Source organism: Spinacia oleracea, chromosome 4 (assembly GCF_020520425.1).
Source record: "Spinacia oleracea cultivar Varoflay chromosome 4, BTI_SOV_V1, whole genome shotgun sequence".
NCBI lineage: Eukaryota > Viridiplantae > Streptophyta > Magnoliopsida > Caryophyllales > Amaranthaceae > Spinacia > Spinacia oleracea.
The window spans coordinates 146,263,093-146,407,271 of NC_079490.1; the positions used below are offsets into that span (position 1 = coordinate 146,263,093).

General features: G+C 37.1%; 10 protein-coding genes and 2 long non-coding RNA genes across 33 annotated transcripts in view; 6 read left to right on the top strand and 6 right to left on the bottom strand.

Moving 5' to 3' along the window:
* The window catches only part of LOC110777799 (uncharacterized), an 8,940-nt gene extending 1,628 nt beyond the window's left edge, over positions 1-7,312 (bottom strand). For 2 of the 17 annotated variants that reach the window (XR_008919526.1, XR_008919525.1), the window contains exons 1-7: positions 7,015-7,310; positions 6,575-6,658; positions 6,301-6,470; positions 5,875-5,970; positions 5,330-5,378; positions 4,423-4,496; positions 1,439-1,507 (exon numbers count right to left, since the gene is read on the bottom strand). Coding sequence is in view for 5 of the 17 variants with exons in the window: in XM_056827455.1 (XP_056683433.1) it covers positions 4,378-4,496; positions 5,330-5,378; positions 5,875-5,970; positions 6,301-6,393 (357 nt within the window). In the remaining 12 variants the exon portion in view is untranslated. Of the gene's footprint in view, positions 1-420; positions 1,508-4,214; positions 4,497-5,329; positions 5,379-5,684; positions 5,772-5,874; positions 6,188-6,300; positions 6,471-6,574; positions 6,659-7,014 lie in introns of those variants that run through there. The other 15 variants (XR_008919528.1, XR_008919534.1, XR_008919527.1 and 12 more) reach the window with 15 other exon arrangements.
* A 5,459-nt stretch (positions 7,313-12,771) lies between these two features.
* On the top strand, positions 12,772-19,253 carry LOC110777797 (epimerase family protein SDR39U1 homolog, chloroplastic). The gene is made up of 13 exons (XM_021982388.2): positions 12,772-13,027; positions 13,106-13,174; positions 13,629-13,704; positions 14,311-14,370; positions 14,576-14,694; positions 15,688-15,732; positions 15,900-15,978; positions 16,079-16,140; positions 17,337-17,439; positions 17,707-17,767; positions 17,870-17,940; positions 18,683-18,822; positions 18,923-19,253. Exons 1-13 carry the CDS (start codon positions 12,941-12,943, stop codon positions 19,025-19,027), a joined length of 1,077 nt encoding a protein of 358 aa, XP_021838080.1. The 5' UTR covers positions 12,772-12,940; the 3' UTR covers positions 19,028-19,253.
* A 17,140-nt stretch (positions 19,254-36,393) lies between these two features.
* LOC130459771 (uncharacterized) lies at positions 36,394-40,310 on the top strand. The gene is made up of 2 exons (XR_008919373.1): positions 36,394-36,740; positions 36,940-40,310. It is a non-coding gene; the product is annotated as an uncharacterized lncRNA (long non-coding RNA).
* Positions 40,311-49,316: 9,006 nt separating this feature from the next.
* Positions 49,317-55,389, bottom strand: LOC130459772 (uncharacterized). Of its 6 annotated transcripts, none has more exons than XR_008919374.1 (5): positions 54,585-55,389; positions 51,966-53,037; positions 51,700-51,779; positions 51,405-51,605; positions 49,317-49,530 (listed from the first exon to the last, which is right to left on the bottom strand). XR_008919374.1 is itself a non-coding variant. In XM_056827316.1 (5 exons), the coding sequence occupies exons 1-4, from the start codon at positions 54,747-54,749 to the stop codon at positions 51,413-51,415; spliced, it is 489 nt and encodes a 162-aa protein (XP_056683294.1). In that variant the 5' UTR covers positions 54,750-55,015; the 3' UTR covers positions 49,317-49,530; positions 51,405-51,412. The 6 variants fall into 6 exon arrangements, 3 of the variants coding, with proteins under 3 accessions (XP_056683294.1, XP_056683296.1, XP_056683295.1); XR_008919375.1 differs by having other exon boundaries at positions 51,966-52,987; positions 54,585-55,386; XR_008919376.1 differs by having other exon boundaries at positions 51,966-52,727; positions 54,585-55,373.
* A 2,725-nt stretch (positions 55,390-58,114) lies between these two features.
* On the top strand, positions 58,115-58,468 carry LOC110792432 (trihydrophobin). Its single transcript, XM_021997233.2, has one exon. It carries the CDS (start codon positions 58,115-58,117, stop codon positions 58,466-58,468), a length of 354 nt encoding a protein of 117 aa, XP_021852925.2.
* A 6,207-nt stretch (positions 58,469-64,675) lies between these two features.
* On the top strand, positions 64,676-65,113 carry LOC110792430 (uncharacterized). Its single transcript, XM_021997231.2, has one exon. It carries the CDS (start codon positions 64,676-64,678, stop codon positions 65,111-65,113), a length of 438 nt encoding a protein of 145 aa, XP_021852923.2.
* Positions 65,114-76,239: 11,126 nt separating this feature from the next.
* LOC110792443 (uncharacterized) lies at positions 76,240-81,701 on the bottom strand. The gene is made up of 10 exons (XM_021997245.2): positions 81,544-81,701; positions 81,192-81,250; positions 79,881-79,958; positions 79,449-79,473; positions 79,335-79,367; positions 79,120-79,241; positions 78,839-78,969; positions 77,969-78,189; positions 76,705-76,958; positions 76,240-76,600 (listed from the first exon to the last, which is right to left on the bottom strand). The coding sequence occupies exons 2-10, from the start codon at positions 81,192-81,194 to the stop codon at positions 76,508-76,510; spliced, it is 960 nt and encodes a 319-aa protein (XP_021852937.2). The 5' UTR covers positions 81,195-81,250; positions 81,544-81,701; the 3' UTR covers positions 76,240-76,507.
* A 5,842-nt stretch (positions 81,702-87,543) lies between these two features.
* Positions 87,544-88,104, top strand: LOC130471999 (uncharacterized). Its single transcript, XM_056842401.1, has one exon. The coding sequence runs from the start codon at positions 87,544-87,546 to the stop codon at positions 88,102-88,104; it is 561 nt and encodes a 186-aa protein (XP_056698379.1).
* A 19,450-nt stretch (positions 88,105-107,554) lies between these two features.
* On the bottom strand, positions 107,555-110,843 carry LOC110792442 (arginine decarboxylase). Its single transcript, XM_021997244.2, has one exon. It carries the CDS (start codon positions 110,146-110,148, stop codon positions 107,908-107,910), a length of 2,241 nt encoding a protein of 746 aa, XP_021852936.1. The 5' UTR covers positions 110,149-110,843; the 3' UTR covers positions 107,555-107,907.
* A 16,218-nt stretch (positions 110,844-127,061) lies between these two features.
* On the top strand, positions 127,062-127,753 carry LOC130472000 (small heat shock protein, chloroplastic-like). The gene is made up of 3 exons (XM_056842402.1): positions 127,062-127,103; positions 127,215-127,355; positions 127,520-127,753. Exons 1-3 carry the CDS (start codon positions 127,062-127,064, stop codon positions 127,751-127,753), a joined length of 417 nt encoding a protein of 138 aa, XP_056698380.1.
* A 3,054-nt stretch (positions 127,754-130,807) lies between these two features.
* LOC110792439 (V-type proton ATPase 16 kDa proteolipid subunit) lies at positions 130,808-136,145 on the bottom strand. Its single transcript, XM_021997243.2, has 3 exons — positions 135,866-136,145; positions 134,190-134,475; positions 130,808-131,230 (listed from the first exon to the last, which is right to left on the bottom strand). Exons 1-3 carry the CDS (start codon positions 135,945-135,947, stop codon positions 131,098-131,100), a joined length of 501 nt encoding a protein of 166 aa, XP_021852935.1. The 5' UTR covers positions 135,948-136,145; the 3' UTR covers positions 130,808-131,097.
* A 7,339-nt stretch (positions 136,146-143,484) lies between these two features.
* LOC110794683 (uncharacterized) overlaps positions 143,485-144,179 on the bottom strand; it is a 3,489-nt gene continuing 2,794 nt past the window's right edge. The window contains exons 4-5 of the long non-coding RNA XR_008933170.1: positions 144,150-144,179; positions 143,485-144,064 (exon numbers count right to left, since the gene is read on the bottom strand). The exon at positions 144,150-144,179 is cut by the window's right edge and continues 50 nt beyond it. This is a non-coding gene — a long non-coding RNA (uncharacterized lncRNA). The remainder of the gene's footprint in view (positions 144,065-144,149) is intronic.

Below are 144,179 nucleotides of genomic sequence, written 5' to 3' on the forward strand. Positions count from 1 at the left end.
ATAATTTGATACATTTCCAGACATCTTTCCTAAAAATCATATACGATTAAAGTACGATTAATACATACGAAGTATGATATAGGTTAACTTCATTTATATGGATCTTAAACCAGACTAACTCTTCTCCAATAAATTAACTAATATGACTTACCAGGCACACCTACTTACATCCTTCAAACGCATCACAGAGGATTAATACCTAAATCAATGGAAATTCCTTCGTAGTGGACACTACAATTTCCATGATTGTTAAGTAATAAATGACCTATATTGTTTTTTAGACAAAACATCAAGTACTGTACATGGGTGACATACTGATTGCAGACGTGTACTCTGGCAACAAATTATCTTGCCTTCTACGTGCATTATACTCCAGGCTACAAATTATTATCAAAGACTTACCAGAGGATTAATACCTACTTGCATCCTTCAAACGCATCACAGAGGATTAATACCTAAATCAATGGAAATTCCTTCGTAGTGGACACTACAATTTCCATGATTGTTAAGTAATAAATGACCTATATTGTTTTTTAGACAAAACATCAAGTACTGTACATGGGTGGCATACTGATTGCAGACGTGTACTCTGGCAACAAATTATCTTGCCTTCTACGTGCATTATACTCCAGGCTACAAATTATTATCAAAGACGTTTTTTCCTGAAAACCTCAACCCCCTTTTCTAACTAATGGCTTTCTTGTCCCAATGTTCATCCTCATACACTACTACTGAACCATTGTATTTTTCTTATTATTTAAAAAATAGCCCTAGAAAAGTTCCTTTGTCTCGAGAAGTTTACCATGTAAAGGCGTAAATACAACACAATGTGGATAACTTCTTTCTTTAATTTCTAGGTAAGAAAATTTCCCTTACTACCCTCATAATGAAAAACTATATCAAATACCAGGCCATAACCCCATATCGAGATCAATTCTCATAATTACAATCCTTTCTGCACCAACACGACTGCAAATAAGTTATTGTTCCTAAAAGTCAAGAGCATGATGCAAACCTTATACTACTTTACCAGCGACAAACAAGATTCCAGATCGAACTACACACACCACCTTTTTCGTACTAATTAAGATCGTCAATTTTAGATGACTTCTATGAATATTATCATCTACATTATTCCCTTTCCCCAAATAAAAAGGAAACAAGTTAGTGGCAAGCATACTACTGTACGTTTCTACTTGCATAAGAAGTTTAGTTCTATCCCATCCCGATTTCAATCTCAACATCCATATCCGACCATGCCAAGTAACAACATACACTAACAATGAAGCCTTTAAAATCTGAATGCATATTAGGTGAGTAATAAACTGTACAGGCACAATAACACGGTTAATCCCCAAAAAAAGGTATCAATTTTTTTTTTTTACGCAATTTATACAAAGAGATTCCTAAACTGCATATTTTCAGAACTATATAATACCAGATTGTTTATACCACAACGTCAAGAAGTCCATCTCTGCGCCATAGTTAGCCCCTAAACCAAGATAACCTACAAAAAAAAAAGACAACATAGATGCATTAACAAGCAAACAATATGTATCATCTACTAATAAATATATTAAAAAAATATTGATCTAATGTTTCTTTGAGGAGTTAACTATATCAGCTAGTCATAACACTATAGTGCTTATTGATAAATGCTTTCCCCCAAAAGTTCAGTGTGACAAAATCAATTCTTTAAGAATGAAGAAGCAAAACTTAAGCACTGCCAATGTGCAACATTTCCCTATCCCATCAAAACTGAAAAACCCACTCAACATTGTGCATATTTTCAGCTTGGAGTCTAACGGTCAAAACTAATTGTTTTGCTAAGCTGTTATCTACTTCTCGTCTTCGCAGTTGGTTTGATTATTAATTTATTGATGTTCTTTCCCTTTCCAAAACATCTGATTAACATGATCGTTAGACTGATTAACATCTGATTAAAATTCACCACCCTTATCCTGTTACCATTCTCCTCGTTCTTTCACATGAAAAACCTAGGCGCGGAAAGAGGATCTTTCAGTAGAAAGGCCAAACTCCTAATATCAATATCCCAATATGTGCCTGCTTCGCAAAAAAATCCTCAATTCATGGCACACTCAATCATGACCCAACTAGAAAATCTAGATTTATATACTACTATTTCTCGGGACATCGGTCCAACCAAGGTTGTTAGGATCGGGATCCCACTTGGGATCGGTGAGGGGGGGTAGGATCGGATCGTAGGATCGTAAAATCCTACGAATTTGCTAAAAAGGGTAATAAAAATAATATAGCATGACGAAATACACTTATTTCACGAATAAAAATAATTAAATACAAAATTTTGCCATATAAAAACAATTTTACAAAGATTAGTACCCCGTATTAATTGTTCTTTCCTTCTTAAATAATATGATATGGCCCTTATTAACAATTTACCTATACATTTTGAAATTTCACGTGTTCAAAAAATATTTTTAATAATTTATTAATGGTTATGTGACATTAATTTAAAAATGTGGTTATTGTATAATAAATGCAATATAAAATAAATGTGTTTTCTTAAAATAACAAACAAATTAAAAATAAAGGTAAGATTATTTATAATAATAAAGGTAAAAAATATCTTACCTTTACTTGTTGAGAAGTGCCAAGTGTTTAGGTTTGTACAATAGATTGATAAAGATAATTACTTAGAGCATCTTCAATAGTAAGCTAATTTGACAATTAGCTTGTTATGCCACATAAGATTTCAAGCTATTTCATTGTCTAGCTAATTTGTGCTCTAATGGATAGCATAGCTTGTTAATTAAATTAGTTTCACTTGTCCCACTTGTCAATTAATTATTTGACAATTTTGGGAGCTAGTTGTCAAGCAAATTAGCTTGTTTAAGCTAATTTGCTTGGCCAAGCTAATTTAATATTTGCACTTTAATGGTCTAGCTATTAACTTGAAACTTTTATAAATTTCAAGCTAGTCCCTAGCTACAACCATTGGAGATGCTCTTAGTTGCAAAAGAATATACTCCGTATACTCATTTTAGTGTTTTCAGTACCCAAAACAAAAATAAAAACAAAGTATTACCTATTTCAAGGAAAGAAAGCATTATTACGAACTTGCTAAACCTGCTCAAACCAATTAACCAGTAATGAGAAACGAGGCAACCAAGAGAAGATCTGATGACCGGCGAGCGACACCAGAGATGATATTTCCGGAAGAAGATACCAAGCACTACTCTCTGCCTACCTCTGTTCCAGATCGTGTATATGGAAATTTTCAATTTTGTTTAACTCGAAAGTTAGGGTTTCATGCCAAATTGGGGGTTTTTGATCTGATGACCGGCGAGCGACACCAGAGATGATATTTCCGGAAGAAGATACCAAGCACTACTCTCTGCCTACCTCTGTTCCAGATCGTGTATATGGAAATTTTCAATTTTGTTTAACTCGAAAGTTAGGGTTTCATGCCAAATTGGGGGTTTTTATTTTGGGTACAAAGTGAAGAAATTTTGTACAATCAATTAAGGGTTTTAAGTCGAATTATCATTCAAAAGATGGGTAAGATGTTAATGTGAAGAATTATTGGTTTAATTTAAGTGTTTTACTCATATTTTTTTAGCGTTGAATGTTGGTTGTAGTATTGGAAGTAGGATCGTTAGAATCGGATGTAAGATCGCGATCCTACACGATCCTTCACGATCCCACAACGATCCTGACTAAAATGCGATTCTGACCATTGAAATTTTACAAAATTGGCAAACTCAGTGTAAATCAAGACACACTGCTGCTAGAAATTAAGCAAAACAGACAATTCAATTTCTTTCTAAAATTGAAATTTTAGACAAAGTTCCAGCCTATAATTAATTCGAACTACAAAGTAATCATAACCTAAATTGGATTAAACCCCTCAATCTTGTTTGGGAAGTAGCAAAAAAAACCCAACTAATCAGACCCCTAAAAACTAAATTGATCGCAATAAACTATTGAAGATTTTATTCAACAGTATGATCAAAAAATTATAAATTTCACAACAAAAAGAATAGTAACTGTACCAAGCCCGAGTAAAAAACATTGAGACATAAATTGTAATTACATAACAACAAAGAAAACTGGGAAATATATTCTGGTTCACACACAAATCACAACCACTATGCTTCACACCAAGACCTACGGAAATTCAAATTTTGATAGATACAACCAAAACCGCTTAAAAATTCGCTTTGCATGCTTGTCATATTACTGATTTTGAAAATCAGAAAGCAATTAAAATTTTCTTTATAATTGAATGATGCCTAACAGGAGTGTCAAAACAGATGAATATAGAGAAAGTCGTAGTAACCTAACATAATATGAAATGAACTAATAATAACCAGAGTAAATAAGAAATTGGTACTTTCAAATTTGACAGTTGAGAGACACATAAAAGGTCATAAGGGATACCAGTAAAGTATGCTCAAAAGTGAGCACTGCGCTTCCAATCTGCAGTAACAGCAGTCTGACCATCAGGCCACATTCTGTAATTCCATAATCATTCCATCAGTTCATACAAATTAAAGAAGATCTCCCAACATCATAATAACAAACGCAAAGGCTACACTAATGCCAAATTCTGAAGATTCTGCACCCTAATATTCTTTAGAAGCTGATGCATAAGAGTGAAAAGGAGCAACCCGTTATTATGCAGATGAGAAGTAAAAACAGCAGAATACACATTATTGATAAACTTATGAACCCAGCTTACAACAAATTTAATTAACCTGTTTAAAGTGGCCAGTAGCCCTGCAATTAATCTGGTTTTGGAGGGTAGAATCTAAACACCAAAAACCCCTAAAATTACCTAGACCTAGAAAATTCAGAAATTGAGAGATAACAGAAATCTGAAACACCTAAAACCCCTGAAAGATTAAATTTTAAATACCAAGACTTAGAAAATGCAGAAATTGGAAGAAAATAAGAAACTGAAAAACCAAAACGGCAAAACCCCTAAAAGAATAGGATTTTAAATACCTAGACCTAGAAAATTCAGAAATTGAGATCGAAAAGAAGAAAAGTGCCTTGTCCATTATCTTCGTCTACTTCCTGTTAACCTTATTTAAACTAATCAAAGAGCTCCAAAATAGCAACAACAGCTCATCTGTTGAAACAAACTGATCATTCAGTTAATATGTATATAGATTTATGAACCACAGGACCCAAGCTTTTTAAGACGTATTTTAGTTGGGATTTTCTAAGGAGGCAGTGGACTGGAGACAAATGAATCATAAAAAATAAAAATAAAAAAATCAAGTTTTAACAAAGCAGGGTCAATTACAAATTAAACTGGACACATCAGGGAGAGGGTCCTTACTTCTACAAGACATGATGAAGTACCTCTTGGGTAAAATCGAACAGCACCACTGCAAAGGAAGAATATTTTTCATCAACAACCAATTGATACTCCTATAGGATAAAATTTAGAAGTCTAGAGCACCATTAGCAGTATGCTGATGTGAATACCACAGCTTCAATGCCCATTTATTTCAAATGGAAAAAAAGGCGAAGCAAAGCAATAGTGATATTAAGTCAATTGACTATATAACTTCTGGTCCTTTAGAGCCCACAGAATTTCATGTACAACAAGATTATAATGAGGATTGCAAACATGGGCAAAAGTGTAATGAAGAATTCCAAAGAACTACACATAGACGAAGCAGTGAAAGTACAAGCTTCAGCATTGCTGCTGCATATAATTCTCACCTGATTGGAAGACCTTCTAGAGATCTCCAATGAATTTTCTGGTTTGGGATGGGCTGCAGTGACGCCAGAAATAGTACAAATTAAACCATATCCAGGAGATAACTTTCAAGTGAACAGATAATGATAAAATATAGAAAAACCAAAGAATGATGGTACCTGCAGATTTCGAGCAAGCCAAGAGAACTCAATGTCACGGCCAAATGCTATATATTTCAGCGTCCATTTTGATTGATCAGGCTTATCTTCCAAGACCTGGTATATGAAATAAAATCACATTATCAAGCAATGGGAAAGGAAACAGTGTGTTAAGGAGGAACGAAAATTGATGATCAAAGAAAAACATCCATAGAAATCTAGCAGAAGAGTTTTTTATAAGATAATAAATGTTACCACAATGTTACTATGACCATTTTGCATAATCTATAATTTCTCAAAAAGTTTTCCATCATAGAGCATCAGAGTCCCTGTCCTAGGATCAGAGTCATTTGCCATACACAGATAATTCAGTTGTTAATCAGAACTTGAAATGGCAATATCTCGTGAAAGATGATCATAAAACATAAAACAGGAGATCAGTATTACCTTCTTCTGACTAAGCGACCATACATGCTTATAGAGAGATTTATTCATCCGGAACCTGTTGATGGTATCTACACGAAAAATGGAATGCAACATCTTGTCAAATTTTATGTTACGCCTGTTGGGATCTTGAGCAAATCCTTCACTATATAAGCCCAGAGTTTCTTAGCTGCCTGAAACCAAATAGAATTTGGCAATACATAATCCACATTTACACACCAATAGTTTGCCAACCATAGTCACAATGAATGAGATGAAAAAAATAGTAGAATGTCACCTCAGCTCGAGCCATCTCAGCCCAAAGTATCTTAGTGCTTTTCAAGCTCAGTTTCGGCATTATCTCCTTCCTTTGGCTGGTAATCTATCGAACAAATTCATAAATCAAGCAATTATGAATAGAGTAGAATCCTAACACTCTCATAAGAAATCCAGAGGCTAAGATAGTTATTTATGCATAGACTTACAAAATTTCAGAAACTAAGAAATGATAAGAATCTGAACACCCAAAACCCCTAAAATTACCTAGACCTAGAAAATTCAGAAAGATAGAAATCTAAAACACCTAAAACCCCTACAAAATCGAATTTTAAATACCAAGACTTAGAAAATGCAGAAATTCAGAGAAATTAGAATCTGAAACACTAAAACCCCTAAAAGAATCGAATTTTAAATACCTAGACCTATAAAATTCAGAAATTGAGAAAAGAAGAAAACTACCTTGTCCATTATCTTCGTCTACTTCCTGTTAACCTTGAAAGAAGAAGAACGAGAAAACCCTAGCCACAATCAAGGATATCAGCCGCCATGTTCAATTATTATTGTGGAGTGAGAGAGATGTAGCAGAGAAGAAAAATGGATAGAGAAAGAAGGAGGGAGAAGATAGGAGAGACGAAATGAGGGCGTAAAGAGCTAGGGTTTGCTGAAAAACCATCCATAGAAGAACCACATGTGAAAGGAAAAGAAGAAGGGGAGTAGGGAGGAGGGAGAAGGGAGGCACCGAGTGAACACGAGATTGGGAGGAGGACACAAATGATAAATGATAAGAAACTTAAGGGTCTTTTAGGCAATACACTATTGAATGAATAGTGAAATCATACTCCTTGCTTTTAAAAGGTTATAGATGATGCCTCTCATGTCACACATACTGTAGCTTAAGGGTAAAAGGTTACAATATTATCACTTGAACACTAGCCAGGACACGTAAAAGCGCTATATGCCTTTATGGTTTGTGGCGTACCATAAGCTACAGTGCAACAAAACTCCGATTCCTCCGTCCCACCCTTGTGTCCCATTTTACGTACTATTTATTTCTATTGGTCACCTCATTAAATTATAGTAATTTGTTATTGCTTTTATTTTCCTGATTTAACTTTTTTTTAGTCCTTTTATTCTTCTCTCCGATCACATTCACAGATTAAAAATATCTTTTAAGCGTTAAAACCACAATTTAGTTTCTTCTACCTCAACAAAACCCTAATTAAACTATTTTGATTACCCAACTTCCGTATCTACAATGGATTCTAATAATCAAGAATCATTCATGGGTGGTCTTGACGTCTTGTCACTGTACCATCTAAGGTATGTAGAATTCAATTGAATATTTTTATACTAAATATGAATTTGAGAAGGAAAAGAATGTCATGTACAATATTTTGACAACAATCATGTTGATTAGCCATTGTTGTCAAACGCCATGATTGTTGTAAAACTTCTATTCATAGTTTTATTGTCAAACAAAATGATTGTTGAATTTTTTAAAATATAGTGTAAAAATGATTATTGTCAAGATATTGAATATGTTTCCTTTCTTTTACTTCGTGGGCTAACATTTTATTGATTGTGAAGATCAGAGGCTAACACAAATCCTTCTCTTACTTGTATTTTATCCTACAAGTAATTTATTCTATGTGAAAAATTATGATACTTATGATTATATATTCGTAAGAGATGATAAGAATTGGAAAAGAAAATTGGAGTTTAAGAGAAACAATCTAGAATAAATAAAAATATAATAGAAGTAGTTGCACACTACTCGTGGACTGCTTTTTGACAACAAAAAAATAAAAAATAAAAAATTGGTTGTAGTCGGAAAAATATATTAAAATTTGAGAACTAAAATATTAAATTACAACAATTACAATTCCTTAATTAAAATAAATAATAAAAAAGAAAAGCAATAAAAAAAGTTACTATATTAATGAGGTGGACCAATAGAAATAAGTGGTACATGAAATGAGACACAAGAGTGCGACGGAGGATTTGGACCCATAAAAGTGGTACATGTAACACTTAATCCTAGTGCCTTTTCTTAAAAAATTTATTTGGCAATTGAGACATTTCCTAAAATAACCATAAAAACAAATTAAGGAGGATATTGGGAGAAAAAAAAGAATAAGAAGAATTGAGAAGTAGGATTGGTTAAATCACCACCTACAGGTGGTGATTTTAAAACATTTGTAAAACAAAGATGGTAATTTTCAAAAAAGAAAATATAAGGTGATAATTTTCAAAGTTTGAAACTTTTTAAGATGGTAATTTCCAAAAAATCATGTATTAGGGATGGAGGAAACTTTCAAAAGTTAGCACGAAATCCAACCCTAACTCCATCTGTTATTAAGTTTGTTATAGATTAGATGGTGCTACATGTACTCCTAGAGTACATGGAATCTTGTACTCCATGCCATTCATTGGCTGAAATGGCATCTTTAAAGATGCCCTCCTTTTTGAAAATTTCAAAAATTTTCAAATTTAATTTGAAATTTTACACAGATTACAATAAACTTAATTAATGCATTATTTTTTTTTTCAGATTTTTTTTTCAACAGGAGAGAGAAAACATATTTTTGGGTTGAATTTTTTTCATCCATTCTCATTGTTCTCTCCCGTTCTTCGTGATCTCCTCAGTTCTTGGTGTTTGATTTTCTTCTGTTTTTCATATTCTTCCTTTCTTCACGTTCTTCCTTAAATTAAAGTTTTTGTTATTAAACTTTGATTTTCTTATGTTCTTCATGTTGTTCATAAACCCAGATTCATAAACTCATATTCATAAACCCAGATTACGGTTTAGGGTTTTGGCGGTTGTGGTCTTCGACCCAAGGGCGGTTGTTGGAGTCAAACCACGACGGCGGTGGGTCGTTGGTGTTCTTATTTCCGGCCGGAATCTAGGGTAAGAGGGGTAATATTAGAAGGAAAAAGAAATAAGAGATTCGAAAGAGAAGGGAGGTTTGTTGAGGATGGTGAAGACGGTGATGGTGGCGGCGGGTTGGGAACCCAGATGAATGACCTAGATCTTAAAGTTGTTCAATCTTTTTTTTATATGCCTTTGATTTAACGGGATCATTTAAAAAATAATGATATCAAGGTAAATTGAATATACGGGGTCATTTGTTTTATAGAATCAAATAAAGTGATTCTAATACAATTATGGCAGCCATAGATAAAATAATTTACTTTACCAAAGGTTATGTGCTGATACCCCTTGCTTCAATGGTCACTACAATGCTTCCTATATTTCTTTCAGCCTGCGAGGCGTGTTCGATCCCTGATATCAACAATCTTTTTTTCATTTTAACTCTGAATAAGAATTTACGGGATCTTTTTAACTTTAAGGAATTCAAAAGGTGATTTTCAAACACTGACTTAATTTAATTTATAAAAAAATAAAATCCAGAAATGAAATTACGATTATATAATACTAACAGTAGTAATCTATAAAATTACACACTCACCTATCAATTGAAATGGAAAATATAAGCGAGAAACAGCAAGCTATCGTCGGTGCTATATGGTTGTGATACAATTTTTTTCCAATGCTAACGAAGCTGTGAAGCCCCAAATTGAAGTTTGAAATTTTCTATGGGAGTTGTGTTTTAAGAGACGTTTGAACTTCTCTGTGGGAGTTGTGTACTGAGGGACGTTTGAACTTCTTTATGTGAATTGCGTTTTATAGGTATCAATTCATTTGCACTCAAAGGAGTTGGTATATGACGTCTGATTGAATTTCTGGGACGGTATCATTTTTAATAGAATCCCTTTTGATTTGTAAGACTCTATATCCATTTTAACGGATTGAAGTTTGAACCCTATAAAAACAAAATGACTTCTTTATATTCAAAATGATCCCGTATAGTAATGTTATGTTAAAAACATTTTGTCTGTCCTTGAAAGGAGCCGAACATGGTTGCGTGGGGATATTACTCAATATGATCAGCATTCAGTAACCATTGCGACAAAGGGGTATCAACACATCTGTATTTTCAAAAGAACCAATTTGTATATTGAATTAGAGTTTGACTATTTTTTTTTCTTTTTACCTTAAAGGTGTAATGATCCTGTAAATTCATGGTCAAAAATTATACCAAGTAATTTCCTCTTTGGCCAGGATTCAAAAGCCTAGTTAAACTTTAAAAAGATGATTTTTTCTCTAGGGAAATCCATAGTCAGGGTAACCTTTTATTTTTATTGTCGTATTAGATGTGTTTACTAAAACATAAATTAACTTCTAGGTGTGTATGGATTCTCATCCTAGATTCTTAAAGAGTAGTCGTCTATTAAAAAGGTAAATGTAACCTTCTATTACGACGGTATTGTTTTAGCAAATATCTATAAACGTTTGTAATTAATGGATTAAATATTGCATGTAAATTATAATAGTACTATGATGAAGCATTTAGCGCAAGTCGTGAAGGCTTGAAAAGACTAATTATCTTGAACATATGCTTAATTACTCCATAATTTTCCAAGTGCTTGAATTATCAATCAATATTCGGTCCTAATTCAATAAAGGGTTATTGGCAGAAAACGCTTTTTTATTATATTTTTACTAGGAATTACTCCGTTTGTTTTTTTTAATGAGAATTAAATTTTATTACTATGTATTTTAATATGTGGGATCATTTTATTTATTATGAAATCTAAACATTCGCTGCTTATAAAACAAGGTTTTCAAAATCTCAAATATATTATATATTTTCTAGCACAAATGGATGTGCTGATACCCCTTGCCAAACTGGTTACAACGAAGTTTATATGGTCATCTTTACACTGCCTAGACCTGCGTTCGATCCTTTATATGTGGCTTTTTTTTTCCCTTTGTGCAGTTGTTGTTTTATGTTTCTATACTTTTTATGTTTTCTTTTTAGTATTTACGGAGTCATAATAAACAATACATAATCAGATTGCATATTGCAATATACGACCATTGTCACTTCTGAAAAGCCATTGCCGTCTTCATCAACCTTCGGTAAAGGGTCCACCTTTTGCTTCCATTCAAGCACAAAACATCCACATAGCTAGTTTTCTTCTATACCTTTTTCCAACCATCAATATAGCTAGCTTTTGCAACTGAAACTAATTTAGAAAAGGTAGATTAAATTTAATATTTCAATTGAGCATTTTATCAAACACCTTATATGCATCACAAATGGAGGTTTATGTAATAAAAATTCTGGCTATCTCATAGCCCAATTCGAAAGATATTAAGGGAAGCTCTAATTGCAATTGATAATAGTTTATATCTAGCACGAATGTTCAGCTATGAAATTAATTAAATTTCAATTTTTATTCTTAGCAAGAATGAATATGGACCAACAATGGCAGTTTTTTTTAATGAACAACAATGACAGATTTCTTTTACGAACAACAATGGAAGAAAAAGGAAAGAGAAGAAGGGAGATGAAGGACCTACAATAATTTCGTTTGGCGCTCTTCAGATTGGCGCAATAAGTGAAAATGCATCCCGCCCAATTCTCACGTTTTGGCGCAATATGCAAAAGTGTATCCCGCCTAAAACTTCTTTTTTATTTGTGTTTTCCCTCCCATTTTTAGTGGGATTGATGTGTTGTCAATATATTATAGGTGATGTACAAAAGGCTCTTGTACTCTAGTAGTACATGTAGCCTTTTCCTTATAGATTGGTTTTTTTTTTAAGCCTGTGATAGATTTGTTTTCTTAAATTTGTAAATTGTATTAGGGATGCGTTCTTTTCATCAGTTTAGACCTGAATAAAATTCTTTGTGAAATTCTTAGGAAATTTCTTACAACTGTTTGGTTGGCACAAGATATTTACTCTTCATAGGAATAAACATGGAAATCATGACTTATCAATTGGAGGATGAGTAAGTGTAGTGTAAGCCACTTCCCATGTCCCATGGGAATTTCAGATTCCCAAAGAAGTTCAACTTCACCTATTTCACGCCAACCAAATAACCGACAAAATGTCCATCTCATAGGAAGTCACGCTTCTACCTCTAATTGTTTGCAATCAAACATTACCTTATTACACTTTATTAAACCTGAATGATCTAATAAAACTTATTGGACATCATGTGATAAAAATTTATTGGACATCGTCTGATAAAAACTTATTAGACCTGATCAACTTATGGGAGAAAAAAAGGAATCCACACAAGACTTCAAAGAAATTTATGGGAGAAAAAAGCGGACCCATAACCATTTAGAACTTTAGAAGTAGGCTACGGAGTAATACCAAACAAAGAGATAGAACCACCAAAACCGTTGTGGCTCAAATTCTTACACGATCAACAAAGAAGACGCATCGCACGTCTTCATTTTCCCACGAAATTTATACACAAAAGTAGAACAAAAAAAAGTTTGAAGCTTGGTTTGGAATCGCAGAGCATCAATGGAGGTTTTCAGAGCCACAAATCCTTTGTCTTGGACTACCTCTATCTCTAAACTCCCCTCTTTTCACTTCTCCCCTAATTCCCAGGTTCAAATTTTCTCTCTCACTCGAAATTCACTCAATTTCAAGTTTTTAGTATATGTTAAGTTTGACTCTTTTTTTCAGGGTTTCGAGAACAGGAGATTTAGTTTGTGGTGTCTCAGCAAAGAAAATGAGTTTGACCCGTCTTCCAAGGTGCTGCATTTCTCATAATTCTTCAATTATTAGTGTCTACGGAGTAATTTTCACTTTGGTTGTTTTAGGTTTTTTAAACAATTGATGCATAATTGGATTGTGTATTGTATGTGGTGTCTTTGGCTTCTGTTTGGTGTATACGATTACACGAAGGGCAATGATGCAGTCGCCAGTCGGGATTCAATCCCAGGTTTTTGGTATCATGCTATCACCCCCGAAAATTAACCAACTAAGCTAGACGTTACATTATATGTGGAATTTAAGCTTTTAAGGGGTTTGTTAATAGCTGGGATTGATAAATGAATTCAATATAACAAACTAACAATGTTTTAACAAGATATTTCAAATGAATTCAATTAATAGCCATATTCCAGCTTCTCAAGTTGAGAAACACTTTCAAGAGCTTGACCAAACACTACCTAACTTTAATTGGGTGATTATTGTTTATTCATAGGGCAATCAGATGGTTGTATCAATAACTGGGGCTACTGGGTTTGTTGGCCAGCGATTGGTTCAAAGATTACATGCAGGTAATCAAGTGAATGTATATTATTAACTTAAAGTCTTGATGATGCTTATTTGTTTTAATTCCCAACATGTTTACGTTTGCTGATTAGGGTGTTTGTTTGGACATTGCACTGTTTGTTCATGTCGGATTTAGGTGTCTTTATAACTGATCTAGGTTACTTATACGGAGTAATAATCATTTTGCATGATTGGTATGGTAGAGTGATGATCCTCGTGAGAAATAGTGATCAGCTATCCAGTCGAAAACTGAACAAGTGTGGTTTGGAATTGATTTTGGTATTCAGTTGACAATGAAAAAAATTGAGGTTTAACATTGATTCCCCCCCCCCCCCCCCCCCTTTCATAATGATGATTTAGATGATTAGACTTAGAACTATTTGTTACGGAGTATTAACCATAACCACTTACGGAGTATATTTTAGTACTGCACCCAAATGATATCAACAATGCATACTTCAATAAGGAGTTCTTTTTTTTGATAAGGAAATAAAATCAATAAGCAATGTACTAGCATGCTCAAAGGTGTAAAATTTAGTCAGTTCTCTTTTCTGCATGTTGGTGATGGTTATGAGTTGCTCGAGCTGAATACCTTATTCTTTTCACTTCAGATAAACATCAAGTTCGTGTCTTGACGCGATCCAGGTCTAAGGCTCAGCTAATATTTCCCGGTAAGAAGGTAATGAGAATACCTACACTGTATACTAAAAAGAGAAGAAGTGTTTGTACAAGTTTTTAATACGAGTCTTAGAATTTTTCTCTGATAGCAAATAATAAATTTTACACATCTAAATTTCTAATGGTTTATACTGTTCAAATTCCAGTGGATGGAATGCCTAACCATCAGCTTACCTTGTTTCATTTTTACATCTGCAGTCAATAAGTTCCCAGGCATTGTGGTTGCAGAGGAACCAGAGTGGAAAGACAGCATACGAGGTTCAACTGCTGTTGTAAATCTGGCGGGAACACCTATAAGTACAAGGTGGTCATCAGAGGTATGTATTGGTAGCTTCGGTACATCTAAATGTGCTTCAGTTTCAGTCGCAGGGATTGCAAGTATGATATGATACCAATCGCCCGCAATATATTATACTCTTAGGCTCCGTTTGGTAGGGTGTAAAACGTTTCCATGGAAAACGATTTTCCCTTTTTAATCATTTTGCGTTGTTTTGTTTGGCAAGGGATGGAAAACAATTTTCCATAACTCCCTCAAAAGGTGGAAAAACATTACCATATGAGAGGAAGGGAAACCACTTTTCCATCTTTCCATCTTTCCTCCTTACCTCCATCTTCCTTCTTCCCATCAATCTTCACCCATCTTCTCCCATCTTCCTTTTTTCTATTAATTTTCTTGTAAGGAACCAAACAAAGAAAAACATATGAATTGTGTTTTTCCTTGGAAAAAGTTTTCCATGGAAAATCATTTTTCACGATAACATTTTACACCAAACCAAACAGAGCCTTAACCATTCAAGAAAAAAGAGGGATCTTTATTGAGCTCATCAGTGTATATTATTGGCTTCCTGTAAGTCTGAATCCTAGTTTTGTTATGACCGGCTTTAGAGAAGGGCAGCATGAGATCTCTTACTGAAATACAGCCAGTTAGTGGCTAATAAGTCTAATTAACCATTTGGACTACTTTGATTCTGATGAGCTTTCTACCACATGCATGGGGGAATACAAAAATATGCTGCCAATAACTTTGATGGAATGCTACTGGGAAAATAATGCTGATAAATAGCAACATACTCACCTCTGGCTTCAGTTCAAATCAGTCCACAGTAACACTTGGTGTCTTGGTGGCTATATATATTGGTCTCTTGAATGAGCTGATTACTAGCTTTCAGCAAAAAAGTTATACTGTCACTTGGGCTTATCAAGCATCATATTCATGCAATAATCCAATCTTGTTGATACTAATATGTTGGTTATTGTTGTGACCAGAACTTAAGATAGCTGATTGCAGTTTCTTTTCCATTCTATGATAGATTAAGAATGATATCATGAAAAGCAGGATCAAGGTCACTTCTAAGGTATTTCCCAATTTCTTGTTGAGTATATTTTCCTACGTAAATTTCTTTCATTTGGTTTTTTCTTGTAGAAAAAATATTGCATATTGTCTCTTCTTTTTCTAGGGTCTGCAAGATAGGTATAACATTTCCTTTCCTCTCAATTGTGAATTTTTTTTCCTTGTCTGAAGGTTGTTGATTTAATAAATGACTTGCAACCTGATACCAGGCCTTCTGTTCTGGTCAGTGCAACAGCGGTTGGTTATTATGGTCAGTCTCACAAACTGTTGTCTTGTGTTATTCATGAATGTAGCATCTTCGCTGCTCTTAATATAGTGTTAATTATGATTTCTTTTGTCTGAATGCACAGGCACAAGTGAGACACGGGTTTTTGATGAGAGAAGTCCATCAGGAAACGATTACTTGGCTCAGGTGAATATTAGAATGTTGATTATGTGCTGTTTCATGCTCTTAATGCTAGTCCATTGTTCAAAGCATAACCTAGCCGGTACTATTTGGATTGAGGTTATAATATTGTTGCTGTTGCTTGACATCTAGGATATTCCTAGAGTCTCAGGTTGAATTTCTGTTTGCCCTTTGATTGTTCATGACATGTAACTCAATGACAATACATGCAGAGCATGAGATTCCTTCGGTTGATTCTAGTTCTCTAGCCATCTGCTGAAGTTGCATTAAAATTGGATTCTGAAAGCATATGACTACTTCGATGCTTTCCGAATCCCTTTATTTCTTTTTAACAGAATATGCAACATAAGAGGAACTGTTCTAAGAATAAGTTTTTCTAAGGAAGAGGCAAAAATTATGCCGAGATGGTTCATGATGGCTCAATATTTAGGAATATTCTTTTGAGCAGCTTTCCAGGCCTGGTGTAATTGGTTCTTGAGGCTATAAGGTGCAATCCACAAAGGCTTTTCTACAACGTATTGAGAATTTCTCACGCTTTTCAACTGAATCTAGGAAGCTAGTTGTGTTATACCTTTTCAACTGGGCTTGGGACATGAGGCAACCAAGGGAAGTCTCTCTAAATTTCTTGGTCCCTTGGAGTCTAGGGTGCTTTTCAATTTGGGAGTAGCTGCCCATTGAATTTTAGCAAATAGACATGTTCTACCTTTGGTCCTCACCATTGTGGTAGATGTCTCTGGGTTTATAGGTGTGAGATGTGTCTTTTAGAATTGGGTTATCAACAGCATATACCTGGGTTTCAGAGACTTTTAGGGTTAAGGTTCTTTTTTTTTTGTCAATATTTTCCTACCAAGGTCTCATACGCATGAGTTTTAGCCTTCAAAATAGACAGTCCATTTTTGCATCTTGTTGGATCCAGGTGTAAAAAAAGGTCTCGGACACCACCGGGGGGAAGGGGTCTCTAGACCGCCTCCTCTAAAGTGAAAACCGGGCGCCTCGGGTCTTGTCAACCTGAATATGATGAGAATGCAGCCTTCTTTTGGATTGTCATGCTACTTAAAGGGTTAAGGGCAGGATATAGGTTTGTGAATGCATTAGATTTATATGACTATCTTTCTACCTCCTCCCCTTCCCCTGCATCCCCGGGATGTGGTTGTTCATTTTATTGACATGCCTATACCTAATCTTGGTACCCTGATCTTCAGGTTTGTAAAGAATGGGAAGCCTCGGCGCTGAAAGTCAACAAGGATGTAAGGCTAGTACGTGTTCGCATCGGCGTGGTTCTTGGAAAAGATGGAGGTGCTCTAGGTACTCATTGATCGTGACCATGTAATGAAATGTATTACTTTATTTCACCTGAAACCTCGAAAGCCCCCTTTCATGTCCAAGTTTTCAGATGTGGACAGTAATTAGTCAATTAGTCTGATTGTTTTAAAAACTAGAGTTACCTTCTCAGCTCTTAGTTATTCTCAAGCTTAAGGAATACTGTGCTAGTCTATCTTTTCCCGTTACATCATTCCTAAGTGGTTATGCAATTGTGAACCTGATACATGATTTTTGTTCAATTCTCTGAAGCCAAGATGATCCCCCTGTTCATGATGTTTGCTGGTGGACCTATAGGGACTGGAAAACAATGGTATTAACTGTTAAGTTGATTCTCTCCGTCTTCACTCCCTCGCTACATTTGTAACTCTAGATGGTAATGTTCTCATTAAGTTGCTTTTTCTTTGTTGTTTAGGTTTTCCTGGATCCATTTGGATGACATTGTGAATCTGATATATGAAGCTCTATTAAATCCAGCTTATGAAGGTTATAATCTCTTGCTTTTATTCTATGGGCTAAAGTATCATTTTTCTTTTAACTTGATCTCAATCCAATCGTTGACATACTTGAATCTAGAATTATTGCTTGGTGCCTCCTTTTCTTCTTTAACACTACCGAAGAAGAAGAAATGAAAGATAAGCTCCTTTAGAGATAGAGGGAGTACTGCATGACTCGAGCTCAACAAACAACTATATTATGGAAAGTGGAATTAGCAAGTTCTACAGTCTTTCACTCAGCTAACCTATCCGTAGAGTGCTAGTAGTCTAGTTAGTCATTCATGGAGTTGTTTCTAGTACCTCTAAGAAATATGATTATCCACCGTTAGTCAGTAATGTGCTAGAACTCTTTTCTGTGGTTGGGAACGTTGTGTCATCTGTTCGTTTCTATTCAAACAGAAAACAAAAAAGATGTTGATATAATATGGTGTCCCCCCCTCGCCCCGAAAAGGATAAAAAAACTGTGTTACCCATTTACCCTTCCAGTTTTTGGTCAGTCGAAAAGCTTGGGTTAAATAGCATTCTGAATATTGTGCATATTATCAAGTAAAAGACTGTTCAACTTCAATTCTTTATTCTAGCCAGAAATTAGATATTATGCCATAACATTCGGAAGTTCTGTTCTGTTTATTACGTTTAGGAGCTAGGACATGTTACCTTGTCTGATCTCATGTGCATAGTAGTGAGGAACTTTGTTGGACAAAATAATGGATTTGTGTTATAAACTTCAGGTGTTATCAATGGAACTGCTCCAAACCCTGTTACACTAGGAGAGATGTGTCAAAATCTTGGAAATGCGATGGGCAGGCCCTCGTGGTTGCCGGTACCAGACTTCGCACTCAAGGCAGTTCTTGGAGAAGGAGCTATTGTAGTAAGTATTTGCTTGGTATTGGTTGCTAACGTGATATGTGTGTTGTTATTGTAAAGCATTACAAAAGGAAACAAATGGGCTCATTATTTTGCGCATGCAGGTTTTGGAAGGGCAGAAGGTACTTCCAACGAGAGCCAAGGAATTAGGCTTCTCATTCAAGTTTCCCTACATAAAGGATGCTCTGAAAGCTATATTATCATCATAAAATTGCAAAATGTTCTTTAGAAAAATGGTCATTCTTTTAATTATTTCTTTGGTCAATAGGCAAGACCCAGGCAAAGAAATGGGTTTCTGTTATGTTTTCCGATGGATAAATACTCTGGCATAGTGGTCTCTGAACAGAATTAGGCAAGATTTTTGTGTATGTTTGAGGCAAACTTCTTTTGCGAGTAATTGAAGGAAACCCGCTGAGCAGCAGAAGAAATTTACAATTTACTGCATAAAAAATCACCCTCCAGTGCTATATACAATGTGTCTCTTAATGCTTTTTTATTTGAAAGGAAAACAATTCATTAATAAAGAGTCATACGGCATCTACAAGAGAAATATAGATCTAAGAAATACATGACAAATTGAAATCAAATAAAGGTTTCTTTCATCAAAATTACGGCCGTTGAATAGATCTTGCATTGTAGAACCGTGCCCACCAATGAAGTTTTGGCCTACTGGTTAAAACTGATGGCATTTGTACGATAGGTCTCAGATTCAAATTCCTCTAGTGCGAATCAGGTTCACTGTAGTTGCACTCAACTCAACTCAACTATTATGCAAAAGCATTTATCCTTCCTGATTAGATGAGCAACAACGCAATGCATCGAACTGGCATATAATGTCCAAATTCAAAAATCTGGTTACGCTAATGAAAATGACAACACGTTAACAAGAATATTTGATAAAGGTAAAGTAAACTTTGTCATTAGGAATACTTTGAAAGTGAAGTTGCAATAGTACGCTAATTAGAATCAGGTGCCTCAGCCTCTATTGCAAATTTGCAATAGTACACTAATTAGAATCAGCATGTCAACTACCACACAATTTTCAACTATGTTAGAGAATCAAAGGATGACCCCATTTTTAATAAAAAGAAGCCAATTGTAATACTCCCTCCACTCCTTTTTATTCTTTACGTATTTTCGTTTAGGTGACATTTTTGTTCTAAACATTGAGAATTATTCATTTTATATAGCAATTTATGTAATTTGCCTTAATTTGTTCGATAAATAAATAAAGAAATCTTATTGGTTGTTAGATTAGTTAGTGGATTGAAGCTCTATTATGTTTATTATTGTCTCAGTCCCTAAATGTTGTTTATATTTGGTACTTTACACGCGTTTTAACGTATAATAAATATTTTCTTTTTAAATGCCAATTATTCCATCATTAATACAGTCTTCATTTTTTCGAAAATCTGACATTTATTGTCTTTTGGGTATAGTGAAAACTTTTATTTTTCATTAATAAAACTCAATCCACTAATCAATTCAACAACGAATAAGACTTTTTCTGCTTTGTTGTTGTGTTAGTTGTTTTATTTCCTTTTCTCTTTTGGAGCTCCCCTCCTCACTTGAATCAAAAAAAAAAATTAAGATTATTTTGTTTAACTTTTGAACCAATTATGGAAAAGCATATAGATTACAGAAATGAGAAATTATGAACAAAATTAATGCATAGAAAATTTGACCAAGTAAAAATAAGAATTGACACAAAAAACAACAGAATAATAAGGGTGTAGTTGTCAATTTATATCAGTTTATAAAAGAAAAGATTCTCCAATGTAAGTTGGGACACCAAAAGGAATACGTAAAGAATATTATATTTTGGGATGGAGGGGGTATTTTTTAATAAAGAATTAAAGGAAAATGTTTGGTTGACCCGAAGGGTTGACAATCCCTAAGATACGTATAACATAAAATAATATATAAGCATAATTAATTGGAGAGAGAAAGTGTTGTATGTAAAGTTTCAATGCATTTGTAACCAATTAAAATTCAATATTGAAAGGGTTAACAACCCTTAGGGTTACTCTATCATTGTCCAGAATTAAAGTTGTTTTCACTTTATCCAACAAAGACAATAAATAAAGTATAAACATGATTAATGAATGAAGTACTCCGTAATTTGCATTTTAAAAAAGAATCTTTATCTTTATTGATTATACGCCAAATCGCATGTATAATACCAAAAATAAAGAACAAAAAAGAACGGAGAAAGTGGTAGCTAATACATGAAGTAGTAAAGTTTTAGAAGCTTCGAATGAGTAGTACCTAAGACTTGAGATTAAACCTCGTTTACATATCACTGTCTTGTAGTTCTAAAATAATACTAGTATAAAGTATTATATTAGTTTAATCTGTAGAATTTGAGGGGGGTAATTAATAAATCAAAGGACAATATCTTCAACGCAGAAATACAGTTTTGAAAACATGAAAGTATATAATTTTCACCTACATAATTTATACGGAGTAAACAATAGGTCTTGTGCGCACAATAAATTTATTAAATATCAGACTTAATTTTACCCAATTTTTAGTGATTTTGAATATGTTTTTTTTTATTACCCCCCTCTGTTCTCAAATATTAGTTTCACTTGAAATCTTGACACTATTCACAATTAAAGATAATCTTCTAATTTTTTTTCCAATACGTACTTCCAAATATATTCATGTGAGATCTTATTTTGTTCGTCTTAATGTGTAGTTTAACAATATCAATATTTATATTTTTTTTAACATACGTATTTGGAGATATTTACGTTTTAATATTGAGTTGAAACGATTTGAAAAGTCAAAATAAGACTAATATTTAAGAACAGAGGGAGTAACTTTTTTATGTTAGGAAGTAATTTTGATGGACAACTTTTAAAAGGTTATACTGTTATCTTTATAGGTTACGTGTGATTTTGAAAGAAAAATTTTATTAAAAAAAAAATATATTTATCACTAATAAAAAAAAAAAAAATTATATCAAAATAACTCTTAAAAATATTCGGTTAACTTTACATCCGCCTTTAAATATTTATTGTTTACCGGATGTAATTAATTTTTAGATGTGAAACATAACAACGTTTTTAAGACGATAAAATGTGCAAGTTTAAAAAAGGAAAAAAAAAATCCCACTCTAAAAGATGAACGATTTTTCTACAAATGGCTAAAACAAAAATTTATTCCAAATTTATGTCGGTCTAAAAACTAATTCATGTGGTACATTTCACGTAGGATCGATACAAGCTTCATTCTTTTTTAATTACCGCTAATACCAATAGCGTTCTACGTATAAAACTGCTAATACCAATAACAATTTTATGTGTAGAAACGCTAAAGGTGGTAACGGTTTAATTTCATTTATTAACAAAAGCATTTGAAAATAAAGCTTATACTTGATTCTACGTGGGAAATCACACTTCCTATTGGAATTTTTACTTTCCACATACTCCCTCCATCTCTTTTTGTTTTTTACGTTTTCCTTTTTTGGGATTTCAAAATGTTGTTTACATTTCCTTTTATATTATCACATAAATGATTTAATATTCTATCAAAATTTGTGTCCAATTATTATTTTAACCAATTACATCCATTGGATCATTTAATCTCTCACACTTTTCAATTATGACATTAACTTTTTCTCATTTTCCCAATATCAGAATTTTGATAAGGGTAAAAACATTATAAATAAACGCGATTTTCCTCGTTTACATAAAAACTAAGAAGAATCTCAATACACATTAATTAGTCGTTAAAACGCGTGCAAAATACCAAACGTAAAAACAAAAAGAGACGGAGGGAGTACAAAATAGAGAAAGTTGCTTACCTAGTTTCTCCTAGAGTCCTAGGTAAGTTACTTCTCATGTTCAACCAAACATCATTCTTTCTATTTGCTAGAAAATGTCAATACATGGGAAAATCTTAGCTTATTCAATTCCTAAGAGATTTTACTTGTTGTTCCGGTGTTGTAAAGATGGAAACAATGGGCTTCGAATGAAGGCCCTTTCGTATGTGTTGAAGATCTTGCTTGCTTGAATGAGTCGAGTCCGAATTCACCTGCACAAGAGCAAAGTCACTAGCCTCGGGGGTGTTTCCGAGGAAAGCCCCTCTGATGCCTAAGTAAGAACGATGCTCGGATTCTAGAGAGAAGTTCTCTAGAAGAGTAGTCTTAAGGCGATAAATTGGACGTACCTTGAGGTGTGAGCCTTGGCGGCCTATTTATAGTGTTTGCATAATAAATGCCCATAGGTCATTTATTGCTATTGGGCCTTGGGCCTTGATGGATGGCTGACTAGCCATTGGTAGGTTTGATGCTGTTGTTTAGAGCCATTGGGCTTTGGACTTAGTGGCCCAATTGAGAATCAATTGGGAGCCCAAACAACATGCCCCCCAGACCCGGTCCATTTAGAATTAAATGGGTGGATTTCCAGTTGTCAGAAGTCCAAAAGTTCCCTCTTTTTTTTTTTGAAAAGGGATGATTTGCATTGATGACAAGTGTTGGGATTTGCATTGTGTCGTGGAGATCGTGGGTCGAAAGGAAGTTGATACGCTTCCCTTTTCTATAAATACCGGGCGCTAAACTTCCTTCAAACTTTACTTTCTCTCTCTTTTAAGCAAACTTCCTCTCTTTTCCCGGCGATCGCGGTTTTTGAGTTTCTTCAGATCTACGAAATTCGGCCAGCTTTAGACTTCGGGAACTTGTGTTGTTCGTTTTATCGGCGAATTCCGCTTCGGAAAAAGGTAATTTGTTTCTGAATTCTCCTTACTTCTTCGTTCTTCCTTCTACTCCTCAATCTAAACCCTAGACCGAGAATTCGCGACCATGGCAAAGAATAGGGGCAAAAGTAAGTTCGTCGTTGGCTCCTCTAGTGAGAGGGAGAATGTGCCTTCGGGAAGGGTACAGAAAACTTCAAGGGGTCGGCCTTCGGAGAGGCCGGTGGAGAGGCGTTCGACTGGTTGGGACGCTTCCAAAGATGATGTTGTTGGCGGGTCTGGCGTGTCTGAACGCGCAACTTCTGGTAAGAAAGCTGGTTCTTCGGGTGTACGCCGTCCTTACCCTGAGTTTCCAGTTCATTGGACTGAAGCTGATCCGCAGGGCAAGTATGCCCCGATCTTGCATGAGACCACTAAGATCGATGGTCCGTTGGAGAAATCGGTCAGTGGTGACTGGTTGGTGGAGGCGAAGCTGGGGAACTACCATCGGAGGGCCGAGGAGCTATACGGAATCCAGCACGCCTTGGGGTACTGGTGTGAGCTTCCCGATCAGGAGCGTCCTCGGGTGACTCATCCGCCGAGGGGGTTCATCTCTGTGTACACTCATCACTTGGAGAACGGTCTCCGTTTTCCCTTGGATCCATTCATTTCCGAGCTCCTGGTGTCGTACAACATCAGTTTGGCCCAACTTACACCCAAATCTATGAGGCACATCATCGGATTTAGATGGGTGTGCGATTTTGTTAACTTTCCCTGCTCTGTCGCCGTTTTTTCGGGATCTCCACGATCTGTCTTTCAATCATGCTTCCAAGGGTGATGGGTATGGTTGGTGGACCATCATCAACAAAAAGTCCCGAAGGAGAGGGGAGCCGAACTATATTACGGCATACCCTTACCTCAGTTCTGACCATAATTGGAAGACGGAGTGGTTGCTCGTTCGCGTGCCGACGGATCCGAAGCATCCCAATTTTTATCGCCCTCCGAAGTGGTTTGTGACTCCTGATCCTGATATGGGAGGCGTGGCTGCTCCGGATCGGAACCATCACCACTACGTGGATCTCCTCCAGTGGTTTTTGGCTCGGGAGGACAACTACAAACTGCCGTCTAGCTGGCTCCCGAACCTCAACTACATCTTGCGGGAGGACATTCTTGCTGTCGCCGGTCTCAGTAGGATTTTTGACAGGGGTAGGTGTCTTTCGGCTGGGACCGTGTTTCAGTGAGTTTGTCCTCCTCCTTCTTTCCTCGTTTTACTGACTCGTTTTTGTGCTTTGTTTCTGCAGAGTACGGCTTTAGCTGCCTTGATCCTGTGATTTTGGGCATCTCTTTGGATCTGAAGACTATTCACGACTCGGCTCCTGATTACAAGTTCGGGAAAGAGAATTCTCGTAATCCTCGTTTGAAGGATTACGTGTTGTCTCCTTCGGGTGTTGCTCGGATATCCGAAGTTCGAGCTGATCCGTGGGATTCTGCCTCCTCTCCCGAAGCTGTTCCAGTGAAGGTCGTGCTTCCTGATTTGAGGACAACTTCAGATCCGGTGAGTGTTTTTATAGGCCTGGTTTTTGTTTGTCTTTTCTTTCTTTTTGGTTGGCCGTCGGCTAACGTCTTGGTCCTGGACCATCTTTCTAGGGTCCTGGGACTGACGCTGTGCCGCGTGCCGTTCCTTCGGTTTCATCTCCGGCTCGGATAGATATCTCTTTATCTAGGAACCGGGTACTTCACCTTTTTTCTTTATTTCCTCCTTTGTCTTCCTCTAAATTTATTGACCCTTGGCCTCTCTTTTTAGGATCAAAGGAAAAGGAAGGGTAGCACTCTTCTGAGGTCTTCCGCGCATCCGAAGAAGGCGAAGGCTTCCCAGTCCTCGGAGAAGGTATTTGCCCTGACTTGGAGTTTTCTTGTAGTCCGTCTTTCCCTTTTTCGAAGCTGACCTTTGAACGCTTGTTTTGTAGGAAACGATTTCGGAAGACATGCCTCCTCCCAAGAATCTCCTTCACTTCATGCCCTTGCCAGGGCAGAAGTTAAAGAGTGTGGTGGTTGCGGAGCCGCCGCCCGTGGATCAACCGTTGGCTGAGGAAGATACCATCCCCTCTCCGCTGAAGCCGTCTACTGCTTTAGGGATCGAGATCCAGGATATCACCAAGGTGATGGAGGCGATTGAGGCCGACCTTGTTCCTGGCTCGGATGCCCCTATCGTGGCCGAGCAGAAGAAGGAATCTACTGACGTTCCTCTCGAAAGAGAGAGAAGTCCAGATAAGGAGATGGTGGACCTCACAGGCCCCAATGTTGAGGTTCCCGAGGCTGAGAAGGAAGTTCCCTCTGCTGAGGAGGAGCAGCCCGAACAGGGTCTGACGAGGAAGAGGCGCCACTCGACCTTGGGTTCTACTTCGACCTCGGCCCTGGATAGATTGATCCATGCTGACCCTTGTTCGGATGTTCCGCTGAAACGGATTCCCGAGGAAGTAAGGGAGGCGATGGCTCGCTATGCTAGGGCTCCGGTTTTGGGGGAGAATCCCATGGCTCACGTGGGATCTTTGGTGGGTCCTGAAGCTGCTCGGGAGAATCTTCTTCGGGCCAACCCGCAGTGGAGGGTTCCTGGAGCTGAAGAGAGGAACCCGGCTATGATGGCCCAGTACTATCTGAATGAGGTAAGTGTTGGATTTTTTCTTTGAGTTGTGTTTTTGTTTTATGTTTTTCCTACTTTTTCTCATCTTTCCTTCGCTCACAGGCTGTTTTCTGGTCCTCGTTCGCTTCCGAGTGTAGCTCGGTTGAGGAGAGACAACTGAGGAGATATCAGGAGGCTTATGCTCGTGATATTCCTATCTTGGACCAGAAGGCTGGGCAGCTCTTCTCCGAGCTGGTGGAGGTCAAGCAACTGTACCTTCAGTACAGTCGTGAGGCTAGAGCTTCAGCTGAGCAGATCGGGGCCGAAGTTGGGAAGCTCACCTTCCAAGTCGAAGAGGATGCTGAAAAAATAGCTTCCTTCGACAAGGAGAGGAAAGATATGGCCGCCAAGTTTGCGAGCGAACTTGAAGAAAAAGACAGACTTCTCAAGGAGATGATGTCTAAATTTGAGGCGGCCGAGAAGCAGAGCCAGGATGCGGAGGCGAGGCTACATCAGTTTGTCAAGCATCGGGAGATAATTCAGAACCAAGCTGACAAGGTGCCTGTTCTCCAGCTGAAGATCCGAGAGAAGGATGCAACCATTCGGAAGTTGGAGCAAGAACGAGTTGACCTCTACACTGCTGATCAGTGTAGAGAGCAGTATTGGAATGGCATCCTGGGCGCTCGGCGCATGTTTGCGAAGCACATGCCTCATTTCCCTTGGAATGAGAAAGTTCCTCTCTGGATGAGGGCCCAGGATCACTTGGTGGAGTGCCAGGCTGATCGAGACGAAGCTGAAGCTGAACGCCAAGCTGCTCTTGCAGAGGCTCGGGCCCAGAAGGCGAATTCCGAAGGTGACACTACTGCTGGGGGTTCTTCGAAGGATGCTCCCCTAGGGGCTGCTCCTGAGACTCCCAAGAGTTAGGGATTCGGGCAGTCGTCTTCTTCAGAGTCGGTCGGTTCCAGTTGAGGACTTCCGAATGTGTGCTTGCTTTTCCACCTTTTGCCTCGGCGCTGCGTTGTACTTGTTTCTTTTTGCTTTCTTAGTACTTCGGTAGGCCGGTATTGTCTGTTGATGGCTGCCGATTTTAACTGTTTCATTTTGTTTTCAATTTTTGAGGGTCCTCGGGTATGTACCGAGCTGTTTGATGTATTTGTACTTCCCCCAAATATTGAATGAAAAATGAATGTTTGTTACTTGGCTGCCTCTTTTCAATTTTTTGTACTTCCGCAGTTTTAAGTCTTTGAATCCGTAGATTTTCGAGCTCTTCTATCTGTAGACTTGCTAAGAAACCCTTTGTTTTTGCGAGTTCTTCAAATCCGTAGATCTGTTAAGAGACTCTTTAATTTTGCGAGTTCTTCAAATCCGTAGATCTGCTAAGAGACTCTTTAATTTTGCGAGTTCTTCAAATCCGTAGATCTGCTAAGAGACTCTTTAATTTTGCGAGTTCTTCAAATCCGTAGATCTGTTAAGAGACTCTTTAATTTTGCGAGTTCTTCAAATCCGTAGATCTGCTAAGAGACTCTTTAATTTCCAGACTCTTCAAATCCGTCGATCTGCTCAGAGGTCTGGATTGTTCTTCCGATCTCTTGTGGTTCGGAAACCTGGGCAAGAGATCGCTAGTCTGCCTCTTAGTTATGACTTCGGCGATCCGTGGATCTGAGCCGAAGTTTTATAACTTGACTCGAGCGACTGTTTGTTGCGAACAAGGTTTATCTGGGTATCGCGAATCCGAGGATTCTGGACGATTCCCTGAAGTGTATGATTTGGTCATTTCTTGCATTTTATCAAGGAATGGGCAAAGTCAACCTGCTTTTAGTCTCGGATTGATCAGATCCGAGGCTGCATGTATATATAAAGGGACAATTTAGAGATAGGTTTAATGAAACACATGGTGCCAACGGCTTTCCTCTTCTCATTAAACAACTTACTTGGCTTACAGACAGAGATCATACAAAATATTTCTTGAGAACATCGGTATTCCAATGGTTCTTCAAGATTGTTCCATCTAACTGTTTCAGCATAAACGTGCCTGGCCTTTTTTCGGAATGGATGATGTATGGTCCTTCCCAAGTGGCTGAGAGTTTGCCATGGATCCGTCCTTTCTGAACCGAGGCGGCGTTTCTGAGTACTAGGTCACCGACTTTTAGGGGTCTAGCGTTGACTCTTCGGTTGTAATGCTTGTTGACCCTCTGCAAATAAGCTGCGTTGAGTGTCCTCGCATCGTTCCGAGCTTCGTCTAGTAGGTCGAGAGCTTCGGACAGAAGTTGGTTGTTGCTTTCTCCTTGGAGCCCATCATACCTGTTGTATGCCTGGATCCTCAAGCTTTCTGTTCCGATTTCCACAGGGATGACAGCTTCGGATCCATATACAAGGTGGAACGGTGTTTGCCCGGTAGCTTCTTTCTCAGTGGTCCGAAGGGACCATAGCGTTCCGGGTAGCTCTTCTAACCATTTGTTTTTGTCATCCTCGACTCTTTTCTTGAGTGCGTTGAGGATGAGTTTGTTAGCAGCTTCGGCTTGCCCGTTGCTTTGTGGGTGGCAAACTGCCGAGTAAGCTAGGTGTATGCCGAACTGTTTGCACCATTTTTGTAGCGGGGTGTTGTCGAACTGTTTCCCGTGGTCGAAGACCATCAGTCTTGGTATGCCGAACCTTGTGATGATGTTCTGCCATATGAATTTGCGGACCTGAGGTTCGATGATGGAGGAGGCAGCTTCAGCTTCGATCCATTTGCTAAAATAGTCGACTCCTACAATCAACCACTTCTTCTGGTTCGTAGCTGAGGGGAAGGGACCAATGATGTCTAACCCCCACTGCGCGAATGGTAAGGGATACAGTGTTGATTGTAGGGTTTGAGCTGGTTGATGGATAGCTGGTGCGAACTTTTGGCATTTCTCGCATTTCCTTGCCATCTGCTTTGCCTCGGAAACCATAGTGGGCCACCAGTATCCGGCCCGAAGGGCTTTGTGTGCCAATGTCCTGCCTCCGATGTGGTTTCCGCATATCCCGAGGTGGATTTCTCTTAGGATGTAGTCAGCGTCTGTTGGACCCACACATTTTAGCAGCGGAGCGGAGAATGATTTCCTCATGAGCTCTCCTTCGGCGCTGATGATGAACCACTTGTTGAATCTTTTCAGTGTTCTCGCCTGCAGCTTATCTTCGGGAAGTTCTCCCCTTTCTTTGTATGCAACTACTGCGTCCATCCAGCTGGGTTCGGTACGTAAACTGCATACTGTGGTGGGTAGCAAGTCAATGCTTCTCTCTTGGTGAACTTCCACGTGGACCGACCTGTTTAGGTCGATGAGTGTTGAGCTTGCGAGTTTTGACAGTGCGTCTGCTTGCGTGTTTTGTCCTCGGGGGATGAGAATGACATCAAAGGATCTTAACTTTGACGTTAAGGATTTAATTTTTGCTAAGTAAGCTGTCATGCTGGGCCACTTGGCCTCATACTCCCCTCGGATCTGGTTGGCTACAAGCTGGGAATCAGTTTTGAGGCAAACATGCTCGGCCTCCAGGGATAAGCAAAGCTCTATCCCTGCGATTGCGGTCTCATATTCGGCCTCGTTGTTAGTTGCTTTGAAGCCGAACTTCAATGCATACTCTATGCTTTTCCCCGTTGGGGGGATTAGTACAACTCCTGCTCCTGAGCCGTTTACTGTGGAAGATCCGTCAGTGAAGACCTCCCAAGTGCTTTTCGTATCATCCAGCATTTCCTGGTATGAGCACTCGGCCAAGAAGTCTGCCAACGCCTGTGCTTTGATGGCGGTCCTCGGCTGATATTTGATGCCGAACTCTGATAGTTCGAAGGCCCAGGCAGCCAATCTTCCTGACCTCTCTATTTTGTCGAGTACTTTCTCGAGCGGTTGGTCAGTTAGTACTGTGATCTGGTGGGAGTCGAAGTATGGCCTCAGTTTTCGTGCAGCTACCACTATTGCATATGCGACTTTCTCGATGAGCGGGTACCGAGTTTCGGCTCCTGTGAGTGTTCGGCTGGTGAAGTAGATTGGTTGTTGCTTCTTCTCTTCTTCCCGAAGAAGCACTGCGCTGACGGTTCCAGGGCTGACTGCGACATATAGGTACAGGGTTTCCCCCTCCTTTGGTCTGGCCAGTGTCGGCAGTTGAGCTAGGTGGGCTCTGAGTTGCTGAAAAGCCTCTTTTTGCTCCTGCTCCCATATCAGTTCGGGATCCACCTTCCTCGGGACCCCCTTTTTCTTGACTGGTTCTGCTTCTCCCCCGGGGAGGCTCTTTGGTTTTAGTGCTTTGAAGAAGGGGGCTCCCTTGTCCGAGGCTTTTGATATGAACCTTGTTAGTGCGGCTAACCTGCCGGTTAGCCTCTGTACGTCTCTCTTGGTCCTCGGCTCGGGTAAATCCAACGCCGCTTGGACTTTGTCCGGGTTCGCATCGATTCCTCTTTCGCTCACCATGAATCCGAGGAACTTCCCTGACTTCACCCCGAAGACACATTTTTTTGGGTTCAGCTTCATGCTGTATTTCCTCAGATTTCCGAAGGTCTCTGCCAAGTCTTTGACATGGTCTTCCTCCTTGATGCTTTTTACAATGGAGTCATCCACATAGACCTCGACATTCCTCCCTTTCTGGTCGTCGAAGACGTGATCAACTAGCCTCTGGTAGGTGGCGCCGGCATTTTTCAAGCCGAAAGGCATCATTTTGTAGTTGAACACTCCTGCGCTTGTGATGAATGCTGTCTTTGCCCTGTCGTCGGGGTGCATAAACACTTGGTGGTAGCCTGAAAAAGCATCCATGAAGCTGAGCAGTGCATGGCCGCTGGTGGAGTCAACCAACTGATCTATCCTTGGCAGGGGATAGCAGTCTTTGGGGCAGGCTCGGTTCAGATCTGTGAAATCCACGCACATTCGCCAAGAGCCGTTCGCTTTCTTGACCATCACCACGTTGGCCAACCATTTTGGGTAAATGCATGGCTCGATGAATCCGGCCTCCTGCAACTTTTTCACCTCTTCGGCGATGGCTCTGTTTTTCTCCGAGGAGTAATTCCTCTTCTTTTGTTTGATTGGCCGAGCTTCAGCGTTGACGTCCAGCTTGTGACAAATCAGCTTCGGATTTATCCCTGGCATATCTGCTGCTGACCATGCAAAAATGTCTTTGTGATCCCTGAGTAGTTGGATCAAATCGATTCGGAGCCCCGAGCTTAGGCCCTTGCCTATTCGGACGCTCCTTTCTGAACCTTCTTCGAGGAAGATATCCTCCATTTCCTGATCTGGTTCAGGAGACAGGGTTTCGGGGCGGGCATCGACCTCTGCGGGAGATAAGCTGCTCATGCCTGCTTTCCTCCTTTTTGCCTCACTCTCCTCTCCTGGGGCATCTTTCTCCGCCTCCGAACCGTCTCCTATTTTGGGCTTTCGGATGGCAGTGTGGCAGGTTCTTCTCGCAACCTCTTGATCACCTCTAATTCGTTCGGCGAATCCTGCATCCGAGACGTATATCATCAGCTGATGGTATGTGGAGGGGACTGCTTGCATCTTGTGAATCATGGTTCTTCCCATGATTACGTTGTATACGGAATCGCAGTCCATCACCAGAAATTCGTCCCGAAGGGTTTTTGCTGCTTGGCCTTCGCCCACTGTGACTGGCAAGGTGATCTTTCCTCGAGGGATAGCTGCGGATCCGTTGAATCCGATCAGAGGGTAACTGACTTTCGTCAATGCTTCCTCTGACTCTTCGAGGATCAGTTGCTCGAAGCAGTTTCTGAAGATGATATTGACGGCACTTCCTCCGTCGACCAACACTCGATGTACGTTTTGGTTATTGAGGTCCATGGAAATGACTAGAGGATCGTCATGTTTGTACTGGACTCCGAAGCAATCATCGGCAGTGAAGGTCATGTTCGGGGGGTGTGGTTGGTTGTCTCCCACTGTGCTGAAGTTGACTCGATGGGTGAGAGCTCTTAGGTGTTTCTTGCTGGCTTGGCCAGACTTCTGTCCCCCGAACACCACTAGGATGTCATTCTTCTTGTGCCCTGTTGCTTCGTAGACCCTTTTCTGGGGTTGCTCGTGTTGTTTGCCACTTGCGGCCTTTTCTTTTTCCTCCCTTCGGTCTAACAAGTACTGTTTCAGGTAGCCTCGGCGAACGAGGTCCTCAATGTTGTCTTTCAGCGAGTTGCATTCTTCGGTGTGGTGACCGAAGTCATCATGAAACTCGCACCATTTGTTCTTGTTTCTCCGAGCTGGGTTGGACTTGAGCTTCCCAGGTAGTTTCCACTTTTCATCATTTCTGTTGAGGCTAAAGATTTCTTTTCGGGGCAGAGTTAGTGGAGTGTAGTTAGTGTATCTGGGTTGAAGTTCACCCCTTCTCCCGTCTTTCTTCGGGCTCATCTCTCTAACTCCTACTTTCTCCTTCCCTTTCCTTGAGCCGCCCTCGGGCTTGCTCTGGGTATTTTTTGTTTCTCTCGGATCCGACGATCCTTTCAACCTTGCAGCGGCTTTGTTGAACACTTCGGTTCTGATGAACGCATCAGCCATTTGGAGCACGTCGGCTATTTTGGAGGGGTTTTTCATCGAGAGCTTATCACGGAATTTCCCTTCCTGGAGCGCGTGTTTCAAGGCGAAGATGGCCACATCTGGCTGTAAGTTTGGTATGTTTGTTGATTCCTTCATGAATCTGGCCATGAACTCTCTTAGACTTTCGTCTTTTTCTTGTTGGATTGAGGTCAGTTCTGCCGTGGTTCGCTCGGGGCGATTGTTGCTCACGAACTGTGTGCAGAATCTCTTTTTCAGCTTCTTCCAGCTTTTGATCGATCCCTTCGGCAGCGATCTAAACCATTCTCCCGCCACTCCGGTTAGCGTGGTTGGGAAATATTTACACCAACATGCTTCGGAGTAGGGACTCAAGAACATTTGCTGCTCGTAGGAGATGACATGATCCCTTGGATCCGTGATTCCGCTATACGTCAGGTGTGCTGGCAGTCTTACCTTTGGTATCTCTTCCCTGATCAGCTCGTCCGAGAAAGGGGACGACGTGGGAGTCATGATTCTTTTCCCGAGTCTAGCCCTGATGCCCTCGTTCGCCGAGGTTCTGTGATTAGAACGTTCGGGCGTACGATGGGGGCTAGGGGTTCGATCATGCCTCCTGTCTCTTCTTCTTTCTCGGCTACTGACCTCGGGTCGTTCGCCAGATCTGCTTGATTCGCCTACCCCGAGTCTCGTATGGATCGAGGGTCTTAACCTTGAGTGGACCGAGGGCCTCAACCTGCTGAGCACCGAGCTTCGGATCCGAGTGTTACGAGTAGTCGATTCGCTTTGGAGAGCTGTTGGAGTAGGCGATGGTTTTGCAAACCAATCTGGTTGTTGTTGTGCCCTTTTTTGGGTGTCCCACGTGCTTTCCATCCATCTCGACGTCAGGTGTGTTCCTGTCAAGGGGAGGAGCTCTCGTTCGGGTCTGGACACTTCTACACTGGGCTGCTCGTTCAGCCTTCGCCTGATCCTCCTCTCTTCTCTGCGGTCTTTTGCCAATCCTTGCTGCTTCTCATTGAAGAGGAAGTTTTGCATGATGGTCATGGCCGCAGTGAGCTCTTCCCTAGTTGGAATCGGAGGTCCTGCGTTTGTGGCGGTCGTAGCTCTGCTTGGCTGTGACCTCGCCACCGATTGAGGGTGCTCCTCTTCGTCAGATTCCGAATCTGACTGCACTATCATATCGTCATCATTGTTGTTGATAACATCATTAACCATTTTGCAGAAAGAGGTGGTTAATGTCTTTCAAAAGGCTTTGAAGTGTTCGTCCCCACAGATGGCGCCAAATTGTTCCGGTGTTGTAAAGATGGAAACAATGGGCTTCGAATGAAGGCCCTTTCGTATGTGTTGAAGATCTTGCTTGCTTGAATGAGTCGAGTCCGAATTCACCTGCACAAGAGCAAAGTCACTAGCCTCGGGGGTGTTTCCGAGGAAAGCCCCTCTGATGCCTAAGTAAGAACGATGCTCGGATTCTAGAGAGAAGTTCTCTAGAAGAGTAGTCTTAAGGCGATAAATTGGACGTACCTTGAGGTGTGAGCCTTGGCGGCCTATTTATAGTGTTTGCATAATAAATGCCCATAGGTCATTTATTGCTATTGGGCCTTGGGCCTTGATGGATGGCTGACTAGCCATTGGTAGATTTGATGCTGTTGTTTAGAGCCATTGGGCTTTGGACTTAGTGGCCCAATTGAGAATCAATTGGGAGCCCAAACACTTGTTATGATAAACCAAACGATAGAAATTCCAAATAATGAGCAAATGAGGGAAAAAACCCGGTTGTAGGATGAGAATTCTGACAATTAAATTGGTGGGGATAACAGTAGAAACAGAATCATCCATAGGTCTATAAAAGGGATATATTCATCAGATCAAATAAGAAAAGCTGACACAAGCAAACCAAGTTAAAGCAAAACTCAGTTCCCAAAATTTGAAGCATGCAAATGCAAATGCAAAACTGTCCTCCTCCTCCTCAAGCTCAAGGATATGGTTATCCTCCATACTGTTTCCCGAGCCCCGGCCCCGGCCCCGTTCCCGTTTACGGAAGCACATACAACTCCGGGAATAATGTGAATGGATCCGGCATACAGAAGAACGGAGACGTCAAAGTCGGAAACAGCAAGGCAAAATCCGGTGGTGTTGACATTGGTACCATTGGTGGAAACCATACCAATCAAGGTGGACAACAATCCAGTGGAAATGTTACCTTAGGTAACATTGGTTGTTGATCATGCTATATATAATACCAAAGATTCAAAGATTCCAAGATTCAAAGCCAAGGGTCTAACACTTAAGTTAATTATGTAACGCTTTTAAATAAAACTTGTTGCAGGAGTCAACATTCTGCTTAATTATTATGTAATAGTTTTAATTTCTTGTGTTAACTACGTAGATGTGCTACAATTAGTTCGACCTAATCTTTGACTATTTGTACCCATTACACGTTAATATATGAGTAATTTTATGTCTTGTGTTCTAACTGTCATAACTCCGTGCCGATTACTCTCTATGTTCCCTTTTATTTTCCACAAGTTTCTTTTTGAGTTGTTTATAAAAAGTTGTTCTATACTAACTAAAATGATCATAGAGATTACAACTTTATTCTTGCATATTACACCTTAAACAACATATCCTGATTCCTATTTCTCAAGCTCGTTATTTGAATTAAGGATAACATTAAGGATAACATGTTACACCTATTTCTCAAGCTCGTTCACATCAAAACACCTTAATCTGGGGTAACATGGTTTTTCAAATTAATAGAAAAAATAAAAGATAAAGGGGCAATTTTTTTTATTGAAGGTGAAGAGTCATGAATTATTTTTGGTGGTGAAGAGACATGAAATTGGAGAAGAAAGAGACATGAAATTTAAATAAAAATAAAATAGAAAAATGCCTTCAATGAGGGACACATGACAATCTACAATTATTGCAAACTTGTCTGTTATTAAATATTAGTTTAAATGTAGAGGAGATTCAAACATGTGACCTATCATAATACAGAATGTTAATCTTTGTCACTATGTCAAAACCTATTATACTATACACTAAATATCAATCTTTGCCAGTATGCAAAACCTATAGTACTATACACTGAATATCAATCTTTGGCGATCTGCCAACCTATATAGCTATCGTACCCTAGCTATCGATCTTAATTTGCCAGTATGCTAAAACCTTATTGATAAATTAGTTGACTTATACTTTGTTTGGATAAGCAAAAACGGAAAGAAAGGAAGGGAAACAAACTCATTTGCTTGAAAATATTTAACCTATGTAACCTATTATACATGTTACAAGTTTATGTTGGTGTATACTTCAAATCCATATCATATTACACCCAATAATAGTAACAACAACGTTTTTATTGTGCTTAAATTTGTCACATTCTCATTTATTATTATAAGTACAACAACTTTCCTTCGGTCGAGTCAAAATGAGTTTGGTAGGATTTTGACCCATTACTTTTCGGGTAGTTCGGGTTGGGATAATATTGGGTTACGGGTCACAAAATCTTATTCAAGACCCAATATTTTTGGGTACATTTCGAGCCGGATTACGGGCCGGATTGATTTTTGACAGGTCTAACCAGGCCCGGTGGTGGCCCTGTGCATTCTGGTCAATAGCACAGGGCCACCAAAAAAAACAGGGCCCATTTTCGCAGCCCAACTTACATACTTAAAAAAAAAAAAACTTTAATTAAATGAATGTTCTGGCCTGCTAATCAGTTCAGCAATATATTCAACTTCCCAGCCACGCTTTCGTTTCTCAAGATTCAACGCTCCATTCACCGCTACATTAATTGCTTCATTCAATCAACATCTCCCTTAAAAGTTACTCCTTTCCAATATTATTTCAAATTCCAATAATTCTAATCAACAATTTTCATTAAAAACTATTAAATTTCAATGGAATAACCGAAAAATTTATCTGAATTTTCATCAGATATTCAATACAATAGAAGAACTAAAGAATTTGTTATCAATGGAACCAAATTTTTTGCAAATTAACATCTACTTTCATATCAAAGGGCTATTTTTTTATCCTCTACCGAGTATCAGAACCGAGTATTTGTTTAGTATTAGAAAGGAGTGAGATTTATGGATTTGTTGAAGATGAAGAACAAAAATCGCATAGGCAAAGGTATTTTCATGCTTATCAATTATCAATTTATGAAATTAAAATTATTTTTCTTTTTAATTTCGTTTTTTTCATGGTTTAATTTCCTATTAATTACAATTTTACAATTTTTATAGTTGTAAATTACTATTTTTTTTCTTAATTTTGTGCTTGTCAAACAATTCAAACCCAGCTTTTTTTTTTTGTTTTTTTTTTGTGAAAGATAGGGGATGAGCCCCTTCAAGTAAAAGGGATACAAGACAGAAGCAGCAAGCTAATTAAACGTTCAAGGTAAAATAGGAAAATAAAAAGCAGGAAATAAACTACACTACTTCTACAGCAAGCTAATTATCAGTGTTACGTTTGGGTTTGATAATTTCAAAAAGTGTCATGTCAATTTTGGTTTGTTAATAAAAAAGTGCGATATATGGGTTTGATAATTTCATTACGGAGTATTTCGTAAACACTGATAATTTCATTACTGAGTATTTCGTAAACACTGATAATACTACGGAGTATCTGATTCAAATTTGGGTTTAATATTTAAAAAGTGCGATAATCAAATTTGGGTTTAATATTTAAAAAGTGCGATAATCAAATTTGGGTTTAATGTTAGGGGCCCATTTTTTAGATTCAGACAAAATAGAACAGGGCCTCCAAAATGTTTAAAACGGCCCTGGGTCTAACCCCAAGCTATAGTTTATTATAGCAAAGAATTTTGAAGCAAATGAGATATTTGCGGTGAATTTAGTAAGTGTTCATGATGAAAACGAAGAAGGTATCACCATTTTTATACCACTTAAGTGTCTTACGCTACCTCTGTTTCTAAAAAATCTACAGAGTCGTCTTATGCTAGCCAACACAAATTGATACTCTGTAGTTATTATCTTAATTTAATTATTAAGTAAAAGTTAAAAAACAATGATATATGAAAAATATATATTGAGACAATCAACAGTGTAAAAAGACCAGATACTTTGTAAATAAAGTAAGTAGCAAATGGCAATTTGACGAGTTGATTTAATTTGAAGGCATAATTTCGCATTGATAAGGTCAATTGAACAAAGCTAAGCATATATGGCTTTTTAAGGTGGAACGAGCATATATACTGTACTATAATAACTACATCCATGCATCTCTTAAAAGAAAGCTACCACATGACATTTTGGCTATTGTTGCAAGAATATAATTTTCACCAGTATTCATTGGCATTATTACTATTATACCTATAGTCACCTAATTAAATAAAAAAAAACGCAGAATAACAAAAGCTTAGATCCTTTTCCAATGTCAAACGTGATAATGACCTTAGCTTTGTCGTATCATTGTGAATGGCAATTAGATTAATTGGTCGGTTTATGTTAGAGGTAAAACCTCAATTTTGTGTTTCAGTATGGTTAAAAAAAAGAAAAAAAAGAAATGAGTGGTAAATCTAGGATATGCTGATCATCTTGTTTCAGATTGTTTTAATCATCATCATACAAATAGAAAAGTTTTTATCATGTATTTTTTTTTGCTTGCATATTGTCATACTAGTCTTATATACACGTGATGCGTGTAAATATAAGAAACATCTTTGTGTTATTACATTTAAATCTGAAATAACATGTAAATAATATAATATAAATGCGATTCGTGCGAATATAAGAAATAGATAAGTTAGATAGAGCCGAACGCATATAAACAGATTGATTAAAATGGTAAAAATTTATTCACTACAAGAAATTGTACTATTAACGACGGGAAATCCCGTCGGGATGGGCCAATAATCGTTGATTAACGACCGCATTTCTTGTCGCGAACCCGTCATAAAATGGGGCCGTCTTTAATAGAAAATCCCGTTGTAAAAGACATTTGCAACGGTTATTCCCGTCTTTGTTTGGTTGTTAGCCCGTCACAAAAGGCTTTTATGACGGGATTTTTGACCCGTCGTAATTAGGTTGTCGTCAAAGATACAAATTCTTGTAGTGATTTAAGGGGATAGATTGAATAAATTGTTTATTTGGACTTTTCCTATTGTGTAGTTGTCATTATATTCTCTATTCTATGAGTGTGGAGGATATTTTAGTAATCCAAGGGGACACCATGCAAAAGTGGATTTCTTAAAATAACCACAACTCTTCACTTATACTCCCTCTGTCTCTTTTTGTTATTTACGTTTGTCATTTTACACGCGTTTTAACGATTAATTAATGTGCTTTTAGATTCCTCTATTTTTTTATTTAAATAAGGCAAATTACGTTTATTTATAATGTTTTCACTTTTATCAAAATTCTGATATTGGGAAAATAAGAAAAATTTAATGTTCTAATAGAAAAGTGTAAGAGATATATTAAATGACCTAATGAATTTAATTGGTTAAAATAATTATTGGACACAAATTTTGATAGAATATTAAAGCATTTATGTGATAATATAAAAGGAAATGCAAAAAACATTTTCGGACGCCCAAAAAGGAAAACGTTTAGAACAAAAAGAGACGAAGGGAGTATAATATAATAGAGATACATATATATAAAGACAAATCTAAATAGAAAAGTCATTTTTTGATATTACGACACGACACAGTCCGATATGACAAATCACGTTAAATTGGGTGAAATTAGGCTTAGCCATGCACGCAAGACCTTAAGCCCGACACAAGGGCACATGGGCTTGGCTGTGATCCGGCCATATTTTCTGGGCCGCACTAGTGGATTGGGCGTAGACCACATTATTCAGGTCCAAAGCATGCAGGCTCAACACGAAGCACATACTGACCCAACATCTTTTTACACCGATTCAAATATTTGTTTATTTTATTCACTCATAGCACTTTCTATTATCTAGCCATATCCATTTATGGCCTATGAAAAATATTCTCAAATTGGCAAATTGCTTGGATTTTGCTAACACATACAATAGGGATATGATCCGAATCAGGTGCGTACCTAGCTAGCTAGTGCTACTTGACTACTTTCTCTCTATAAAAGGGTAGATTTAATCGATACAAGTAGACAAGCTCAAACAAACAAATAAACACCAAATCAAGTTAAACCCAAATAGCAAAAAAATGCAATGCTATCCTTCCCCTCCTACTCAAGGATGTGCTGCTCAGTACCCTAATTGCCCTCCTCCATTTATGCCGCCGAGCCACGGGTATGGAGGTGGTTTCTATTCCGGTGGTGACGTGAATCACTCCGGGATGCAAACGAACGGAGACCTCAAAGTCGGAAACAACAAGGTGAAATCCGGGGGTGTTGATATTGATACCATTGGTGGTAACCATGCCAATCAAGACGGACAACAAAACAGCCAGGATGTTACCATAGGCAACATTGGCTGTTGATTTTTAATTATACTATTATTATTATCAAAGCCACGGCCTAATACTAGATTAAGTACGTTAAATTACGTACTTCTTTTAAATAAAACGTATGTACCGTGTTGGGTTTTGTAGGCGTAAACAATCTGCTTAAATATTACTATGTAATAGTTCTTGTGTAATCGTGTTAATTATATGTACGTGGATATGTTACAATTAGTTCGACTAATTGTACCCATTACCTTTTACGTATTTTACATGAGTAATATATGTGAACATTGTTCTAGTTATATGGTTTTTAACTGTTTGGATTTAAACGCTTCCCCTTCTATTGCGCATTTGCACGCATATGCGCAGGCCGAATTGAAATGAGGAAACATAAAATCAATTGATGAAATAATGTATTGGATTTGATGGAATCATACACAAATCCAATTTCCATACAACAACATATTAGTGGTGGAATTAACTTACTACGTACATCCATTTCTTTTTGTTCGTTACGCTTTTCCATCTGGATATTTCTTAAAGTTCTTTCCACGTATTTTGCACCATTTTTGGTTTAGAATTGTTATTTTTTTTTAATATTTACGCAACAGTTTTCCCTGCCTAATTTTTTTTACCTAGCTATTTCAAATAATAAGTTCAAATAAATTAAAAATAGAATAAGATAAAGTTAATAAGTGTTAGATAATGCCTTGAATCGGTCAAGCCCCTTACTGCAACCCCCCTTACGGTATCTGTTATTTTGGACACGGGTTATCTGTTTTGGGACTATTTTCTGGGCTTTTCCGCTCTGTCTAGAGAGTACTATATAAACTCTTTAGGTGATAACCTAGCCGTATTCTGTAATCTGTATTCCTCAAGATCAATAAAACTTTCCTCCCCTCTGCCTGTGGACGTAGCTAACACATTGTTAGTGAACCACGTTAAATCTCTGCGTTCTTTAATTACGTTATTTAATCTTTCTTTGCATCCGTTATAACAATAAGTTTAAATAAGATACGACCTCCGTTTCAAAATTATCTTTACACTTTACATTGCGCTTTATTCTATTTATGGACATGAAAAATTTACTATTTTACCTCTATGATCCCACAACATTTACAATTTTTCACCCTCTCTTACTTTATTCATTTGTTTCTTACACCCTCCCACTTTTGTCTTTTTTACACATCTATCTTACATATTTTATTATATCCACCAACCTTTATACACGCTTTTTCTATTTTGTCTTAATATTTGTACAAATAGTAACAATAAAATATCATTTTGAAATTGAGGTAACATGAGTTAATAAGTTCAGATAAATTTATACTCCGTATGAGTTAATAAGTTCAAAAGTGACAATTTTTACTGTTAATCATATTGCCTAGCACTAATTGCTAGATCATGGGCACAACCAATTTCACTTCTACTGCATTTTCTTATACAACACTAACCAGAGAATTAGCTAGGACTACTATATACTTCCTCCGTTCCACAATAGATGCATCGTTTCTCATTTGCGCACTATTCAGCAATCAACTTTGACAATCATTTTTTCACTGTTGTGTAAGAAAAAATATAGTCAATGAGATCTTGTTAAATTCGTATTAATGCAAGGATTCCAAATATCAACTTTTTATAATTTTTACTTATACGCATTTAGAGATATTAATGTTCAAAGAAGCGTATTGGCATACGTGCAAATAGAAATGATGCATCCTTTGTGGAACGACGGAAGTATATCATTGCATATGCCAGCAATTTTAAAGGGGCAAGCTGGGAAAATCTCTCAAAGCATCCACGAGACTGTGCAGTCCGTTTTCACCACTATGCTAGTAACTCCCAAATGCTTAGCCATTTGAGGCCTTTTTAGCAAATAGCCTTTGCCTCTGCTTGAAGGGAACTTAAAGCTTCAACTTTCTCATTGCCTTCTCGCTTTGTACCTGAAGAAAAACAAAGAATCTAACTTATTTCACCAAATTCATAATTCCAAATTAGGTTCCCACAAGTTTCACAAAAGGGGTTTTCCTTTTCTCCCAAGTTTCCTCTCTCGGTGCACGTTAGCTTAACGTGAGCCGTCGCCATGGCAAGAAAAACTGGGTCGAAAGCTCAAGGAAACAGGCATGGAAATGGTAATGGAAGACCACGAGGACCATCTTCAGACTCTCAAGCACTGAAAACTCGTTCGATGGACGAAGTTCTGGGCGTAGAGGCGTTGGATTTTGGGATTGAGAATGAAGTTTTCACTCCAAAATCTGGGTTGCGACATCTCCAGGTTCGATCAGAAGTTCGTCATTCATTCAATGAATTCATGGAAGTCATCCATGGTTCAGCGAAACAGATGAATGCAGGTACTACTCGATCTCAGCTGGATATTGGTATGGTTTCAATACCCATTTTACAACAATTTGATGATGCTGCTAAATCTGAGCATAGTGATAATCATAGTGAATCAACTACTGATCATAATGATGCGATTCCACCCATAGTGAATTCAGTTCATATTGAAATAGATGATATACACGATGAGATTGATTTCTGGAATTCTGCTGTTGTTTGTTATGTAGTGGGTGCAAACCCTCCTGTTCATGTGATGGAGGGATATTTTAGGAGAATATGGAGGAATTTTAAAGTGGATAAAGTGGTGATGGTGAAGAAAGGGGTATTTCTGGTGCGATTTATGACAATGGAGGCAAGAGATAAAGTGTTAACTGGTCATTACTTTTTTTATAAGAAACCCCTAATTGTTAGACCTTGGTCTGTGGATATGGACATAGAAAAGGAAGAAGTACAGGTTATCCCTATTTGGATTCAATTGAGATTGAACTTCAAATATTGGGGTGAAAAAGCTCTGTTTAAAATAGTGGGGCAGATTGGCAATCCAGTTAAGAGAGATTCAGCCACTATTAATAGGGACAAACTACACTATGCTAGAGTTATGGTGGAAGTGCCAATGAATCAGAAACTACCTGAGTCTGTTTCTTTTGTGAATGAGCATGGCATGATAACTCAGGTGGAATTGAGATATGAATGGAGGCCAACACTCTGTGAGAAATGTCAGTTGATAGGGCATACTAAATCAGAATGTAGACAGAACAAAGATAAGAAAGTGTGGGTGCAGAAACAGGTCCAACCTGTGCATCTAGAAAGATCTCAAGAGGTGGAAGTGGATCAAGAGGGGTTTCAGAGGGCACTTAGACCAATAAGAGTTAGATTTTCTTCTGTGGAACCCACTCAGACTGCAAATCCTTTCCAGTTACTTAATGATGAGCAACAGGAGCAAGCTTCTCCACAATTGCAAGACAGTTCTGGTGATCACAGATGTGTCAGTGATCAAATGGGGAGTTTAATTGGAAGAGGGAACTCTTCTTCTCCTCATGGATAGGATATTAAGTTGGAATGTTAGGGGGCTCAATTCATCCCAGAAGCAGAGTGAAGTGTGTAGATTCATTCAGCAGCATGGAATTGGATTGGTTGGTCTCCTAGAGCATAAGGTAAAGTTGCCAAATCTGGGTAAGCTTTATCAGAAGATTTTCTCTGGTTGGTGTTTCACTAGCAACTCTAGCTTCCATTCCGGAGGTAGAATAATTGTGGCTTGGAATCCTGGTAGTTTCACTGTTAGCATTTTGTCTGTTACATGTCAGCATATTCACTGCCATGTCACTCCTATAAGTGGTATGACAGCTTTCTTTTGCACTTTTGTGTATGCTTTCAATGATAGTAAGCAGAGAGAGTCCTTATGGAGTGATTTGAGAGTGTTGAATACTCAGGATCCTTGGATTCTTTGTGGAGATTTTAACTGTGTGATGAACATAGAGGAGAGAATTGGTTCTGCTGTTAGACAATCTGAAATTGCAGATATTAATGCTTGTATGCACTGCTGTGGCATGGAAGATATCAAAAGTAGTGGTCATTTCTTTACTTGGAACAACAAGCAGGAAGGAGCAAATAGGGTCTTTTCTAAACTGGATAGGGTTCTTGCTAACCCTAAATGGTTTGATTCTTATTCTGCTGCTGAGGTGTGTTTTCTGAGTGAAGGTGCTTTTGACCACTCACCTGGGTTGCTCACTGTTTATCCTAAGAATAATGGGGGGAAGAAACCTTTTAAGTACTTCACTATGTGGAAAAGTGCTCCAAAGTTTAGTGAGATTGTTAAGACTCAATGGGATAGACCCATTTCTGGAAGTAAGATGTTTGTAGTGGTTTCTAAGTTGAAGAGAGTGAAGGTGGCTTTGAAAGAGCTTAATAAGACTGGTTTTTCTGATGTACATGTTGCAGACTTGAAGGCCTATCATGACTTATTAGCTGCTCAAGAAACTATGCATCTTCATCCTGCTGATCATTCACTTGCTAATGAAAAGCTAGATGCTATTAAGACATACAAAGATAAACATCAGGTTTATTTGGATTTTTTGAGGCAAAAAGCTAAAGTAGAGTGGATCAAGAGTGGGGATGAGAACACTGCAGTGTTTCACCAGAGTATTAAAAGAAGAAATTTGCAGAATCAAGTGTATAGTATTCATGATAAGAATGGAGTTTGGAGAGATAATCCTACTGAGGTTACTAGTGCCTTCTTGGAGTATTATGAATGTTTATTGGGTGGTAATCGTACTCAAAAAGCTGAAGTTCTTTCTCATATAGTTCAAACAGGTCCACTGATTACTGATGCTCACAGAGCTATTCTAAATGCTCCTTACACTAGAGAAGAGGTGAAGAATGCTTTATGGTCTATTCCAGGTGTGAAAGCACCAGGGCCAGATGGATTTGGATCCTTCTTTTATAGAGATGCTTGGCACATAGTGGGGGATGATGTGATTGCTGCTGTGTTAGATGTTCTGCAGAGTGGCAAATTGTTGAAGGAGCTGAATCATACTGTTATTACCCTTATTCCCAAAACTAAATGCCCAAAGAATGTGAGTGAATATAGACCTATATCTTGCTGTAATACCTTATATAAATGTGTTACCAAGGTATTGTGTGGGAGAATGAGACAAATCTTGCCTGATCTTATCCAGGAGAATCAGGGTGGTTTTGTTCATGGGAGGTACATTGTTCATAATATCATGGTGATCCAGGATTTGGTTAAGCAGTATGGTAGGAAATCAGTTAAGCCTAGCTGTTTAATGAAAATAGATTTACAGAAGGCTTATGATACAGTGGATTGGGGGTTTCTGAAATCTATGCTTGAGCAGTTGGGTTTCCCTAATTCCTTTGTGCAGATTGTTATGGAGTGTGTTACTACTCCCATGTTTTCTTTGATGGTTAATGGCTCAATGCAAGGATTTTTCAAATCCAAAAGAGGGTTGAGACAAGGTGATCCCATGTCACCCTTGTTATTTGTCATCTGCATGGAATATTTATCAAGAATTCTTCAGAAAATGAGTGCTCTCCCTCAATTTCAGTTTCACCCAAGGTGCAGAGATATTAAGCTCACTCACTTGTGTTTTGCTGATGATCTGATCCTGTGTAGCAAAGGTGACTTCCCTTCCATTTATCTTCTGTTGCAAGCTTTCAAATTGTTCTCCATAACATCTGGTTTGTCTGCTAATATTCAAAAGTCCTCTGTTTATTGTCATGGTATGACTGAATCTGATGTAAATAGAGTGATTGCTGCTTCTGGTTTTACTAGAAGTGCATTACCTTTTAGGTATTTGGGAGTTCCAATTTGTTCAAAGAATACAGCAGCTCAGTGTGAGATGTTGGTGGATAAAATGACTGCTAGAATCAAAGTTTGGAGTTCTAGGAACCTCTCTTATACAGCTAGGATGCAATTGATTAATGCTGTTTTGCTTAGTATCCATATGTATTGGTCCCAGATTTATATTTTGCCCAAGAGTGTTCTAAAAGAGATTACCAAAATTTGTAGATCCTTCTTATGGAGTGGACAGGCTTATAGCTCTAAGCCAAGTTACATAGCTTGGGAGCAGACTTGCTGTGATAAGAATCAAGGTGGTCTTGGTTTTAGGAATGTGGAGGTGTGGAATGTGGCTAATCTGGGGAAGTATGTTTGGGCTGTAGCCAATAAGCAAGATAACATCTGGATAAAATGGATCAATTCAGTTTATGTTAAGGATGGGGATTGGTGGGATTTTGTCCCTACTAGTTCTTCTAGTTGGTACTGGAAGAAAATCTGTGATACTAAAGAACAAATCAAGCAAGTGTTTACTGCTACTGAATTCTGCAATATGCCTAAATATTCTGTGAAATTGGTGTATAATAAGCTCATTGATGCCAAGCCCATGGTTCACTGGGACAAGATGGTCTGGAATAGGCTTACTGTGCCAAAACATAGGTTCATCTCTTGGTTGGCAATTCAGCACAGATTGCAAACAACAGCAAAAATGGCAAGAATTGGAGTTAGCTCAACTTCAGATTGCCTTCTCTGTGGTCAAGCCCCTGAAGATCATGAACACTTGTTCTTCAAGTGTCCTTACAGTAGCAGATGTCTCACTGATTTGAAGAATTGGTTGGGGATTCAAAGCTCCTTTACTACCTTACAGAGAGGAGTTAGACAACTGTCTAACAGCAGCAGTTCCAAATTTAGGAAAAGTGTTATGTATGCTAGCATGGTTGCTTTGACCTATCTGATCTGGAGGAGTAGAAATAGTAGCTTCTGGGATAAAGCTTTCCCTACTGTTTTGAATGTAATGACTGTTTTAAAGCAGACAGTTAAGAGTAGAGTGATGGCTGTAATGCCAAAGAATGTAAGTAGGAAGGATAGTTTGTGGTTTCAGAATCTCTGAAACTTAGTTGTGTTGTGCTTGCTCTTGTGAGGAATGGTCCAACCTAGTTGGTTTGTTCCCCTTGAGTTAGCCTAGGTTGTATTCTGTTTTGTGGAATTAATATTATCCTTACTTGCTTAGCAAAAAAAAAAAAAAACAAAGAATCTAACCTAAAGTTGCTACGCTAGCTCCTTTGCTCTTCGTTCTTTTCCAAGCGCCATCCACCAATAAAACATCCATCGAGCTTTCTTCATGGTCGGCTAGCCAACATTGATGTCTGATATACCTTTGATGTTGTGCTTCACATTGGTTATTTCTTTTCTACTTAAATTTCCTTCTCGCGTCATCCGCTTCACAGACCTCCTTGTTCATGTATTCACTAACACTAGAGGAAAAAACCTCAAGTGCGGGGTCATTTTAAGGGGTTTTGTGCGGGCTTTTACATGTGCAGCACATGGACTGCCCGCACTTGATGTTTCTCAAGTGCTGCCAAATTGGAAAATGAGCCCGCACTTGACATATTTTGTGCTGCCAGTTTTAAAATATGAGCCCGCACTTGACATATTTGGTGCTGCCAATATTGAAAATGAGCCCGCACTTGACATATTTGGTGCTGCCAAATTTAAACATGAGCCCGCACTTGACATAAAAATGGGCAACACAAGCATAAAAATGAGCCGCACTTGATATATAAATGAGCCGCACTTTGCCTATAAATGAGCCGCACTTGATAGATTTATTGTATAACCGATTTCCCTGCTACATATTACAATTGGACCACGCCACTGATTAACCTCCATACGTCATATAAATAGTATCCAATTATATAGATAATTAAATTAAACGATTTTTTCATGAAATGCCCCTGAGGTTTCACGAAATTCACCAAATACCCCTGCGTGTTTCAAAATACATAGTATACCCCTATTTAAACTTAAAGTGCACCAAATGCCCCTAGACTTAACGGCCGTTAGTGCTCCGTTAACGTTAGTTTACCTTTATACCCTTACTCACCCAATATTCTACATTTAACCTTTTTTTTTAAAAAAAAAAAAATTCCTCTTTCTTATTCTTCTTCTCTCTCCTCTCCTCTCTGTTGTTCGACCCATCTTTCTCTCTTCTTCTTCTTCTTCTCTCTCCTCTCTTCTTCTGCCATTTTTGCTCTCTTCACAAAAACAAATATTTCTACCCCATTGATTAGCCTAACCCAACACAAATTCATATCCGCATCCCAATCCGGATTTAACCTTATACCCTCTTCTGTGGGTTCCCCCTTCTTGTTTCTCCAATATCAGTTCAAGCGACGACTTATCCGACATGCTATCACCTCCGGTCAGCCCGTGTCGGTCGCCAATGAGAGCGGATCTCACCGCGGCGTGTCAGACGTTCGCGACGATGGCGGAACCGGTTAAAAGTATTGCATTCTCCAACCCATTTCTCATCATCCCACGAAGTACCACTTGACAAGCACCGAAAAGGGATTGTGGGAGTTTAATTTTGTTCGATTTTTCTGCAAATTAGGGACTGCTTTTCCATAATATTTGTGGATGACTTTTCTAGATTTTGGTGCAGTTTTGTGGTTGGTATAATGGATAATTTGTTTGGGTTTGCAATTTTCAATTTTTTACCCAATTTGATTTTTTTGGGGTTTGCAATTTTAAAGATGGATAATGCGGTGAATCGGAGGAAGGCGATGAACGCGAGTTTCTCCAATCTACATTCCCGTATGTTCTTTTCTGGGTTCTTCCTTCTTGTATCTCCAATCTCAGTCCAATTTGTGGGCGATTATTTTCCAATTGTTGATGGTTCCAATTGTTTTTATTCATTTTCCATTTCAATTTGTATATAATTTCTACCATTAATAGTGTAATTTGGGGGTGTTTTGTATTGTTGGCTTGAATCAAATTGACATGGTGTTTTCTTATAATTGCATGTCTGATAAATCTTTTGATCTTTGTTGTTAAATATAGATCTCGTGTTCTTTTGTTGATATTGTAGTCGGGTTTTAATCTATTATGATTATAGCAATGAAATCGATGAAAGATTTGTTGCAAAGCGTAAAATATGGATTAGTCGTTAGTTGGACTGAATATGCTTCATTATGATGGAGTAGTTACCTAATACAGAGTATTTCGTATATGGCATCATCAATGTAGTGATTTAGAAATTTAACTACCAAGCTTGGATCCTTTTTGTATACACCTAAAAACAACCTTGATTTATGCATCAAAAGCACCAACACAACAACACTAAAACACACATTTGCAAGGACAATCATCCCGTTGAAAACTGACAAAGCAAATAGGAGTACTGGAGAAGATGGATCAGGAAAAGAGAAAGAAGGGATGGAGAGAAAAGAAAAAAGGCAGTTTGGGTATTTGGTGCAAAGAACTTTACAAATAGGTGTATATTATGCAAAAAGTTTATATATAGGTGCAATTAGTGAATTATAAACATGACTTAACGGAGGACTAACGGAAAGTCATAATAGGGGTATTTGGTGAACAGTATGAAAAAATTAGGGGTATACTATGTATTTTGAAACACGCAGGGGTATTTGGTGAATTTCGTGAAACCTCAGGGGCATTTCATGAAAAAACCGTAAATTAAATGGTGTATAATTGTAAATATAAAAGTCGATTACATTACAATCATATGAAAAACTAGCTAGCATCCGTAATTTAAGATTCAGTACAAGAAAATATCAAAGACAATCACTGGTAATGAAATTTGCCAACATTTCCCGAACTTCATCTATCTCCTCAAAGGTGAAAGGCCGCTCCCTCGGATTATTGTATACCTTAAAAAGATGGACCATCAAAAAATATATATACACTTTAGTTATATTATAAATATTGAATTGTACAATAAATTAAGACTTAATTTGTCCATAACAAAAAAATAATGAACGGTAATAATAAAATTGGTTAATTTCGGTCCCAACTTTCATCTAATGAACTTAAATGAGTATTTTAAAGTCTTTCCATGTTTAATACACTTAGTTTTATGTTTCAAATACTCATTCTCACCATTTTGGTGAACTTATGCACATTTAAGCTTCGTTAGTTCATTATCGGTCACGTTTTGACTAAAATGGCTAATTTCGGTCCCAACTTTCAACTAATGAACTTAAATGAGTATTTTAAAGTCTTTCCATATTTAATACACTTAGTTTTACGTTCTAAAGACTCATTCTCACCCATTTTGGTGAAGTTATGCACATTTAAACTTCGTTAGTTCATTATCGGTCACGTTTTGACTAAAATGGCTTATTTCGGTCCCAACTTTCATCTAATGAACTTAAATGAGTATTTTAAAGTCTTTCCATGTTTAATACACTTAGTTTTATGTTTCAAATACGTATTCTCACCATTTTGGTGAACTTATGCACATTTAAGCTTCGTTAGTTCATTATCGGTCACGTTTTGACTAAAATGGCTAATACTTTCTTACTAATGAACTTAAATGAGTATTTTAAAGTCTTTCCATGTTTAATACACTTAGTTTTATGTTCTAAAGACTCATTCTCACCCATTTTGGTGAATTCATGCACATTTAAGCTTCGTTAGTTCATTATCGGTCACGTGTTGACTAAAATGGCTAATTTCGGTCCCAACTTTCGACTAATGAACTTAAATGAGTATTTTAAAGTCTTTCCATGTTTAATACACTTAGTTTTATGTTCTAAAGACTCATTCTCACCCATTTTGGTGAATTCATGCACATTTAAGCTTCGTTAGTTCATTATCGGTCACGTTTTGACTAAAATGGCTAATTTCGGTCCCAACTTTCATCTGATGAACTTAAATGAGTATTTTAAAGTCTTTCCATGTTTAATACACTTAGTTTTATGTTTCAAATACTCATTCTCACCATTTTGGTGAATTTATGCACATTTAAGCTTCGTTAGTTCATTATCGGTCACGTTTTGACTAAAATGGCTAATTTCGGTCCCAACTTTCAACTAATGAACTTAAATGAGTGTTTTAAAGTCTTTCAAGTGCTTTAATTCTTAGAATTATTTTATAAAAATATATGATGAAGATAAAACTACCAAATGCTATACCAATTAGCAGAGTCAATCTCATTTTTTCGATCAACGAAAGAATCAGGATTTAGTTTTCCTGATCCATCTTGCAACGTCAATTGATTATGTCTTACTTAATCATATCATGTAATCTTGCTGTGTAGAATTAGGTGTCACTAATCGATTTAATTTTATATTAGTAAATCCAATCATAAATCATTATTTTGTAAGAAAGTTGACATATATTTCCTGACATCTCAAAGTAGTCTTAATGAGTCTGGATCAAGGAGTCGTATATTAACAGTGCTGGTATCTCTACACATTGATCTCTTAACAACTAGGATAAAAGATGATGTTGTGAAGAACTATGTATAAGCTTATCTCTCATTTTAAAATAATGTGGTCAAATTTTTACAATAATGATGAATAATTTGGAATTTGTATAATGATGCAGGACATGGAGGATAATATCAAGATAGTAGAAATGGATCGCGGAGATTTTATATCAAATGTTGACAGCAGGGATAGCTATTCGATATCAAGCCAACAACTGATAGATGATCGAATGGACAATAGAATGTCTACATATTATTCTAGACAAAACCAGAATGCATACATAAAGCAACAGGACTATCAGCAATACTCACCAGCTCCTTCAGCCATCATAGAGTTGAGCCCAAGAACTTGCAGTGGCCACTTTCCTATCCCACCTAGTTAAGGTGATAGATTGTACTTCATTTCTTATCCCACCTTGCCACCCATACATAGCAGAAGATTGCAAATGGGTGGCACTTAATGGCCGAAGATTCCAAATGGGTGGCACTTTGGAGAAAAAATTGAATGACCATCTGCAGAGAAGATTAATACAGAAGCAACATTATGATAATGAGCACCCAAATACAAGTATATAATTATATAAAACAAACAATAATGCAATCTCACATTGCTCCTCTTTGTAAAAAGGGGTCTGCGTCGGAGTCAGCATTATAACTGTAAATTTCACATTCAGAGAGTTTGACCACCTGCATTAAGTTAAATAAATATGATCCTTAGTCAAACAAATAAACCCGATTCAATGACTTATCCAAAAAAAATTAAAAGAATTGTGACCTTATTTTGATGACTATAATATCTGTAAGGTCTTTACAAAAGACCCCCTAAAAATTTAAGGTCAATATTGACATAATTGGCAATTGCAATAAACTTACTTTATCCAAGGCCTTGTACAAGTCTTCAAGGAGTGAACTACCACCATTAGCCTCAATCCATTCCCAAACGCAGAAAAGGTCAAATAAGCATAAAAAAGCCAACACTAGATCATAAACGGAACACTTCAAGTCTTAATTCCTTTAATTCTTTAGACTATTATAAACTGACAAATTTAAGTAACAATCTACACTATGTGAACTCTGAAAACAGAAGAAATACATGACAAACTAATATAGACTCCTCTACAACTGTAGTGTTTCACACTCGCAATACAAGTTTTCCTTGTTACCCCAAAAATAATGAGATTTCCTCTATACAACTGTAGTGTTTCACGTTTTGACTAAAATAACTTATTTCGGTTACAACTTTCAATTAATGAACTTAAATAAGTATTTTAAACCCGTTAGATGTTTAATATACTTAGATTTATTTTTCTAAGACTAATACTCACCTATTTTGGTCAAAGTGTGCACTTTTGAGGCTTGTTTGATCATATGAAAGAAATTCCTATCTAACAAGTTCATGTTTCTAGAATTCCTCAAATCATGAAATAATTATAATACAAAAACACTAGTTATTGATCGAGTTAAAACGCCGCTTTTAACACTTCGGAGTTGATCAAAGGTTTAAGTTCTATATATGCAGATTATTTAAGAACAATTTACACATAGAATTTTATTAATAGGTATGTTACAATGGTTCATGCACACTAGCCGCTGCAACACTGCATCAGCTCTGTAGACCAGCATGAGACTTAGTACCTATATTGGTGACACATAAGTGATGCACAACAGAAACAGAAGTTCAGATTAGAGTGCAGAGCAGTATGCAGCAGTAGTAAACAACAGGAGCAGTAAGCAGAGCAGTAAATAGCAGCAACAGTCCAACACTAACTTTGATATTCTTGTCTTTCCTCTTCACACCACCTTACTCTAGCCTCAATTTACTTGCTCATTGCTATGAGCCTTGAGTTGACGTAATCTATTTGCATTGTCATTATGGTTGTACGAACTTCTTCATGCTTGAAAAGTAGATAATAATTTGATGCTTTAATATCTATGAATATTTCCACTACATATGTACACATGAATGAAACATAAGACAAAAACAAACAAAATACAAAATCTAGAAATAGAAGAGGAATAGTTATAACATCTAGCACAGATTAATCAAACTATTGTAAGCCTCTTTTAGTTATCAATGTTCTGCTCACAATGCAATTCAGCTGTTGATATTGATGTTCTGCTCACAATGCAATTCTAACGGCCAAAATCCTACATCATTCCAGCTGATCATATTTTAATCTAAACCTATTATTCCAGAGTATTCTTAGATAGATTCTAATGGTTTATTGGTTTGGCAAACTAGTAGGACTAGACTCAAACTGAATATTGAAGAAGTAAATCTTGGGATCAGGACAGCCTTAGTTTGTGGTGATGTGTGAAGACTGAACAGAGATACTGAACAAAGTTTTAAATGCTTACAGAATTAGCTTTAAAAAGGTAGAAGAGATGCCAGTTTATCGAGTTTTCAGTTTGTGCTTTCCTGGTGTACAGACATGCTACTGCTGTCATTGAATTTGAAATACTCTTGCATCTAGAACTTATACAGGCTTCCTATTCTATTTTATCTTACCTAATTTTACTACTATATTTGAAAGTTATACGGAGTATAATCCTATGTACAATTATAACAAAACAGGGAAGCAAGGGCTGTACTAGCTCTTTCAATATCCGCTGCCTTGCCGCCTAAAATCGCAAGAGATTTGAGAAATGAGAACCAAAGTTATTAATGAAACAGAGACTAAATTCATGAAGATGTAACCCTGTCCTAAACAATATTTTCTTTTATCAGGTATATAAGCTAATAGGATGGGATCAGCTAATAACGTCAATCTCACTTTCTTCAAGTCCTATTTGGCCTCCTCGGCTTCTTTTCACATCTGCAACATCCCAACCTTCTTTACCGGTGCACCCTATGATTGACGTCTCACATGCCCAAACAAATGTAGCCGATTCTCCCAATTTGTACCCGAACTCCAACTTCCTATGAATACATACATTCCTAATTCTATCCGTGCTTCCACACATCCATCTCACCAGAACACATCTTAGCTACATTCATCTTCTTAATATGCTCTTTCTTAAATGCCCATCATTCTAACCCATATAACAGTGTTGGTTTACTTGTCTTCCTACAGAAAAAAACGCCACGATCACACAATAAAGCTCTCCAGTTTATCCACTTACACTTAATTCTATGAGACAGTATTATAAATCGATCAACAAGTATTCAAAACATTCATAGGTAACTTCTTACCAACTACTGTCCCAACAACTTTGCTTCGCCACCTCCCAATACTAAAATGTCACTCCATTCCAGCGAAACAATTTTATTCAATAACAAAAAAAAAAAGCAGAACCCAGATTGATCTTCCACCACCCCATAAAGAAAACCCATAAAATTCAGCATCTCACTTAAACAATCACATTCTTACAAAATGCAACCAATAAGACAAACCACAGAGCTCAAATTAATCAAAAAATCAAACTACAACGGAAATTTTAAGCAAAATTAAAAAAAAAAAATCAGCAAAAATGAGTTAACAACGAAATTACCCTTTTCTTCTGCTTTTGAGGCAAAATATTAGCACGAACAGCCTTAGCAGCAGAAATGGTCTCATTTTGAATCTGCATAAGCGTAGTCCTCTTCGATTTCCGGTCAGTAACTGATTTCCCTAACGATGAGGGCGGTGGCATCGTCGTAGACGCCGCCATTTGCATTGGCGCAGGTGCCGCCGACGAAGACGACGACGATTGTGGCGGCGCCGCCTTCGGGTCCGAATTTTGCGCCCAAAGAAGAACCAGAGAGGTGAAGGAGAGAAACCAGAGAGGGGAAGAGAGAGAACCGGGAAAATGGAGTTAGGTTGAACCAGAGGAGAGGAAGGAGAGAGAAGGGGAAATGAAATTTTTTTGATATATTTTGTGCGGCTCTTTCGTAAAATAGCCCGCACTTGAACTCAAGTGCTGCCAATTTTCGAAAATGAGCCCGCACTTGCGAAAATGTTTTTTTTTTTTGTGTGCTCTCAAGTGTTGCCAATTTATCAAATGAGCCGCACTTGAAGGGAAGCACATGGCAATTTTCCCTCTAGTGTAATGACACCACTCTCAACGGGCATGGTTTTTCATTTCAAAAGATGATGTTGTTCCTATGTATCCATAAATCCATAATATAGCAACAAAGTTTCTTATCCGCGAGTTATCATGCCCGTCCTCTTCCCATAAGAACTTCATAATATTCTGTATCCATTGATACAATGAGATATTACCTGCATTCCGAGCAGCAATGCCCAATATACTCCTTCTCCCAACATGGGACGCCAACCAACAATCTCTAAAAAGGTGTTGCTCATCTTCCTCCTTCTGGTGACAAAACACACATAAGTCACCAAGGTGGGTATTTCTTCTTTTTAGGCCCCTTACCGTTGGAAGAGCTTTATTCAGCAATCGACACACAAAAGCAATTAATTTGGATTATGTCTTTATGGTTTTTTCGCATGAATTATATTATTGTATTATTCATAACCTAACAATACATGCATGCACAAAAGGGTGCATGTTATTCTGGAAGGATAAGGCACACCTTGAGAAATTTTTAAAATGTTGGGGGAGTGTTATAAGATGACTTCTCGTGGAAAACGTGTTCCGGGTAAAGCGTTAACCTACTTTTCGATCACTTCAAGGTTGCAAAGACTCTATGCAACAAAAGAACCTTGCAGATGACATGCAGTAGGGTCCAATAATCCTAGAGTCAGTGGAACACTAGCTCATCCAAGTGACAGCGAAGCCTGGAAACATCTAGATGACATATATGAGGATTTTCTAATGAGCCTCGTAATGTTTGATTGGGTTTATTCAAGGATGGTTTCGTACCACGTGGAAAATTCGGGGGCAGTACTCTTGTTGGCCTCTTGTTGGCCTGTTATCATTACCCTCTACAACTTGCCTACATGGTTGTGTATGAAGAGGTCGTTTATGTTTCTATCCTTACTCATTCCAAGTTTTGGATGACAGAGGTATCTAGCTTTAATAATGTAACCAAATTAGTAGAACAACACCAATTATCTAACCAAAAAAGAATAATTGAACCTGGCCCAACTTTCCATCTCATTCCTCTAAGGAGTGGCCGTATCTGCAAGATTTTCTTCCAAATCCAAGAGTCTTTAGATTGGGGTCAACATTCTAAAACAGAAGCAGTTAATTATGTCTTATTGGAAAAATTGGGTTGGATAGTAATCTCCGACCACAATAATCACCTTATTCTTATTGCTTATTAGATCATACCAGAAAAATTAAACCATATTAGACCAGAGCAGAACAAGCAAAAAACACTCACAATAACAATCAAACTTAATCAGATTAGACCATACCAAAAATTAGATTTAGACTAGATCATGTGAAGAGAACAAGGCCTGAAATAATAATAATAATAATAATAATAATAATAATAAATTTTTTTTTTGTTTTATTTTTTTTTGGTGAATATTATTATTATTATTATAACAATGGGCACAACTTAGAAAACTCAATAACACAGGAACAGGATATAGAGAAACCATTATCAATTGTTCAACAAATAAATTTTGGAGGAAGTTTCTCCATTGTTGCTTACTACTCCGTATAGGTCGAGATCATGAATGGAACAGTTGTAAACGAGTATAATTAACATCTAGCTAGTTTATACATAGTACTCCGTACTTGATATAAGAAATAAAGTGTCAAGTGTGGTAGACAAGGATATGAATGAGATTGAAAAGCATCAATGCCTCAACGTTAACGACCAGTAAAAAAAGGTTGAATAAAAGCAAATTCCTACAAACTTTATCGTCAAAAGATCAACGTAACATTATGGGGTTTGGTATTTCTTCACGACAAAGTTGTATGCGAGGATAAATTCAAAGGTGGATTAATAACCACATTTTCTCACATAAAATGCTAACATATATATTCCATGTTACTTTTAAATCTGCAAATATCTAGGATAGTTCATAGGTGTACAAAGGTTCATGCACTGATGCACACCAATCAAATTGTTTAAAGAATATTTCTCAAGTTATTTCCCGGAAATAATTTCTCGTATCCGTTGTCCTCACATATAGTACAAGAGTAAGTGAAATATAGTATTTGTTTTTGTTTTGTTGTGTGTTTCAATGCATTTTTTAATTAATATAGTACATGAGAAAGTGGAGACCTTATTAGCCAAAAATAGAAACATAAATATAATTTTGGACCACCCGATTTGAAAAGCATGACTATAATTTTGGGACGGAGGGAGTAGTAGTTTCTATGATTTCAATTCTCCGCTATATTTTAGTTTGAAACTTATGCTTGGAATTTAACTTTTGGTGATGATAAAGGTCGCAATTAATATTATGTGTCGGAGTTTAATTGTTACATATAAGCGCCACGTAGGCTATGCGTAATCAGAATATTTTTACTATCAATAATCAATGCAATATTTTTACTATGAAAATATGTAAATAAGGTAGTCGATATAAAGAAGGAAACAAGTTAGAATATGATCTAGCTATACCTTCAAATTTTTATTACTCAAATAAAGTTATAGAAATAATATCATTTGTTTAAACAATATATTAACTCCGTCACCCAATCAGTTTCAAACTTTCATCTACCACATTCTTAATGTAACTAACTTATTACGTATTCAATTTTATTCAGCTAATGTTGTGAAACATATCTTAAAAGTGACTAGATACAAACAAAGGCCAATTAATTTTACAAATGGACAAAGATAAAAAAGAATAGGAAGGAATAATGAAAAAAGAGGAACCCTTTATCAATTGACACACATTGTGGGAATAACATAACATTTTTGTCTTCATCTATCATACATTCATACTCACACACCTAGAAACAATGTATGAACTTTTGGCCATGATAACTTGGAATATATTTCACCATGCATGAACAACAACTATTACTCTTAACAACTAATTAAAGTAATAATAAGAATCTTGTGGTAATTAATTATGTGCTCTCTTTGGTCCTCTATAAAAGGGTCAAAGGTACATCCAAAATGAGCAACAAATCATACATACTCAAAAAAGAAAAACACAAACTTAGGAAGCATGCAACAACAATTTCAAGCTCCTCCATCAGCTCAAGGATATCCTCAAGGACCTCAACCATACCATTATCCTCCTCCTCCAAGTAATTATTACCCACATCACCCTTCACCTTATTATCATTACCCTTCAGTTTCTCCATATGGTGGTGGTGGCTTTGGTTTTCCTGCCGGTAGTTCATTCAACTCCGGTGGCAACACCAATGGATCCGGTACACAGACGAATGGAGACGTCAAAGTCGGAAACAGTAAGGAGAAATCCGGAGGTGTTGACATTGGTAAGATTGGTGGAAACCATGGCAACCAAGGTGGGCAACAAGTTTCCGGGGATGTTAAGGCAGGCAACATTGGGTGTTGATTATTGATCACATAATCAAAGACCTTTTGTTGATTTTGTTGCACTTTGAATAAAACTTATATGGAGATTTCGCTCTTGTGGTCTTACATGTCGCGCTAAATCTACTTAATAATTTACGTGTTAAACTATCATGTGCTAGGATCAGTACGTTGGCTACAACAGTCACTAATTGTGCTTATTAATTAATTATTATGTACCTTTAATGTATGCAATATATGCAAGTTTCACTTATTTTTAATACGATGTCTAGCTATTTAATTTTTACCTTAATGAAGTGGAGATTTGGAGTTTAATCAGCTTATGAGCGAAAAATTAACACATTAGTGTGATCCATAGGTGCGCTAATGGTTTATCTAAACAGCTTGTACCAATATCTCTAACTTAGTTTTGGGTAAAAATATTCAACACACTACCCGCCTCAGGTAAACTCAGGATGGGTTGAGTCGGAAAAATGGGACACAATACGTTATAGGTCGTGGGTTACATGGATCGTGGTGGGGTGTGCCGGTCGAGTTGGTCCTATGGGTTTGGTGGGTTACAACAAGTTTTGGGGCTTGTTGTTGTTGGAGTTTCCTCCATGGGTTTAGTTTTGCTACAAAAGAATAAAAGTGCTTTTGTTTCATGTTGACAAAAAATAAGTGGTTCATCCACTTTATATATTTCCATTCAACTAGTATGTTTGTTAGACCATGTGCATTCTTGACCTTCGGTCAAGCGAAAAATAATTTATCTCTCATCCTTCTCCTTCTTCCACCTCTTCTTCCACTAACTTGACACACCACTTACTTAAATCTCTTCTTTTTCTTCTATAATCTTGACTCAAGGTCATTAATTTCTCTTACCTATTACTTTTTTTTACTTTTACATATACTCCACTTTAAATTCACCTTCAAACACAATTATTAATTTTAACAAACATATAAATATGAAATTAAATTAACATTACATCATGCAAAACTAAAAAATAAAAAAAAAAAATTAAGATGCATTGCATGCGTGGCAGGCTGGCAGCACCACATGAAACCAAAAAACAAAAATATGTATGCATGCAGCATGTAGTACAAAATTATTTTAGCAAATATTAGCCTAATACTCCGTATGAAAACAGGTAACAAATGCAAGTTGCGCTTCAGTCAGGCCCCACATCCCATTTTAATGAACTTGACCTTGGGTCACATATACGACCCGGGTCAAGTTATAAAATTTTAACCCTTATATGCTGTCAACATTGTAGTCATTTTGTCCTGTCAATTATCACTTGACCCAAGCTACATGTCACGGTTGTGTGCGCTCTTAGAAGACAAGAGAGGTGGCTCTAGGACACCGCACACGCACAAGCAGGCTTGGGCTCGGCATGTGGTGCAACGCATTTGCGAGTATGTGCGGGACCCTTTTTGCTACCGCTCAATCTTGCGTAACGGCTAGTTTGACATATATATATATATAGTAACCGTATATTTCCGTAAGTCTGTAACGGTTACAAAATTTTATTCCGTCAATTAAGTCTTTGATTGATTCTAATTGATTGCTAATTTAATTTGCTTCCGAAATTAATTGGTCGGTTTTTCTTTTATATTCTGATATTCTCTTTCTCATAACCACATAAATAATCCATCTCCATTTTTCCTCTCCATAAACACAATTTTCTCTGGTTCGTTTTGGGTAACGTTAATTTCATTTTCATTCTATTTTTTTGTAATTCACCAACGAGATAGATGTCGTGTAACCATGGAGGTTGATTGTCAAGAAGTCATGCGTAACGAGGCAATTCAACATTAGGGCAGTATTTATACACGCCACGACTTGGTTGAGATAAGTTTATTCGTTCATTACTAGGCATTGTTCCTGCAATCTAAAGTTGAATTTTGTTCTTTCGTTTTATTTTACAATGGCTACTAATATCCCTACTTCTAGCCCTTTTACGTCTGACATGCTTCCCAATCCTTTTATTCCTGATATGTCTAAATTAGTTAGATCCTTTAGATGGGAAGATCGAATTATAAGTTTTGTCTGATAAGATGGAGTTTTTCTTGGGTCAAATTTGGGTAGATTATTGCCTTATTGTTCTTGTTGCCCCTGCTCATTCTACTAGGATTTTGAGAAAGATAACAAAACTTGTCATGTGATGTTATTGCATTACACGACTACTTCTCTTTACATTATTTATAGTAGGATTTTTTGTCATTTAACACCTTAAAAAAACTAGTTTTTGTAATTTAACACCTTACTTATTTTTTATTGTTTTTAAACACCTTAAAAAACAAAAAAATTTAGAAATCAACACCACTTGACAATTTTTGTTAGAAAAAACATTAGTTTTTAACTAAGCTAAAGTTCCCAAGGCATGATATGGTGGTAAACAACTCCTTTTACCATCAAATTATGCTTTGGAAGTTATAGCATGATTAAAAATCAACGTTTTTTTTCTTATGGAAATCGTTAAGCGGTGTTGATTTATAAATTTTTAGATTTTTAAGGTGTTTAAATATAATAAAAAATAAGTAAGGTGTTTAATTACAAAAACTGATTTTTTTAAGGTGTTAAATGACAAAAAATCCTTTATAGTAAGTCTAAGAATGCTATGGAAATTTGGAATACTCTGAAAACTAAGTACGGGACTGATGATTTTGAGACTAAAAAGTATGCTTGTATTCGTTGGTTAAATTTTTGTATTACTGATGATAAGCCCATCAGAGCTTGCAAACAGTAGCAACAAAGAAGGCTTCAAAAGATCAGTGATATCAGCAGTCACATAATCCCATTTTTCTGTCATTTTATAATACGATGTTATCTTGTCTTTTGCTAGGAAATTTCTAAGATGGTATGCTCATAATTAGATGTCCATCATATTCCTAGGTGTAAAAGGTGGCTGCAGCAACCCTAAAAGAACACATTATATACAAGTTTGTACTACAGCCGTTTCATTCAAGAAATATATATAGAGAAAATATATGGTTGAAAGCTTATTGTCTAACAGCTTATTCATTCTAATCATAAATTATTGAATGAATTGTTGTTAATTACTCCCTCCGTCCCGGAATACTCGATCCGGTTTGACCGGCACAGAGTTTAAGGGACTTGAATAGACTTATTTAATTTAATAGGTAGTAGTTGATAGTGGGGTATTATTTTAATGTAGTTAGTGGGAAATGTGTAAAGGGGTGGGGTTGGGGGAGAGTAGGGGTTGAATTTGTAATTATTTTTTATATGGAGTAGGGGGTAGGTGGGTTAATAGGGGTGGAGTGAGAAATAATATAATATTGTTAGAATATTTTCATTTTTAGAAACAGGTCCAGTATTAAGGGACGGCCCGATAAGAAAAACAGGTCAAGTATTCCGGGACGGAGGGAGTATCACTATTAGCTAGTGCTTCCCCCGTCAATGACTCTTTGTTTCCTTCAATAAAATTAATTGATCATATGGGATTATGGGAGAAATTTTTTTTTTTTTTTTTTTGAGGGAAGCTTATGGGAGAACTTCAATCTCAAGAAAAGTATGTTATTGCTATTCGGAAAACATTGATTTGAAGTGAAAAAATGACAATAATGGACCCTTTTAGACATTAAACAAATGTTAAAATTTATATTCCCGTAATTTTGAACGTTCAAGAATCAATTGTACTTGAGTGGAACAAGAATATAACGTTATTTCATATAATGATACTTTTAATACTATTAAGTCACCCTAGAACGTGAGAAGGTTGAATGTACCTGCAGAATAGAATCGGATACTCAACGCGTTGCTGTATTTTCCAAATCTATATATAATATATGGAGGAAGAAACTAATAACTCATCATCAAAGAAACAAAAACCAACATATATTATATATTATATATTATATATTATATATTATATATATAACTCGAATTAAATCCAAAGATAGGATGCAGTACGGTAGCATTTACTCTCAAGGTCGACGAGGATATCCAATCCATTCTTATTTCTATCGACCTACGGAACCTCCTCGCAACTTTTATTATCCTCCACCTCCACCTCCACCTCCACCTCCTCCTCCTCAAGCTGCTACTCCTGCTAATTACTACCAGTCTCCTAATCCTCCATCTTATTATCCTTCAGGATCGCAATACTATTATAACAATCCCTTTACTAGAACTTCGTACAATTCTGGTGGCAACCGCTATGATGGACATGGAATACAAAGAAATGGAGAAGTTAAGATTGGTAATGCAAATTATAAGCGCAAAGATCGAAAGAATACCATCATTGGTGGATGTCATGGCAATCTAGGTGGCCATCAGGTTTCTGGGGATGTTATCTTTGGTGACTTATAGGAACATCACCTCTTAATTTCACTCTACGTACGTACTATTTATTAAAGCTCGGCTTGTACTATATATAATATATTGTTCGTCATTCATTCTGTATGCTATTGTTTCAGGCGTTTGCCTTACGGAATATTATGGTTTACTGTTGTTAAATACCGGTTTGGGACCAGTGACAGAACCAGGATTTATGAATCAAGGTGTCATACTGTAGACATTTTTGAATTAGGGTGTTGATGTGTAGTAAAATATTTATTATTCTGATTAATTTACTTTTTCTAATAAATATAAGGTATAAATGTTCTTTTTAACAAATTTTGGTGGTCATGCATCCACCCTTGACACACCTTGGCTCCGCCACTGTTTGGGGCGCACCCATCATTAAGAGAAAGACTTCACTTTACAATTTCAAAGAGGTTTCACTTTAAAACCACACGGCAATAAGGGGAGTAGCCTCTTAGCCTTATTACTTTCTCATCTTTTATCAATGTAGGACACTCATATGTGTTGTTTGGTAAGGCTATGTTTCAACGACTATACGTACCTCGATTATCACCTGATTAGTGATGATTGTTGATTCACAACCTACTGGCTAAAGTAAACTGCCCTGCTGGCTCTAACAACACACCTAGCACTCGTTCATTGAGGCTGAAATAATCATCTTGGATTCTTGGTTCAAATTTAAATCAAATTTTCTGGCATATAACATTACAACATCTTGGATTCTTGGTTCAAATTTAAATCAAATATTTGGCACATAACTTTACAAGAAATCATGAGGAAGAGTTTAGAGGACATGTTAACTTATCACTCAACATGAGAATCTTTCTACAATTGTCAATTTTCCATCACTCAAAACGACAGGAATTGAAGAACATATATATGAAGTATTATTCTAGTTTACAGAAAGATTATCATGGTATTGTGCAGTACGTGTACACCCTACTTCTTAATTGTTACTGTAAACCGAACAGAAAAGCTGACAGGGAAATCCGAACAAAGGTAGTATTTGTCTGTGTTTTGGTCCAACTAGAAAAATCCTACTCTTAACACTTGGATGATACAACCAAATTAGCAGTGAAAGTGAAGTGACATAAGGAAGACATCTAGCCATGAGTAAATACTTGTTAGTAAGCTTGAAATATCTGAAATTCTGGCTTTTCTTTCTTATGCTAATAAGCATTGAAAATAACAAACTGAATGAAGAAAAAGAAAAGGTAACAAAATAAACACAATGAAATTGAGCAAAAGAGGACATCAGTTTGTTATAGATAATCTTGCAGTCCCTCAGGGGGTTGATAATTGACGCTGTTTGATATCATTTATAGCCTGCTACTGCTTGTCTGCTACAATAGTTTTATCCCCATGTACAAACAGAGCATCAACCCATCAAGTATAATTAAGTAGCATTAACAATAAGTAACGTAGAAACCCATACTAGATTAGCGATTGGATAATATCAGACAGACTACTTAAGATGAAACCAAAGGTCGGATTAACTAATAACCTAACCAAAAAACTACAATGTGACATCAATTAAACCAGAATCAAGTGTGATTTGAAGTGACAGTAAAGGACCCCCTCTTGACTCTTGAGATTAAACAAATGTTAAACATGATCATATCATATATTCCCATAATTTTGAACGTTCCAGAATCAAGTGTAAATTATGAGTGCAACGGGAATATAACGTTTACACATTACTCCGTATATATAATAATGATACTTTTCACACTGTTAATCTCAAGGCTGATTAAGTTCAATGAAAATCGTATTTGCCTACCGTCTATAGAACAGAATCAGGTACCCAAAATTAACATATTGCAACTCTATATATGGAGCCCAAGGAGAAACTTATTGATATCTCATCAACCAATCTAATTAAGCTAATACAATCAAAACAAATATAACTCAAATTGAAGAATGCAGTACAGTGGCATTTACTCTCAAGGTCGTCGAGGATATCCGTATCACTCTTATTTCTATCGACCTACAGAACCTCCTCGCAACTTTTATTATCCTCCACCTCCACCTCCACCTCCACCTCCTTCTCCTCCACCATCTACGGCTCCTACTAATTACTACCAGTCTCCTAACCTTGGTGGCTATCCTCCATCTTATTACCCTTCTGGATTTCCAAACAATTATAACAATCCTTTTATTAGGTATTCGTACAATTCTGGTGGTAACCGTTATGATGGACATGGAATACAGAGAAATGGAGACGTTAAGATTGGTAATGCAAACGCAAACGCAAACGGTAAACGCAAAGAACGCAAGAATACAGTCATTGGTGGATCTCATGGCAATATAGGCGGACATCAAGTGTCTGGGGATGTTATCTTAGGTGACTTACGCTAGCTAGCCCTAAAGTTTTCTTGTGGGAAGTCTGCAAGATTTGTGTGTTTGATGTAATAAAAGGTCTGCCAAACGCAGCTGTTAGTTCGACCTCTACTCACTATTAAGCTCACATGAGCTTATACTAGTATATTGTGTGTCGTTCTTTCTGTAAGCTATTATTTCAGGCGTTTGCCTATGCTAATATTATGGTTTTACTATAAGTGAATTATCAGAAGATTAGTGATGATTGTTGATTCATAATCTACTGCCTTAAATAAACTGCGCTACCTCTAACAACATACTTGTTCTTTTTGCTGAAATGATCATCTTGGTTCAAATTTAAGGCATAGAACCCTAGAAGAAATCATGAGGAAAAAATCTTATCACCCAACATGACACTGTTTCATTGATGTCTAAGATTGTCAATTTTCCATTACTCAAAGCGACAGGAAGAACATATTCTTCTAGTTTCCAGAAAGCCAAAAAGGATATCATCGTACTGTACAGTGTACACCCTCTTTCTTACTGTAAACTCAACAGACAACCTGATAGCAAAATCTGAACAAAACTGTTGACATCAAACCCCTCAGTAAATACTTATTCGCTTCAAAAAGATGGAAATCTAACTCTTCTTTCAATAAACTAGACTTACTTCAGAGTTTGCTGATAACAAAGTGAAGTGTACATTCTGTGCATCTTTAGGAGTAAGATCAACGATGAGTTCACTGTGTGAAAAACCCTGCAGAATAATTCCCATCCCTACAAACAAGAGCTGGCTGCTTGTACACCAAGGTAGAAACTGGTAAAGGCGCCTGTTGTTCAAATTCTTGACTGCAGACGGCAGTTTCTTTGTTTCAATCAGTCTCAATATTTAATTTTCATGGTATTAGGTTTCGAACTCTAAACCAGGGAGTATACATGAAAATAAACTAGAAATAACCATTGAGGCAAGTAGCATTTTGTGATATATTTTAGTATTTATTACTATATATAACTGTTCTTAAAAATTGTTGGAGGGGGGCGGCCTCCCCCACCCGCCCCCCCGGCCCTATCTCCGCCTCTGCTTCCAGATTGTGATAAAGGGAGGAATTTGTCTTTCATACAACACTGGAGATCCAATTATGAATTATGAATTATGAATTATGACTTTCTGAAAGTGAAGGAGCTCCATCTAATGCAGGGATTCTTTCATGGAGGAAGAATTTTCTCAGGATGGAAACTGTGACATCATGTCATCGAGAATGACTAGTTCATGCAGTGCCATTTCCATACATGAAGGCAAGCAGGCAGGAGTTAGCACAACCAATCCTCCATCAGAAATTGTACATTTTAAACACTTGAGGTGTACCACAGAATAACTAACTGCCCTCAACTCTGATTATTTAATAATGAGTCAAATTATTTCTGTGGTTTCATTTGTAACATATTTTCAGTTGTTCTGCTTCATGCTGTAATACCATTAATAGTTGCATTGCAGCCATTGTTACTCAGTCTCGCTCCCCCGTTTTAATTGCATGTTTTTGGTGCAAAGTAAGGATTCAGATTCGGTCATGTTTGTTAGATATAATGCAAATGGACCGTGGTATAGGCTAAAAGGGCCATGTTGTAACTGAGAGTTCAGAACTATGAAACTCATCAGTTACAAGTCTATTCCACTTTGCTTTTAATGTGCTGTAACAGTCCCTTATTTTACGCCCCGAAGATGATTTTCCTCCTTAATACCAGAAAGAATTTATGGTTTATTCCATTGGTTTTAATCTGACAAATTTCTGTCATAAAAGAAAATCTTCAGTTACATTTTCTTAAGGCTTTAAAAAGAAGACTCTTGCTGTCTAGAAAATATATAGAAAACCATTCTTCCCTTTTCTTTACTGATTTTTCTCTCTAGTTCTGAGCATGATTATGAGTTCCTAATCTCCCTTATTTGAGTGCACATTAAGGGAGATAGCTGTGTGAAATCTTGGGGGGCAACGCCATTGCGATTGCACCATAGTCGGGGCGAATTTTGCTTCTAAGACAGTGTTCATAACACGTCACAGCTTCACAAATACATTAAACTATTTGGCCCACATTGTCAACCATCTTATTTCTAACTATCTACTGATTTTGCAGAGTTCTTTTTCTAACAATTTAGAAGCAAAATTGTATCTGCAATTTCAGATTATGGATTCATCCTTGTTCAAAACTCTTCCTGATCTCTCTAAACTAGAAGCGTTAGATGGCACAAATTACAAGCGGTGGGCTCAAAAACTCCTGATCTTTTTCGAACAACTCGAGGTTGATTATTTCCTCATAACAGACTGCCCTCAACGTCCCGATGCCACTGCTACTGCTGATACTACACCTTCTGATCTAGATGGTCAGATTGCAAAGTATGAAAAACATAACAAATTTGTCAGAGGTCATCTTCTCACTCATATGACCAATGCCCTATTTGATCTCTTTATTAATAACAAGTCAGCAAAGTCAGTTAGGGAGACCTTGGAGAAGAAATATGGGAATGATGATGCCGGCAAAAAGAAGTATGCCACTGGAAAGTGGTTGCAGTTCAAGATTGTTGATGATAAACCAATCATGGATCAAGTCCATGAGTATGAGAATCTGGTCGCTGACATCCTAGCCGAGGGCATGAAGATGTGCGAGGTGATGCAAGCCAATGTCCTAATCGAGAAGCTTCCTGATTCGTGGTCCAACTACCGCAACCATCTCAAACATAAGAAGAAAGACATGTCGCTAGAGGAGTTAGTCAGCCACATGAAGATTGAAGAAGCCAACAGACTAAAGGATAAGGACTCTACTCCCTATGAACTTTCCGTTAAAGCTAACCTTGTGGAATCTACTGTTCCTAAGAATGACAGGTACAAGAAAGCTACTGGAAACTTCAAGAAAAACAACCAGAAACTTGGAGTCCAGAATAACAAAAGTGCAAATTTTAAGAAGAACAACAACAATGGCAAAGGAGCTACTGGCAGTGGCTGTTATGTGTGTGGAAAACATGGTCACAAGGCATACCAATGCTACAACCGTCAAGATGATGCAAAGATTGGACAGAAGCAAGACCAGAACAAGTCTCAAGCTAACCTAACTGAGGATCAGAACGATATTATTGCTGCAGTAGCTGAACTAAATTTAGTTTGTAACAAAGCAGATTGGATCATTGACACAGGAGCTACCAAACACTTTTGTGCAAACAAGGAGCTGTTCGAGAACTTCGAGGAAGCTGCAAATGGCGAGCAAGTCTTCATGGGAAACTCTAGCAGTGCTGAAGTACTCGGTAAAGGAAAGATCTCTCTCAAGTTAAATTCTGGAAAAACTTTAGCATTGCATAATGTGCTTTATGTGCCTTCCCTACGTAGAAATCTGATTTCTGGTGGACTTCTTAACAAAGCTGGGATTAAGTTAGTATTTGAGGCTGACAAACTTGTATTGACTCGTAATGGGGAATATGTGGGGAAAGGGTACATATCAGGGGGATTATTTGTCTTAGAGACTATTTGTGTTGTTGAGCCTATTAATAAAACTTCTACTTCTGCTTACTTGCTTGAGTCTGTTGATCTTTGGCATGGTAGATTGGGACATGTAAACTATGGTTCTTTGAAACGTTTGCAAAACATGTCTTTAATTCCTATCCTAGTTGGAAATGGCCAAAACAAATGTGAAATATGTTTTGAGGCTAAACATTCCAGAAAACCTTTCAAGACTGTCACAAATAGACAAACAGAATTACTTGAATTGGTACATACGGACCTAGCTGACTTTAGGAATACCGTAAGCAGAGGCGGAAAAAGGTATTATATTACATTTGTTGATGACCATTCTAGATATACCAAAGTGTACCTTTTAAGAACCAAAGATGAGGCCGAACATAAGTTTTTAATTTATAAGGCAGAAGTAGAAAACCAATTGAACCGTAAGATTAAGAGACTTAGGTCAGATAGAGGCAGTGAATACGGAACCACCTTTTTAAAGGAACTTTGTGAGAAAAATGGAATTATCCATGAGTTGTCTGCTCCCTACACTCCCCTACAAAATGGCATTGCTGAAAGGAAAAATAGAACTCTTAAGAGATGATGAATGCTATGTTAATAAGTTCTGGTTTGCCGGATAACATGTGGGGGGAGGCCGTACTTTCTGCTAATTATGTGTTAAACAAAGTACCCCATAAGAAACTAGACAAGACTCCTTATAAGTTATGGAAAGGCCACGGACCTAACCTAAAATACTTAAAGGTATGGGGGTGTTTAGCTAAGGTAGGTTTACCTTCCTTTAAACGGGAAAATGTTGGACCTAAGACTTTTGATGTTGTATTTGTTGGTTACGCTGAAAACAGTGCAGCGTATATGTTCATGCGCTTAAATGATAGATCAATGTGTGAATCAAGAGATGCTGATTTTTTTGAGCATGTTTTCCCTTTAAAGAAAAATGTTATTCCTCATGATGTGCCTATGTCTGCTCGCACTTCCTCTTCTATGCCTTTAATTGTCTATGAAAGACGTAAAAGACGTAGGATTAAAACTAGCTTGGGTTCTGATTCTTTGACTACCTTTTTGACTGAACTTAATGACATGGATGAATTAGACGAACTTGTTGTATGCTTACATTTGTTTGATGATGAGCCTAAAATTTTTGAAGAGGCTATGAGTTCTGTTGATGCTAGTTTTTGGAAGGAAGCTGTTAATAGTGAAATAGAGTCTATTATGTCTAATCATACATGGGAACTTGTTGAGTTACCTAAAGGTAGCAAAGCTATTGGCTGTAAATGGATCTTTAAAAGGAAAAGGAAAAGTGATGGTGCAGTTAATAGGTACAAGGCAAGGCTTGTAATAAAATGTTTCACTCAAAAATTTGGCCTTGATTTCTTTTACACTTACTCACCTGTGACTAAGATCGCCACTATCCGTGCTTTACTTGCTTTGGCTTCAAGTTATAAGTTGATTGTACATCAGATGGATGTAAAAACTGCTTTCTTGAATGGCGACTTAGAGGAGGAAATTTATATGGTACAACCCCCTGGTTTTGTAGTTCCCGGGCAGGAACATAAAGTGTGTAAGTTAAAGAAATCTTTGTATGGGTTGAACAAGCTCCAAAACAGTGGTACGAAAAGTTTCATAAAACCATTTTGAGTTTTGGATTTATTGTGAACCGTGCTGATGCTTGTGTGTATTCAAAGATGTTTGGATCCGATTGTGTTATTGTCTGCTTATATGTAGATGATATGTTGATTTTTGGTACACATATTGATGTTATTAATGAAACAAAATCGTTTCTATCCTCTCAGTTTGAAATGAAAGATTTAGGTGAAACTGATGTGATTTTGGGTGTCAAAGTTACCAAAACTAGTAATGGTTTCTCTTTGTCTCAAGCTCATTATGTAGAGAAAGTGTTAAAGAAATTCAACAGTTTTGATGTGGTGCCAGTTAAAACTCCGTATGATCCTAGCATTCACTTAAAAAAGAATAAAGGGAATAGTGTGTCTCAATCTGAGTATGCTAAGATAATTGAGAGTCTAATGTTTCTAATGAACTACACTCGGTCTGATATAGCCTATGCAGCTAGTAGGCTTAGTAGGTATACTCATAACCCTAGTAGAGATCACTGGAATGCTCTTAGACGTTTGTTAAAATACCTTAGAGGTACCATGGATTGGGGTTTGCATTATGTTGGATTTCCAGCAGTGTTAGAAGGTTATTGTGATGCAAATTGGGTATCTGACAATGATGAGGTGAGTTCCACAAGTGGATATGTATTCACTTTATGTGGAGCAGCGATCTCTTGGAAGTCTTCTAAACAGACTTGTATTGCCCGGTCCACTATAGAGTCCGAGTTTATTGCTTTGGACTTGGCCGGGCAAGAGGCGGAGTGGTTGAGAAACTTATTGGCTGATATTCCATTGTGGGGGCAACCTGCTCCACCAGTATCTCTACATTGTGACTCACAGGCTGCTATTTGTGTTGCCAAGAACAATGCTTATAATGGCAAAAAGAGACATATACATGTTAGACACGCATCTGTGAGAACTTTGATAGAGAGTGGTGTAATCACTATGGAGTATGTGAGTGTAGGCACTAAAAATTTATAATGTATTACAATTTAAATAAATTAATTAATTTGGACCGATATCATAATATTAATCCATTTTTATTAATTTAGCCCACCCAAATTAAATATCCGAATTACACAAATACAATTTGGATCAAAAGTGTATTGGGCTAAGTAGTACTGTTAGCCCAAAATAAACAAATCAAGTGGACCAGGTTAAAGACTCTTAAGTCACAAAATGGGCCCGAGCCTAAACCTATCAAGTCCAGTAAAGGAGTTTTCATCTCCTATAAATACTACTCGTCTACTTCAGTGGCGGGGGATCAGAAATTCATTATTCTCAAGAGTCCATAAATCATCTGGGAATTCTCTCTGAAAGTAGTCAATAAACACATCAAATTTGTGTCGACTGCTTAACCAAACTCAAATTCAGGTTGACATCATCAGACGACTGTCACCCTAAACTCAAATTCAGGTTGACGTCATCAGACGACCGTCACCCTAGACTCAAACTCAGGTTGACGTCATCAGACGACTGTCACCCTAAACTCAAACTCAGGTTGACGTCATCATACGACTGTCACCCTAAAACCAAATTCAGGTGTCATACACGTGTCACCGTCAGCTGCGGAACAGAATCAGAGGACTTAGTTTATTTTCTTGTAAACTGTCAATTACAGAGATTGTACCCAAACATTCAAATATTAATAAAAAATACTTTGTTACATTATTTTCTATCTTATTTTCCTAGACTAGAAAATTTGTGTAAACAGTGAGGTCTGAGAGGAACATAGCAGATCCATTAACTAAGGGACTAAACAGAAGACTTGTCCTAGATACGTCGAGGGGAATGGGGCTTAAGCCCGTTGGTTGAGGAATTCATGGTGGACACCCGACCTTGTTCACACAAGGTTTCTTATGGACTAACGAAGCCATGGAAAGACGCATATACTGTACACTTCCCATTCCTATGACCTGTACATTGTGTGAGGTTAAGCTCTTTGCTTTTAATGAATTCATATCCCAGGGTTTGGGTGGTCCTATTGAAACGGACTTGATGAATTCACCGACTATATATTGAGAGGATGAGCAAATGCTCTTAATGATTTCATATCCCAGGGTATGGGTGGTCTATGTGATAGACTTGATGAAATCACCTACTTGAGTGTGAAGGTTTGGCCACCTTCTATGAAAGACTTTGGCAAGTTTTTCTAGAGCACTCACAAGCATCCCAAGTATAATAATGGCCGTTGTTGGTTGGTTATCGCGGAACTCATAATTTTTTGTTTTTGCTTTATTAATTTCCCTTTGCATTTGTGGGGGATTGTTAGATATAATGCAAATGGACCGTGGTATAGGCTAAAAGGGCCATGTTGTAACTGAGAGTTCAGAACTATGAAACTCATCGGTTACAAGTCTATTCCACTTTGCTTTTAATGTGTTGTAACAGTCCCTTATTTTACGCCCCCAAAGATGATTTTCCTCCTTAATATCAGAAAGAATTTATGGTTTATTCCATTGGTTTTAATCTGACAGATTTCTGTCATAAAAGAAAATCTTCAGTTACATTTTCTTAAGGCTTTAAAAAGAAGACTCTTGCTGTCCAGAAAATATATAGAAAACCATTCTTCCCTTTTCTTTACTGATTTTTCTCTCTAGTTCTGAGCATGATTATGAGTTTCTAATCTCCCTTATTTGAGTGCACATTAAGGGAGATACCTGTGTGAAATCTTGGGGGGCAACGCCATTGCGATTGCACCATAGTCGGGGCGAATTTTGATTCTAAGACAGTGTTCATAACACGTCACAGCTTCACAAATACATTAAACTACTTGGCCCAAATTGTCAACGTAACCATCTTATTTCTAACTATCTACTATTTTGCAGAGTTCTTTTTCTAACAATGTTATGAAAGTTTTATATGCTTTAATCAGCAGAAAAAAGGTTTCCACAATCTATACCCATGTCAGAGTAACGAGTGTTGACTGTTGAGTATTCAACACGTATAACTTACGACTACGCATAATTCCCTGTAAAGACTCATGCTACAGCCTACTGCACCACTATTTCTTAAACTAATGTGAAAACAAATTGATCACATGGGAAGAAACCCCGACCTTAAGAAATGCTTGTTTTGGTTCAACTTTATAATTGTCGGTAAAGGCTCAAATAACTTTCTGCATTGGCGAAATATGATTTGAAAAATACATTGTTGACCGAAAACAAACGTTATTTAAGACCAGGTGTTGTTATCCTGTAATTTAAAACATTCCTGAGAATAAAGTGTCCATGATTAATAATGGACAGAAATTTAAAGTTTTCAATCATAAAAAGTAATTGTGTTTTGTATGAGGTTAAATGTACCACCACTAATATTGATCTTATTTTAATGAAAATTATTGCATTTGAGTAAACAGAATCAGGTACGCCATTAACAAACATATTGATGTATTTGCCTTGTTTATAAGTAGAGGGAAAACATACTAGTCAAAATCAGTCCCTAGCTCTGTCCCCTGAATACCTCATCAAGCAAGCTGATGCAGTCCATAACAAATTATCATAACTCAAATCGAAGCCTCCGAAATAAGCCAATGCAGTACGGTTATCCTCAAGGTTTTCAAGGCTATTCTCATTTCTATCCTCCACCACCTCCTCCCACTTACTACCCTCATGCTTATCCCGTAGGTCATTACCCTTCTGGGTCTCAAAACCATTATCCCGGGAATTCGTATAATTCTGGTGGAAATCGGTATGATGGACATGGCATACAGAGAAACGGGGATGTCATAGTCGGATCTGGATCAGGTGTTAAACACAGTAATCAGAGTGCTAAGCAAAAACGTCGTAAGGCTACCATTATTGGTGGATGTCATGGTAATCAAGGCGGATATCAAGTATCCGGAGATGTTATCTTAGGTAATATTTAGTCAAGTGTTTGCATTTTCAGTGTTAATGTAATAAAAGTTTTACCTAGCTAGGTACACAAGTGCTGCAGCTAGTTCAACTTTTCTGGCGAATTGATTGATTTTATTCTGTAATATATATATTGGGTGTAATATTCCTGTATGCTATTGTTTCAGGCATGTTTTTTTTTTTGCCTAAGGTAAGGATTGTGGATTTTGTGTAAGTGAATTAAGCTGATGAGTGATGATTGTTGGTTCATAGAGTAATGTTTTGACTAAACTACCTTTGTATTTGTTCTTTACACTGGAATCAAATTTTGGGAAGATCCAAGCACCCATTACAAAGAAATAATTTAAAGGGCAGCATCAAAAATCTATAGTTAATCTTTAAAGGAGTCTACATTCAACCCACTGTTCTTATTCTCGTTGCTCATCCTGGGTATGAAGTTCATTTTGGGACTAAAGTGGTACATACGTTTCAAGTACACAATATAGTGCGTATACGTAAATACAGAAACTAATGGTTCCTGACTATATCATAACTCTGTGGGTTTGCTCGCCCTTAAAGAAGGAATTTTCCATATTTGAACTACATGGCTTTATAGTATTTGGAACATGTTTGATGAAAGTGCATAGTGCATTACAAAGCCAACTAACATCGCTATACAAGCCTTGATTTGTCCTTAAAGGCGGTAGGTTCTCCACTCATCTCCTTCACGACATTTCCAGATTTAGTGATAACCCATTCTCAAATCTATCATCTAAAACTAGGAAACTGATAAAGAAATACTGATCGTACTCTAGCTTCCCTTACCCTATAAAGATTAAAGAGGAGGGACATCCTACATTCCTACTTACTTCTCAACGAACAACCTCATTCGATAATAAAAAAAACTAAAGTCATTCAGATAATCTGAGCTTAATTCCAGAAATGCAGCCCTCGTTTTCTCAAGGATGTTTTCCTGACTTTCACTATCCTCATCCTCCCAGTTGTAATTACTACTATCCTCCTCCAAATAATTACTATTATCCTCCTCCTCCTCCCAGTAACTACTATGATCCTATGCACCATGGTTATAACCAATCACCTCCAAGCTATTATTACAATCCTTTTCCTGGGAGTTGGTTTAATGTTGGTGGCAACCTGCATGATGGACCAGGCATACAAAGAAATGGAAGTCTTATACTCGGAAATGGATCTGAGGTCAGAAGACAAACTGTTAAGCAAGAACGTCGTAAGCCCACCATCATTGGTGGATGTCACGGCAATCAACGTGGCCATCAGGTCTCAGGAGATATCAACTTAGGTCACATTTAAACCATTTATACTAACTGCTATACATACACCATTACACGGTTTCTGGTACGCTACAAAGGGATTATTAGTTGATTTGTCTCGTTATATCCAGTAATATGTTGAAGTAAGCATATTCTTATCTCTGTTTTGGGGTGGCTATGGATTTTGTCAGCAGTTCTATTTCTATATCTTGCTTGTAAAATAAAATGTTTAGTTCCCAACTAGTTTTAGTTGGTGGATTGAATAATTAGTAATGAATTTCAGTTTGTTTATAAATTACAGAGTATAATGTTCGGTTTAATTAGGTTTAAATTGTAATGCTAGGTTAAATTATGTTTGTGCAAAAGGCTATGGTTGATTACTTGATGTGATTAATTTTTGGAATTGTGAAATCAAACAGGTAATCATTTTCCAAAAAAAATTGAATCCTGTAAAATTTGGAAGTTAACTGATATGATCTTACAACAACAACAACAACAACAACAACAAAATCAACAACAAAGCCTTAGTCCCAAAATGATTTGGGGTCGGCTAACATAAATCGTCATAGGAGATCGTCAATGTGACCAATCAAACAAGAAAGGAACAGGAAATTAAAAGAATTAATCAAGGAAGAGTAAGTGATGATCTTATATAAAGGAAATCAAGTTCTACTCTTGAATAGCCCCCTAAAAATGTTTACCTTCTATTATCATTTGATATAAAAGATTCCTCTTTTATACGGAGTAATTAACTTTATGCATAGACAATTTCATCAATGTCTTGTATAAACAACTCTCTGTCGTAGAAAAATAATGATAAAAAAACAAAACAAGACCTTTGACAAGAGCAATAAACCAAACCACATACTAGTATAGCACACAACCTAGGTGAGTTGAAGATAAAAACCGTGGTAAAACGAAGCAACAGACAGAATTCAGATCTTGACATTTCAAGGAAAACCATTTCGAGCATTTTGCTAATTGTGTAGATTGATGAAGATTGAGCACATGGACCACGAGCATTTAAGTCTATAACTTTATATAACAGGGAGCAACTACTTTCTTTTTTTTGTGGTCCAACTCAAAATAAGAATCTATTCTAACAAATTGATGGTACAACCAAAGGGTTCAATTTTGGTGTTTTACCGGAATCATCACTGCGACAGTGAACTGAAGCGGCATAATAATCAGAACATCAACCCCTCAGTGAATACTTCTTCCCTTGAAAAGGTTGGAACTTAGGGTCTTCTTTCTGGGGCTCCTCTTGTTTCTTTTCTTTGGCAGGTTCCTGCAAAAACCATACAGCAAGTGTGTGATTAATTAGTTAGTGTGAATAAAAAGACTTGGCAGAAGAAGAAGAAAGAAATGGTATGAAGTATAAATTAAAAGTACCTTTTGTGCCTCCTTAGGAGTACGATTGGCGTTTGAACCAAAAACAAGCTTTCCTTGTGATTGGCGATTCGTGCTCTGTGAGCTAGACCCTGCAGCAGACTGCCCAGCCCTAGAGGCAAGAGCCGGCTGCTTATCTTTGGATGCCGAGGTAGAAGCTGGAGAAGGTGTCTGTTGTGCAGGCTTACCGTCCAAACGCCTTCCAACACCAGTAAAGGGGTTGAATATGGGCTCTGTTTCAACTGGAGTCTCTTCGTCTGCACCAGTCCCAATATGATTATATACTTCAACATTTCACAACCAGTATAAGTATGCCAAGTAATCATGATCCAAATCCCAAGTAATTCTAATGAGTTCCACATAGTATAATTTACATCCCTCAAGCCATTAAAACAATATTTTCTTTCCACCAAGAGGAAACAAAATTTGCTGTTACGTAAAGCAATTAATGCCATTGTGAACATTTTGTGAGTTTTAGCATATTCAATTTGTTATTCCTGGTGAGATTTTGCTCCTACACACAAATTCCTCTATTGATTACTCTATCAAGTTGGGGAGTCACACTGAATTCTAATACTTGACAAGTTTCTCCCCTCCAACCAAATTCTTTAGACTTCGGTTTACACGAAAAAAATATTAAGTCAACATATTTTGTTACCATGATGATGGTCGAATTTTCAGTTTACACAAGTGAAATTCAAAAAGTGAACATGTTTATTTGAAATAAAGGATAGTAGTGCAACACATGATAATAAAACTTGAAAAGAAAAATACATAGTCAACACTCAACAGAAAGACTGTGTTCAGTCTGTAACTTATTTAAAGAAATTCAAGGAGGTAACACTACCAAAACAAAACGTTTAAAAGAAGCTATAAAATATTTTAGTTATACCGGATATTTTTGAAGTGACCAAGAAAACTGTTTTCTTTCAGGGCATCACTGCACTCACAGAAATCTCATGAAGTACCTCCTACCATTGACTTATGGTCATTAGTCATGCGCCTTTCTGAATAGTTAGGAAAACTTATAGAGCTAGTTCAATACCTATATTAGGAATAGAGGAGAATTCTTCCATGCATTAGAAATGCAGCAATAATATTTACTCTTCCTAGTAGTAAGGAATGCTCACACAACGTACTTTCTTCAATTCAGAGAAGCCTTCTTTTAAATTTAATTAAGCAGAAAAACATAAAATGCATTCAGCATTTCAGCCAGATAAGACTCGTGTTCCATCACATGCAGAGACAGTAAAGAGATTATGCAAACCTTCAGCTGATGCTTTGCCAGGACGAGATACAGCAGGTTTTTCAGGCTCTTTATAATCAAGAGGAGGGGCAAAGTCCACCTCACAATCTGTCTCAATGATACTAATTGCATGAGCAGGCTTTGTTTCTACAATGTCAATGTAATACTTCTTATTGTTATATGCCACCATTATGCTGTCTCCACTGGTCAAGCAGGAGTAGTTCCTTAAAGTGGTCTCCAAACTACACAAGGGAATAAATACACAATGGTTACAAGAACTTGAGTACAATCACCACCTAACCACGTCAATTACTAAGAATACAGAGAAGGGATATCTAAAATAGGGTAAATCATAGATGGTCTAGTTATGACGTGAAAGAAGTAGCCACTGATACACAAATAGCACATTGATCAAGTATTCAAGCGAATTATAATTTGACTCAAGAAATAAATGAGACCGTGACAAATAAACCTAGCATTTTACTCATGTGCTTGATCTCTGTCTGCCAATTGCATATATTCCCCATATTCCTGCAAGGGACCATTCATTTCATAGAACAATGCACTAGCAACGGAATTTTTTGTGAAAAACTTTCATAAACATCAGCAACATCTTTCCTGGTGTTTTTCCCTTAGAATTTTAGAAAACCGGTGTATGAGACGGATGGAAACCAGTGCAAAAGAGTGACATTTCAATATATCAGACTACATGGAAGTTTTAGAACTGAATGAAACCTTGATTCAAAATTAAAACCAAAGTTTCCACCCCCTCTCATCCAAATTAAGCTGACATAAGCAAATGATATTACAACACTTAGAAAGGGAAGAATGGCCTAAACCACTAACAATACTCCTGAAAAAGATATCAAACAAAGGTAAGAAAAAACTTACATTGCCTTTGGATTGGAGATATCCAAGAAGTCCTGTGTATGAGGTTGCAGTTTGACATATGTCCCCTTAGGAAGAGTCACATTCTTAACTCGGACAATGTCTCCCTCTTGCAAAAGCATATTTTCCATCATCTAAGACAGTGTTAATGCATAATTGATTAGCAACAATATCACTCATGAAAACCTCGGCAATGCAACAAAAAAGCAAGCATGAAAAAAGCACAATACAAAAATGCACTAGCAATAGCAGCATGTAGCCAAACTAGATACATGAATTCATACCCAATATGGCATATAAATCATGCCCTCCTCAGCAATAAACTCCAAAACACCACAATGGGAGACTCGATTCGCACCATCATTTCGCAACTCAAAAAGCATTGGGTAGTCAATGTGAAGAGAAGCTGCACAATAGAGTTAAATATCAGTATCGCAAAGTAAACTACATAGATAATGATTCGGTATACCAAGAGTGAATCTCATCAAAGTCAACTAACCCAAACGGTCAAGAGCTGATGGAGGCATTATAACTGCAACAAAAAAAAAGTCAATAAAGACATACACAACTAAAGAAATCATAAAATGATGTAGCAATAGAACAAGTGACATACTTTTATCGCCACTTTCAATTTGCGGCTGAAACAGAAGAAAAAAAAACATTAAATATGCATCCACATACAGAATAACGGCATGCAAAACCATGACTTTGTGCAGAGGGGTAGAAAATATCACTGGTGAGGAAGTTAAAAGGCACAAGTGCACAACCAAACACCACGAGACACCGAGTAGCCAATTGATGAGGAACAGGAAAAACTAGGTAATACCAAAAAAGATACGAGCGCAGATGCTATTTACATTAAATCTATACTTTCTTCGCACAAACTTTTACACAATGAAGTGCATCATTAAAATCAAACTAATTATCAGCACTAAAAAAGAAAATATGCATAAGCCATTACTAGCTACTCTCCGCAACATCCATAAGTGGTGGATCATTAAAAAAAATACGGAGTAAGGTTTTTGGTAAGATATAGTATCCGAACCTTTTCTATAAAGGATGCTGGGTAACATCGATAAGACTGCTCAAATGATCCTCCATGGTATGGATATCCATTGAAAAACTGCAATCAGGAGAAAACAAACCAAAGTTAGACAATTCAGCTTCAAAATTTTCTACTTGGATCCTATTTACAAGGAAGACAAAGAGCAATCGAGATCCCTCAAATTGAGCAGTGTAACAAGAAGAAACGTGAGGTGTCAGACAGGTCAATGAAGACTTTATTTTGGTACAACTGAGCTGCAACCACATAGTCTGCATGTACCAATAACTCATGCCAAAAATGCTTTGCGACTTGACAATGAAAACGACAGTTTATAAACACGGACAAGGGCTACAGCCTACAGCTATGTGTTCACTAATTCAAAACACTAACCAAATAATTTTTGTTGTCCCCAATATCCTAAGATACATCAGAAAATTCAGATCGTCACAGGCCAAAGTACAATTATGCATAAGCATACTAAAGTTTCCAAGCTGAGTAAGGACAAAACTGACTCTACCAAAATTTCCAAGCCAATGACTGAACTGACTCTACCAAACTTTCCAAGCGTAACTGGACTAACTCTACCAAAATTCAACTGATAACACAAGACAGAAAATACATTGACGAGAAAAATACATTTTAGGATATGCATAAAATCTATCATTGAGGTTGATGTGTTCAAATATGCACTACAGCTTGTCATTATAATGGACAAAAATACAGAGCAATGAGATAGTTACCCTACTTATATAAAGCAGGAACTTTACCCATATAGAAGCTTCATTTGTGTGACTTGCATTTTTCTTTTCAACATATACTCATGCTTTCACTAAGTGGTATCAAAATCAATGAGAAATTTTCATGTCAAATAGTGCTGTATCTGGGAATGAATTGATGTGTATCATATTATCAAGTGTGCTGAAGTATCACATAATTTGGGATTATCAATTGAAACTATTACTCGTTTTCTAGAATTAGGACTGAGAGTTAGCTTGTACATGAACAGGTTTTGTCATTTTATTTCGGAGGCATCTGAACTCAGTCTTTTCTAATTGATCATATCGGAGCAAGTTGTCTATTCTTGAATTCATATGTTCGCTTTCGTTCCAAATTTCTTTGTTTCCTCTACTCTATAAAGCTTCCTTTTTTCCAATCTTCTTCTTATTCTAAAAACCTAACTTATCTTAATGTTTGATTAAACTCAACCGGCATTCCAATACAAAATCAATCAAAAATCATCTGGAATAACAGTATATTACCAAATCAAAGCGCAAACTTGTAAATTTAAACCTAATTAAATAAACTATTTACCATCCTTTCTGCTACGTTTTAAAATTACGAAACCGCGCAACTCAACCGCCTCAAACAACCTGTAATTCAAACCAAAAGAGGTCGAAATTTAGATAAATCAACAAAATTCAATTACTTGAATAGTTTTAACAATGTAAAAAGCAATCAAAACAATATTTTTTTCAAATTAGGTCAGTAGATAATTTAATCGATCGTTCATAAACCAAACAATTTCAATTTGTAATTAAGTTAGAGATCGAGAGCAATTGAGTGTGGAGATTGTATACATTGCATATCAAAAGAAAACAAAAATTGAATTGAAATAGACGACATAATATTGGAATTGAGGGTTAGAGGAAGAGCTTTAGGGTACCTGAGTGAGGAGAGAGAAAATAGAGTAGAAGTGTTACGCAAGAGATTCCCAAATTAGGAAGCGGGAGAGAAGAGAGAGAAAGAGAGAGAGTTGGGAATTGCAGGTGTATTTGGGAAGACAAATCGACGATTGCCCTCTCCGATCGATATTCTGAATTTTCACGCTTCTCTTTTTTTCGGTTTTTATACACGTGTTAAATCTTACTCCGTACTGTGGATTTTTATTTTTATTTTTATGGCTATGGTGAAAAATACGTACAATCAATTAATCAATACCTAGTTAATCAATCAATATCTAGTCAATACCTAACACAACCAACACCATTACAATGACACGTGGCCCATCATACTAACACCATCACAATGCCACGTGGCCGATCATGTATTTTTTATACAAAAAAAGGAAAAACCAAACTAAGGAAAACAGCAGGAAAGTCCGGAACTTGGCATCACTGCTTCTCACGCCCTTTCATTTTCCTCATTCATTCATGTTCAGTGCCGCTTCACCCTCCTCGCCATTAATCATCATTCAATTCAAAATTACAAGCAATTTATCTTACAAATCGTGAGCCTTGAGAATAACAATCGTCTTCAATGTCAAGATTCAATTGAAATTAGCTGCTCTTGATTCTACATTACACTCCAAGAAACCGTTGCAAGAACTTTCAATTGGACCTCAACTAGAATCAAACTTCGATCACACCATCTTCTTCCTAACATTAATAGCCTCCATTCACAAATTAATTACCCAAAACATTAGCAATTTCTTAAATCATGTCGGTTACGGTTTGTTTGCACAATTGGTTATTGATCTTCCACTTCTCATCTCTTAATCCAATCCTAGCTCTACTTAACAGAGTTAGGTAGGCCATAAGTCATGATATGACCGAGAGCTGCAAACAGGTATGATTTGTATATTTTTTGTGCCTGTTCTTAATTGGTTTGATTTACAGTTTAGAATAGTTGATTTGTATGGTTTGTTAATGGGTATAGGTTCCCCACTTTTCAGGTTTCTAATTGATGTGTAGTTTTATGCTTCATTTTTAAAATTTATTGTACTGAATAATGACATTTTCCCCAATTTGGTGAATTAGGAGTTGATTGATTTTGTTTATTAGCAAACAGTTTTTCTCGAACACACTTAGTATTAGGATTTGAGGTTGTGTGCGACATTTAAAAGAAGAGGGAGCTTAACTTTTATGATTTGAGTTTGAGTTGTAATTGCAAACTTTTATGAATGTTTTCTTATTGGAAAAAGGAATGAAACTATGTTCATAATTACTCCTCTTATAAGGAGATAAGCTATATAATCTGGCATTCTGTGATGGAAAAAATGTTTAGAGTTTGAGGGGTTTCTCTAACTTAATTATATGATTTGAGGTATTGTATTCTTCCATTTTCATAAGCTTCGCCAACAACCAAATAGATCAGAATTAAAGGTACTTTCAGAATGCTAGGAACCCATTACTTTTAGAATTAAAGGTTGCCTCCCTTGTGGATATGAATTTGTGAATAATAATAGAGCTGTGCTTGGATTTTAATAATGCTAGATGGAGAGGAAAGTTCCTTCAACAACTGCAGGATACCGGTGTAGTTCTTAATGCTAGATGGTCTATCTTTGTTATTTGTTAAATAATGAATCAGACACTATCAGAATATCTAATTGACTGGATAATCCAGTCTATATTTGTTAAATGTTGGGTGGCGTAAATTATTTGATAGAATACTTCTGCAGCTATCACTATTCATTATGCTCATTGATAATTTACAACAAAATGGATGTCACATAAAACAATATGTGATTCAATAAGAAACAAATCTTATAATTTCGAGTTTATGTGACATGTAGACAGCAAGCAATTAGCATAAGTTGTGATTTACCTCTTGCAAATCATTGATCCCTTATCTTTACTTCATTTCCTACATTCTCAAATGAATTAGTGTGTGTTCTATATTTTTTTCATAATCATTACGGGTCTATTATATCATATGTGGATGATCTCGAGTGGTAAAGTGGATATAGTGAAGTTGTTTGGAACTAACAAAGATTAAACTTAAGTACATCTCAAATCGGGTCTTGAGTTAAAAGGTTTAAGATCAGGTTGGGTCATTAACGCATGTGTATGTTTCTCCCCTAGATTATGATTTGTCTTTAAAATGATTTCAGTATTTGTGATGCGGAAGCATAAAGCCAATACACCATTTACTTAATAACAATGATTATTGTTACGGAAAATGATGCTAGGAACCGATTCATTGCCACAATTGATGACAGGAACGCAACGGTGACTGTGTTGACAAAGACGTGAAAAAAAAAACAATAACAAGTTTTTGTATTGCAGAAGCATTTAAGGCTAGGGATGCTAATGAGCCGAGTCGAGCTCGAGTTTAGCTAAGCTCGACTCGAACTCAAAAACTTATAGTCAAGCTCGACTCGACTCGAAAACTCGCGAGCTTAAAATTTTCAATCTCGAATTGAACTCGAAAACTAAACCCAAGCTCGAACTCGACTCGAAATTGGCTCAAAATCAGCTCGAAAACTCAAACTCGAGCTCAAAATCTAAACTCAAGCTCGAAATCAGCTCGAAATCTCAAGCTCGAGCTCAAAACCCGATTCGAAAATCCAAAATTGAGCTCAAACTCGACTTGAATCACGTTCAAATCTTATAAAAAATAAGTTTATACCCCAAATCATTATATCCATTAGCCCAAATGAAAGCCCAATGGAAGTGATTTGTACACTTTCACACTCAAAGAGTAATACTTATAACCCTTTCCTTCTTTCCTCCCTCACTTATTTATCAATGTGGGACAAAGATAATATAACCTTTCTTTCTTTCCTCCCTCACTCATTTACCTATGTGGGTCAAAATGAATATAATTATTTCCTTCTTTCCTCCCTCATCTATATACCAATGTTGGAGTAACTATAGAAATTTTTTTGGCTGCCAAATAGTGTAATTTAGATGGACGATTTCGATTTTTTTTTTTTGTCCTTAATAATTTAGTCATCCATTTTAGGAAGAAAAAAAACAAGTATATTTTTTAAGGAACAAAAAAACATAAAATGATGAATAAAAATAATAAAATAAAAAATTTCTATTTTAATAAAATATTATATTATATATATATATAATTCGAGCTTCTCGAGCTTTTCGAGTCGAGTATCAAGTTGCTCGACTCGACTCGTTAAATTTTCGAGTCGATCTCGAGCTCGAGTCGAGCTGATTCGAGTCGAGTTTTGATCGAGCTTTGACCGAGTCGGGTTCGAGTAGCTCGCGAGTTCGCTGAGCTCATAAGCACCCCTATTTAAGGCAATAGACCATTCACTTAATAAAAATGATTATTGTTACGGAGATCTGAGGTCATGGCTGCAAGTTTGATGCTTTTGGCTGTCTTTGAGTTGTTAACAAGTTTTGCAACCCTGAATGTTTTGTGAATCATATTTTAGAGTATAATGATAGACCTGATCTTAGTCATGAAGATAGAGAGATTCTGATTGAAGATTTGGTACTGTACTGCATTGACCATTTGTCCCTTGCACATTTTCAGTTTTACTACTGCTTAATTGATTTTGTAGATCAATTTTTTCAGGTAAGAAAAATAACTTCAGTTTGGCAAACAAATGAGCTTATAAGGCATAAACCAACTCCGGTAGATGAAGCTAGAGCAGGTATACTTGCTTGACCTTTAAAGAAAAGTAAGCATACATTTCGGGATTGTTCGTTCTCAAAATAGATGAAGCTAGAGCAGGTAATCTTGCATGACCTTTAGATAAAAGCAAGCATACATTTCGAGATTGTTCTTTCTCAAAGTGGAATTTCTCTTGCAGGTTTACATATTGTTGAGCAATCACTTTGGAGAGTCGTTCCTCACTATTTACGTTGTGTTAGTAATAATTTAAGAAAAGGTTAATCAAGATTTATTACCAACTACTACCGATTTCCATAAAACTATTTGTTGTGAGTTGGTTGAAATAGCTAGATTTAATTAGTCTGTTATCAATTCTGTTAGTGGTGTCAAATGTTATCAACTTCTTCCAATTGTACTTTCAGAAGGGACTTTTAATTTAGTCTCTTGGTTTACACTCCTCCCTATATTAATGTCGAATGAATTATCATTTCTTCTTAATTGTAGTCTCATAAAGAAATTTTCCGTCAAAACTTTATAGACATTGTGTTTCCTAATGGGCTAATGAAACACACCAACAAAGACAAACACATAGTATTTTACGAACACCCAACACCAGCATAAACAAAAATAACTACATAAAACATCCATTTTCACCCACCTAACAACAAATCAAAACCATCCTTACGAGAATGAAACATCTATACAGAGTCACACTATTAATATAAATGAAGTTTCAATACGACACATCAAGGTTATGAAGGAAATAATGCCCTTGGTCCAAGTATGCATATAATATTAAGTCTAATAAATGCGGTTCAGTATTAAATAACAACTTAATAATTCAGTGAGATCAAGTGAGCTGAATGCCTAGCTAGAGGCCGCTTCAGTTCAAGTGGAATTAATTATATTAATCCACAGCTTACTCTTGACTGAACCCGTAGGGTCACACAAATAGTACGTAAACGGATCAAGTATTTAATGGAATTAAATACTCCATCTATGGATATTCGGAATCGACGGATCTTGGTTTCAGTGGGAGCTGAGATCGTCACAAGCAAGAAATGAATACTCCGGAAACGGAAATATGGATCGTATCGGAAATATAAATATTATCCAAGTCGTAGATGTTGCCGGAAACGGAAACATGGTACGTATCGGAAAATATTATCGGAAATGGAAATATTTCCGGAATCGGAAATATTGCCGGAAACGGAAATATTTTCAGAATCGGAAATATTATCGGAATCGGAAAATAATTCCGGAAACGGAAATATTAAATATTTGTTCGAAACGGAAATTAATTCCGGAATCGGAAATATTAAATATTGTTCGTATCGAAAATGAATTCCGAAACCGAGAATTTAATCGGAAGCGCAGCGTACGAATTAGCATCGGACGAGGCTTGCTAGACGAAGGCCCAGCACGAAGCCAGGCCCACGCCCAGCAAGCCGAGCGCCCAACACGAAGGCCACAAGCCTCGCCAGGCCCAGCGCAAGGCCAGGCCCTGCAAGGCTGCTAGCGCGCGCGCTGGGCGTGCTCGTGGGCTGCGAGGCAGCGCTCATGCGTGTGGGCCGCAAGGCCTGCACGGTGCGTGCTTCCCTCGTGGTCGTGCGACGCTCGTGTTCGTAACGAATCCTAATCCTATCGGAATTCGTGCATTGATTAAATCCTAATCCTAAAAGATTAAATTTATTATTTAGAGTTCTAATAGGATTCTAATTAATAAATCCATATCCTAGTAGGATTATAATTCCTTTCCATAAACTCTATAAATAGGTGCCTAGGGTCACACATTTATATCGAGATTTAAAGTATTCAAAAGGTAAGATTTTCAAGCAAAAATCAGCATATTAGCCGAAAATCCTAGAACCTTAAGGGCGATTCTAGTTGGTCAAGCTTAAGGCGGATCCGGACGTGCTGTGGACTATCTACGGAGGGACGACACTTGGAGTCCTAAAGACTTGTTCTTGTTCGGTTCGGGCGCAGCTAGGGAGGGCACGCTACAAAGTGTATGCATCTGAATTATGCTAAATGATTATGTGTAAATAATATGTTTCCTGGCTTTATGGTTTTTCCGCATGATTTATGTTTATTCATATGTATCATAACCTAACAGGTTAACCAACATATACCAAACCCGTTCTGGGAACGGGCCAAATGACTAGTTAACTCATTAAGAGACCCTCCTTTTGAAAGATTTTATGTTGTCTAAGTAGTGTGTCGTGCTCGGTTAAATTAAATGGAAATGTGGACGGTTTTATAACCCCTTCGCGCGGGATTCGACAAGTCGATTCGCCGTATGTATTTCTTCTGTGTGCCGAGGCGTTCTCATCTCTACTCACTAGTGCGGCTTCAAGTGGCAGGCTCCATGGGGCCCAAGTTTCTAGGAGTGTCTCACTTGTTTTTTGCGGATGACAACATTTTGTTTGCTAGAGAAACGCTTCAGCAAAGCTCCGAAATTGCTGATATTATCAGTAAATACGAACGGACATCTGGTCAAAAAATCAACTTCAATAAATTTGAAGTTTTCTTTAGCAAGAATATTGGGGTAGTAAGGAGAGGCGAGATTCTGAATATTCTAGGAGTTAAGGAGGTGGAGCGGCATGTAAAATACTTAGGCCTCCCGACAATCATCGGTAGATCAAAGAAAGCAGTGTTTCCGTGCATAAAGGAACGTGTCAGGAAGAAGTTACAGGGTGGAAAGAGAAGCTTCTTGCTCTCCCGCAAAAAGAGGTGCATAAAAGCAGTTGCTCAAGCAATCTCGACTTACATGATGTTTGCCTTCCAGATGGATCTTTTAGTTGAGATAAACTCCATGTTGCCCGGCTCCGGTGGGGTTCGAACAATACTCGGCGGAAAATGCATTGGGTTTGTTGGGGAAAATTGTGTCTCCCGAAGAGCATGGGTGGAATGGGATTCCTGGACTTGAAAAATTTTAACCATTACTCGCGAAGCAGGGATGGCGGCTACTGTCAGACACAAGTTCACTTGCCCATCAAGTGTTTAAAGCCTTTTATTTCAAAAAGTCATATTTTGATAGAGGCACCTAGAGGACATGAACCAAGCTTCGTATGGAGATTAATATGGGAGGGGCGCAAAATCCCTCTTACTAGATGGATTGAAATGGTGTGTGGGTTGCGGTGAGAACATCAATGTATGGGACTCGACGAGGTTACCTTGCGACTCATCTGTTAGTGTGCCCACGCCTAATGTTAATAGCCCGGGAGATTTGCGCGTGTGCGATCTGCTTGATGAGAAAAATGGTGCATGGAATGAGGAGGCGTTGGAAGAACATTTTATACCAGAGGAAGCGACATTGATTAAAGGCATTACAGTGAGCACTAGGAGGCCATATGACACATTGTACTGGTGGCCAAACACTGATGGTGTTTACACAATGAAGTCTGTGTTAGGTTATGATACATATGACATTTACATAGATCATGCGGAAACAACCATTAACCCAGGAAACATATTATTTACACATAATCATACAGCATAATTAGATGCATACTCTTTGTTGCGTGCCCTCCCTAGCTGCGCCCGAACCGAACAAGAACAAGTCTTTTAGGACTCCAAGTGTCGTCCCTCCGTAGATAGTCCACAGCACGTCCGGATCCGCCTTAAGATTGACCAACTAGAATCGCCCTTAAGGTACTAGAAAATTTCGGCACTTTTGAGCAAGATGTGTGTTTGATTTTCTCTCAAAAACTCACTTTTGAATACTTTGAAACTTGTATATAAATTATGACCCCTAGGCCTTTATTTATAGAGTTATGGAAAAGGAATCGTAATCCTAGTAGGATGCGAATTAATTGGAATTAGAATCCTACATGAATTCTATTTAATTAATTTATCCAATTAGGAATAGACATTTAATCATACACTGACTCTTGCTGATTCAGGAATCACGCATGAGCACAAACTCACACACACACGGCAGCCACAAGGACTGCCCATGCGTGCGAGCTGCAGCCCACGCAGCAAGGCCCACGCATCCGTGGCCTTGGCGCGCGCTGGGCTTGTGGCGTGCGTGCTTGCTGGGCGACGGCCTGGCTTCGTGCTGGGCCTTCGTCCGGCAGGCCTCGTTCGATGCTAATTCGTACGATACGCTTCCGATTAAATTTCCATTTCCGGAATCTATTTCCGATACGAACAATATTTAATATTTCCGATTCCGGAATTAATTTCCGTTTCGAACAAATATTTAATATTTCCGTTTCCGGAATTATTTTCCGATTCCGGCAATATTTCCGATTCTGACAATATTTCCGTTTCCGGCAATATTTCCGATTCTGGTAATATTTCCATTTCCAATAATATTTTCCGATACGTACCATGTTTCCGTTTCCGGTAACATCTACGACTTGGATAATATTCATATTTCCGATACGATCCATATTTCCGTTTCCGGCAATATCATCGTTTCCGGAGTATTCATTTCTTGCCTGTGACGATCTTAGCTCCCACTGAAACCAAGATCCGTCGGTTCCGAATATTCATAGATGGAGTATTTAATGCCATTAAATACTTGATCCGTTTACGTACTATTTGTGTGACCCTACGGGTTCAGTCAAGAGTAAGCTGTGGATTAATATCATTAATTCCACTTGAACTGAAGCGGCCTCTAGCTAGGCATTCAGCTCACTTGATCTCACTGAATTATTAACTTGTTAATTAATACTGAACCGCATTTATTAGACTTAACATAGAATGCATACTTGGACCAAGGGCATTATTTCCTTCAGTCTCCCACTTGTCCTTAGGGACAAGTGTGCATTTCCTAATTCCTTTGTCGCTCGATGCTTGCTCTTGAACATAAGGTAAGAGTTGTCATCCTTATTATGTCCAGAGGTGTTCCTCGGTTTCAGAGTTCAACTGATCAAATAAACAGATAATCATAGCCTATGATTCATCCGAGCACGGCCATGCATTTCACAGTTTCTAGCTCTCCGAGTGGCCTTGTACAACTTTTAAGCATCTCATCCCGATTTATGGGAGGACAATCCCAATCTTGCGATCTTGAGATTAGACTTCGTTTGATAGGTGATTACCTGAGCGTTGCCTTTATAGCCTCCTTTTACGGTGCGACGGTTGGTCAACGTCAAAGCAACCAGTTCTCAAACAAGTAATCTCAAATCACTCAGGTATTGAGGATTTAGTGTCTAATAATTTAATGAAATTTACTTATGACAGACTTTCATCTCTTACAGTAAAGTTTCATAGGTCTTGTCCGATACTAGTCTTCCCAAAGTAAGTATCTATGCAAATGATTATGACATTGCCATGTCCACATAGTTCAAGAAACAGAACTACTAGTCATCTTGCACTCTAATCGTCTAACGTTTTCTATGCGTCCAATTTTATAGAAAACTCCAATTAGGGACCATTTTCAACCTTTGACATTCAAGTTCACTTGATAGACATTTCTTAGTCACAGGACTGGTCCTGACAGTCTATCTTGAATATATCGTCAAGTTGAAGGGACTCATCATTTAATAAACCACAAATTAAATGGAAAAATGAATTTCTTTCATTTATTGTGAATGATTAACCAATAATGTTTTACAAAGATTTAAACTCTAAAACTTTAAAACATTAAACAGAGACATCAAAGCCATTCTCCAATATGCTTGATTCCCATAGCTGCAGTGTGCGAGTTGTGCTTCGCTTGCGGCAGAGGTTTAGTTAATGGATCTGATATGTTGTCATCAGTTCCAATTTTGCTTATCTCGACTTCTTTTCTTTCAACGAACTCTCGTAGAAGGTGAAATCTACGAAGTACATGCTTGACTCTCTGGTGGTGTCTAGGCTCTTTTGCCTGTGCAATAGCTCCGTTATTATCACAATACAGGGCTATTGGTCCTTTAATGGAGGGGACTACACCAAGTTTTCCTATGAACTTCCTTAGCCATATAGCTTCCTTTGCTGCTTCATGTGCAGCAATGTACTCCGCTTCAGTTGTAGAATCCGCAATGGTGCTTTGCTTAGCACTTTTCCAGCTTACTGCTCCTCCGTTGAGGCAGAAGACAAACCCAGACTGTGATCTGAAATCATCTTTGTCGGTTTGGAAACTTGCGTCCGTATAGCCTTTAACAATTAATTCATCATCTCCACCATAGACCAGGAAGTCATCTTTGTGCCTTTTCAGGTACTTCAGAATATTCTTGGCAGCAGTCCAATGCGCCTCTCCTGGGTCTGACTGGTATCTGCTCGTAGCACTGAGTGCGTACGCAACATCCGGGCGTGTACATATCATAGCATACATTATTGAACCAATCAATGATGCATATGGAATCCCATTCATTCGTCTACGCTCATCAAGTGTTTTTGGGCACTGAGTCTTGCTTAGAGTCATTCCATGAGACATGGGTAGGTAGCCTCGCTTGGAGTCCGCCATCTTGAACCTATCAAGCACCTTATTGATATAAGTGCTTTGACTAAGTACAATCATCCTTTTAGATCTATCTCTGTAAATCTTGATGCCCAATATGTACTGTGCTTCTCCTAGATCCTTCATCGAAAAACATTTCCCAAGCCAAATCTTGACAGAGTTCAACATAGGAATGTCATTTCCGATAAGCAATATGTCGTCGACATATAATACTAGGAAAGCAATTTTGCTCCCACTGACCTTCTTGTATACACAAGATTCGTCCGCGTTCTTGATGAAACCAAAGTCACTGACTGCTTCATCAAAACGTATATTCCAGCTCCTGGATGCCTGCTTCAATCCGTAGATTGATTTCTTTAGCTTGCATACCTTTTTAGCATTCTTTGGATCCTCAAAACCTTCAGGCTGTGTCATAAACACAGTTTCTGTTAAAACGCCGTTTAAGAAAGCAGTTTTGACATCCATCTGCCATATTTCGTAATCGTAATATGCAGCGATTGCTAACATTATTCGAATAGACTTTAGCATTGCAACTGGTGAAAAGGTTTCATCGTAATCCACACCGTGGACTTGCCTGTAACCTTTTGCAACCAATCTAGCTTTGAAAACTTCAAGTTTCCCATCCTTGTCCTTTTTCAGTTTGAAAACCCATTTGCTTCCAATGGCTTGGTAGCCATCTGGCAAATCGACCAAATCCCATACTTGGTTTTCAGACATGGAGTCTAATTCAGATTGCATGGCTTCTTGCCATTGCTTGGAGCTAGGGCTCGTCATAGCTTGCTTGTAAGTCGCAGGTTCATCACTTTCAAGTAATAGAACGTCATAGCTCTCGTTCGTCAAAATACCTAAGTACCTTTCCGGTTGAGATCTATATCTTTGCGATCTACGCGGGGTAACATTTCTAGATTGACCATGATTCTCACCAGATTCTTCTAAAGATCTCTGAGTTTCATCCTGAATGTCATCTTGAGCATTCTCTAGAGTTTGTTGTTCGACTCGAATTTCTTCGAGGTCTACTTTTCTCCCACTTGTCATTTTGGAAATGTGATCTTTCTCCAAAAAGACACCATCTCGAGCAACAAACACTTTGTTCTCAGATGTATTGTAGAAGTAATACCCCTTTGTTTCCTTTGGATAGCCCACAAGGATACATTTGTCAGATTTTGGATGAAGTTTGTCTGAAATTAATCGTTTGACGTATACTTCACATCCCCAAATCTTAAGAAAAGACACATTTGGAGGCTTTCCAAACCATAATTCGTATGGAGTCTTTTCGACAGCTTTAGACGGAGCTCTATTTATAGTGAGTGCAGCTGTATTTAGTGCATGTCCCCAAAATTCTAATGGAAGTTCGGCCTGACCCATCATTGACCTGACCATGTCTAGCAAGGTTCTGTTCCTCCGTTCTGACACACCGTTCCATTGTGGTGTTCCAGGAGGAGTCAATTCTGATAGAATTCCACATTCTTTCAGATGGTCATCAAATTCATAGCTCAGATATTCACCGCCTCTATCAGACCGCAGTGCCTTGATCTTCTTGCCTAATTGATTCTCTACTTCACTCTGAAATTCCTTGAATTTGTCAAAGGATTCAGACTTATGCTTCATTAGGTAGACATAACCATACCTACTGAAGTCATTAGTGAAAGTGATAAAGTAGCTGAAACCACCTCTAGCATTTGTACTCATTGGTCCACATACATCTGTATGGATTAAACCCAATAGTTCATTTGCTCTTTCTCCAACTTTAGAGAAAGGCTGCTTTGTCATTTTGCCAAGTAAACATGATTCGCATTTACCATAATCCTCTAAGTCAAATGGTTCTAGAATTCCTTCTCTTTGAAGTCTTTCTAAGCGTTTCAAGTTTATATGGCCTAATCGACAATGCCACAGATAGGTGAGATCTGAATCATCCTTTTTGGCCTTTTTGGTATTTATGTTATATACTTGTTTGTCGTGATCTAATAAATAAAGTCCATTGACTAATCTAGCAGATCCATAAAACATCTCTTTAAAATAAAACGAACAACTATTGTCTTTTATTATAAAGGAAAATCCCTTAGCATCTAAGCAAGAAACCGAAATGATGTTTTTAGTAAGACTTGGAACATGGAAACATTCTTCCAGTTCCAAAACTAGCCCGGAGGGCAACGACAAATAGTAAGTTCCTACAGCTAATGCAGCAATCCGTGCTCCATTTCCCACTCGTAGGTCGACTTCACCCTTGCTTAACTTTCTACTTCTTCTTAGTCCCTGTGGATTGGAACATAAGTGTGAGCCACAACCTGTATCTAATACCCAAGAAGTTGAATTAGCAAGTATACAGTCTATAACGAAAATACCTGAAGATGGAACGACTGTTCCGTTCTTCTGATCTTCCTTTAGCTTTGGACATTCTCTTTTGTAATGGCCTATTCCATCACAATAAAGACAGCTTGATGTGGACTTGTCCTGCTTTGATATTAGCATTGCCCTTGGACTTTCCACCTTTCTTGAATGGTCTCTTTCTAGCCTTGAGTAAATCTTTGGCTTCACAGTCCAGTACTATTTCAGCCTTTCTGACAAGGTGAATAAATTCTGCAACTGTTTCTTCTCTTGGTTCACTTAGGTATTGTTGCTTGAAGCGACCAAACCCACTGTGTAGTGAATTGAGCAAGACAGAGACTGCCATCCTTTCGCTTATTGGTGTTCCTAGTAGACTTAGGCGATCAAAATATGAACACATAAGATCCACATGGAACCTCAGTGGGACGCCTACCCTCTGTTTAGTGCGAAGGAGCTGAACATGTGTTTCTTGGACCTCCATCCTATAACACCTGTTGGGAGAACTAACCTTTAGCCCAGACATTGATTCAATCAACTCATGGACGTTCAGGTCCCTGTCCTCCGTACTTCCACGACAGATATCCCTTAGATTCTTGATGAGCGTAAAAGGTTCATAGGCTACAAACCTTCTAGCCCAATCATCAGGGATATTGTTCAGCATGAGACTCATAACCTTTTTGAGATCCGCATCCCAGGCGTAAAATCTCTCAAGGGTCATGTCTCTGGCATAGTAGCTTGGCATGGGATGTGATAGTACATACTCAAGTCCATTGAGTTTGACTATTTCAATTAGCTTAGCTTCCCATTCAAGAAAATTTGTCAGGTTCAGCTTGACCATAAGCTCAGAACCCATGATGATGTTTTGATTGTTGTTTGCCATATTAAAACTACAATTGAAAAGAATAAACAAATAAATAACCATTCACAGTTTCTCTTAATAAACTTAAATTCTAGCATACATGCATAATTCAATGTTTATTAAGCATTTTATTCAAGTTATGTGTTCCGGCAGGTGTGAATAAAATGATTCCAAGATCCTAAAATCATTGAAGAACTAAGCACAGTTTGTCGACTTAATCCTAGAACATCTTAGGTAAGCAAAAGCCTTTTGCTAATAGTCTAGAAACTATTCTTGGTTGATAGGTACGTCTAAGAACTTATTAGGTAAACCTATCGAATTTGCCACGACATAAAAGGACTCCTTACTTATATCGTTGAGTTTCACCAAAACTAACATGTACTCACAATTATTTGTGTACCTTGCCCCTTTAGGACCAATAAGTAACACCTCGCTGAGCGAAAACTATTACTAGATTGATGTAAAGGATATCCAAGCAAGTGTATATTTTGGCATGGCACCTTTTAACTCAATTTTTAAGTTTGGAACTTAAGGATCTTACTATGTTGGTTAGATTTTAAGTGAACTAAAATCCTTAATCATGCAACATAATCAAGCTTTTGATCTCATGCATTTTAAGACATATTTAAAGCAATAAATAACTTAAAACATGCATAAGATATTTGTGATCTAGTATGGCCCGACTTCATCTTGAAGCTTTGACTTCAAAGTCCGTCTTGAAAATCTCCGTGGGAGGCACCATTTTCTTCAAATAGGATAAGCTATAACTAATTACAACTATTTGATGGTACGCAGACCATATTTGAATTGAAAAATAACTTTGGTGCTTTAGACCAATTACATTCAAATTAATGGTACGCAGACCATATTTTCTATCCTATTTGGGCCATACTAGTCACTTCATAACCTGCAAAACAGTACATATACAATATATACCATTCACCCATTCATTATCATGAATGGCCCACATAGCTGGTTAGTAAAACACATTATGCATCACGTAAACATTTGCAGCAATTAATCAAGGTCACCAATAATCTACCAATTATTCAGTCCTTATTAATTCTAATCGAGTTGTTTTAACCTTAAGGATTTGTAGACCTAATCAAGAGTTTATGACTAAAAAGCGCTCCCACTCAAACCAATAAATTCATATGCTTTACTAATTTTAAACATAAAATTGTATTTCTAGTCTAACCGGAAACATACAAATTTAATTAAAATTTAAAGCTCATATAAATTTATAATTGAATCCAAAAATTTAATTTAATTTCAGTCGCATTTAAATTAATTCATGATTTTAATTTTAGTAAAATAATTAGAATAAATTCCATTTATTATAATTATAATATTCAAAATTAAAATCCAAGAAATTAATTCAAATTATTAATTTTAAAATTAATTAAAATTACGTGAACTGAAATTTTCAAATTAAACATTCAAAACGATCTAATCGAAACGCAAACACCCTACGCGTTGCACGCCCATGGGCCGTACGCACACAGCCATTTCTGGCCATGTGCGCGCAGCCCATGCGCTCGTAGCATAGCTGCTGCTGTCCCAACGCAAGCCTCCGCACAGCGCCCCATCGCACGCGAGCTATCGCTCGCAGTGCGCGCGCGAGATCGCTCGCTGGGCGCGCTGGCTCGCTCGCTGGCGCGCGAGATCGCTCGCTGGCGCGCGAGATCGCTCGCTGGTGCGCGCGAGCCATCGCTCGCTGGCGCGCGAGATCGCTCGCTGCGCGCGCGCGAGCCATCGCTCGCTGGTGCGCGACATCGCTCGCTGGGCGGGCGACGTCGCGCGCTGTGCGCGCGAGTGATGCTGTGCGCAGCGCTCGTGGCACGCGAGCTTGCGCTCGCTGCGCGCGAGGCTGCGCGCACTTGTGCGAGGCAGCGCGCGTTGTGGCGCAGCTCGCTTGCTGCCCACACGCGACTGCCTTGGCTCGCCCCTCGCCCATGCCCATACGTTCATTGCTCGTGGCACACGACACAAGGCAGGGCTGCTGCCTTGCGCTCGTGCACTATGCCCTTGCTCATTGCATTCGTGCCGCACGGGCGACGAGCTCCCTTGCTCGTCGTCGCATGCCCGCATTATACAACACCCCTTAAGGGTAACACGAAGCGTCCATTGCTTCGTGCGTGCAAGTTATTTGAACGAATCGCATAAAAATTTAAAATTTATATTTAAAATTAATGACAAATTAATAAATATTATTAATTTCATAATTTTAGGGCGAAAAAATCGAAAATTTATTATCCAATTGATTTCCGATTGTTATGGATTCAAATCTAGGTCATAAAAATTTAAAATTTATCATAAATTTACAATTTTTATGGTGGTTTTTAATCATAGGTTTCTAATTAAATTACAATTAATTATGAAAATCAAATTAATTCTAAATTATTCTAATTTTCAACAAATTAATCATAATTACAAATTAGATTGCATAATTAACAAGACTAGGCATTCAAACTTGTTAAACATATGCAGTAGGTCAATCAAAAATTCAAGATTTATCAACAGGAATCGCAAATATTTAATTTAACATCTTAAATTTACGAAATTTTGCATCCGAAAAACTAAAACCTTCGAAAAGTCATAGTTTGGCTTCGAATTTGAGAATTCTGGGTTCGGCAGAAAAATACTAGTTTTGTCAAAATTTTAGAATGCCTTTTACATGCGGAATTGACACAAAAATCACTCAATTCGGATGAGTAATGAAGAAACTGCCGAAAAAACTGCGTACATATAATTAAATAAACGCAATTTGCAATTAATTAACAATTACGAAAATTAATCACCCCTTTTAATTCTTGCAAATTTGTAATATTTAACCATGTTCATGCAATTTAGATTATGAAAATAATAAGGGGCTCGTGATACCACTGTTAGGTTATGATACATATGACATTTACATAGATCATGCGGAAACAACCATTAACCCAGGAAACATATTATTTACACATAATCATACAGCATAATTAGATGCATACTCTTTGTTGCGTGCCCTCCCTAGCTGCGCCCGAACCGAACAAGAACAAGTCTTTTAGGACTCCAAGTGTCGTCCCTCCGTAGATAGTCCACAGCACGTCCGGATCCGCCTTAAGATTGACCAACTAGAATCGCCCTTAAGGTACTAGAAAATTTCGGCACTTTTGAGCAAGATGTGTGTTTGATTTTCTCTCAAAAACTCACTTTTGAATACTTTGAAACTTGTATATAAATTATGACCCCTAGGCCTTTATTTATAGAGTTATGGAAAAGGAATCGTAATCCTAGTAGGATGCGAATTAATTGGAATTAGAATCCTACATGAATTCTATTTAATTAATTTATCCAATTAGGAATAGACATTTAATCATACACTGACTCTTGCTGATTCAGGAATCACGCATGAGCACAAACTCACACACACACGGCAGCCACAAGGACTGCCCATGCGTGCGAGCTGCAGCCCACGCAGCAAGGCCCACGCATCCGTGGCCTTGGCGCGCGCTGGGCTTGTGGCGTGCGTGCTTGCTGGGCGACGGCCTGGCTTCGTGCTGGGCCTTCGTCCGGCAGGCCTCGTTCGATGCTAATTCGTACGATACGCTTCCGATTAAATTTCCATTTCCGGAATCTATTTCCGATACGAACAATATTTAATATTTCCGATTCCGGAATTAATTTCCGTTTCGAACAAATATTTAATATTTCCGTTTCCGGAATTATTTTCCGATTCCGGCAATATTTCCGATTCTGACAATATTTCCGTTTCCGGCAATATTTCCGATTCTGGTAATATTTCCATTTCCAATAATATTTTCCGATACGTACCATGTTTCCGTTTCCGGTAACATCTACGACTTGGATAATATTCATATTTCCGATACGATCCATATTTCCGTTTCCGGCAATATCATCGTTTCCGGAGTATTCATTTCTTGCCTGTGACGATCTTAGCTCCCACTGAAACCAAGATCCGTCGGTTCCGAATATTCATAGATGGAGTATTTAATGCCATTAAATACTTGATCCGTTTACGTACTATTTGTGTGACCCTACGGGTTCAGTCAAGAGTAAGCTGTGGATTAATATCATTAATTCCACTTGAACTGAAGCGGCCTCTAGCTAGGCATTCAGCTCACTTGATCTCACTGAATTATTAACTTGTTAATTAATACTGAACCGCATTTATTAGACTTAACATAGAATGCATACTTGGACCAAGGGCATTATTTCCTTCAGTCTGGGTATTGGTTGGGCCGTCTTGGCCATATTAGGGGTTGGATGCAGCAATTTGTGGGCTTGCACAACGAGGTCTAGAAGGTTATATGGAGTTTTGGAGGACCACCAAAATTAAGTCATTTCTTGTGGAGGGCTTGCACAAAGGCGCTAGCAACTCAAGGTCACATCAAAAATCGACATGTGACTCAGGATAGGTTGTGTATGTTGTGTGGTGCGGAGAATGAGACAATCGTTCATGATTTAGTTGAATGCCGAGATATACTCAAGGTATGGGAAAATTCTTCATTTGTAAATGTTATACATGAAGCTCCAAGGACCTCTTTGTACAGCATGCCTGCGTAGCTTTCAGACAAGCTAGCAAAGATGGAGATTCTCCTGTGCTATAATTATGTACGGGGCTTGGGCCTTTTGCAACTCTGTGGTTTTTAATGAACCATGGGGTAATCTTCAGGAGGTTGTCTTTGGTTTCTTGAAGGTGATTGATGATCACAAGACTTATGCAGCGGTCGTAATTAGCAAGCAATTTAATAGGTGTGACGTAATATCTCGCACTGGCTGGTGTGCTCCAACACAAGGCCGGGAGTGTTGTTCGAGAGTCTAGAGTTTTGTTTCTGATTTCCTACCTAGGTTTCCGATGGACACGGTGAAAACTAGGTGAATAGAAATTAGGCTCAACATACACTATAGCCACACTCCTAGGGTCAACATAAAGAACATGCGCTTTTCCGTGTGAAATTGATCGTTTGCCGGTGTCAATGGCTCCATGCTCGATGCCTATCTAGGAGAAAAAATGTAGCACATGTATCACAACCTTTTCCTTCGGTTTAGAACAAGGCAACAAACAAACAAGACCAACCTAAGTCCATCTAGCATGCTCATACACCCATCTCGTGCAATTAAAGACATAATTCCACGACAACTAGCAAAGCCCAACAAACACAAAAGTTACATACATAATTAGAGATAGAGAAGAATCATGTCATAGTCATACTAGGGGTCATCCAACCCCTAAGCCTAAGAGAACTACTCACACATAGTGGAACTTAAACCTAGAATTTCTAAGCAAACCATACATTAAAACATGATTTTTTATTTCGGGTAAAGAAACTCAACATAAAAGATGAACTTGAGGATGAACACCAAGAACATACCAAATTGGATAAAGAAACTCAACCACAAATTATACACTAAAAACTCAGAAATTTGCAAGAAAACTACAAATGAAAGAAATAACAAGATTAAGCTAAGAAATGACGAAATACTTGAATTGAAAGAGGAGATCTTGCTCCTTAAAATACAAAAATTCAAAAGTCCATTAAAGAAATTAAAGGGTTTAACTAAGAAAGCAATAAAATAAAGCAGCGAGGGTGTGCATCCTAAGGGAAAACAATATAAAATTGTGCAAATTACAAATCTAACATACACATAAAGGAGTATATAGATGTTTGAGAAGTGAAGTACTTCGTATATAATTGTTGAAGTGTTTATAACTTTATCTGTTCTTATGAAGTTGATACATTTCTTTTGTCACATTTGTTAATGCATATTTCCTCCGTCACGGAATATTCGCACCGGTTTGACCGGCACATAATTAAAGGAAATTTAATTAACTTATTATTTAATTAGGTGATAGTTGATATTGGGTATTTTTTAAATTATATAGTTAGTGGAAAACGTGTTAACTTTTTGAGGGTGGTGGGGGTGGGGTGATTTTGTTTAAATTGTCTTTTTAGATGTTAAGAATACAAGTGAGACCTCAAGTAAGTGAGAGAAACAATATAAAATTAGAAAACAAAAATGTCATTTATAAAATGGTGCAAGTATTCCGGGACAACAAGATATCACATGACTGTATTTTACAAAAGAACAAAATTTGGTCAAAACTAGGTACATAAATAGTGTTAAAGTCAAACTGAATCAACTATGAGAACGGATGAAGTATTCTATCTATCTATATATCTATATTAATATATTAAAAAGCGTTGTGGAAAACGTCTATGTGCCACGTAGTACTCTTCCCTTTGCGCCACATCATTCACTCACCAAGTGGTATGCCATGTCATGGATAACCAAAAATCAATACAATGAGGTTCAAACTCTAGAACTCACATGTCTGAATGATATTTCTCATTATCATCTTAACCAACCACCAATTGTAGTTCATTTCTTTCACATTAATTTATAAATAAATGTTAACATGAAGTCTAAACCAACAAAATTTTTATTTGATTTTTTATTTTCTATGGAATGTTTTGAAAAAAAATATAAAGAATTAGGACAACTATGAAGAAACATGATGTCATGAATCTCATAAGCATCAACTATAGAAATACCTTGCATGACTGCTTATATCTAATTTGGTGTTATTAATTTGAAGCACTTAGTTCCACTAGAAAACAAATTATACAAATTGTAAGATTATCTAATTGAAAAATTACTTTGCATGATAAATGACGTAGTGTGTCTTTGTAGTTGACAAACTTAATTGATGTTTTTCACTTTATGGTATACATGTATTTCGTCAAATATTGAGCTCAAGAAAAATCTAAAATTTTAACTATTCAATGTAGCGACCGGGGCATCGCCCGGGCCACACACTAGTATTATATTAAAAGAGAGGAAATCAATGTGGTGATGACAAATGTCACTCATTGATTTTTCTCTCTTATAGATATAAAAAAACGGATATTTCATGAAATACCCCCGAGTTTTGAAGTAATTCACCAAATGCCCATCAAGTTCCAATAATTCACCAAATACCCCTGACAATTGACTTAATGCCCAAAATACCCTTACTTTTAACGGTCCGTTAGTCCGCCTTTAGCCTAGTTTCATAATTCACCAAATACCCCTATTATTAAACTTATTTCACCAAATGCCCCAAACTTAAAAATAGTTATTCTGATGTTCCAACGACTAGTTTTTTCGTTTGAAAAGTAGATGTTGGTCTTGCTTGGCTATAAATACCCACTTTCTGAATGTTTCTTGTAATTTAGATGTTGTTTTTCTTTGCTTTGCTAATTTCATTAGATTTGTGTCATGAGTTTTGTTTCAAAATCATCATCCACACACAATGAGTCCACATATATTAGAGTACCTAACCAATTTTGCTATTGTGATAGGAAATTTGTCATCTGAAGCTCCGATACAACACTCAATCCACAAAGGTTGTACTACAAGTGTGATCCTTGCAACAATCTGAGATGGTTCAAGGGAGTAGTTGAGCAAGAAAACAGGGGGCAACAGCATGAAAGACAATACAGGGGAAGCTTAGTCGAAGGAGAAAGTACTGAAAATAGGGGAAACAGTAAGATGTAATAGGACTTGAAGCAAATGAAGAAAAAGCTGATACTGTAATGTCAATACAAGGCATCTTACTTTGATTTTGAAATGAAGAAAGGCTAATCCTATTTATGTCATGGTTTGGGATGGACAGGTAGAACTTAGGACTCAGGAGAGCAAGCAATTACTTTTAGCAAAGAAAGGTCAAGACTTCAAAGAACTCTTAGCAAAGAAATTGGGAGGCAAACAACATGTGAAAGAAGTCTGAGGGCAGGGTCTTATTATTGGTATAGAGTTGGATGTACAAGTTGGCCCGCTAGTTGATGCTTGTCGAAATTCAGGAATGTTAAATTGTTAATATTAACTGCTGGAAAAGGAAAATAGTGAGATTGGTTCCTCCACTGGCCATATTAGAACAGGAGCTCGAAACAGGTTCTGAGATTCTCCTTAAGTGTTTCCCATCCCTGGGTTGAAGCAGTGGAGTTGAATTTGTGTACGATGAGTCGATGCTTGTCAAATTTCCTTGTGACATCAATAGATCCAAAGCTCATAATTGGCATCGTAGCTGTAAATCAGGAATAAGTTTCCTACTAGCTTCTCTTTGAATTATGACTTGGGTTTAATGTACAAATTGTCATTTCAAGATATCTCACTCGTTAATCAGAACATTGATTTTCTTTGTTGCTTGGATTCATTTCATAAGTATTTTTCTCCCTTATTATAAAGCTTAGTTTGTTATTTTGATACCTATAAATTGCGTAGCTTTGTATTGAGTGGAACACACAATCAACATTATTATTTTCTCTTCGTACTATGTTTGTTGAAAATTAGCCTTTAGATATTATCACGACTTTAGTGGATCAAGAAGGCATAAGCAAACAATAAGCAACGACTAATTTTCAAACGAAAAACTAGCCGTTGGAACATCAGAATAACTATTTTTAAGGTTGGGGCATTTGGTGAAATAAGTTTAATAATAGGGGTATTTGGTGAAATAAATTTTAAAAAAGGGGCATTTGGTGAATTATGAAACTAGGCTAACGGCGGACTAACATACCGTTATCAGTAAGGGTATTTTGGGCATTAAGTCAATCGTCAGGGGTATTTGGTGAATTATTGGAACTTGATGGGCATTTGGTGAATTACTTCAAAACTCGGGGGTATTTCATGAAATATCCGTAAAAAAATATTAAAAATTTAAAATACTTGATTCTATAATTATTTTGTTAACATTTACCTCAAAAATATATTTTGATTCTCTTTTCCTCAAAATAATAAAAGATTTCATTCTATATATAGGGAATATATTTCTAAATTACATATCTTTTCTATATTTTGGTAACAAATATAACCAGAATAAGATTATATTTTTATAAAAAAATAATCTCTTATACGGAGTACGTGGTATGATTTTTATAAAAATTCAAGAGTATTCTACTTATTTGTATTTCATACTTACATAATTCGAACACAAATAAATTAGAAAATCAATCAAATATGAATAAGAGTGTATAAAAAAATTACAATAGTGCTCTACAATATTATAACAGCTAAATGCGATAATTATAAAAAGTCGTTGATTGTACTATTTTATACGTAGTGTATTTAGCAACTAATTGAGATAATTATAACCGTCATTGATTGTACTATTTTGTACGTAGTATATTTATCAACTAAATTCGATAATTATCACTGCCATTCATAGTAAAATTTTACTATTTAAAAAAATGTAACTTATTTAAACATGAGAAAAACTTTTGTAATCTAATCTATCTACTAATTTACTACGGAATTTTTAAATTTTGTAGATACAACTATTTGATTTTTGCACTAGCTATTATATTCACACACACCTCTACTTTTTCTGTTTTTTGGTGATTATTAATACTTTATGATGAACATAGTCATGTACTACGTGGCTTTTTGTTGGATTTGTCTAAATACTTACATAGTAATACCATTTTTTAAAAATAATTTTTACTAATTGATAATGTAAGATATTAATAGTTGAAGTTATTTACCAACAACCGTGAAAATAAAAGTGGTTTATCCAAAAAAATGGAAGAAGTAATAAACAAGAAAAATAATGCTCTACTAACATGTAGTCCTTTCCACTTAAAAAAAATCTCCTCCAAATATTTTAGGGGTGGGTGTGGATACACGGGAAGGAGCAATGAAGAGGGGATGAATTTTATTTTGTACCTCTCGAGATCCGGGTTGGGAGGGGTGGGTATCGTCGTTCCTATCGTGGATGGAGGGGATTGAGATGAGAATTGTAGGCAGGTGTGGGTGTGCAGGCCCTGCCCCGCCTCAAAGTCATCTCTAACTCAATAAAGTAAATGGTCTAGGTATGTGTTAAGTGATCGGGTCATGAGGTTGACGGGGCGACTATGCGAGTATTAAGTAGGTATTACTATCAAAGTGAACGGCATGAGATACTTTTATGCTTGACATAAGTAGTGAATGAGAATGAAATAACTTTATTTATGTACCCTTATTTGTTTAAATTGTTTTAATAAGAAAGACATTGTATGAGCAATAACAAATTTATCAATTATTAATTACTTTTTATTTGGAGATTATCTATAAACTCTATTTTGATGATAATTGTCTACCGGATTTCATTCAAATTTATATTTAGGTTATAAATTGTGTATCGCACGGGTATTATATATACGGAGTACTATTTTTTAATGTTGTTTAGTTCGATAAAAAGAAAAGAAAAAGAAAAAGAAAAAGAAGCTCGTACGTAACTGGCAGCATCCTATTCTTTTGGGCCACTTCACTAAATGGACCATTGGGTATCAGTGTATGACCTCTTTGGGACGGTTAAATGGCATCTATCATCTATGAGCCACAAGCCCACAACTCACGAGATAACCTCCATACTTTTATCAAAGTCCATCTCTATGATGAAAAAATAATGTTATTAGTTTGATGGATTTTGTAATCCATAAGAGAACCTATGCTTTCGGTCAAAAGTCTACCGCCCGAATGCACCTATGAATTTGTACTGTATTGAAATTATTCGCTTCAACCTTGACCGAAAGAAGAAATTCTCATCATCAACATGCGCTCACTTTTTTCCCAGAATCTTATCCCACATTGACATAGGCATATTCTAGTAAACAGCCATACACATATTCAAAGTGATGTTAGTTTTTGGCAATTTGCAACTGAAATCTGTACACTTGCATCAGTTTGGCTCTTTGGGAAGAGGAACCTCAAAACAATGAGGTGAGTTTCTACTTTTTTATAGAGTAAATGGGCTATAATAATCAACTCTTTGAGACGGGGTATATATCTTGTACAAGTACATAGTCGAGGTACCCTTACGGTCCGTTTAATAGCCGGTAATAAACGGTGGGAATGAGAATAAATCCTAGTGTTATTTGGCAAGAAATTGACATCATGAAGCTCATGGTAATGAAATTTTGTCTCAACCTTGGTGTTTTTCTTCATAGATTTGCATTTCCATCTAATACCACTCCCCAAATGGTAATGGACGGTAATGGAAATTTATAAAGAAAAAAGATAATTTTGAGTGAATTAGCATTACCATGGAAATGGATGTTGATTTTCCGTACAAATTTACATACAAATTCATTCCCATTGACACCATTTATGGCCGGCTACCAAACGGGCCGTTAATACTCGTAATCAATACTTGTATAATATTATACACACAACTAATAAGGCTTAACCAGGGTCATGAATGCGAGAAACCCTTGGAATAGAAGGAAAGGGAAAGTACGTACTAACTACTGGCTTAAGATGGACTTGATATCCCTTAATGCTTTCGAGTTTCGACTCACAAATGGGAAACTGCATCCGTACTTGTGTAGCACAGAAAGACTAGCAATTGAAAATTGATGCATGCCCTCAGTCTCAGAAAACAAAAATGAGGCTATGTCAACAACTTGTAACTTGTTAAGCGGCTTTCAATATTCCTATATTCTGCATAACTGTGACATCAGACCTAAAAAGGCATCTGGTTTACTGACACTCCTTCAAATGGAACAAATCATTGATGATAAACTCGGGTGCAATAGGACAATTAGTGAGATTAATTACAATTTACAAGTTAAAGGGCTTTATATGCAGGTTTAACAATGTAAGTGATCAGGAACCAACTATCTTTCAATGTTATCAAATGAACACAGCTAAATCAAGCAACTACAATGCATATGATCTTTAGACTCTAGCTTACATGTCTGTTGATGAGACAGCAAGTCCTGATAAAAGGCTCCGAAAATATTCAACAGTTTCTCATATAGTCATATTAAGATGGTCTCGGCAATAGAGGGCATCTCTGCAGAGGATACAACATAATTTGGACAATGTGAAATGATATCCGCCTTACACGAATCGGCATATGCAGCAATAAAATCAATTTGAATCAACAACCTCAGCAACTAGTGGACATCTTCTCCAGGCAGAAATATAAAAGAGCTCAAGTATAAATACCACAAATCACAGTATCTCCAGTATATCATCTTTTATTCTTAACCCACAATAGATACTTGAAAATGCCATGGTCCAACTTGACTTTTTATTCGACATTTAATCATTCACTACAAACTAGCATCTTCCAGATATCCTAAGTTTGGTACCACACCACCAATTGGGTGTCTACATGAAACGAGCACCGTGCCTTTTATTCGCAGAATCCAATCACCTCAAACCAACAAATACAGGGACACCTCTGTGAACCAAGCAACATGACCATAACAGGTTAAGACTTAAGACTGCATCTTAATGTGCGACAGCTGATGCAACAAGATAATTCTAAATAAGACAGCTACCTAGGTTCCGGGAATCACACATTTTCTTTCAACACAAATTCAATCTCAAGCCCAATTAACGGCCATATAATTAATTATGTGGCAAACCAGTCAATTACGGCAAGCAAACTACAACCTTTCAAAGCGTCAAACAGCATTAGGTACACTTGCCCCACCAGCCACAAGGCCCACAAACCTCTCTAGATCACGTTATCGCAAAATCTATAAACGTCAACATTCCATTAACTCAAAAGTGTCACAAAAGCGCAAAAACGGAACCAAGGCCCCACACAAGATCACTTGGATTATACTAACTAGACAGTGTTTCAAAGTGTGTCAAAGCAACAACCATTCAATATCATAACAAAGAACCGGACACAAATTTAACTTGAACCAATGTTAGGCAAATAATAAGACTAGTTTAGCTTGAAATAGTGAACAAAAGAGGGCCGAGATTTTCGATTTTTTTACAAACAATAATCAAGTTCTTACAAAAGATCATCATAAGGAAGAATTGAACACAAGTTTTTCAACTTCAACCAAAAAGATTAGTTTCGGGTTTAAGTTGTGAACAAAAGAGGTCTAATAACAATGACATAATAGAAGGAAGAACGCAAAGATCCCCGAAATTTTTACAAACAGTAATCCGGGAACCTTGCATTTCCCTTCCATCCTACAAAATGTAATACTCTATAAGTCCTGATTCTTACACTTTGTCTATGTCATGATAATGGAAATTACTTAATTTGAATTTTAAAAAAAGAAAAGAAAACTCTAATTGAAAAAACAGAAACTGGCGGCTTCTACGACGAACTAAACGACCTTAAAAATGGCCGGCATTATTGGGGATGTGGATTATTCTCAAGCACAGACATAAGGCCACTGCTCATCCTCGCCATTAGTAACCTCGACAGCATTGCCGTTGCAGCTATCCTCAGCACCACAAAAGTAAGGATGATGGTACCCATTGACATTGTTATTATTGTTGATGAAGCCACAGGATGAAGATATGGGACCAGCCACAAGGTAAGGCATATTGTTGAAGGAACGGGCCAGCCCGTTTGCAAGGGAGGCAATGTCCTCCTCGTTGTCAGGGAGGCATTCCTCAGCCCTGTGCTTGAGTGTCTCAAACATGAGCTCGGGCTCGTGCTGCATCACCCGGAGGACGTCTCCACTAGATGGACCCGGAACAGCCCGCGTCACCGCGAAGCTGTGAGGGCCATCACTCTGCATAACCCGAACAACGCTCGGGCCACCGAACAGGTTGTGGACTCCCCCAAGTGCCTCCTCATAAGCCCCGCCCAAAAACATCCCTAAATAATACCCACCATCACCACCACCACAATTGCCATTCTCTCTCCTCAATTCATGAAGAGGCAAACTAGACTCGCCTCCAATAAACTTATCAATCTTACCATCACTGTCACATGTTAAATCAGACAAAATCCCCCTAACCCCAGGCCTTTGTTCAAGCTTATGAATTGGGGTTACCGGAAACAACTGCCCAATCCCCCAAAAATCAGGAATTGAAGTAAAAACTGACAAGTTGACATGGAAAATGCTCACTGAATCACCCACACCAAGGGCGCTCGACACCATTTCACATAACCCGTCAACCGCAGCGAGCTGCTCCATTCCTAAACACCCATCTTTGAACTGCTCAATGCAACGTTGCTTCAACTGATCAGCATACAGTAAGCAAGCATCAAAATCCCCCTTTGTAACCGATGCAGATAAACTGTGAACATCTCCACGAGCTTCCTCAGGTAGCCCCTCGACCAAATAATTCAGTTCCTGAGATGAAATTGGCGCCGGCGCAGTCTTAACAGTGGAGGATACTGCCTCAAATACCAGAATTGAGTGGTGCGAAACAATAGCCCTGCCACTCTCACTGCAAATAACAGGGTGTTGCATCCCCTTGCGGTCACAAACAACCTGAACAGCTCTAACAACAGCAGAAGCATACTCATCCAATGTGTAACCCACCGAGATATCGGATTCAGTTGATTTAGACCCGTCATAATCTATCCCAAGACCGCCACCGATGTCGATGACACGCATACAAGCACCAAGACGAGCCAATTCACAGAAAACCTGTGCACCCTCAGAAACACCATCTGATAAAAGGGTGGTGGAAGGGATTTGAGATCCAATGTGGAAATGCAGGAGCTGGAGACAATCTAACATCCCAACTGCATCAAGCTTCCTCACAACCCGGAGAATCTGAATGGTTGTCAATCCGAACTTTCCCTTCTCACCTGAAGTCGACCCGAAATGACCTGAATGCTTCGTCCTGAGCTTTGCACGGAGACCAATTACAGGGCGGATGCCGAGCATCCGGCTCAATTCAATCACCAAATCTACTTCTTCCTCTTGCTCAAGCACAATGACGGTGTTAATGGCAAGCTTCCTTGCGATAATTGCTAGAGCAATGTACTCAGCATCTTTGAAACCATTGCATACCAAGAAAGCATCTGGGTGACCCTTACAGAGGCAGCTCATAGCTAGTAGGAGTTCCGGTTTGGACCCAGCTTCCAGCCCAAAACGAAATCCGGATCCGAATTTCACAATATCCTCAACAATAAAGCGATCCTGGTTGCATTTCACAGGGTACACTCCCTGGTAGTGAGACCCATACCCGTTGGACTGGACGGCGAAATCAAAAGCACATTGAAGAGATTCGAGACGGTGTTTGAGGACGTCAGGGAACCGTACGATGAGTGGGAACTGAAGACCCAATCCACCGTTTGATTTCTCGTCGGAAACCTTTTTGACAACTTTCAATAAATCGATTTCCTGGTGAGGCAACGTGGCATCACCAAATGGCTTGACGGTGATGTTCCCAGAGGCGTTAACAGCAAAGTAAGGTGGCCCCCATCGGTCGATGCGGTATAGAGATGATGAATGAGATGGGGACCACTCGTTGGCGGCTGTGGTTATGGTGGTAGAGTTCGTCGAAGGAAGTACGCCGGAAAATAAATCCGGCAGGGGAAGAGAGAGATAATCGACGTTGTTGGAAAAGGCAGCAGCGAAGCCAGGAGGACCACCACCACCAGAAACGATGGTGGAGGCGGCAGAGGCGTCGAGAATACACGCCGGCATCTTTTTCTTCCCCTTCCGATCTGTTTTCTCTCTCCTACAAAAACTATGAAAAAAAAACTAAAAACACCCGAAAAAATCAGGGGGTGGTTTATTCCTCGGCGGCGAAAAAATAAATAAGAGGGGAATTTTTATTTCTTTGATTTAACCCAAGGGTCGTATAGATGGGGGCTTTAAAACCCGCCGAGGCCGATGGCCCCGGCTACCCCCTCAAACGAGGCAGGAGAGAAAAGAAAGCGCGGTGGACGAACCCCGAACACCGAAAACACACGGCCGTGCTTTACCCACAACGACTTCAGGAGAAGTATGCAGAATATAATGACAACAAATAGATAGCTGATGTGAGGAACAAGAACAGATCTAGACGATGAAGAAGTTAACCATGCAGAGCAGATTGCAAAACTGCAGATTAGAGATCTGGTTGGTTGTGGAGGAGAGAGAAAAACGGCTAGGGTTTGAATAAGGGAAAGTTGCAGAAGAAAGGGAGGAAATGTGGGAGGAGATAAAATCGGGAATTTGTTGCGAAAGTTTGAATGAGGTTAAATGAAGGGAGAGTGGGCGAGAATTGCATGAAGGGTTGAAGGTTTCTTTTATAGGGGAGGCTGAGGTTGGGGATGACCGGGTGAGAAAAATTCTTTATTTTATTTTTTGCTTTTTGTTAATTTTTTAGTGAATTACGGAGTACTTTATTAGTCCAAACTCTAATTTATTTGGGTGGAATCCCAAACAATTAAACGGAGTTGCAAATTTCTTGGAGATAATTGTGATGGATCACACTATACCTAATTAATTGGATTGGATTGGATTCCACCCAAATTATTCAAATTCAAAATCGAACCGTAACCTAAACTAAAGCCTCATTCGGTATCGTTTTTTATTTCTAGTTTTCTGTTTTTCACAAAATTAAAATATGAAAACCACAAAAAGTAATTTTCAGTTTTTTGTTGTCAGTTTTCAAATTCAACGTGACTGAAGTATGACTATTTTTTAGTTCATGATTCAATCTAAATCATATGACTTTTATAACCAAAAATTGAAAACTAACAGTGATAACGAACGAGCCCTTAAGTGACTTAAATTTGATTACGATTGATTTGGAGATGAATATGGCTAGATTAGTTTATTTTACCTATGTACATAATTATAAGTTGATCGATAATATACAAAAATCACATATTGCTAGATTTGACCAGACTTGTAGGTCACTTAATACACAAACATACTTCCTCCGTCCCTAAAATATTATCCTAAATCACATTTTTTTTACTTTATTAGGAAAGAAAGCAAAAGAAAAGCAAGTGTGTTGGTAGTCTCGTGTCTTTGCTAATTTAAATAATATGGAGTACGGGGTAAAATGTCAGAGGAGACGTGTGAAAACCACATGTTATAAATGATATGTAAAAAACTCAAAAGGATGGACCAAAAAGAACATTAAGGCAATCTTTTAGGAAATGATGGAGTAACTCAGATTAAAAGACCCGTGTACTACCTCCATACTGTGATCATTCATCAAATGGGGGGTTCGGACCCTATTTGATGACTTGGATGATCAATTTCATCACTCTTTCACCATATCAAGCAGAGAATTTTTTTTTATTAAAATTAAGGACGAAGTAAGTAAAATTGTCAATCAATACCTAGTATTTAAAAAGCGAAATCAATTACTATTATTTGCCATGTGTCAGTCAACTTTTAGTTGCCATGTGTCAATCTACTTTTGATTGCCATGTGTCCGTCTACTATTTTGTTTGCCACGTGTTTTTCAACTCTCTTTTAAGTGGTTAGCGACTCAATCCACTTCTTGCTTTTCACATTCTCTATGTGATATTTTAATTGCAATGCCTCTTGGGCTTCATATTCTCCCTGCAACCTACTTCATCCATAAATTCCTTTAAAATCTATCACTTAAATAATTGGATATTTTAGTTCTCAATTTACAATTCTTAATTATGATTTTACCTTTCCAATTTAGATTTAACTGGCATTAGAAAATTCGGTTAGAATCATTTCTACCTAAAAGCCAAAAGTTAAAGATTTATTCCTGCATGTTATTAAAAAAAGTTTCGTATTAATTTTTTTTATATCAACTTTTCGTATTATTGATAAATCATATAATTTTTGCTCTTTTAAGGAGAAGATGATGTAGAGGAATTGAAGAGTAATAGGACAAAAGGTGTGGATGAGTTTGTAGTATTTCCCTATTGTAGCTATGCACGCCATCTGCTAGGTATAATTTTTTTTTTTATTTATTGGTCATGTAAATGAAAGAATTTTTTCCCTACTTCATTAGAAATTTTTAATTTTTTTTAATCATACTCCAATATCTAGAACAAAGGATAAGCAATCTAGTGATAAAATTCCTCTTCTAATTTCCTAAATATCAATGTCAATTGTTAAAATTTTGTACTTCTCATTTTAAATTTTTTGCTTATTTGATTTTGAGTTCGATGCTTTAATTTTTGAGGGAAGATTTCAATGTTTTAATTTTAATGTAATACCGTCAATTGTAGGAAGACGTTGGCTTTGTTTACATAATAAAGGATTTTGCCAAATTGACTATACATGACTTGAACTCAATTGAGATGGCTTAGCAAAGAACTGTATGTTGCTGTAGAAATTGCAAGATTTGGGAATATGCGAGATGATATTAATATGTTGTTAAGGACATCCTAATTTCCTAATTTCCCGTGTTTCAGTTCACTATCTAGATGCATTGTTTTAAATATGACAAATTATGAGATTTATCGATCGACATTGTTGCGTTAACATGCAAAATATGTTAATTGTGAAATTTAATAAATTTGATAGTGATAAATGCATTACTTGCAGCGGCTACACACGACTAAAACGGGCGATATTACTTTTGGATTTAAGCAAAACACAATTTGATAATTTTGTACTCTAAACTTCAACGCGAAGATCGGTTAATCCCTTAACAAACCATGTGGTCTATAAAGAAACGGTCCTCGAATTTATCACTAAAAGGGCATAAATAAACCATAAAGAAGATAAAAAGGGAAATGGGATAAATTGGGATATGTTCCAAAAATGAAGCCTGAACTAGTTATGACCTTTTATAATCTACTACAATCATGAATCTCTCATTCTCTCCGGTCTTAGCATATTTTCTCCTTTGTGAGCCGTGGTCCATTATATTCTACTCTCTCCGTTCCAGAATACACGCATCGGTTTAACTTTTTGCACTATTTACATAATTCACTTTGACCCTATTTTATTTCTAATATATGAAAACAAAAGTTAGCATATAATCAGGGCCGGTTCTGGGGCGGCGCGGGGTGAGCGACGGAACAGGGCCCCCAAATTTTAATTTTAAATATAGTGTAAACAGTTTCCTAAATGTACATAAATACTAATGTAGAGCATTGGTTAACATAACATGTTAATATGCAAGCTGTCTGGGTTCGATTCCCCTTCTAATCAAAAATCACATTTTTGCTTGATTTCCGGCGCTTACAATGTACTTTGACTGAGATTTTCCTTTTATTTTATTTTATTTTTTAAAAAAAACTTATGTGGTGATTACTAGGCTGCTAGCAGTTGGGATTACCAATTACTTGGAAAACACAAATTCATCCCTTCTTCCCCATTCTCAATTTCTCATCCAACTTTCAAAAAAGCTTTTCATCTCTAATTTAATTTCTTTCCTTCAAATCGTTTTCAAACAGATAAATATTCAATGTTCCAAATTGATAATTAAACTGTTATTTTTCACCCTAATTTCCCTACATATGCATTTTACAAATTCTTACATTTTCACAAATAAAAATACAAGCTTGATTGTTAGAATTCACTCTATTTTTTGGATACAATAATTGGGAAAAACACACAAAGCTAAGGAGTACGAAATCTACTAATTTTTTGTACGTTTTGATAGTCTCATTGTTTTTCAATTTGATTTTGCTAATAATTTTAATTAAATTATGAAATTTTGATTTTGCCAATTATAATTTTATATCTGCGTTGAGTATCGCACATGCGTAATTGCGTTTTATTATAAATGTTTGATTGAATTATCGAGTATATAACATGCGTTGTTTGTGTTAATTTTGCTGCAAAATTGCAAAAATATATTGGATAAGATTAACGGATTCCTTCCAAACCATTTCTTCTGGACCTTAAACATCAATTTTAACGGGTACCATAATAGGACAAATTCAGCACCGGTATACTGTGAAAACTAGGGTGCTACTGCTAGATATAGCAGACTGTTTAACTCCCAGGCTGGTTCAACATCCAAACCCCTCAGCCTTGGGGGAAATTTTTGATTTTGAAATTTTAATTAACTATTAAAAATTTTTTGTTTAATGAAAATAAAATTTTTGATTACAGTAATGAGCCGAGGGCCCCATTTTAAGAAATGGCACAGGGCCCCATTATCGTGGCGTAATTATAGCCCCGGCACTGCATATAATATATTGTTAGCTTCATCTTAACATATAATTTCAAAATATTAATATTTCATAAGTTTTTATAATATGTAGTTAAAGATATTGGTGGTCAAAGTTATGCATTGGCAAGCGTGTCGACTCGAACAAGTGCGTGTATTCCGGGACGGAAGGAGTAATCCGTAATAATTTGGCATGAAAATATTGTTGCAATTTTCCTTTTGAGGAGGAACCTTTTTATCTTTTTTGGTTTTTTCAATTCAATACGGACTTGATTTTTTTGGAAGGGGTTTTCAGTTATGCCTCCCTCAGCCATGGTTGTTGCTTGTGATTTATTCCAATGGCAACATAACGAAACGTGTAGCTCCCGCGTTAAATGCTCAACATAACATACAGGTATATTGACGAGATGCTATAGAATGTAGCAAATACACTTTTCTAAGGCGGTGTTTTCTGAATTCCGTGTTCTCATACTCGGAAAATGACCTTCAATTTTAGGCACAAGGAAAACGAATAGTCTTTTGGTTCGTTCATCCACTAATATTCACTTTTCTACGGACAGAATAGGTTAAATTGGGGTCATAATATGGTCAATGAACTCAACAAATTATTCAAGTCAATGTAAAAAAAGTACGTTATTCAAATTCTAAGAAATAAATTATGCTAAGAATTTTTTAATACTTTTTCTGTTTCATTTTAATTGTATGATAAGATTAAGCATTGTATAGAATATTATATAATTGAGTATTTGACCTAAAAATATATTATTTTGAAACTACACGTTGAATGACGTTTACGGAGTATTGTTTTAAGACCGCACCTTGTTGTTTTTGAAAGGGTCACCAACATTATCTTCTTTCATGTACGTAGAGGGAGAGTAAAAACGCAAATAATGTAGGCGTAATTTGAAACATGTTATAATCTCATAGATATAAATTCGCGTGACTTTAAGTGACTAGGCTAGTTGACATCCATTAACCAACGATCATACAAATTATATACTACGTACGAAGTACTCCGTTAATAATACTCCACCTTACGTATAAATCACCAATAATAATCAAAGAGTATGTGAATAGTGTATAAATCACAAACGTTGCGAGTATTAAAAATCGTAGAAAGTATGAAACTATTGAATCCGTTGTTGATTAAGCTTTACACCCAAGACCATAGGAAAAAGATGATCCTAAGCTAAGTCTACCGGGTGGAGTACGTGATAATTTTGACACTGACACATCGGTCGGATTCCTCTACAATCCCGATGTATGAATTATTTTGTCATTGATGATAGATTAGAGGAGCATTGAATTAAAACATGTTTCGACAAAATTTTGGAAAATGTAGATTATCTATTTATCTTGCTGAAGATTCTTCACACCCCAGCCCCTACGTTACTCCATGTGAATGTGGGATGAAACGAGATAAGGGGGCTATTATTACGCGCCGAAATGTGAAACATGACCACTCAATTTTTGCATTTTTCGTTTTAAATTTACTGCCATAAAATCTACTCTCTTCGTGTTTTTTTTCGTATTTCGTATACCTTGTATATTGAATTTTGTATGTAAGTTACGAGAGTTTGATGAATATTGTTTAAGACTCACCAAAGTCTCTAACTTGTCCAATTTGTCAAGTGTGTGATCAACTAGATTTGACTTGATCTTCTCAATCCCACCCCAAAAGGGGAGCCAAATTCTAGGTTCACGCAAATGATGTAATTGAATTTCGAACATAGAAAATCAAAGCTCAAAATATAAGAAAGTGCGGAAAATATCCCTGCGGCTTTCAAATATTGAACTTTGAAGGAGTCGCCACCAAACATATTAAGTGTCCCGTTTGGAAAGACCAAAGTTGACTCTTTTTGAACAAGGCATTGAATCTTGAAACCGAATGTGTGAGATTCGGGTACGGGAACGAACCACTTATTTTGGTAGACTTTAGAAATACATTCAAACACAATACAAGGATTGTTTTGCGAAATCCTAATCAAGACACTAGGTTGGTTGAATCATGCATTTAGGAACATTGAAATTGCTACTTGTACGTGGTCACTTTGCTTTTTAAGTTAATTCAAGGAACCTAGCTAAGACCGGTTTGTCCAAAAATTATCTTTGTTAAGCGTGATGTAACCTTTTGTATATGGTTGTATTTGGCATGTTGGGTGATGAAAGCAATAAACACATAAAGCATCATCACAAATAGAAAAGGAATCATTGGAATGCATACAAAACCACATCGCCTTGGAAAGGCGAGTAAAGGGTGCGTTATTGAAATTGCGATATTGAGGCCCTGTTCTTTTGGACTTTTTTGCAGTTCCATTAAGTTTAGTTCAGTTCAGTTCAGCTCCATTAAGTTCAGTTCAGCTTCATTCAGTTCAATTCAGTTCAGTTCAAAAGAACGGATTCATCTTTCTTTGTAATTAATTTTATTCTTGAAATTGCAATTAAAATTGACATTTATTTCTTATATATATAATAATTATTATTATCGTTCTTATTACTTAAATATTACTTAAATATTACTATTATTAAATTAATATTATATGTAATTATTGTTATTAATAAATAATTATGATTATGGTAGTTATTATTTATTATTTATTATTTACTCCGTATTATTTATTATTTATTATTTACTAGTTCAAGTGAGTATGAACATCACAAGAACATCTTAGGATTAGTAAACTTGAAATAAGAAAGGTAGAAAATTGGATTAAATCATGGTGGTTTGTATTAGGGATTCGGTTTTACCTTGTTAGGTTTAGGTTAGATTTCCGATTTGTACTCCCAATTGCTTTAACGTTTGAAAAATTGTAAGAAATATTGAAGATTTTTGTATTTGGAATTTAAGAGGGAAAATGTGTATTACGACGTTGTATTCCAATTCTCCTCCTCCATTTGGGTGAAAATGAAGGGTTTAAATATGGTATTATCCGGCTAAAAGTCAAACCACACCAACGCCAGGTGCAGGGCTAGCGCTAGGCGCTGCTGACGTGTCCCAGATGGCGCCAAAGAAGGACGATGACGCCGTCCTTTCTTCGTACCGGGGCTTTGTACGAGCTTCGGAGCGTAGATTTTCTTGGTGGTTAAGGCAATATTTTGCGACTAAAAACTCACCTTTTATATTCGGGTTTTGTATTTGGACTCGGTTTTCCGGGACGGGGCCCGACATGCTCAGTTTTGTGGGTCGGCGCCCGATTTTGGATTGCTTAATGTCATTTTGATTGGAAATGACTTTGTAAAACCAACGGAGAGGTCCATTATGTGAGATTTTGTTTGAATTTTGAACTTAAATTTTGAAAATTGAATTTTGTGCCGAGTTCCGAAATGGGAACGGGCTCGGAAATTGGACTTTGGATTTTGGAATACATCTTAGCAATTGGGACTTCCATGTTAGGTTATGATACATATGACAACTCATAAATCATGCGGAAAAACCATTTAGCCAGGAATACATATTATTTACACATAATCATATAGCATAGTTTAGATGCATACTCTTTGTTGCGTGCCTTCCCTAGCTGCGCCCGAACCGAACAAGAACAAGTCTTTAGGACTCCAAGTGTCGTCCCTCCGTAGATAGTCCACAGCACGTCCGGATCCGCCTTAAGATTGACCAACTAGAATCGCCCTTAAGGTACTAAAAATTTCGGCACTTTTAAGCAAGGAATGTGTCTGAATTTTTCTCTCAAAAACTCACTTTGAATACTTGAAAACTCTTTATAAATTGTGAACCCAGGCCACATATTTATAGGGGTATGGAAAGAGAATTGGAATCCTATTAGGATACGAATTAATTAAATTAGAATCCTAATGAAACTCTTATTTAATTAATTTATCAAATAGAATTAGGAATTTAATCATTAAACGAATCCTGTACGTTTTAGGTTTCGTATGTGAACACAAACACCCACGCACGCACAGCAGCCCACGAAGGGCGCCATGCGTGCGCGCGCACAGCCCGAGCATCGCAGCCCACGACTGCCGCAGCCTTGGGCGCGCGCTGGGCCTGCCTTGCGGTGGGCCTGGCGCAGCCTTGGGCTGGCGTGTTGTGGCGCGCGTTTCCCTTGCTGGACGTGGGCCTGGCTTCGTGCCGGGCCTTCGTCTAGCAAGTACGTCCGATGCTAATTCGTACGACGCGCTTCCGATTAGTTTTCCGATTCCGGAATTCATTTCCGATACGAACAATATTTAACATTTCCGATTCCGGAATTAATTTCCGTTTCGAACAAATATTTAATATTTTCGTTTCCGGAATTATTTTCCGATTCCGATAATATTTCCGATTCAGACAATATTTCCGTTTCCGGCAATATTTCCGATTCCGGCAATATTTCCATTTCCGATAATATTTTCCGATACGTACCATGTTTCCGTTTCCGGCAACATCTACGACTTGGATAATATTAATATTTCCGATACGATCCATATTTCCGTTTCCGGCAATATCATCGTTTCCGGAGTATTCATTTCTTGCCTGTGACGATCTCAGCTCCCACTGAAACCAAGATCCGTCGATTCCGAATATCCATAGATGGAGTATTTAATGCCATTAAATACTTGATCCGTTTACGTACTATTTGTGTGACCCTACGGGTTCAGTCAAGAGTAAGCTGTGGATTAATATCATTAATTCCACTTGAACTGAAGCGGCCTCTAGCTAGGCATTCAGTTCACTTGATCTCACTGAATTATTAACTTGTTAATTAATACTGAACCGCATTTATTAGACTTAACATTGAATGCATACTTGGACCAAGGGCATTATTTCCTTCATTCCACACGGAGGTGTTCCAACCAGCTAGCAAGGATAATAGTTTCGTCATCATCCCACTAGGGGAGACACGAATTAGGTGTCTACAGACGGACGTCACCCATGCAAGGAGAGGCGGAGAGTTTGAGGGAGACAAAGACGAAGACAGATCTCACGCCGGAGAGGAACAACCGAGCACGAAATTCGCCGATGCACCTTCACCTTCTTTGTAGCGTTGATGCCGGCGAAAACGGAGGAGAGAGATTTTGAGGAGAGAGAGGGGCAAAGAGATTGTGAGGAGAGAGAAAATGAATTAGGGTTTAAAATGGGATGAAAATATAGTTTTATATGATCCGAAAGTTATGACCCATATCCATGTTTTTGACCCGCGAAACCCATGGTTTGGGTAGTCTGACAGGTCAGGCGGCCTTTTTAAAAGATTTGTAATATAAAATATAGTAATTGGTATATATGTGATTTTATTTTAACTTAAAAATTTATTATAATTCGTGCATCGCATGAGCTAAAATCTAATTCACATATATATTCCGCCAAAATTAGAACCCTCAACTAATCTCATCATTAAATAACTAATTATACATAAACAATTTACTATTTACTTCGTATTTTATATTAAAACTCATGATAAAAACATGAGTAAATTAAAAAGAAAAGGGCGGAAAATTTTGGCTACTTTCGGCCTAAGGATATACTAAGAGAATATTACATTTTATTATTTTCATTGAAATCTAAAAATTGGCTATTTTGATAAGCCTTAGAATCTAAGGAACTAATATAGAGTTGACTTAAGTGGAAAGCTATTGAAACCAAATAGTATAAGTTTTGGCTTCGAATCTCACTATATACATACAGAAACTCTTATTTCAAGTTCCACCCAGTGAACGGGGTGCGTTATGCAGGGGGAAAAAAAATGAAAGCTAACGAAACATCCAACACAGACTCACAGAGCATTGCATACATTGATACGCATGTAGAGGAGAAGAGGAGTAACATGATGAAGGAAAGTCATGGAGTTAAGCACTAACGCAAGTAAAAGCGTGGCAACATCACTCCAATTCAACTAAATCCAAAACCTACAACAACTCATCTAACATGAAACTTCCTCTGCATTTCCTTTCACATATGTGTCCCCATTTTAGTTAATTTTTTTAATAATCTCGGTCTACCTTATGAGTTATTCCTTGTGTCCCTTATTATTTTTCTCATTAAGTAAATGTGCTTTATTAAGAAATAAGTTAGTGGAATTAAAAAGAGATAAAAGTGGCAAACCAAATGTATATTATGTGAAAATAAAGTTGTCGTCTCATGAACATTTATAGTAAAGGTGTAATCTTTAGGGGACGTAAACAAATGGCAAACGGGGCAAACAAATAAGGGCAGAGAAAGTATAAACCTATACAAATTAAACTAGTTTTATATGCAAGCGTTGTATGTGTATGTTTGATGTATTTAGTCAATTTAAAGTATTGCTATTAGATAGAGGTGCGTTCTATTCAACTAATTTTCTGATTTTTTTTTGAGGGGATTCTGGAATTATTTTATCTAGACTTACTAATTAAACGTATCTGAACTTATAGACACTCCTGGGTTTTCCTCGGAAAAAAACTTTCAAAAGTTAATTTAGTTATAAAGTATTCTTGGATGATCTTATTTTTTTTGAATTTATTTTATTTTAACTTATTTACTTTGTTTTTTTTGTTTATTTTTTTGGTGCTTAAGAGGGGAGAAAAACCCCGACAAAAATAAAATTACATAATTAGGCGAGGTGTCGTGACACCTTCAAAATCCTCACGCAGGAGGGAGGTTAACTCTCTTGGCGGGTTATCAAAGAAGAGCAATCTCTCTTCAATTCCTGTCCAACCCCTAAGTTTGCTAATTTGTCTGCCACTTTATTACCTTCTCTATAACAATGACGAAGCCGAGTCTCCCAACAGTTTGCCGTTAGCAAGGAACGACAGTGATTAATGATGTGGTAACATTCCCCTTCCTGACTTGCTGTGCTCTTTAGTACTTGTACACATGCTTCATTATCCATCTGAATCTCTAGCTTAGTGATGCCCAGTGCCTTAGCCATATCAATACCAATGGACACTGCCATTAGTTCTGCCTTATAGGCTGAGCAAATACCAAGATTAGCAGTAAATGCTCGTATGAATGTGCCACAATGGTCGCGAATGACCCCTCCACCACCAGCTGCTCCAGGCGAGCCTTTGGAAGCTCCATCTGTATTGAGTACTACCCAATTTTCAGGTGGAGGAAGCCATTTGATGTATACTTCTCTTGGTCTTCTGTTTCCTTCAGTGTTTGGTACAGCCATGTTGTTGTTCAAGTTGGACCATGCTTCTTCAATATGGAGGTGCAGGAAGTGCCCTGTATCAATTGGAATTTCGTTGCTACGCCCATAACACACATTATTTCTCCACTTCCATATCCACCATAATGTCATTGCGAAACTCGTTGGCCACTTATCCGAATAAATCAGCCCCTCCGCCTTTAGGTTTTTGGTAATCCAAGTTGTGAGGTTACCTGACAAAAAGGACGGATAGAGTGCTGTACCACCAACTGATGCCCATATACACTTAGAGGCAGGGCAGTCACGCAACAGGTGTATGAGTGTTTCTTCAGTAGCTCCACATCTCTTGCAATTGGTGTCTTCTGTGAGTTTTCTCTTGCAACTTATTTACTTTGTAGTTGTACGTTGCTTGTCCAATAAATACAACAATATATTAAGTATTTAATTAGACCGTCGTATGACTTTATTCTAATTAAATTTTATTTTTTCTGTCAAAAAAAGAAGGTATTTAATTATACTTTACATTGATGAGGATATTACAATGTACTCCAATATGGAGTATTGGTATATTGCCCTTGTGGCTCATTCGCACCAAAAAAAAAAAAAAAATATGGAGTATTGGTCATCTTATTTCTTCAATAGTACGCGCATTTAACATCAAATATAGAATAATAACAACTTGATAATATAAATTGAAACAAATTAATATTCAACTATTTTTTGTTTCTTCTAGTCTAATTTGGCGATCCCAATAATAAAATACAATTTACAATTTCAAATATATACGGAGTACAAGGATATATCAGTTTATTGGATATTTTTCATTTTTTTTAAAATTTCAATTTAGTTCAGGTCCTGTAAATTCAATTTAGTTCCATTTAATACTATATAGAGTGTATAGTTTAGTTCATTTAAGGTAATAAGTTTAGATTCATTCGCTCCAAAAGAACATGACATAAATTTGTCAAATACATACTCTATAAAAAATAATCATGTAACCCAAAATTATAAATAATAACCGGGTGTAATTAGGTAAACCCAAAAGTATAATAGACATTTAACCCAAATTCTTATATGAGACTGTCCTCACCATCAACTGATGGTGAGACCAGTTCACACTTGCGAATTTAGGTATGTTACTTCTATAATTTAGACATGTTACTTTTTTTTTATAATTTTAGAGGAGGTACTTTTTTTTAGTTTAGGTATGTTACTTCTATAGTTTATACATGTTACTTTTTTTTTATACGGAGTAGTTTTAGGGGAGATACCTTCTTAGTTTAGGTATGTTACTTCTATAGTTTAGACATGTTACTTTTTTTAAAATAATTTTAGAGGAGGTATTTTTTATAGTTTAGGTACGTTACTTCTATAGTTTAGACATGCTACTTTTTTTTATAATTTTAGATGAGGTACTTTTTTAGTTTAGGTATGTTACTTCTATAGTTTAGATATGTTACTTTTTTTTATACGGAATAGTTTTAGGGGAGGTACATTTTTAGTTTAGGTATGTTACTTCTATAGTTTAGACATGTTACTTTTTTTTTTTTATATAATTTTAGAGGAGGTATTTTTTTAGTTTAGGTATGTTACTTCTATAGTTTAGATCTGTTACTTCTATAGTTTAGACTTGTTACTTTTTTTTATATAGTTTTAGGGGAGGTACGCTATTGGTTTCGCGCTCGTCACACCATCAAGTTGATGGTGTGACTGATCTCACAGGAGACGCGGCTGGACATTTAAAGGGGATAATGATGGGAGTGGTTAGATTAGATAGGGTGTTTCAGGTCGGAAACAAAACGAAGGCTTTGATCATCTTGAATCTTGCCTTTTTTTTTTCTCCAATTGATCGAGATAGAATATACTCCACTCAATAGACAACTAGACAACAGATAGCCGGGCTAGAAGGGACCTTCACGGTTGAAGTGACACCCACGAGGCAACTCGACGGCGCTCTTTGATTCCTACTCCCCCAAACGAATCTCCACCTTTAATTGTTTTTTTTAATCGGAGTCTTAAACACAAACTTGACTTGGTCATTACGGAATACTCGTACTATTTTAGTCTACTACTAATATTTTTGCTTTTTGTTTGCCACGAATCACTCTATTTGAAGAGGGAAGGAATATTCCAGTAACATCACTTTTGGTGTCTACCATTTAAATATCTAAAATACCCGCCAAGTTCTTTACAATCTCATATTCCACTAAAATTAATGTTTTAATTCATTAATTAACAATAACTCCCAAAAAATCATGCTTCGGGGACTGTTTTTGAGATTCTATTCTCATGAGTTGATTTTAAAACTCCGTTTCAATCAGATTAGGGTAACAAAAGTCGAAATTTCGATACTTTACGAACACAACAACTTTTCAACGATTCATCCAATAATCAAGAAAAACATTCGAAAAGTTACGAATAAATTAAAAAAATGTCGAAAACTTCACAAACATATAAACATGATAATAAGTAATTTAAATACATGAAGCTCATGATACCACTGTAGGGGTTTACAGTTAAATACATAACATGATAGCGGAATTACCCCAAAGCCAGGAAGCATGTATAAAGTATAGATTAAGCATAACTTACCTGTGAAGCGTGTTTTCCCCTTTAGCTCAACGAACACGAACAAGAACTACAAATGTCGTTCCTCTACTTGCTTCACCGACACGTTCAGATCCGTCTTGAGATTGATGGCTTAGATCTCCTTCAAGATTGTTTAGCTTTTGGGGTGGACACTCTAATATATGGAGGCACAAAGAGAATTAGGGTTTTCTCTTGCCTTAGGTTAGAATATAATATTAGGTTAAGTTGGAAAACATGTAGAATAGGTTATTAAAATAACCTTTTCATCAAGCCAACCCAACCGGCCAAGCACAAGGCTCAACCGGCCAGCAAGTCCCACGAGGAGTGCGAGCAACGTAATCAGCGTCAGCTGCTGCTGCCTTCTTTTGCATGCATCCAAGTAGCCAAGGCCACGGGCCAGCGCCGCGAGCATGCACACTACCCCCATGGGCCTTGCATCTCATTTGCTTGGCTCATGGGTTTACTTTCGTGTTTGCTATTAAATTATCATTTGATAATTTATTTATCGTTTCGTACTTGACGATCCATTGTCATACAATACGATTATTCATTTCGCCTAGCTTACGAATATACGCAACATGATATACGATTTTGCGATCCAATGTTAAATCGTATAATTATCTTTTTCGAACTAATATCCCGAAAAACTATTAATTGAATTTCCTATTCATTTAACTCGATGATCTGTTACATGCCAATGGTGTGACCTTATAGGTTCAGACAAGAGTAAGCTGTGAGCCTAATTAGGATTAGAATTCACTTATTGGAAGCATTGCTCCAGCCAGCTGTTCCGATCACTTGATCTCACTGAATTAATTGTTCGTAATTAATCTGAACCTTTAGTATTAGACTAATGCACATTGGGTAAATGACACATTTCCTTTACTTTCTACCCTTTTGACAACTTTTCTAGTGTCTAAGTAGCCTGATCCTCTAGGGAAGTAATCTCAGCTGCCAATTGCTTCAGGCCACCCCTCATGTTGCATTTCTTGTTTAAATGTTTTAGGTGTCTTTTCTTCCTGCAATGCTGTAAGGTAATAGGATAAGGAGTACCTGAGGAAGATGATGTCGTAGGTGGGATTTTAGAAGTATTATATTTTTTCCGTATTGTATGCATCACACAGTCACGCAATTTCGTCGATGAAAATTTCTCACGCTTCCCTCTTCCTAACTCTATGTCCTCCGTATGAGATGTGGGCACAACGCTACCCGCTTCGCGCCCTCTTCCTAACTCCGTATTAGATGTGGGCGCATCCCTACTTGTAACACCTTTATAATTCTTTGCCTTTATAAAACTATTTTCCAACTTAAAATAAAGGAATTATCAAAGTATTACCGCCACCGTGATAACGACTAAGACTAGTACCAGAATTACGCAGCAGAATTAACTAACTTTCAAAACAATAAATAAAAGTTAATGGTCTTACTACAAGTTGGAACCATAACGGCCCACCAAAATACTTTAAATCAAAATCCATTAACTAACTTGAAATAATTATAGTCTAGACTAAATAAAATATGATAGTTCAGTAGGAACACTTGACAAGAGGGGGGTGAATTGTTTCTTGGGAACTTGGGTAAGTTTCTTGCGGAATTTAAACAATAAAGAGACTGAGAATAATGAGCGAAGAAAGATATAAAATGGAGGAACCTTCTTGACCCTAATCAAGAAGAACCTCACTACTCTTTTGTATTAATGCAATAACTCTATTACAAATACACTCTTTAACTCGAGCTCCTCTCGAACACGAGTTCCCCACAGCAATCCCCTTTGATTACTGTGCTCCTCTTTCTCTCTATGACTTAACTCTAAGTCGCTCATTTTCTCTTTGACTTAACTCTAAGTCGCTCTGTTTCTCTTTGACTTAACTCTAAGTCAATTAAGGATCACTCAACCCTTAAACCAAAAATACAATTTGATATAACTCTAGTACGTAATAAAGCTCAAAGTAATAAGGAACTCAAGGGACACTCTTTTGAAAACTGATTCTCTTTTAAAACGTTTAAGCTCTTAAGATATATTTTGCAAAGATCAGTTGTGTGTTTTGAAAAGCTAAAACTCTTCTCCTTTTATAGGAGAGTTTTACTTAGGGTTGGGTACCCATGTTCTCCTCAACTACCCACTAACAGTTACTGCTCAGTAACATGGGCATAGTTGGAGAGAAACAAGGGAGACCAAATCAAAACACTAAATGTACGTTAAACAGAAATACGTGGGGAGAGTTTCAAGGAACGTGGAAAAACTTTTACTTGAGAAACAAGGAGAATAAATCAGAATCCTATGTTTCATTTATTAATTAAATACATTTTATTTATTAAAAAGATTTTCCAAGTTAAAACTCTTTTATAATTACAGTTAACATATTTCATTTAAAACGTACCAAAATACTATGTCCCTTTCATACCAAATTACTTATAAACTTTATTAAATACTTACATAAATCCTAAAACATAAACTCATATGTTGTAGTCTTCATGTCGCACCTTTAGAAGCTTCACTCGAAGACTTCCCAATTTGTTCCTTCTCTGGAACGTCGAGGATCCACATAATATATGAGGATCTCTCCTTAGGAACTCGCCTAAGGATCTCGCCTTGCTTAATGATTATTTCTTCAATGTAGTGTCTGACATGGATCAATTACTTGCTTATATTCCATGTTGCTTAGTTTATCCAACTCAGGATCTCCTTAACTTAGCATTATCCCTCTAAGGATCTCGGAACCTATTATGCAACATAACTTAACCAATTGTCAGGAGTTTGCTTTGTCATCATCAAAACTTTAGGGTCAACAAAATAAATAGAGTTTTAAACATTTCACTCAGATTTCAATGTATAAATTTCGCATTATAATACCATGATTAGGGTAGTTTCTCGTAGTAATTTTCCTGCTGATGGGGTTGAATTTTATTGGAGGATGAGACGGGAGGGAGTAGTGTCAAATTGTCTTACTCTGTCGTTTTGTTTTGATTGTTGTACTGTGAATTTTGGCTTGATTGAGGGGATGTAGATTCATGGGAGGGTTTTGGTTGATGGATATGTGAGAGATTGTGTTTTGATGACTTCTTTGATGGAGTTGTATTCGCTGTGTGGGCTATATGATGATGCATATGAGGTGTTTGATGATATGCCTCAGAGAGAAAATGTAGGGGTCAGGTAACTCATGTATTCCAAATGTGGGAGTGTGGATGAAGTATATCGAATCTTCGAGAGAATGCCTGCAAAGAACTTGGCCTCATGGAGCTCGATGATATCATGCTTTGGGATGAATGGATATGGTAAATAGTTAAAGAAGATGTGAAGGTCTATGTACAGGGCATCATGCGCACTTACGATCTGTGTGTGAAGGGAATCAGGAAATTAGACTCTGAGTTTGATGATGACAATACCTGCCCTAAATCTTATGAGTGTCGGGTCCGCTTGATGTCAATCCTTAAATACAAGGCTGATATGATCAAGGCAGAGATGGTAAATGGAGTGTTCAAGGTTACTATTCCTAAGGTTAAGATTGAGGAGAGGATGGACATTGAGCTCGTTCCAGCTAACTGATGCGATTGTTAGAGAGTTTCGGAATCACAAGGTTTATGGAGGACTTGTATTTTTGGTAATATGTACGAGTGAATTTTAATCATGTTAGTTGTGTTTATCTCTTGCTTTTGCTAGAAAAAAAGCTTGTTTTGTTTACTGTTTTTCATTGTGGGTGCTTTGTTGTGGTTGTGAATATTAATTGGTTCTCGATCAATTGATCAATTTGAAGTAAAAGTTATGTTGTTGTCAGCTGCATCGTAGTTCTTTCACATGGAAGGCACGTAGGGATATTTACTGCAGTTTCAGATGATGAAGTCAATGATTTCAAGGTTAAACAACGCAGCATATCTTGCAGTTGTATTTACAAAGAAGAAAGCAATCCCCTTTGACAACCAAAAAATGGATCCCCTTATATGGGTAGGTTGTATATGGATAGAAGAAAGCAATCTTTTGCAATTGCATACGATATCATTGTTCTCTCCAAATCCCCTTTTATGGATAGGTTGTATAAATATAGGATAAATGGATCTTGTTCCATTTTGGGCTATTTCCAACGGTGTGATTTTTTTTTTTAAAGGATTATGTCGAAAACATTATGTTTGATTTACCTATCATGATGATCATCCGTCATTTTTTGGGAATCTTTCTAAACTATTCTACGCATATTAGATGTAGGCCTTGTTTTTCTTTGTTCAAGTAGGCCTTGTTATTTATAGTTTACTTCTTCAAAAAATAACTTCCATGTCATTATGTTCAGATTTTGGCTACTAAATTCTAGATGAGTCCAAATACAACGCTAAAAACTTATAAGTTCAAATGCAAGTACAGACGAAATTCCACACCACAAAACACACAATTACACAAACTGCGCAATTTGGGTATTTGGTACAATAAGTTTAAAATAGGGGTATATTGTACAATAAGTTTACAAATAGGTGTATTTGGTGAATTATAAACATGACTTAACGGAGGACTAACGGAAAGTCATAATAGGGGTATTTGGTGAACAATACGGAAAATATAGGGGTATTCTATGAATTTTGAAACGCGCAGGGGTATTTGGTGCATTATTACAAACTCCAGGGGCATTTCATGAAAAAACCGTATAATATTTTTTTGCTCCATTTTAATTAGTACGTAATTCATATAATTAGTAATAAAGTCAAAAAATTTATTGTATTTTAATTATTTTGTTTTAATCTATATATTATACTAAAAAAGAGTCTGATAGTAGACTGATATTTGTCATCACCACATTAATTTTCTCTCTTTTAGTATAGTATATTCCAAGCAATACCAATAAAGCCCTCCATAAGAAACTTCCAAAGCTCTTCTAGGGGAAGCAGTCAACGTCACAAACTTCCGAGGAGACTGAAAACCAAAGTTGGCTTACTGATTGCCATGCGATCAACCTCTCAACAACCATGTGTTACCACGTTTCCCAATCCCTTCCAGTCTAGCGAAAGCTTTGTATTGCGATATCAAGTGGAAGAACCATGCTTCCCAATCCCTCTCAGTCTAGCGAAAGCTTTGTATTGCGTTATCAAGTGGAAGAACCACGACAACCACGCTTCCCAATCCCTCACAGTCTAGCGAAAGCTTTGTATTGCGATATCAAGTGGAAGAACCATGCTTCCCAATCCCTCGCAGTCTAGCGAAAGCTTTGTATTGTGTTATCAAGTGGAAGAACCACGACAACCACGCTTCCCAATCCCTCACAGTCTAGCGAAAGCTTTGTATTGCGTTATCAAGTGGAAGAACCACGCTTCCAAATCCCTCATAGTCTTGCGAAAGCTTTGTATTGCGTTATCAAGTGGAAGAACCACGCTTCCCAATCCCTCCCAGGCTTGCGAAAGCTTTGAAATGCGTTATCAAGTGGAAGAACGCAAAAGGGTGAGTGAGAGGTGGAAGATGAAAGGAGTTCTAACCGCCTTAGAGCATGTTTATCAAACACCAAGAGTTTGAATTTCAACCCAATAAAATATAATATTTTATTTTCTCTCTCTTCCCAACACCAACACCAACACCAAACCCAACACCAACAATTAGGGGTGTGCAAAAATTGGTCAGGACCGAAAAATAGACCGGACCAGACCGACCCAGACTGGACCGAAGGCAATCGGTCCAGTTTTCGGGTCGAGAAATATCAATTTTAGATCTTCGGTCTGGTCCGGTCAGGTCCGGTCAAAAACCCGTTTTTGGACCAGACCGATTTTTCCTTAATAAAATAAAATATATTCTATTTAAAAATGTAATTCTCTCCTTTAATATGTTGTAAATATTACTATATTGTTATACTTCCTCCATTTTTTTTTAATTGCACCATCTTGGATTTCACGCTTGCCAATGCACTATTTTAACCACTAGTATATCTCATTATACATTTTAAAAAAATATAAAAATTTGATAATTTTAAAGTATATTTGGAGACGAATCTAACAAGATCCCACTTGAATATATTTTTCCTTACATATAAATCACAAAAAATAACAATATAAGAATATGTGAATAGTGCTAAAAACAAGATGGTGCAATTATAAAAAAATGGAGGAAATATATTTTATTTTAGCTTCCGAAAAAGGCCTTAAACAATTGGCTTTTTATATATACTTTTTCTTTTTTACCATATTTTTTAGAAAAAATAAAATATATATAGAAATAGGTCCAAACCGGTCCGGTCCGGGTTTTGGACCGATTTTTTCGGTCTGGTCCGGGTTCGGTCCAAGCGTAATCGGTCCGGTCTTCGGGTCTTACATTATCAAAATTCGGTCATCGGTCTGGTCCGGGTTTGGACCGATGAACACCCCTACCAACAACATGTAACCACATTTATCAAACACCATCTCTAAAATATCACTTTGTAATCAAAAAACCATATCAAAATGTCACTTTGCATTTTTAAAAAAACAATATTGTTTGATCCCCTCCATATGCCACATGTCAAGTCTTCCATGCATGAAATTGATTTTTCATTTGGTGTTCATGAACAACAATTTTTGAATGGTTTAAACATCTATATACCTGTTTAAACATCTTAGGTAAAATCCAGTGAAACGCATACAGAAAACGATAAACTGAAAAAGAATTCACAAGCAATTTTATTCTGCAAGAGCCTAGCGCTAAAAATAGCAGCAGAGTATAAAATGAATTCGGTAGAGCAGTATTTTGCCACCATAATATATTTCAAAGAAAAACATTAAAACAGAGTCTCACCGTACTTAATCTAATAACAAATATAAACCTGGATATCTCTGCCCTTCACCAGAGGGGAAAAATGGAAGAGGAAAGCAAGTAGAAAGGGCAAAATGTTGTTTCACTCCGCATTGAACAATACAATATAACTGAACAAAAGTCCAGTACTGTACTTAATCTGCTCTTGATTGTCCAGCTCGGGATGACAAGATGATGCCGACAATGAGACCATAGAGAGCAAGTGCTTCAGCAAAGATGAGAATAAGAATCATCCCAACAAAAAGTTTTGGCTGCTGTGCATTGGCTCTGTTCAACATAAGGATTAAAAACGTATTAGACACTACAATAAGCAAATCACTCTCTCAAGCCTCATCTATTACAGAGTAGTAAGCAAATAAAGCCAGTGCAAAAACAATACTTTTAAAGCATGCAAATTACTGAAAATGAAGCTAGTGAAGAATTTATCAGGGACAGGGAGTCAGGGACTGTAAGATTTTCCCTACAAAAAACAAAGATCTTCTCAAAGCAAACTTTGCTGCTACAAACTTATAATAACCCAAAAAAGTACTATAGGCACTCATTGTATAGACCAAAAAGCAAGGCAAATCACAGGATAAAGAATGTTATGAAAAAATGGATCAAAATTAACAACATAAGGATGAAGGTGGGAGAGAGAAAAAGGCTGGCTGGTCACCCAACACTCAAACAAACCCCTTCCCCTGTACTATAAGGAAATGAAGAAATGGTGCAAGGGAAGTATATAGAATAATGTTCTCTAAATTGCAATTATATTATGTGTAGCCAAAAAGGTGCATGGTGTATTCCTTTTCACAAAGGTGAGGCGTATGATAAACATGCCATCCACATTGACACGAAAGTAAGCAGATCATACGTATACAAGAACAAAGCAAAACATTGGACAAGATCACTACTCCTACAGCAATAGCCCCTTTCTACCAAAAGCTAATGAGAAGGTTGCTAAAAGCACGTGGCAAAAATTAAGGCTTTGTCCTTTTGGAGTTAATTTTTCTGTAGTTATATTATCCAGACTTATGCTAACTTATCTGAGTCATTTTGACTGAGCTTATCCGGACATGTATATTCTCAATGCAATAGGATAACTTCATGCAACGGAAATCTAATGCCAAATATTCAGATTCATCAAACTCAAGAATCCCGCTTCCCCGAAATATTTATCAGATCTCACACATAAGATAGGCAGCAGTGGACAAGTAGTATCTGTTCTAATTAAGAGCCTAGACTGACAATTTTCAGCTGTAACATTATCTCAGTTTGATTCAAACTTCTTCGTTTCCAAACTTCCAATCACCCAGATACTATGTTACTCAGACTCGGGTACTAGCGCCGGACACATGTGCATGTCCAAGTGTCCGACCTTAGTTTTAAAAAGCGCGAAGCACACTGAAGCGCAAAAGGGCCCTGGAGCTTAAGCGCAAAGCGCACGCTTTTCGTAGGCGAAGCGCAACCGGAAAGAAATAATAAATTTTCAAAAGTTCAGAAAATATGGAGAAAAGATGAAAAAAAAAGATGAAATAAAAAGAGAAATCAAAACGATGAAAGAAAAATTCAGAATCCGATGGGAGAAATCTTGCGAGAAGGCTAGAGAAATCCTGCTACGGGAGAAAATTACACAAGGGTTTTCAAAAACTTCACAAAAATTCGCTTTTAAAAAAAAAAAAAAATCACGTGATACTTTAAAAAAGAAGATTAGAGTCACGTGGCTTTATTTTTTATAAAAAAGAAGGGTCTGATGTGCCCAGACTACAAGAAGCGCACAAGCGCTAGGAAGCGCAGAAGCACCGAAGCGCTAGGAAGCGCGCGCTTCTTGTATGTCGCTAGGCTTCGGCTGGCAGAAGCGTTTGCTGTGAGCTTCCGAGCTTTAAGCGCAAAAAAGCGCGCTTTTTAAAACTAAGTGTACGACACGGCTAAATTGTAGAAATTTTCCTTGATTTAGATAATACGAAGTGTCGGAGTGTTCATACCCATGTCCGAGTGTCGAGAATCCGACATGGGTACTTGAGGTAAAATAAAGAGTCGGAGTAACATAGCCCAGATATACTGCTGAAATAGAAAATTCTAAGTTTTTCCTAAGGGGTTGAAGTTACAGCCAACTCCACATTAGTGTGCACTAAAAATTTCAAGACAAGCTCATATTAGCTGGTTTACATTTCAAAGCGCAGAAAGAAGCAGATTTCTTACGACTTCTAAAATCTTCATTGTGACCCTATAAACCATTTGAGATGCTGATGTGATAAACATGTTTGTTTTGCCAGGAGGGTGAGGGACTGAGGGGTGGGGGAATGGGGGATGAAGAGTTATTCCAGCTTCGAGTCCCTATCTATATATATCTGACAAGAAAAGGAGAACCCACTTCCAAAGAAACCATCACTAGCGCCCAACGCGTTATACCCCTTCAATGCAAATCCACAAAGGCCTAAACAGATTTCTCATAGTGAAAATGATGTATCAAGGGCAAGTTTATAAACAGCATCTAACACAAGTCATCTACATCAGTTGCGTCGTAGCTCAACATCAAGTTCTGATCACTTGTAAAATCATAGCCAATGATTCAAATAGCATAAACAACATTTTCTATTGATTCACTATCTAGCAACTAGAGAAGACATAACCAAACTTGCTGGTGAGTCAAGATTACTTCAAAAACATCAATACCTTGCTAGTAGGGTTTGAGGAAGTCAAGATAGAGGCAATTGGGCAACCTTACCCTGAACTGGTCAATTACCAAATGGTGATTCAAACAACTGTGGCAAAAAACTTGAAATCGAAAAGATATTACTCCAAGCAACAATGCAAAACCCATCACGAAGACTGTAAAAATTAGCGAAAATAAAATTCTGCTGGTATCACGAAACGGTCGAAACCAACATGATGCAGCAAACATCCTGATATTCATCAATGATTGTTACAATCATGACAATCCCATATGCCTACTTCAGAGCTAATCATAATTCAACAAATGCAATCAACATTCATTAAGCAAACGAACGAGCTAAGGTTCTGCAAGTAAAGTCAAAAGCTTAACAACATTGAATCATAATAATTTCAACATACGGAGTCACGGATCATCACTAACCAAAACAACTAAACCCGAAATAAAATCTAACCCAAATCACGAATCCTAATCAACAAACAAGCAAATAAACACTTACATTAACAGAGTTTTTTTTTTTTAAAAAAAAAAGAGGTCAAAGGAGAGAGATCAAGATTGAAGAGTGAAAATTACCTAACACCAGCATCACCAACAATACCAATAGCCATACCAGCAGATAAACCAGCAAGACCACAAGCCAGACCAGATGAAAGATGGGCATAACCATCAAAAAGGTAATACGATTTAGCTTTAGGGTTAATCCCGGTACTAATAATCACAGCAATAATCAACCCATAGATACCCAAAACTCCAGCCATAACAACTGGAACTATTGACTTCATCACAAGCTCTGGCCTCATCACTCCCATTGATGCTACTCCAACCCCACTTTTTGCTGTCCCATATGCTGCTCCCATACCTGACATTAACATGTAGAAGATATACGTAGTATATCTTAGTCAATATTATAGTTATTATAATCCCTAATATTACTCCTTGCATTTAGGTTATTTGTCAATGTAAATCCCTAATTGTTAGTCAAAGAATATCTCTAATTCCTAGGATTAAGCTAGGTTAGTTGTTACTATTATAGCTATATAATGTAATTCATACAATGCAATATACTCAAGCTTTCTCATAACTCTATCATGGTATCAGAGCTATAGATCCATTTTTTTTTTTTTTTTTGATTAAAATGCTCTTTTGGACTGATAGAGTTATAGTTATTATAATCCCTAATATTACTCCTTGCATTTAGGTTATTTGTCAATGTAAATCCCTAATTGTTAGTCAAAGAATATCTCTAATTCCTAATGGAAATGACTAAGACATGAAAATGGAAACCCTCTATATGCAACCTCCCTCCTCTCTTCCCTCTCTTCAATAGAGAAAGCTTCAAAACTCCATCTTAACTTTTCGGCATCACCCCGTAGTTAGACTACCAAGAGCATTGCCGAACGTAAATCTCCTTCATCCAACCCCTAGGGAATACCTCCTTTGTGGCAATGAAAGTATGAAACCCTACCCCTCCTCATTCTTATGGAATATGGAGAAACATAAACTCGTACCATACCCTTTTACCCTCTCCTTCATTGATGGTAATTGGTAATGGAACTTTCTATGAAAAATTTAAATATGCATCAACACTCCCTTCATTCCCCTCTTTATTTTTAAAATTATCTTTCTCTCAAAAAAAAAGAAAAAAAAAAAAGAAAAGAGCAGTTGATGATTTTCTTTCGCACATCTCTTTCTCATGTAGCAAATTTGGTGGCTTTCTTTGTTCTCACCCAACAAGCCAAAACCCCAACATCCTGGAGCACGCTCTACTCTTCATGTTTTTGGTCGCTCAACCTCACGTTGGAGCTCCGACAACTTCTCCTATGGTGAAACCGTGCAACCCACATCTTCGGTGTTCGCTACCTCCTCTACTTCGATCTGTTCAAGACTGGTCTCTCGTCCCGGCCGTCCGTCTTGCGGGGGCGTGTAGAAGATATACGTAGTATATCTTAGTCAATATTATAGTTATTATAATCCCTAATATTACTCCTTGCATTTAGGTTATTTGTCAATGTAAATCCCTAATTGTTAGTCAAAGAATATCTCTAATTCCTAGGATTAAGCTAGGTTAGTTGTTACTATTATAGCTATATAATGTAATTCATACAATGCAATATACTCAAGCTTTCTCATAACTCTATCATAACAAACACCCATATCAAAATTTCAAATACCCAGATCAAAAAAAAATTATCTTTTCGTGTGTAATTTAACGGTGATTTAGATTGAAAATTGAATCTGCGATTGCTTACAGGAGAAAACTAGAGCAGCTGCGGCACCAAGAAAGCCGAAGAATGGCGCCGTTTCATCGCCGTTGAAGACTGCAGTAGACATGATTTTCTGGTGATCGGAAGGTGTTTGATTAAAATAGCTTGATCCGATCTGAGAATTGAAAACGAGAGGAGAGGAGTGGAGAGGAGATCAGGAGAGACAGGATGAAAGATGAGGAGGATATAGAGAAGACAAATTTGTGTTGATTAACTTTTCTTTTCTTTTCCTTTTATTTTTATAAATTAATTGTAATTTCACGTGATATAAATTATTAATTGGGCAATTTTGTTGGGGTGTTTGTTTTGGAACAAAACTGTAGGAAACTTCGTTGCTTTTGGGACTGCTGTCTTTTTTTTGGGTTTGAAAGAGTTACTTTATTAAAACTTAAACATCAAAAACTTTCAAGTTTTGTTCACATGGCCCCACTTTTTACGGAGGTAAAAATACAATCATCAATGGCATAATTACGAAGCAAGCATGCTTCTAAAAATTAAGTTTCATTGTCACTGGAAATATCACTAGCTAAATTAGGGGGGTTAAATCAACGCCATGATCCAACAGACTCAGCCGGGCCTTGGCTTTCTTTGCCACGCAGTCCACCTCCAAGAGTTGATTTCTTCTTCTGAACTTCACACAAAGGCTTCCGTGGGTTCTTAGCAATGCCCTGCATTTTCCATATAGATTAGTGAGATTCGAAGATGGAGCTTGAGCATCATTGATTCCTTCTACTGTTGCCTTACAATCTGAATAGATTGTTGTGTTTTGCCAAGAATTGTTAGTGATCCAAGAGGCTGCCAAGAGAATGGCTTGTGTTTCTGCACTTTTTGTGGAATTTGTGGAAAAGGTGCCAGCAACACCAGCTATAAACATGTGATTTGGATCCCTGCATACAATAGCATAGGAGGCAAAGAGTGCAAAAAGTAGCATCACATTTCACAAAAAATTCAGAGTGGGGGTTGGGTTCTATATGCATTGATTTGGTTTGTTGGGTATCTTGGCTATGTGAGAATTTCAGCCAAGTTTAGCTACTGTGACGGGCTAAAATCGGCTCGTATTCTGCAGAACTCGATAGGTTTGTGATAGACCCATGTGAAATTACCGATCAACTAACGTTGTTAGTTAGAAGATGGTCCTAGTGAGAGAAATTGGTGATTAGCAATTGGTTGCATGGTTGATAGGAGGAGTAGAGCTGTCAAAATAGGTCATTGGGTCGGGTCATCTCGGGTTATGGTCAAGTCTGGTCGGGTTGGGTCATTTTATCACTCGGGTGCAGGTCGGGTTCGGTCGGGTCATGTCGGGGATTTTTTCCACTTCGGTTACAAGTCGGGTTTGGGTCGAGTCATGTTCAATTTCGGGTTTGGGTCTTGTATAATCGGGTTTGTAACAGTTAATCTCGGATTTGGGGTCAAGTTCAGATTGGGTAATTTCCGGGTCGGTTAAAATTTAGGTCGGGTTCACTCTCCACGGGTTAAGATCGAGTCAATAACGGATTTGGTCATCTCAAAATATTCAAGCGCAAAATATTTACTCCACAGGTCGAGTCACTAACAAGTTATATGGTAAAAATCGGGTTAAGAACATTGTCGAGTCAGGAATCAATCGGGTTCGGATCATTGTTCGGGTGGGTCTGTTCGGTTATCGGTCATCTTTCGGTCGGGTGTCGGGTTCGGGTTCGGGTCATACAACATTGGGTTAAAATCGGTTATCGGTTATTCGGGTCGGGTACAGGTCGGGTTTCGGGTTACCTATTTTACCAATATTTCGGGTCATGGTCAGTTACGGGTTCGACCGGTTCAGTTCGAATTTTCGGATCGGGTCAGTTTTTGACAGCTAAGGGGTCACAATTTAACGCAAAAGACCATCATTGTTTGTAACATTTAGTTTCATGATTGTCAATTGCTCAATTTAAGTACCCTTTACTCCTAATAACCACATTCTAAGAAACAATGAAGTACATATTTATATAACATACTCCGTACTACATATATCGTACAATTATAGCACAGTGTAGCATCTATAATATTATTAAATTTCCAGGACAAGGACTGTAACGTCTTAGTGTGTCACTGTGATTTGGCAAGTGAAATGACGATGTGTCATGTCATGTGCACACATGCAACACACAATTTTATTATCACAAAAAATTTAGTATCAATGTTCGAACCCATGACTTTTCATTCATAATGTAAAATTTTAACTATCTCTACAATGATATACTTCATCTGTTCTTTTTTAAATGACATAATTATTTAGGCACGTTTGCCAATGCACGATTTCAAACATTAATATCTTCAATTATAGATAAGAACAAGGATTTTTAGTCATTTAACACCTTAAAAAAACTAGTTTTTGTAATTTAACACCTTACTTATTTTTTATTGTTTTTAAACACCTTAAGAAACAAAAAAATTTAGATATCAACACCACTTGACAATTTTTGTTAGAAAAAACATTAGTTTTTAACTATGTTAAAGTTCCCAAGGCATGATATGGTGGTAAACAACTCCTTCTACCATCAAATTATGCTCTGGAAGTTATAGCATGATTAAAAATCAACGTTTTTTTCTTATGAAAATCGTTAAGCGGTGTTGATTTATAAGTTTTTAGATTTTTAAGGTGTTTAAATATAATAAAAAATAAGTAAGGTGTTTAATTACAAAAACTAATTTTTTTAAGGTGTTAAATGACAAAATATCCTAAGAACAAATTATAAAAAAAAATTATTTAAAAAATATTTATTGAGACGAATCTAATAAGACACCGCATGACTATATTTTTTTCCTAAGTATAAATCACGGAAGGAAGTCAAATGAGTTTGTGTGAATAGTGTACAAAACTCAATTGTATCATGTAGATAAGAATGAAGGAAGTATGCCTCTAAAGTAATGAAGAAAGACAAAATTCATTCATATAATATTAAAACCTTAATGCCCAACATATATTTGAATAATAACTATTATAACTTTTTTTTTTACTTAATCTTACTTAATTACTCAGATCATACGTAAATAAGTTAATTATTGCACTACTTCTTTAGCTAACTAATTGTGTGTTTTTCCAAAAATATGTTTTCTTTTTATAATAATTGATATTTTAGTAATTTCTTATATTTATAAGTGAATTAGAAAAAAACAAATCTTTATACAGAGTACCAATCAAGTAAACTACTTGAAAAAAAATAAAGTATTTGAGCTTACGAATTATTCTAGAAACCCTCATATATTTAGATGACATTATGTAATATGGCAACCAATTACAAAACAAAAAAAAAAACAAAAAAAAAATAAAAAAATCTGGGGCATCGTCCGGGTCACTAACTAGTTAGTAGTTAAAAACTAACGTCGATATAATCATGCCAATATAAGTTTAGTCATATCTATAATAGTCATGTTCATTTTGAAAAGTGACAACAATAAAGTGTAAACTGTTTAGTTGGAAACATACAACTTATGCCAACCGACGAGAACACTACTTAAAAGATATTAGTGTGGTACTTAGATTCACTCCCTTCGTATTTTATTAAGTGGTGCATTTTGACCGATACGGAGTTTAATGAATGTAAGTTGATTTTATTAACCAAATAAACAACTGGGATAATTGTAGATTGTAAACAATTAAAGTAAAAGATAGAAGAAGTATTAACTATGACTAGTGGGAGTACAAAATATGACTAGTGAGATCCATGTTTTTTTAATAAAGGCCGGTAAGAAAAAAGGGGGATTAGAGAAATTAGGAGCCTCTCCGCTCGAGGCAAACTCCGGAAAAATCATCCTGTAAAATCTTGCCAAGAACCTGACTACTATTGTTCAGGATATCACTAGTAGAAAAATATTGATTTGCTGCTACGCACTAGCGTCGTTTATTTGAGAACGCCTCCAATTAAACAATACATTATTAATTGGCGGCGTTATAACACCTCTAATCCATTGTAATTATTAATGAGCGGCGTTTAATGATATTACGCCGCCAAACTAATAAGGTAAAACCCTTGCCTTTCCTTTCCTATCCTTCAGTTGTCTTCTTCGATCTTGCCTTTCTTTTGAGTGTCTGTATCCTTCTCCCTTCTCCATTCTCCCTTCTACCTTCTTCTTTCATTCTTATTTCACCACCGAGTATCTCCTCTTTAATAGATTTTGGGACTAATCTCCACCGTCGTCGTCTCACTAAAGGCTACAGACTCATCTCGACCGCGAATCACAAAACTCTTCAGACTCGTCTCCGCCGTCGTCGTCTCACTAAGGCTCCGTTTGGTAAGGCGTAAAACGTTTTTATTGTAAAACGATTTTCCATGGAAAACATTTTTCAAGGGAAAACACAATTCCAAACTAGTTTTCCTTTGTTTGGTAGCTTAAAGGAAAATGGGAGAAGATGGTGAAGATTGAGGGGAAGAAAGGAGAGGGAGGTAAGGAGGGAAGAAGGAAAAGTGGTTTCCCTCCCTTCCAAATGGAAAAGGGTTTTCCACCTTTGAGAGAGTCATGGAAAATTGTTTTCCACCTCTTACCCAACCAAACAACGTAAAATGATTGAAAAAGGGAAAAACGTTTTCCATGAAAACGTTTTACGCCCTACCAAACGGAGCCTAAAGGCTACGTGTACTTGACAAATTAGTATGTGTCACTCCTCCTTCGTCCTCCTTGTCGTTTTGTTTATTTGAATTACGGTATTCTCTGTTTAATCTCTCAATTTACATGAATTAATTATGAATTATTGAATTATTTTCTAATTCTATTTTTTAATTTCTAGGGTTTGTGTAATTGTGGTAATTATAGAAGTAATTGTCTTTAAAATTCATCTAATTTTGTAATTTCTTTTGTGAATTTCATTTTTTTCCGCTGTGAATTTCGCGGCTAGTTTGTAGCCTGCCTCATATGCAAGGTTAGAGTTGTACAATTGTGCCCTTAACCAACTAATTGTGCAGTCTAAATTACGTTTATCAAAAGTTTATATTACCCGTGTCGAGTGGATTCAAATCTAGTTTAAGATTTATAATGATTTGCGGACTTTGTGGTTTAAAAATTTGTGTGCTTGCTATTTGCTAGTATCATAGTTGAGTAATTCTGTAGTAAATATAGTTGTCGTTTGATCGAATAGAACCTATATTGTTATAAGTGAAATAAACCCTTATCAATTGTCAAATCTGTGGCACATATCCATTTGTTGCTATGACTAGTGCAGAATTATGCATCATTCTTGGATGAGTTACTGGTCACATAATATCGAGGGTGTCAGCTTTTTGAGATGATCCTAATTATCCTATAGAGTACATACTAAAGCTAGTATATCAATGGGTATGGTGATCTGATTCCTTTTAGTATACACTGCTATAATTTTAAGTGTTTGACCTTGATGCAATCAGATTGGTTGCTTTGTTCTTTGGTAACTTCTATTTTGGACTTTGATAGACAAGCTCCCTTTGCCTTTTGACTTAGCGGAATGGTTCTGATTGAAGTTGTTGCATAATTGTTGTGCATGCTCTACCTTGATTGCTTAGCTTGATTAGGAATTGCAGGCTTGTGGGCTGATGTGGCATGCTGAACTGTTGCATATACTCCAACATTAATGCTGCATCACTCAGTGTGTGTTCTACCCTTGTTTTACTTTTTTGTAAAATTGGTTCCAACCTTTTTCATGTATGTTTTCTAGTTTACTCGACAAAAGAAAAACTACCATTTTCTTTATTTCCCGTTGTTCGTATTTGCAAACATTTTAAACCAGAATTTGTCATTCTGCACAAGTTATGGAGTTTGTAGGAGTCTATTATATATGCCTAGTAAGAGTTGTAGTAGGATGATATTACGTAGTACTGATACTAATATGGCGCAGCAGGGACTTGTGAATCAGGAAATATTCTCTCCATGGATTAATAAGGATCCACATAATACATAAGTTGGAGGTGAAATTATTTTCGACGCTATTGACCGAAAACACCATCTAGGGGATCATACTTATGTCTCAATAACTGGTAGTGGTTACTGGCAGGTCAGTAAAGCTTTTAGTTTACGAACTTGATAGCTACAAAAACGAACTTGATATCTCCTTTTTGTAGCTTCCTATACATGAAACTTGAATCATGCACGATCTTGCTGTTGTGTTAACAGATAGAGCTAGAAGGTCTTGACATTGCAAACAGTTCAACAGGTAAAATCCCTGGCTGCCCATTCATCTATATATGTTAAAGTATTTTTCATACAATTACAATGATAAGTGGAAAGCAGGAATCAAATTTCCTTACAATTTACAGGTCACTGTTCGGCAGAATACTGCATCATGTGAAGAGATGGCTACAAGTCTACAACAATGTCTACGGCAGAATCTGTAGCTCATAAATGCATTGTTACTGTGATGGCTGAGGTCTGATACCTGATCCATGATTAAAATTCTACTTTCAAACTTTAAGGGGGCCTTTACTTCATGAACTTGATAGATTTAGATACATACTTATTTCGTAGTTCAATGTGGCTTTATTTTCTAGTTTGCCAGATTCAGCAAGACTTTGATGTTATACTGGAGCCATGTCCCATGTTTGCCGAAGCCATCCTTCAAGTCAGAATCAGTACCCTTGTCTGGGGTGCTCCTAATAAGCTTCTTGGAGCTGATGGCAGTTGGATAAGGTATGGATGACTTCATGCTATAATTTAGAGCATTTTTTCTCTCTAAACAAGGTATGGATGACTTCATGCTAAAATTTCGATGTCAAATTTTGGCTTAAAAGAACCTTAAAAATCCTTTAACTTTATATCTGATTGTATCCTACGAATTTGGTGTTGGTTCAGGCTCGAGACTAAGAAACCTGAATTTTTTGTTCATGGGTTTTGCTTAGGTTTTAAACTAAATTTAAGATTTCACTGTAATTCGTTCTTGGGTGTAACACGTTGTATTTGGGTTTGTAGATTCAAGATTTTCTTGTCAACTTTGTGAACAATGCGGTGAGTTTTGACACTGATTTTGGTGGAATTCGGGTTGTTTATCGCTCTGGCGTTGGTGAGGCTCATGGTGTCGAGCTTCGTACTATTATGGAAGCCATGTATGTAAGTTTATGTTTGTTCAATGCAGTGAGATGTTGTTATGTGCTATTTAATTCTTTATTCTTAACTAACTGACACTACTACAAAAAAGGGCATAGAGTACTGTTGAAATACACTTTATAGGACGCCTTAGAGGCGTTCTCCAACTCAGCGCGCTATAAAGTTTATAAAACGGGTAAAAGAAGCGTTTTATATACCTATTTATAAAGTACGGTGATAAGAGATAAGCGTCCTCTATTCCCTTCCTAAAATCAGAAAATAAGGAAAGAATATAGAACGGTTAGCGTACATAACCGTCTCCTATACTCTATAATAAAGTGCACCTTCCATACATAACCGTCCTCTATTCTTCTTGTTAAATATTGAGATACAGAACATCTTCCGTACATAGGCGTACTATATACTTCATGTTTAATATTAAGATAGAAAGTTGTTTCCTTACACAACCGTTCTATATTCTACCCCTTTTTTTTAATATTATTTCAAAATAGCACGCATCCCTGAAATAGGATATTACGATTCTAGTATGTAAACCAAATCTAAAAAGATAAAATAAAAATGATATCCACACGATCTTTCCAAAAATCCCTTCATTTAATAACAAAATAATATTGTTCATTCAATAAAAAAATTCCTATTATTCATTGACAAAATATAGATGATTTACACAAGGTACGGGAAAAAAAAACAAAATCCAATATCACTATTAAAAAAAAATTAAAAAATCAAAGAGCTAGCCTCTGCAGACAGCTTCTGCAGCAACTGGGGATGGTGTAGCAGCAAGAGCAGATTCTGCTGCAATAACAAATTCTACATCAAGAACAGATTCTGCAGCAACAGCAACTTCTGCAGCAACAACAGAAACCAGATTTGGCAGTTCGTCTGCAGGACTGGACTGAGGTAACCATCTCCTTGAGCTAGCTTAAGTCAGACTAGATCATCGTTATCATCATCTTCATCGTTATTTGGTTGGTGATATTCACAAAATAACAAGCATGTCTTCCATCTAGGCTATCACTTTTTTAGTGGTGAGTGAGACGGACAGTAAAGATTTACCTTGGCAACAAAAAACCGTCCAAATTGTGCTCATGGGGATAGAATCGCCGCGTCATTTTTAATGATGGATGAAATCGATATTTCCTAAAGTTGACAAATCTGAGAAAAAAGGAATTCTCATCAGACATCTTAAATCCTCTGATTAAACCAATATGAACCCAAAGAACTCAGAAATTAGGATTACCCTGCCCTTCCAAACTCTAGTCTACATGGG

Coding starts and splice junctions, on each gene's coding strand:
- LOC110777797 (XM_021982388.2), top strand. CDS start 12,941: ATGGAGGTTTTCAGAGCCACAAATCCTTTGTCTTGGACTACCTCTATC. Junction 13,028..13,105: donor ACTTCTCCCCTAATTCCCAG/GTTCAAATTTTC, acceptor TCTTTTTTTCAG/GGTTTCGAGAACAGGAGATT. Junction 17,440..17,706: donor AAAAGATGGAGGTGCTCTAG/GTACTCATTGAT, acceptor AATTCTCTGAAG/CCAAGATGATCCCCCTGTTC.
- LOC130459772 (XM_056827316.1), bottom strand. CDS start 54,749: ATGCAAATGGCGGCGTCTACGACGATGCCACCGCCCTCATCGTTAGGG. Junction 52,017..54,584: donor CTCAAAAGCAGAAGAAAAGG/GTAATTTCGTTG, acceptor GAATGGATTGAG/GCTAATGGTGGTAGTTCACT. Junction 51,780..51,965: donor TGTACAAGGCCTTGGATAAA/GTAAGTTTATTG, acceptor AACTTAATGCAG/GTGGTCAAACTCTCTGAATG.
- LOC110792432 (XM_021997233.2), top strand. CDS start 58,115: ATGCAACAACAATTTCAAGCTCCTCCATCAGCTCAAGGATATCCTCAA.
- LOC110792430 (XM_021997231.2), top strand. CDS start 64,676: ATGCAGTACAGTGGCATTTACTCTCAAGGTCGTCGAGGATATCCGTAT.
- LOC110792443 (XM_021997245.2), bottom strand. Junction 79,474..79,880: donor CAGCATCCTTTATAGAAAAG/GTTCGGATACTA, acceptor CTTCTGTTTCAG/CCGCAAATTGAAAGTGGCGA. Junction 76,959..77,968: donor TGGCAAAGCATCAGCTGAAG/GTTTGCATAATC, acceptor GGACTGGTGCAG/ACGAAGAGACTCCAGTTGAA.
- LOC130471999 (XM_056842401.1), top strand. CDS start 87,544: ATGGGGCCCAAGTTTCTAGGAGTGTCTCACTTGTTTTTTGCGGATGAC.
- LOC110792442 (XM_021997244.2), bottom strand. CDS start 110,148: ATGCCGGCGTGTATTCTCGACGCCTCTGCCGCCTCCACCATCGTTTCT.
- LOC130472000 (XM_056842402.1), top strand. CDS start 127,062: ATGATTAGGGTAGTTTCTCGTAGTAATTTTCCTGCTGATGGG. Junction 127,104..127,214: donor GTAATTTTCCTGCTGATGGG/GTTGAATTTTAT, acceptor GAGGGGATGTAG/ATTCATGGGAGGGTTTTGGT. Junction 127,356..127,519: donor CTCAGAGAGAAAATGTAGGG/GTCAGGTAACTC, acceptor GTCTATGTACAG/GGCATCATGCGCACTTACGA.
- LOC110792439 (XM_021997243.2), bottom strand. CDS start 135,947: ATGTCTACTGCAGTCTTCAACGGCGATGAAACGGCGCCATTCTTCGGC. Junction 134,476..135,865: donor AGCTGCTCTAGTTTTCTCCT/GTAAGCAATCGC, acceptor TGTTAATGTCAG/GTATGGGAGCAGCATATGGG. Junction 131,231..134,189: donor GTTGGTGATGCTGGTGTTAG/GTAATTTTCACT, acceptor TATGTTGAACAG/AGCCAATGCACAGCAGCCAA.